General features: G+C 40.7%; 4 protein-coding genes across 5 annotated transcripts; all 4 read right to left on the bottom strand.

Annotated features, from left to right (window-relative positions):
• Positions 1-45,448: 45,448 nt before the first annotated feature.
• LOC115268025 (uncharacterized) lies at positions 45,449-69,815 on the bottom strand. Its single transcript, XM_029875918.2, has 5 exons — positions 68,705-69,815; positions 68,361-68,653; positions 58,750-58,912; positions 58,405-58,697; positions 45,449-46,284 (listed from the first exon to the last, which is right to left on the bottom strand). Exons 1-5 carry the CDS (start codon positions 68,921-68,923, stop codon positions 45,483-45,485), a joined length of 1,770 nt encoding a protein of 589 aa, XP_029731778.1. The 5' UTR covers positions 68,924-69,815; the 3' UTR covers positions 45,449-45,482.
• A 10,926-nt stretch (positions 69,816-80,741) lies between these two features.
• LOC115268024 (proclotting enzyme-like) lies at positions 80,742-95,562 on the bottom strand. Of its 2 annotated transcripts, XM_062856535.1 has the most exons (4): positions 90,914-95,562; positions 90,616-90,855; positions 89,521-89,561; positions 80,742-84,839 (listed from the first exon to the last, which is right to left on the bottom strand). In XM_062856535.1, exons 1-4 carry the CDS (start codon positions 91,130-91,132, stop codon positions 83,684-83,686), a joined length of 1,656 nt encoding a protein of 551 aa, XP_062712519.1. In that variant the 5' UTR covers positions 91,133-95,562; the 3' UTR covers positions 80,742-83,683. The 2 variants fall into 2 exon arrangements, with proteins under 2 accessions (XP_062712519.1, XP_029731777.2); XM_029875917.2 differs by having other exon boundaries at positions 90,616-95,562.
• A 4,371-nt stretch (positions 95,563-99,933) lies between these two features.
• Positions 99,934-105,697, bottom strand: LOC134289867 (phenoloxidase-activating factor 1-like). The gene is made up of 4 exons (XM_062856533.1): positions 105,388-105,697; positions 105,090-105,329; positions 104,612-104,652; positions 99,934-101,132 (listed from the first exon to the last, which is right to left on the bottom strand). The coding sequence occupies exons 1-4, from the start codon at positions 105,604-105,606 to the stop codon at positions 100,037-100,039; spliced, it is 1,596 nt and encodes a 531-aa protein (XP_062712517.1). The 5' UTR covers positions 105,607-105,697; the 3' UTR covers positions 99,934-100,036.
• Positions 105,698-114,714: 9,017 nt separating this feature from the next.
• Positions 114,715-139,805, bottom strand: LOC109425882 (transmembrane protease serine 9-like). The gene is made up of 4 exons (XM_062858331.1): positions 139,476-139,805; positions 139,137-139,415; positions 135,352-135,551; positions 114,715-115,132 (listed from the first exon to the last, which is right to left on the bottom strand). Exons 2-4 carry the CDS (start codon positions 139,221-139,223, stop codon positions 114,715-114,717), a joined length of 705 nt encoding a protein of 234 aa, XP_062714315.1. The 5' UTR covers positions 139,224-139,415; positions 139,476-139,805.
• Between the last annotated feature and the right edge of the window lie 4,374 nt (positions 139,806-144,179).

Below are 144,179 nucleotides of genomic sequence, written 5' to 3'. Positions count from 1 at the left end.
CGCAGCGAGGGCGGTAATGCTGCAGCAAGGGACTCGACAGAACGTGGGGTGTTACAAACAGAAGCGGAAACAGCAGACTCGCCTCTATCGGGAGAAAAAGCGCCGCCTGGAAGAAGTGGAGTACGAAGAAATGGAACTGCTGTGCCGTTCCCAAGAAACACGGAAGTTCTATCAGAAGCTCAACGCATCCCGCAACGGCTTCGTACCACGAGCCGAAATATGCAGAGATAAAGACGGAGGCCTCTTGACGGACGAACGTGAGGTCACAGAAAGGTGGAAGCAGCACTTCGATCAGCACCTGAATGACGTGTAGAACGTAGGCACGGGAGACCACGGCAACGGCAACGGAGGAAACGACGACGCCATCAGTGCAGCGGAGGACGGAAATGAACCAACTCCCACGCTGAGGGAAGTTAAGGTGCCATTCACCAGCTCAAAAACAACACAGCAGCTGGTAAGGATGGTATCGCAGCTGAACTCATCAAGATGGGCCCAGAAAAGTTGGCCACCTGTCTGTACCGGTTGATAGTCAGGATCTGGGAAACCAAATAGCTACCGGAGGAGTGGAAGGAAGGGGTAATCTGCCCCATCCACAAGAAAGGCGACCATTTGGTATGTGAGAACTTCGGAGCGATCACTGTTGAATACTGCCTACAAAGTGCTATCCTTGATCATCTTCCGTCATCTGTCACCTAAAACGAATGAGTTCGTGGGACGTTATCAAGCTGGCTTCATCGACGGCCGGTCGACAACGGAAAAGATTTTCACCGTACAGCAAATCCTCCAGAAATGCCGTGAATACCAAGGTCACATGTACATCGACTTCAAATCGGCATACGACAGTATCGACCGCACAGAGCAATGGAGAATCATGGACGAAAACCGGTCTTCTGGTAAGCTGACTACACTGATTAAAGCAACGATGAACGGTGTGCAAAACTGAGTTTTGGGGCACTATCCAGTTTATTCGAATCTCGCCGGAGACTGCGACAAGGTGACGGAGTCTCATGTCTATTCTTTAACATCGCTCTGGAAGGTGTGATGCGACGAGCCGGGCTCAACAGCCGGCGAACGGTTTTCACAAAATCCGGTCAATTTGTGTGCTTTGCGAACGACATGGACATTATCGCCAGAACAACGGTGGCAGAGCTGAACACCCGCCTGAAACGCGAAACAGCAAAGGTCGTACTGGTGGTGGATGCCTCAAAAATAAAGTACATGCTGGTAGGCTAAACCGAACACGACCGGATTCGTCTGGGTAGTAATGTTACGATTGACGTGGATACCTTCGAGATGATGGAGAAATTCATCTATCTCGGGGCCTTACTGACGTGGCTGACAACAATGTGAGTCGTGAAATTCGGAGGCGTATCATCAGCGGAAGTCTACGGGTTCCAGAAGAAGCACCACACACCAAATGCTCATGTACAAAACGCTAATAAGACCGATGGTCCTCTACGGACACGAGACAAGGACCATGCTCGAGGAGACCTGCAAGCACTCGGAGTTTCCGAGCGACGCGTGCTAAGGACGATCTTCGGCGTTGTGCAGGAGAACGGTGTATGGCGGAGAAGGATGAACCACGAGCTCGCTGCACTTTACGGTGAACCCAGCATCCAGAAGGTGGCCAAAGCTGGAAGGATTCGGTGGGCAGGGCATTTTGCAAGACGAAGTTGGAGTCGACGACCATGGAGCGTTCGCCGAAAAGTAGACGAGTGGCCTCTTCGCCAAGTGTTGAAGCGGCCCGCCGTGGAAGCCGAAGTGGTCGAAAACGGCGAAGAAAGTGTGAGTGATGAGAGCGGACTTGAGGACTATCACAGTGTGAACGATCCAGATCCGGACGAAGATCTCCTCGCGGTGAAGGAGTGGGACGAAGAAAACAGTAGACAAAACAGTGCTCAAAATGGTGAAGAAGCTGGGTACGAGAATCGAGGAAGTCGTTGAACTCACAGCGTCCTACCGAGCCGATTATCTGATTACGTGGTAGGCGTCGTCACCAAGAAAGTGGAAGAACCGCCGACAGGCCAGCAGGCAGTGTACAGTACGAAGATTTGTGGAGGGCGGTGATGGACAGCGAAATCTAGTCGCACAAGCAGAACGGAACGTGAGAGTTAGTGCCGCTGCCGAAAGGCAAGAAAGTTGTAGGCTGCCGTAGAGTTTACATTGTTTAACAGAACGAATTTAACGAAGTGGTCCACTACAAGGCGCGGATCGTAACCCAGGGGTTGGCGCAGCGCTATGGCGTTGATTACGATGAAGTGTTCGCCCCTGTTATCAAGCACGCAACCCTTCGAGTTCTGCTGTCTCAGGCCGCAAAAAAAGGAAATGACGTTAAAGCATTTTGACGTGCGCATCGCGTATCTCTACATGCGCCAACCACCCGGATACAAAGTTCGCGGCAAAGAGTTGACCTTGTGCCGCCTTCGGAGAAGCATATGTATATGTACTGGAGCAGTCAGCCCGGTGTTGGAACTGGAAGTTAACCGGTGTTCTGATGGACTTGAGATTCCAAGCGAGCACAGCAGATCCATGCTTATTCGAGGCAACCAGAAACGGAAAGAAAGTCTACTTGATCGTGTACGTCGCCAACTTTCTCGTCGGATCTGGAAGCGAGGAGGAGATAACTCGCGTTCAAGAGCAGCGTTCAAGTCAGCATTTCGATCATGTTTACTTTGGCGATGTCATGCACTTCTTAGGATAGGAAGTTCGCCGTCAGACCGGCGTGTTCAGTGTCAGTTTATCCAACTACATTGACAATCTGGTTGCCAGAGCAGGTGAGAACGCCCATGGATCCGGGCTATCTGAAAATGAAGGTGAAAAGTACCCATTCGAAGATGGCACAAAGTATTGGAGCGTGATTGGAGCACTACTATACGTAGCAATGTGCGCCCGACTGGATATAGCTACGAACGTCGGCATTCTCGGGAGGATGTTCAGCACCCCAACTGAGGCCGACTGGACCGCTACGAAGCGCGTGGTGCGCGTATATATTCTTAACTCACTGGAACCAGGGCTGAAAATCGTCGCCGTACGACCAAGAAAGTCGACGACGAGAACGGAAACTAGATCGTCATCGTTGCTCATTCCACATCGGATGACTCATTCAAGCCAGCGAATCTTCGTAAAGGGCTTGCGTCGTGACGAAAACAAAATCTTCATTCGTTTTGTTTCGCTCTTCGTCCAAGTGCGTCTAGCCGACGGAGTCAATGTTGCCACCAGCAACACACAAAAAAAAAGATTTTAATAAAAAAAAATTGCACCTGGAATCAAACAACGAACCTCTAGATTGCCAATCCAGCACTCTTACCAACTGAGCTAGTGAAGTTTTACACCACCGTAAGTGCCGAAAGGCCAATAAAAGCTATTCCCAGTTGGCGTTCGGTTGGCCTGTCGTCGCTCGTTTCTAGGGAACAAAGAGGACGACGAAAAAGTTGGTGGGTGACTATTTAAGATTGAGCTTCGTCGTGAAGCCCGCAGTTGGCGACGAAAAGGCTAATCGTCACCGTTGTTCTTTTGGACGAAGATTATTTTATTGTTATCTTCACGTAGTGATGACGAGAAGGACGATTGTCAACCCTGACTGGAACAATTTGTTCCCCAAGCTACAGCAGAATCATTTGGCATGATACGGGACCTCGCAATGCAGGCGACTTACTCCGCCAAAGGTCCACTCCTCAATGAGCCAGCAACCCACCGATTGTCTCGTCATGATGATTGCTGTCAGCGATGTTTACTAAGGGAAGGACACGCAAGGGGAATGTCACTAAACATTATTCACACCCCACAGAGAGCTACCTAAAAGGCACCATGGACTGGATACTGCAGCTTGGAGGAAAGGACAATGAAAGGTTGGTGACATTCTCGAGTTCGAATTGGGCAGGAGATCGGAGCACATGGAAATCAACAACCGGCTACGTTGTGATCTACGGAGGAGGAGCTGTTTGCTGGGCCTGTCGTCGGCAGAGTTCCGTTACACTTTCGGCGGTAGAGGTCGAATACGTCGCCCTGGCGGACGCCTGCCAAGAAGTTGTCCGGCTGAGGCGACTGCTGGAAGACTCCGGCAAGCGACCGTCATTAACGAAGACAACCAGGGATGCCTGATCTTCGCCCGTTCGGGGAGAGCCAGCAAACGCTCGAAGCACAATGCGACCAAGCGTCATTTTGTCCGAAACCTGTGTGACAGAAACGAGGTGGTGCTTCTGGCGTCCTGACGAAGCCGCTGGATTTCTTTAAACACCAACAGTTTGCGGAACAGTTGGGATTGCTTGGTGAGCGACCAAGTCGAGGTAAGGTGTCCAGCCATTGAGGAGGACCCAAGTAACATTTTAGGTTTTGTTCGGATCTATAAGAGATCTTCGTGATCAATTTTCTAAAACTTGCAATAAAACTGATATACACATCAAAACCTCTTGATAACCTCTTTAACCTTCCAGGACGCGCGCCTTCAAGTAACCAAAACTGCACCGCGCTCACGCTGTATACGAAAAGCGAGGTTTTTTGGTAGTGTTGTACTTTTTACAACAGCGCGCGCGCTGAAGGGTTAAGAGTATCTTCCGGCTAAGTGGACCACTCTCGGAGAGGTTTTGCAAACCGCATTAGGAGAAGCAATAAAACCATTTTAAAACCTAGTTGAAAAATTTTCCATTCTCGAATAGAGGTTATGATGATTGTTGTTGTTGTTTTTTCAACAAAAAATATGACAGCTCAAGATGCAGAGAAGCTTTTTCGATGCCACGTTAAGTTCAGGGAGAGATATCATTCGTAAGTAGAAAGCGATCATTTCATAGTAATATTTTAGTAGTTATTATGTTGGAAGACTTATGCGCATTCAATTTTACCCAAAATTTTACCGGTTGCAGTAACATAAAATTAATGCGCTTCGAAAATGGTGAATATTATCATCTTGGAATGAAATAAATCAATTTGTTATTTTGGTAAAACTATCTCGAAGCACAAGCAAACTCAGCTGAGAGACTTTATTTTTGTGAGAATGTTATGGGAATGACAGTAAACTATCACAATAAACCTAGCAGATCGTAGTTTATGCTTTTCCACCAACAGATATCGTTATTAATCGAACAAATCGCCATATGTTGATAGTTTGAACAGTTTTAATGCGGTAATAATGAATGTTAGAAGGTTTACATATCGGAGAGTTTTGTTTACTCTTAATGTCTGGCTTTATGTTTATCTTCAAGTATACTATAAAAAAAAAAGACGCGGACACCGTCTTCAGCCAAAGGCTGCACAGACTGACTGAAACTTAACACTAGACAAGGGACACACGGAGCATGCACCAGTGGATACGGAGATGAAACTATCCTCACGAAAAGTTTCATCGCCCGGAGCGGGAATCGAACCCTCACCCCATAGCATGGTGCGATTAGAAGCTTGGTGACCCTAACCGCACGGCTACGAGGCTCCATAAAATTACATCAATGGTTTACATAAAAGCATTACATCATTTTTTTTTTTAACGTTTAAAGAATGGTTTATTGGTTGAACTTGTATAAAAACTAATTACAGTGCAATTATTTACATTTCAACTGTTAAATAAAAATCTAACTCATTAACGTCGACAACATTATCACAACTATTGATAAAGGTGACGTAATTGATAAAAAGTTTTAGAATTTCAAGCTTTTGATTTCTGCTGGCAAAATTGAGTACTGGATGCAACAAATCTTCATAGGTTAGTCGCCTCCGGCCTTGGAGGGTTATCGCCAACCGTTGCTGCAGATGTGCCCATGCTGCTTCCACTCTTGGACAGTCCCTCAGCTTATGCTTCAGCGTTTCCGAAGCCGCATTGCAGTGTAAGCACTGCTCGTTATCCACCCGTCGAATCGTATGCCACAGTTGTCGATGCTCAATTTTCTCGTTCACCAACAGATACCAGCTGCTGCGCTGGGATGACGGCAGTTTCTTGCTTCTGATGTTATTCCACACACGCTTCCAATCCACTGCTGGGTATCGTGTCTCCACACGCGGCTGATCGGTTTGGCTGACATAATGGCGATGAAGTTGATCGGAGGACGGATTTTGCTGGATTTGGGGAGGCAAACGAGGATATGTTTGCAGGATTGCTTTCAGACAAGGAATATTTGTTGGGGGAATGGGAGGATGTGCTTGGGAAAAGAAGGAGTTGTAAAAGGGCATGGAACCGATCTCGTGGACGTGTCTGTTGATCATCAAGGCTCTGGATTTCATCGCAGGAAGCTGTAGCTTTAACCCGCCTTGATCATAAGATCGTGCGAGCTGATGCATCGGCACTCGCGCAGGATGGCCTCTCCATAAGAAAGTTCCCATGGTTGCAGTAATTTTTGCAATGTGGACACCATTTAACGGCAAAATCGATGATAAATACCAAACTTTGGAAGTAATGAACGTGTTTAGTAATATCACTTTCTGATGAATGGTAAGCGTCCGGAGAGAGTGAAGCCAAATGAGTTGCGATACTTTATTAACCGCCGCATCCCAGTTGAGGCTAATCATACGGCGAATGGAATTGGTGAAAACAACTCCCAAAATCTTAATGGAGTCTTCGGTTCTTAGCCAGTCCACCTGTAGAGGGTGCCCATTCACGAAGCCAACATCTATGGATGTCGTCTTCTCCAGATTCAAAACCGCTCCTGATATTCGTCCGAAGCAGGTGAAGACGTCACGCATCGCATGTATTTTATTGGTCGATGACGCAATCACACTAATATCATCCGCATACGCCACGACCAGGTCGGTACCACACACTCGCTCCAGTGCGGAGAGCAAAGGGTGTATGTATAATACAAATAGGTGCATCGATATTGGGTCCCCCTGTCGCACCGATCGTTCGATGGGGAACGCCGCCGTCAAATGTCCATTTATTAGAAGACGAGAGGAGGACATGGATGAGATCCGCGAGAGCAAATCTACGAAACGGGGATTGAAGCCGAGAGAGCGCATGTTGTTGTAGAGGAACGAGTGTTTTACCCGATCAAAGGCGTGATCGAGATCAAAACTCAACAATTTTGCTACCTGTTTTCGGGCTTTCAGCTGAGCAATTTTGTCCTTCAGAGCCAACGTGGCTTGGAATATGTTCCTCTGACCGTTCGAGCATTTTTGAGCTTGGCTGAGAATACCGTGGGTACTCATAACGTTCTCGAGTCGAGCTTTCAGTATACGAGAAAGCAACTTATAGTCAAAGTTGAGAAGAGAGATAGGTCGGTACGAACGTAGGGGAACAGAGCCCAAAATGCCAAGATGGGGTAAAATGGCCCAACTGATAAAATCATTCCTGAATGGGACTTGATCATTAGTATTGGTGAATGGTGTCAAGATACGTTTGCATCGAACATTCTTCTAGAAGCTAGGCCACGAAACCCACGAAAAATCTTTTGATTTCCCAATGAAAACTGGCAACTTCCGGTTTTTCGTGCTTGCAATTAAGGTTTTCTGGTGATTTTATTACCAGCCAAGTGTTTCCAACGAGATTGAGGCACGTATGGAGACGCATGGTTGTTGATGTCCACGCTTTTCATGTTAGGGGTCATTCAAATATTACGACCATCGTTTTGCGGGGAGGGGGGTAACACTCCATTTATTGAGTATACGAAAAAGCGGGACAGAGGGGGGAAAAAGAGTCGGAAATGCCCGAAAACTGATGGACGTAATTTTTGAATGTTTTCATGAAGTGGCATCTTACCCCACGGCAGATGGTCGTTTTGCGCCACTTCCGTTTTACGAATCAGTTTTTAAAGTCGCTAAAAATCGATGAAAATACAATAATTTAGTGAATATTTTTGCTGAAGAATCGAGCAAATATTGTCTAGTTGCTGTTACCACTTTGAAAGCCTAACAAATGAGACTAATTATCATTGAAAACGATGAAAGTTTGAAAAATGGCATTTTACCCCACTTGACCCTACTGTGTTGCCACGTCCTCTTTTCTTAATAAGAACGACAACACCTTCAACAAACTTTGACGGGAAGTTTGATCCCAGGGCTTCATTTAGAACGAGGTTCAGCTCCCGGTGGATGACATCAAAAGCCCGATGGAAAAATTCCTTGGGGAGGCCGTCTGGTCCAGGTGATTTTTTCGAAGAGCTTGTCTTGATTGCAGCCCATATATCGGCCGTGGTAATTTCCTCCATACATGCGTCATTTGTAGCATCGTTGTTCGGGATGATCTGGTCACACTGGAAATCGTTCGGTTGATCTACTGCAATGTTCGGTTCGGAATACAACTCGGAGAAAAATTGGTGTACATGTCGTTGTATGGCTTGCGAATCTTCAATGGACTCACCAGCCTCGCCGTCGATTTGCGTTATTATCGTACGCTTCCTTCGCCTATCACCCAGTTGAAACACGGAGAGCGGCTCTCCGGCCACCAGCTGCTCGTTGATTCTCACGAAGGCTTGAGAAAAGTTACGCTGCAGTGCGAGCATTTCTCCTTTGAGACGGTTTATCACAGTCAGCAATGCTGGGTTCTGGTAGTAGCTGCCGTATGCTCGTTGTAGGCGGTCATGTAGGGCTTGCTGTGCACGATGAAACTCTTCGAAAACTTCTTTGGATATCCATCGGAAGAAGCTAACGATCTTCGGCTTAGCGCATTCCAGCCACCAGTCGATCCAACTGCGGTAGTTCCTTCGTTGTCGAGTCCAGAATTGCCAACGTGTCTGGAGTTCAGTAATGTTGTCGTTGGTGAGGAGGTGAGGACGCAGTGACCAGAAACCTCTCCCGTGCTCTTGACCGAGATGAGGTAAACAGACACGTAGTGAGACAGCCATGTGATCACTGAAGGAACATGCATGTGTATGCACTGCTCGTAGTTGCTCACATAAACCGCCGCTGACGTAGATGCGATCTAGTCGGGAGGATGATTGTGCTGTAATATAGGTACGGCCTGCATCTCTAGATCGTAGTTTCAACCACACGTCGTGCAGTTGTAGCTGTTGTATAGTGGCTTGAAGGGAAGGGCTCATATTGTGTCCTGTCGAATCGCACTGCCGCAGAACACAGTTAAAATCGCCTGCCAGAATAATGTGCTCCGTCTGATGACGGAGGTAGTAGGCGATCGTGTTATTGAAGAAGCGCTCTCTGTGAGCTCGGAGCGCTGTTCCAGATGGAGCATACACGCAGCACAGCGTGGTGTCTTGCACGCGAACCGCTACCAAACGGCTATCCAGACTCTTCTCTACGTGCGAAAATTGGATGTGTTCCTTTAAGGCTATCGCAGTGCCTCTTCGTGTGTGGTCTACGTTAGCGATGACGTTATAGCCTGGGAGAGTGAGTTGTTCATTCTCCACTTCTTGGATAAACAGAATGTCGATATCCGTTGTACGAATAAAGGAACGTAGCGCATTGATTTTAGTAGGGTTCGTGATGGTATTCACGTTAACCGTCGCAATGTTATAACTGGTGAAGATGTTGGCTTATGGAAGAATGTCTGTGTGTTGAGAGTCGGTGGCATCATCACATCGCATCTTTTTGCCAGCCGGCCGTTTGTGCGAAGATCTGCTAGAGGTCGATGAATCGGTTTCGTTACCATCTGTTTTTTTCCCCGACCGCCGTGTTACCCTGGTCCATGTTTCGTCGGTTTCGCTCAGCCCTGTGTTCGTTGACGATGAACCGATGTCGGTCCCGACGTTTTGTTGCTTCACGCTGTTTGGAGGCGGCATTGAGCCGGTGGTGGTTGGCTCGGATGTTATCGGTAGAGATGCTAGGTTTTGCTGCTCGGCGCCGTTGGTTTTCGGGATGACCGGTTTTGGCCCGGGAGGTTTCGGTTTTTGAAACCGAGGTGCAGAAGAACTCGCGCGAGCTGTCTGCGCGTTTTTCATGACGTCAGCGTATGACGTGTTGCTTGCTGCCAACTTTTGCAGTAGCAGCTTCTTATTCTGGACGCACGAGACACCGTTGTGTGCAGGCTCATTGCAGTACCTGCAGATGTGCTGTTGTCCAAAATAAGCCACCATCGTCGTTTCGCCGTCAATGTTGACGTAAGACGGCATGTTTTTCTTGACGATCATCCTGACGATGCGGACGCCTGTGGGGAGCCCGGGAAAAAAGTGTTTCTCGTCCCAAACCTCCTCACGGATAGAGAGTGTCTCACCGTAGGCGCTCAAGAACTTAACGATTTTGTCGTTGGTGACATCTTCGGACAGGTTGTAGAGTTTGACGTCAACGGCACCGTCCTCCATCACCAAGCGTAGCTTGTACGATTTTCCGTCAACGACCACTTCGTGTTTGTTGTCGTTGACCTCGACGATTCGCTGTGCGATATCGAGGCTTGCTACCTTAACAAAGGCGACACTGAGGTTGCGGCTATACTGGATCCGCAATACCTCCTCCCGCCTCAGACCTAGCGTTTCACCTGCAAAACGGTGAACAGCTTCGGAAGATGGCATTTTTGGCACATTCGCATAATCGATGCGAAATGTGTTCTCGCGGCGTTTCATCGCGGACATAGCGCGCGGGGGGGATTGAACGCGACGCGAGACAACCGGTGGATTTTACTCGCGGTATACACTTCGAAAATATGGAAACTATAGCCGGCGAACGGCTTCCGCGGCCTACAGCGATACAAAGATACGTCTGTTCCGCTCGGAAGTTGAGCACTAACTACATCAATGGTTTACATAAAAGTAGTCATAAAACTGTGAGTTTTAATTATTGCTGTAATAAAACAATGATAAAAATCAAACAAAACCTATCAGCAATGGGATTGTTACTTGGGGAGTGACGGGATGTCCAATGTCTCACCCCTTACCCTAGTTTTTTGACTGCCCCTTCTTGCTGCGGTATGGTATCATTTCTCTTCGAATACTTAAAAATATTCTTAGGCAGGAAATTGGAACATGCTCCCATTTTCATCCCACTCAAAACGAAGGGTAGAAGTGCTGCTCTTTTTGTTTTTTTTTTTTTTAATTTTTGTATCTTTTATTAGAAGCGAACACATATGACAACAAAAAGGACGAAATCAATTGGTGCTGTAATCACTTTGTCTTCGAATAGGGAGATTCTCAGATCACAGGACTATTATTGACTGTGATACCCTAGTTTTGCTCCTGAACCTGTGTACAATAACATATCCGACGTCTTGATTTTGCAAGAAACGAAACACATCACATCAATTCGCTACACAATAAGATCCATCTTGCTCATTTCCGGTTCCTTGTTCCGCATTATATGACAACACAAAGACTACCACCACAAGCGGAAAGATTTAATATTAGCTGACAGTTCTATAGTTTTTGCTGCCACACCAAAGTGCGAACAAATCAGCAACGCCACGCCGGAAAAGCCACAAAGTGAAAATCCGACTCCGAGCAGTCGCCAGTCACGCGCATCACCGCAACTCCACTGGTGCGGTGCCGTTCCGTAGTAAAAACGGTTTTTCCCAAGGAACACTGCCGCTCCAGTGCACAAAACACAATGGCTGTCCGTCCATTTGAAACTGAGATAGAATTTTATATCTTTCGCTCAAACGCGCACTTCCTTTTGTTTGTGCGACGATGACGATGACTCTATGATGAAATGAGCGTTGTTCTAGTAGAGCTAGCAACCATCACCATTGCTATAGAGCCAGCTCGGGGAAATCAGAAGACTAATTTCCGCTGTTTTTATGCTGGAATAAACTCGAGCGGTTATTACGATAGAAAGAATTGTGACACAATAGACAAAAGCGATGCATTATGGAAGCGTGCTGGAAAATATAATCGAAAGCAATTGTGTACTTTTTAATCAGTTTCAGACGCAAGATATCAACTAGCTTTAGTCGTAACATCCAAAAAATCCAAAAAATGTTCAACGTGCACTATGTCGTAATACATTATCCATTCAATCTTGAAGGAAAATGTTGTTCCGTAATTTCACCACAGATAACAGCAGGTTTGCTAACGCCATGAAATGCATGTCAAAATTAAACGCGGAATACTCAAACAAGTAAGAAAAACGTATCCTTCACCACAACCACAAACAAAAAGACTTTGAATAATTTCCTCGAAACCCTCTCATTTAGTTGTGACGAAATTATTCTAAATATCAACACGATTCGTATACTCAAAACAGAGTTTAAAATGTTTGGTAATTTTTCTTAGTTTTACATGGTTTTATGTAACAATCACCAAATAGAAATAGAAAACGAAATAGAAATTTCAGATACGTTACTCAATTTATTAAGAGCAAAGTGTTATAAATTAAGCGAGATTACATGGGAATAAAAACTCAACAAAATTAATGAGATGACTGAATTATCTTCAATTGCTGATGAGAAAATCTTGCCTAAACATCCGTTTGCCTGTGTGGCAATCAAAATGTCAATCAAAATTTCACCGGTTTGTTGTGGCTGGAAATCGATCCCGATTGTTTTGCCCCTCGCGTCAACGAGCAGCTGATGGTTCTTCCACTGAAAACTTTCCATTTTCTAATTACCCTCGGCTCGAAGCTCTCGCTTGTTTTTGCGATATCACATTTTGACGTGCCAACGCGCAACCAGATCTGACAGCTAATCTCCCATAATTACTGCCACTCAGCCCTCCTATGTTATCCATCAGGCATCATTTGCAATACACCCCTGGTCTGAACTCGGCGTGAATTTCTCGACCTCCATTTAGCACACTTCGCACTCCGCCCTCTAATCTGACGAGTGGCGTCATCAGAGAAAGAATAGTGTCAATCCAACACGTGTGCTACTCTGTGCCATCCATCCATCGTCGTCAGCCAATTGTCAATTATATCAAATGATGCATGCAAAAAAATCGAAACGAAACAGCAAAATAGTCGAAAATAGCCAGCCATCTGCAGTTGCGTACCTCTGGGAGACGCCAGCGCACCCGGAGCAACCCGCAGTCACATTTCGTGGTTTTTAATTTCTACTTCGAAACCGCCTCATTCTGCATTCTGGGTCCGCAGAGTCCGATCAGGGCTCATTAATTTTTGACTATTCTCCTTGTGGTGACCTGCTGCACGTCTGCCGCCGGGGTCCCACTTGTGGGAGCGAACGAAGACCACAAATGTGGCGAGAGGAAAAATCAATACTCTGGAAGGCGGGGAAGGCGACTTTAGGAATGGATACCCTACTGTTGCGGCGGCTCGTGAAATATTTTAGTGAAACTGGCAACACATATTTGGTAGTGATTGTTTTGTATTAGATTTCATCCCCATTGTGATAGGCAGTAGGCAGTTGGTTAATTACAATCGGTTGGAGTGTTTGTGTCTTTAAGAGTATCGGCAGTGAAACTATCATGTAAGATCTTTACTGTATTTTATAAGCACATTTTGTATAAAAATATAAATATATTGCAGCATTGGAGCTGACGTGAAGTAAACGCTGCTTTCAATATGGGTTTCGCCGAACTTGAGATAACTGCCTCCAACACCTACTATGTCCAGGCGTTTGGGATAAGGGCCTAGAACATATAGCATTAGTAGCGAAGCAATGAATGAGAAGGACCAACAAAGAAGATGACAGAAAAATATGGGTTGGATTAGTGCGGTTATGTGGTTCGCCGTTAACCTTGTTTGGATGGATGCAGGAATTTAGCACATAATTATGCTACAAGAAGTATACTTAAAACGTGCTGGTTTTATAACAATTAAATGTGTAAGGCCAAAACTTCTGAATGGAAATACAAAGCACTTGACCAGTTCCAGAGCTCACGAAATTTAGGACAGCAAAACGTAGCATCCCAAGAAATATCTCAAGGGTCATCGACCAATAAATAAAAGAACTACTCGCAATCGAGGTGCCTGAGCAGCAGCTTGGCAAAATCATCGACTTTGCCAAGCAGGATCACGTACGTGAGGCTCGTGAAGACTGCAGCAGCGGCGGAACTGATGAAAGTAAAGATTACGAGGTCTACCCAAGCGAAGGCCTTTGCTTTCGCAGGTAGTCCAAGAGGTGTGGTGGATGCGACTGCTCGTGATAAGCACTCGCAGAAGCGGGTGAGCCAGCCGCCAGGTGAGGAGCTGTTTGGCGTTGCCCGCAAGGCCAGAAGGATACTAACTCCGAAGGTCGGCAGTAATGCCGAACCCCAGCCAGGCGTCCCGGAAAGCTAGGAAGGATGGGCCTGAAAAGGCTGGCACGTCCCGGAAGGATGGAAACAGGGAGTTGCAACCGTTGTTAGGCCCTCAGCAACCACGAAGTAATCAGACGAAGATCGAGTGGAAGAAGAACAAAATAAAGCCACATGTCGAGGCAGTCAGGGACATCAAACCAAGGCGTAAAAGAGTAGGTGCCAAACGCGAGAAAGGCGACACGCTCGTCATCAACACCGAACAGTCTAAGTACTCGGACGTCTTGAAGGCGATGCGAAGCTACGCCAAACTCGTGGATCTGGGAGCCGACGTGCGCTGTATCAGACGTACTGAAGCGCGATAAGAAGTACAAGGGCGCCGCTTACACAAGTTGGGCGGAAGAAACCCTTGGCGAAGGGACTCTCAAGGTGAAAAAGGTAGCTTTGGTTCAGCTACCTGTGGCGGACGTAAAAAGTCCGTTAAATAGGGAGGTTTAAGGTAGGGTGGTGCGTATGTCATCTGACGTTTCACGAGCCACGGATCCACCGCAGGTTTGTTTCAGGTGTCTGGAACCAGGGTACAAATCATGTGACTGCAAAGGCCCTGGCAAGAGCAAACTATGTAGGAGATGCGGCGCCGATGGCCATAAGGCATAAGGCAGCACAAGTCCACCCATATGTCTGATTTGTACCTGGAAATCCGAACAACAGGTATCCAACGCAGCGGGTGGTCAAAGGTGCCCACGCCCAGCCTTCAAGAAAGCGGATTCTGGCCAGTGTTGGAAATACTCACTTGCTACTATCTCAGTCCAGAAGCATGCCGTCATAAAATGACGTTTGAAGGGCTTTTAGATTGTAGTTTAATCTAAAAGTTTGCCGAATAAAGTAAAAATCGCAGACGCATACTAAAACCGTGAGAAAGCTGTGAGCACAAGGTGAGTATAAACTACACGAATTTTACTCACTTCGTACTCACAGCTCTTTCACAACTTTGGTATGCGTTTGCGACCTTTACTTTATTTGACAAACTTTTAGACTAAACTACAATCTAAAAATCCTTCAAACATCATTTTTGATAGCATGCTTCTGGACTGAGATTGAAGCAAGTGAGTATCACTCTTGCAAGTGAGTATTCCCAACACTGCTTCTGGCTGTGAAAAAAAAAATCACAGTGCAGGTAACACAGGTGCACATGAACCACTGTGACGCAGCTCAGCAACTGCTTCGTTAGGCGCTTTCTGAGTGGGGGACGGATATTGCCATCATAGCGGACCCATATCGAGTACCCGCCGGCAACGGAAATTGGGTCGCGAATGGATCCACAAAAATGGCGGCAATATGGAAGATGGATAAATACCCCGTCCAAGAGTTACACCTATGAGAGCTTCATGGTCGCCAAAGTGAACGGGGTCTTCTTCAGTAGCTGTTATGCGCCTCCGCGTCGACCGATCGAGCAGTTCACGCAGATGCTGGACTGTATAACGACCGTGCTAACAGAGCGAAGGCCAGTGGTAATAGCGGGTGACTTTAACACCTGCGCCGTGGAATGGAGAAGCCATTTCAAGAATCAACGGGGTCAGATACTGCTAGAGAGACTGGCCATACTAGATGTCGAGCTGGCTCATGTCGGTACCAAGAGTACCTTTAGTCGGAACGGTGCGTATCATTATATTTTTGTAGTCCTGGCCTAACAAGTAGCTCGAGCTGTAGGGAAGATAATAGCTACACTCACAACGATCGCCTGGCGGTTTGATACCAACTACAACAACAGCAGGCAGCGGGTAGAGGTAGAGGCGGCTAGGCCAAGGCCAAGTGCTCGCAGGTGGAAGACTTTTTACTTCGACGACGAGGTATTTAGAAAGGCACTCTGCCGTGAGCGAATCCTAGTCGGTCTAAGCAGTGACCTCCGGCTTGCTGGTGGACTCAATCGATTGGGGTCCTGCGCCGCGTCTGCCTACAGGCTAGGTGGCGGATGCAGCGAGCACGAATTGAGGAAAAGCGAAATGAACGACGAGTGATGTTCGCCGCTGCTAAAGTCGCGCTGAATGTCGAGTCAGAATGCCACTGTGAACCCGTGGGGTGATACTACAGGATCGTGATGGCCAAGACGAGAGATGTAATTACTCCTACCAGAGCAATCTCCAGAGATGTTGGAGGGGAACATCGAGGGGATTTTTCCGCACCAATATCCTAGTCCTAGGCCTCCTTCCGTAGGACAGTCGAGGACTGGGACTGGCGATTAGGAGAGAGTTACCGATGTAGAACTTGCGGGGATAGGAAAGTCCCTTAGTGTTGGTAACACCCCAGATCCGGACAGAGTTCCGAACCTGGCCTTAAAGTAGCTATTGCAGAGGCTCCCGAGATGTTCAGGTCTGCTATGCAGAAATGCCTAGACGAGGGAGTTTTCCCAAAAGTATGGAAGAGGCAGAGCGTGGTTCTATTGCCAAAGGCGGGGAAACCACCCTGAGACCCGCCGGCATATAGACCATTCTATTACGCTTGAACAATACGGTTGGGATGGTGCTCGAAAAGATCATCCTCAATAGAATGTTGAGGCACACCGAGATGTAATCGATCTCTTGAGCTCGTTAGGATTCCGGAAGGGATGGTTAATCGTAGACGCTATCCTGTCGGTTACAAAGACAGCTGAGATAGCACTCCAGCGTAAGAGGATGGAAACCCGCTGCAAGCTGTGCAGTACTGACTCTGGATGTAAGGAACGCGTTCAATAGTGCCAGTTGGCCGGCTATTGCCGATGCGCCCCTTTGTCTGGGAATACCCGTGTACTTGTACAAGATTCTAGGAAGTTACTTCCAGAATCGAGTACTAGTTTACGACACAGAGGTGGGTCGGAAGTGCTTTCACATAACCTCAGGAGTCCCGCAAAGTTCCATCCTGGGTCCGGTGTAATAGAATGTGAAGCACGGCGAGGTGTTGAGGTTAGAGTTCCCGGAGGGAGTGGAGATCGTCGGCTTTGCTAGCGACATTACGCTAGAAATCTAAGCTGATGGTTGTGAACAACCGAAAGTCGAAGCAGCAAGCGGTGATCAGTGTGGGCGACTGTACTATCACTTCGAAGCGCACCGTCAAACACTTGGGCGTGATGATCGACGATAAGCTAACATTTGGTAGCCACGTTGATTATGCCTGCAAAATAGCCTTCACAGCTATAGTGGCACTGTCCCGAATGATGTCGAATAGCTCTGCGGTGTACGCCAGTAAGCGCAAGCTTCTAGCTAGTGTCGCTACGTCCATACCAAGTAAGGTATGGCGGTCCGGCGTGGGGCACGGCGCTAAGTACCGAAAGCTACCGTAGTAAGCTGGAAAGTACTTACCGTGTCACACGACGCGCTCTGCGTCATCACTGGTATGGTGCCTATTGGTATCCTTATCAAGGAGGACATGAAGTGCTTCGAAATGCGCGGCACAAGAGGCATACGCAGGACTGCCAGGATGGTCTTTATGGTCAAATGGCAGCGCGCGTAGGACAGTTCCACCAAACGAAGGTTGACCCATAGGTTGATACCGAGGGTAGATAGTTGGATTAATAGGCGGCATGTCGAAGTAGCATTCCACCATGGCTAGTTCAGATGTGGTACAAGAGGTGGTCCAGGGATTCGGCGTCGGCTTCGTAGGTCATACCGGTGGCCTGCGTTCCAAATCGAAACTTACAGCGATTAAGAGGCCGATGAGAGGAAATCAAGGTGGCGTTGCTGTCATGGCAACGGTCTACTGGATTGGATCCGAGCCCCATGGTTGGAAAGAGGTCCCTGGTAAGGGCCGGAGCAGGTGGAGACCCTACTGTCGGCAACCTTCTTGTTCAGCTAATAGGGCATGCAGGGTGGTGATATTCTTGCCTTCAGCAGGTCAGATCTGATTGCACGTAGACATCAGTTCCTGATGTCTGCAAAACAGTTGGGCGCGGGCAGTTGACCCTGCCCGACTTCCAAGGACAAAGGGAATGGTTAGGACCACTCGGGAAACTGGCTAAGCGCCAGCATGCTACCGTGATGGAGTCATCGATGTTCGTTGCTGTCGGCTACGCAGCTAGCCTTGAGGGTGCGATGTGCATTAGCCCCTCTCTGCAGCAATGCCTTCTTGATGGTTTTTTTTTTTTTTTTTTTTTTTTTTTTTTTTTTTTTTTTTTTTTTTTTTCCTTCTAAACCATAGGGGGATAAATCTGCTCATCAGACACCCTAACAGGAAGGTTAGGGTAGTGTGGGGATGAGGCCGTCTTCTACAATGCCGGTAGAAGCCAGGACTACTCTCTCCTCGACCCACTAAAACACATTCCTATGGTCGCCAAACCCTACGTCTCTCCGGAACCACCAAGAAGGTATTGCTTCAGAGAGGGGCTAGTGCATATCGCACCCTCAAGGTTAGCTGCCGTAGCCTAGCAGCAACGAACATCGATGACTCGCACTGGAGAGTCCATCACGGTAGCATGCTGGCGCTTAGCCGGTTTCCCGAGTGGTCCTCGCCACTCCCTTTGTCCTCGGAAGGCGGGCAGGGTCAACCCCGCCCGCGCCCTACTGCTGAGCGGACATCAAGAACTGATGCCCACGTGCAACCCGATCTGACCTGCCCGCAAAGGAAGGGTATCACTACCCTTCAGGCCCTATCAGATGCACCCGTAGGTTGCAGACAGCAGGGTCTCACCTACCCCGACCCTTGCCGGGGACCCCTTTCCAACCGCGGGCTCAGATCCAACCCAGTAGACCGACGCCACGACAGCACCGCTACCGGGACTTCCTCTCCGCGGCCACTTAATCGCTGTAAGGGTCGATCTCGACCGCAGGGCACCGGTATGACCTACGAAGCCGACTTCGAACCCCTGGACCACCTCTTGTACTGCATCTGGACTAGCCATTCTCCGAGTCCACGCGCCACCTCCTCTGTAGCTCCCAGACGATATGGGTGATTGCCGTTGAAACGGCATTCCAGCTAATCTCATCCCTACACATTCTCTGGACCAAGTTGTCCGGAGTTGTGTCCTCCCCGCATGTGGCAAGCATGCGGTCACGCATTGTGCGAAAACGCGGGCACACGAACAACACGTGTTCCGCCGTTTCCTCTAAACCATTGCACACTGGGCATTCGGGAGAATCCGCATGCCCGAAACGGTGTAGATACTGTCGGAAGCAACCATGCCCTGTAAGGACCTGTGTCAGGTGGAATGAAACTTCCCCATGGCGCCTATTAATCCAACTATCTACCCTCGGTATCAACCTATGGGTCCACCTTCCTTTGGTGGAACTGTCCCACGCGCGCTGCCATTTGACCATAGAGGCCATCCTGACAGTTTTGCGTATGCCTCTTGTGCCGCGCATTTCGAAGCACTCCATGTCCTCACTGATAAGAATGCTGATAGGCACCATACCAGTAATGACACAGAGAGCGTCGTGTGACACGGTACGGTACGCGCTTGCAACCCTCAGACACATAAGCCTGTAAGTACTTTCCAGCTTCCGTCGGTAGCATTCAGTACTTAGACCAAGCCCACCCGTGGGCTTAATACTACACACGCAACAGCACGTCGTTAACGATTTTTAATTTCGTTATCAACCCATTTTCGCACCGGTCGTTCGTTTCCATATGAGTAAAATAATGATCGGTCGCCTTTGCGCACCGGTGGTCTCTATTTTCTCCGTACCATCGGTTTTTTGCACTTCTGTAAATCATCGCAATATTTTGTGTATTTCTATGGGGTTATTGCAAATCTTATTCAGTATAATAATTTGTGCTCATATTATGAAAGATGGGGTTTTGGATAAGACTGAAAACTGTTAGTAATAATTGAATTCAAATAAAAAATTCCCTTGGATATTTGTACCAGTTTTGGTGCGTTTAAAGATATCATTTTCTCAATAATTTATGATTGTGTTTAATCCCGGAATTCAAGCAATCTTTTTTAAAATTATATGTTTGTTGCTTACTGTATGACTGTATTTTTATCTAAAATAATATCCATCTCTTCAATATTCATGTCACCTTTCTCGCAAGAAATTTATCTGAATTTGAGATTATGAGCATCTTTTTGCCTTTCTCGTACACTAAGTGTACTGGAAAGGCTATATTTTCACTCCAAAAATGACTTTTTGATAGAAGGCCCGGAGGGTCAAATCACATATACCAATCGACTCAGCTCGACGAGTTAAGGTGATGTCTGTGTGTGTGTATGTGTGTGTGTATGTGTGTGCGTGTGTGTGTGTGTCTGTATGTGTGTGTACAAAAAAACTCACATCACTTTTTTGCAGTAAACCTCATCCGATTTCAATGACCGACGGTTCATTCGACGCGGAATCTGGTCCCATTAATTCCTATTGAAAATGGTTCGGATCGGTTCAGCCGTTCCGGAGATATGGCCATTTAGGTGTTCCGGAACGGTACCCCAGGAAGGGACCAGATATGAAAATACATCAATCCTATGCATGCGACACATCAGACCACGGCATTTTCGATAACCTGATGAGCGGTAAGCAGAAAAATAGTCTAAGACCATATCTGAACCGGTAGTGTTCCGGAACCGGTTCCGGGTGTCCCGCCGGAAGTGGCCAAATATCAAAGTGAACCAAACCCATGCATGAGACACATCAAACCACGGCATTTTCGATAACCTGATGAGCGGTAAGCAGGAAAATAGTCTCAGACCATATCTGAACCGGTAGTGTTCCCGAACCGGTTCTGGGCGTCCCGCTGGAAGTGGCCAAATATACAATTGTACCAAACCCATGCAAGCGACACATCAAACTACGGCATTTTAGATGACCTGATGGACAATGACCAGGAAAACCATCTCAGACCATATCTGAACCGGTAGTGTTCCGGAACCGGTTCTAGGCGTTCCACTGGAAGTGGTCAAAAATACAATTGAACCAAACCCATGCATGCGACACATCAAACCACGGCATTTTCGATGACCTGATGGACAATGAGCAGGAAAACCATCACAGACCATATCTGAACCGGTAGTGTTCCGGAACCGGTTCTAGTCGTCCCGTTGGAAGTGGCCAAATATACAATTGAACCAAACCCATGCATGCGGCACATCAAACCACGGCATTTTCAATGACCTGATGGATAATGAGCAGGAAAATCATCTCAGACCATATCTGAACCGGTAGTGTTCCGGAACCGGTTCTAGGCGTCCCGCTGGAAGTGGCCAAATATACAAGTGAACCAAACCCATGCATGCGACACATCAAACCACGGCATTTTCGATAACCTGGTGAGCGGTAAGCAGGAAAATAGTCTCAGATCATATCTGAACCGGAAGTGTTCCGAAACCGGTTCTAGGCGTCCCGCTGGAAGTGGCCAAATATACAATTGAACCAAACCCATGCATGCGACACATCAAACCACGGCATTTTCGATGAAATGATGGACAATGAGCAGGAAAACCATCTCAGACCATATCTGAACCGGTAGTGTTCCGGAACCGGTACTAGGCGTCCCGCTGGAAGTGGTCAAATATACAATTGAACCAAACCCATGCATGCGGCACATCAAACCACGGCATTTTCGATGACCTGATGGATAATGAGCAGGAAAATCATCTCAGACCATATCTGAACCGGTAGTGTTCCGGAACCCGTTCCGGAGTTCCCACCGAAGTGGTTAAATCTGAAAGAGAAACAAACCCGTACATGCGTCACATCAAGTAGCGGCTTTTTAGATTACCTAATGAACGGCCAGCAAGTGTTTCGGAATCGGTTTTGAGTGACCGGAAGAGGCCAAATGTAAAAGTAAACCAAATCCAGGCATGTGACACATCAAATCGTGGCTTTTGCGATAACCTGATGAACAGTTAGCTAGAAAATAGCCGTACGTCACACTAAAGACAACTGGTAGTGTTCCGGAATTGGTTCCGAGAGTCCCGTCGAAATTGTCAAACCCTGCATGTGACACCTTCAATTTGCAGCGTTTTTGGTTAACCGATGAGCAGTTACTCTTACCCACCCACACGAGCAGTAGAACGAAGATCAATAAACGTAAGAAAGGGTCAAATCAATATCATCTGACACGATGACATGTGTCTAATTCTAGCTTTACGCATAGATTATCAGCCAGTTCCGATTATGAATGTTAATATTAGTTTATTATTGCATGTTGCATTGAATACGACACACAGATGGGCAACATAGCTCTTATTATGGAAGAAGACAGGAATAACAAAAGCCGAATCGTCTCCCGAAGCCGCTATCGTGGTGAAGTGCATTCGTTTGACATTTTTGTTTCGAACAGTAGTTTGATTGCTTGTGTTGCGAATGTCGGAGACAAAGGAGGCCGAATATCGACGAAAAATAGGGTCAGATCACATTAGATTCCCGGTAGTGTTGCGGGTTCAGCTGTGGCTTCGAAAGTGGTTAGAAGTAAAAGTGAAGCAAACCCATTCATGCGATATATCAAATCGCGGTGATTAGGTAAAGGTGAATAAATAGCAATAAAATATTCTCAGGCCATAATTGGGACAACCGGTAGTGTCATGGTCCATGACTCATGGAATCAGATCCGGCTATCCCACCGGAAATTACCAAATATAAAAATGAACCAAACCCATACATACGACACATCAGATCGCAGATTTTTTGATAATCTAATGAACGGTTAGCAAGGAAATAGCCTTAGATCCCATTAGAGACTAGCTGTTGTGTAGCAGAACCAACGTTCATGTGAAAAAATAAATCGTGGCTTTGTTTAATGGCCTGATAAACATTAGGTATGAACAACAGTGACGAATAGGTCTAAGTTCTCATATATGAGAACAAAATATAGACAAAACTAAAGCGATCTCGTCAAATCGTACCATTTCAGATTCCTAAGGTGTAAATTTATAGCAGAATGGGTCAACGTTGAATGGAAAAATAAGAATTTGATCGCGTCAACAGAAGATGGTGGCTGTTTTAAGGAATTTTGAGCTCTAAAACTATGTAAAATAAGTGTATTTGGTATGGGAAATATGTTCGGAGTCCACCAGAGTATCCAAGATAGCGGTCCAAAGTCCAAGATAATGGCCCAGTATTCAAGTTAGTGCCTATTTTATAGGATTTTTAATTCTTGCATTATGGGCATATTTTGTATGAAAATATGTCCAGAATTCAAAATTTGTAATCAGAAAACCCAAGCTGTGCGCTGTTTCACAAGGTCTGCAATATGACTATAGTTTGAATGGGGAAGAATGCCGGTCTTCGTCCAAAACTGGTAACCACAAAATGATAAACGACATGCCAAAATTCAATACGGCGACTATTTTATGTAATTTTAGGTGCAGAGTCCAAAAATGATTACCAGAACATCCAAGATGGTGTCTCAATGTTCAAGATGGCGGTTAGTTTAGTTGGGGTAGATATCCGGAGTCATAAAATGATGACCGGAAAATCTAAAATGACGTTTCAAAATTTTGCGGCTTCATGACACTTGTTTGGTTTGAGTTTTGGATCGTTGTCTTATATTTTCTGAATATTGGATGTTATGCTAATATAAAATGTATCCATATTGAGTAGATTTAGCATGCAGTTTTCATTTTGTATTTATGTCAATGTCATCAACATGTCGCTCGAGTTTTGTTGAAAGGATATTTTAAAGCACGAGAAAGGCACCATCACCGCTAGGTGGATTAATTAGGGTTTTTAATAATTAGGTTTATTGAATAATTACATCCCTTGCATTTCCAACACATTTATAACGTAGTTGTCTCCTTTACAACTTCGCGTAGGTCAAGAGATTCTTGAATCCTGGTCATAGTAGAAGCTGTCTTCTAACAGTCTGCGATAAGTTTGCGCAACCTTACTCAGTCACAACCTTTTAGTTACAAAGCATCACTCGCAAATCTTAATATATATTGCGATCTTTTGGATGCTGGTATATGAATATTTTGTTGGAAGCAGATTCTATGCGCTTGAAGTAGACTGCGTATTTGTCAAAGTACATAATGAGCCCACTCTCCTTTTTGGCACTTCATACAACAATTGTTGTATTTTAGCATCTAACGCCTTGGTTTTTCCACAGACAAACAGACGTAACACATGCGAAATTTCCATCGACCACGCATTTAACGATCATTTTAAAATTTCATAGTTGTGGCTTTCACAACCAGAGGCGCGCGCATCGTTTTTCTATGCGTTTGACGTTTCACACTAGCGCCTTCTGTTGACGATATTGCACAACACAGTGATTCGTGCAACTTTTCCACCAGGTGATGGTAGTGTGAACTGGGCGATGAATTTCCATGAAAATCGTTCAAGGTGTTACGTCTGTTTGTCTGTGGTTTTTCTATAACGAGGAACCTACAATATGGCAGTCCTGCACACCGCCTATTTTAATTGGTGAAACTTGGCAGCTCGACTACATTTTTTAAGATTTTTATCGGTATGATTTAGTTTTTACAAAAAGAAATAACTGTAGTGTTTCTATGATATCTGAGTTGAGTTAGGTACAGTCAATGCATCTTTGAAAAATCATAACTACTCTTATCTAATCTCATACATACGCGGAATCACTCTGGAAAGCAATCGTTTTACTTTTCTTGTCAATACTGATGCTTGCAGCATATCAGCAAATACTCTTTATTCCAATATACCTAACTTCTGCATTTTCCATACGAATCCAAAAAGACACTAATGTAACGCCATCTATTGATGGAAAAGTGCGTGAGCGATTATTTTTGACTATCTTACATTTAGCGTGCACTGTGAAATAAAACGTCAAACAAACCAAAACAAACTTTTGTTCTGTGCTGCTGTGCTGAACCTGTTGGAAGATTCCAAAATAGTGAATCCGCTCTCAGGCATTTTAAACAGTCTTCTGAAGATTATCCGTACAAAAGTAATAAATATTTATAACATGAGATCGACGAAACAATAATTCAGTCCTTTACGAACTTATAGGTACTCACTCTCACTCTTCGTTGTTTGAAAGTAAACGATCTGCGGATGTATCAATCGCGCTAAAAGCATTTTCTTGCGACTGCGATTGTGAGGATGTAATTCCTCACAGAAAGATTTCAACAAGGTAGTTGATGCGCCTAAGATGCAGTTATTTTCACCGCCCGGAACGCAAACATTCCTCTGAAGCATTGGAACTGGAGCAGCGCGCCAAACAACCAAGACAGCTCTTCATACATTGGACATTCATGGAACTGAAAAACCAGCAAGAACGTTGCGTTGATTGAATTAATCCGGTAGAATGACAAAGAAGATGTACCGTCCTTCGAGCTGGAACATCTAAATACAGTATATATAACTCTTCCCATCGTTGTTTTCGTATGAATTGAGGAAAACAGTTAAAGCGATTTTCAATAAACGAGCTCCCGAAGACAATGTTTTTGTTTTTCATTACAAGGTGTAATTCTGCTTCTTCTTTCTTTTTCCAATAACCGCTAGTGGCGAGAACTGTCATTTGGGTACCGCAAAATTTGTAGTGTACTAGTATACTTTTAAGCCACCGGGTCGCTGGGGTAGCGTCTTTCGTGGAAAGGCGAAGTGGGGTATATTTAAATAAAGAGTATTTGATATCAGAGATATGACACATGCATCAAAGCGGCCTGGTCTACTGCGTTGTATTTACGCGCAAAGATGATTCTTCGAAATACTTGGAGTACAGAATATTTTATTTCGGCAAGGTACTTCTCGAATTTACAGGGGAGGAAGGATGCGTGGACGGTGAAGTTACCTATTTCGCACACTTTCTTCCTAATGTCGCGTTTATTTAGCTTATATTTTTAAATTTATATTTAATAAACCACCCACTGACGACCACCATTTTCAAAAACAGCAATCAAACCAAAACTCTTTTGCCTTTTTGAAATATACACGACAAAACGAAACGCGAGGCACAGCTCTTTCAAAGCGGAGGATCTCAGCCCGGAAAGTGAAGAAAGAAAACCTTGTGGTCACTTATTACCGTCAAATAGTTTCTTTTCGGGTTAGAAAATACGCATATCTTCTCACCGGAATCTGCGTCGGATGACGATAATTTTGAAACTTGTCGGAACGAACTTCGCGAGTTATTTATTTGGACATTTTTCTAAATGTGCGAAACTAAGCTTTACTTGCTGCGTAGAAAACCCGGCTCAAACATGTACGTGTTAAAACAGCAAAACTCACTGAATCACTATACATTTCTTCAAATATTAGTTTCGAAACGATCGGCCGAATCAAAAACTAAAGGTGCGATTATGAGCAATCGTAACTATTTTTAAGAGAAAATCAATACATTTTCGATATGCATGATCTTAAAATTGGCAAAGAAGCGAAAACTTTATTCATAACATACTTAAGCAAAGCTTGTCAATTTAAACCTATTATTTTTCTGCGTTTGTATTGTCACTCTATCACAATTCTATGTCAGACAATTTGTTGTGTTATTCCTGTAACGATCTATGATATTGATTGGTTGAAAATTTAAAATATTTGATGCAAACTAAAATAAATTCCTACCTATACAAAACAAGAAAATCATTCTCTAGAAACTATATACCTGGCAACAAATCCATACTCATGTTCTTTCGTCTCCTCTTTACGCTACCCAGAGAGCTAAACGCGAGAGAGCGCACGAGCCTACGGATAGAGACCGTACTTTGCGTGTCTCTATATTCTAAGCCCTGCTACGAACCGTACGTAAACTTTTCGCTTTCGAGCCCTACTTAGCAGCGACCGGTGCGGTTCGCTTCTTTGTTCGGGGCTCTACTTAACGTTAAAACGCTTGATTGAGCCCATGAGTGGGCTTGGTCTTAGCGCGGTACCCCACGCTGGGCCGCCATACCTAAGTATGGACGTAGCAACTTGATGGTTTTGGAGAGACGAAGGTGTTGGCGACCATAGGAATGTTGTTTAGAGGGTCGAAGAGAGAGTAGTCCTGGCTTTACTTTTGTTCAACAGTAGAAGACGGCCTTAACCCCATACTACCCGGACCTTCCTGTCTAGATGGCTGTCGAGCAGAGTTTTCCCGTATGGTTTAGAAGAAAAAAAATTAGCTACCTTTGCAAGTTTAAGAAATGTATTGAAAAACCAGATAAGTCAACGCACCAAAATTAGAATTTTCATCTCGAACGTGAATTCTATGCTGCTTCAAAAGCCGATAGTGACAGAAATTCGAGAGCGAAAGAGGTTGTGGGACGGCTACACTCTACGCGGGGGCGGAGACAAAATCTGCATGCAAATGTTAGTTTCACCAGGTTATAGCCTGGTGTATAGCAGCAGATAATGATATCGACTGTGGATATTATACATTTCAAATTTAAAAATTATCGAATTGCCTTACCCAGTAAACATTATTGCAGTACAAAAGATCTATAAAGCACTGAATAAGGCTTGATACGAGTGTTAGTTGGGAGGCTTGCATATCTTTCCTTAGTTTCTGTCGAAAATAATTCAATCATAGCGACAGGAGGGCGTGTGCTTTCGTGCACACCTTCACATCTATTAATAACCGTACCCTCAGACGTTAACCTTGTACGAACAAAATACTTACCCTGGCATGTACCACTTGCTGATGCCGAAACAGCGCACTTCGCTTCAGGACCTCACTCTTTATATGCATTCCCAAACTATTCTTCCGCGTTTGTCTGCCTCTGTCGAAAATATGGTAAGTGCGGCCGGCGGTACTGCACGGGCTGAGTTCCGTCTTTTTCGGTGAAATACGCACAGATGAGCCTCATAAAACTTCATAAAAAGACGAGCCCGGCGAGACTTGTCTATTTATGTATAAGCGCATACAGTCAGTGTGCAGACAAACGGCTCGGCGCGGCGTCGTGAAGGAACTCTAGAAGGGGTTCAAGGATTGGCCACGCTTCGCTGGGAGTGCTTGTGTGGAGTGTTGCAAGCAAAGGAGACGATAGGCCACAAGCGCGTTGAAATGAGAACCCGTAATTTATGGATGGTACCATAATTCTTCCCGAGCGGGGGAGTTTGGACGAACGAGAAGTGCCCAACGGGGAAACGCTCTTGTTGTGAAATAACATTCATTGCCATGTTTTTCGGTTGTTGCAAATGAATTTATATCGCTTCAGTTTATGAAGAATTCAAATTTCTAATGCGGTGAGGAAAAATAAAACTGTTAAACATATTATAAAACTGAAAAATGAATTTTGGAGCACAATGTGAAAAGGGAGCAACAGCCACCTCAAACTTCAATTTGTCCCGCAAATGACGGGTTTCTTTTCATTTTTCCACTAATTTGTAGACTTGACTTTTTCCATTTTTCACATATTAATCTAGAATAAATGGTCTAATTTAAAGCTCTGCTTGACTTCAATTAACTTTAAAATTAACTAAGTATTAAACAAATATGTTCGTGTTATTTTAAATGCCTGATAACTGCAATGAATTAAAACTTAGTGTAAAAAAAACAAATATAACTTTAAAAGATGACATGGTTACTCACGGTCAAAATAATAGCTGGCCTATTTCTTTAAGATTGCTGCTCCAAACCTACATTTTCGAGTATAGACTTCAGCACGATTATCTCATTAGAAAACCAGTATAATATTTCATAATCAATTTTCTATTTCTGGAGTCTCCTTACCACGCGTTCTCCTGAATCACACCTTTTATTTACCAAACACGTTCAGAGTGTTTTAACCAGCATGTTGTTAGCGTGACACATTTTACGGCTCTTTTATTGTCCGCCCGATAAATTCAAACACAATCGAAAACGGGTTTATCGGCTGGATTAAGAAAGCTTGAGACCCCTGGCTGAGATACGAAGCGGAGCATCACTTAACACAAAAGATGACGAGCCCTTAGGATTTGTATTTGTCCCAAAACCCGGTTCGATCTTGTTATAATGAAGCCAATATAGTTCGATTATTTGGACAATTTATGACCTCTTTTACGAAAGAAACCAGTTCAAAGAATGCGACAAATTTGAATCACAACGCATCCGAGTTGAAAGTGGCTTAATCAGGAGTTCGTTACGGCTCTTCAAACTGTTTGGTTCGGAACTCTAATAAGCTTGTTTGAGTTTCGAGACATAACGATCATAATCAAAAGTTAAATATTGCCTTGCCTTGGAAAGTCGAGCGGTTTCCAATCCTATATCCTAAGAGCCTTCCATAGTTTCAATCCCATTAGCACGAAATCACTTTCAGGAGAAATTTTCTCAACACCGACCGCCGCCGCACCGCCCAGCAGCGAACCGTAATGGCAACCTGATTGAATATGCCTTCGCCTCGTGCCACGGAGCACTTTCCCAAAAACCACAATTTTCCATTAACGTCCGTCAAGTAGCTGACTAGCGCTCATCGGTTCAGTTCGGTTCGGTCGGCGTTTATCGCCGTTGGGTTGATCCTTATTTCAGCCACGTCCGCAGCCAGTAATAACCTCTAATATCCTTCTAACACACAGCCACGAATCCACCCCTCCTTGTCCGTGCAGTCGCAGAGTGTTATAAAAAGTAGCATCAATAGAAAGCGAGTGGATCAAATCGTGCGGCTGTCGTCGGGCGAAGAAACAATTCTTGAGCAGTCAATCTACGGCGGGAAACTGGTCGGAACTTTCGCTGAACCGTTTATGTTTCTGACAAACCGGGCAGCTGTCAGTACATCAATGTTGTAGGCCCAACTAGAACACGCATTCAACATAATTGATGGCACATCAGTCGGAGGATTGTAGGAAGCGAAAGCGTGATCACTGGCTTCTATGTTGGTGGAAAAAAAGATGTTTGGCAGTGTCCTAGTGGAACAGGACCATTTCACATCCAATGCTACAATTAGGTTCAATGTTATAATCCTTCAAAGATCAATTCGATATTTTTCGGGAGTGGCTGTAATTTGTAAGCATGGTTTAAAAGTTGTAACTTGTTTAATGTGTATACATAAAAGAGCGTCCATAAATGATGTAGCTTTTTGGGGGGGAGGAGGGTGTTTGTGATTTTGTGACGAAGTGTGACGATAGGGGGTAGGGGTTTATGATATGCTACGTAGCTTTCTACTAAGCCCATTGAGAAGAAGTATTTCGTAATTTATATAATTTTTAATTCCAAAAATTGCTTAAATTGCCAATAGAACATTTTTTTTAAGGAATTTCTCATGGTGTTCATTCTGAATTTCCTAAATCAGTTCCTAGCAAGAGAAGGAACACATTTCCATAGGAATTCCTTCTGGGTCTCCCAGAAAAGAAAAGAAAACATTCCACAAGGAGCTGGAGGCATCTCAGAAGGAATCCCTGAAGGAACGTTCAGAGAAATTTCAGAAGGAGCTCCTGGAAGATTCTTGAAAGGAAGTCATAGAGAAATCCTAAAAGAAATCCCGTGAGGAGTTCCTGAAGCAATTCTAGATGGAACTTTTAGAGAAATCTAAAATAAACTAATAGAAGAATCTCAGAAGGAGCCATTTCTAGAGTCTAAAACAAACTCCTGGTGTGGAGCGGAACTGCTGTGATGGTTAGAACACTTGACTATCACGCCGAGGACCTGTGATCGAATCCCACTCCTGACAAACTCGCAAAATGTGAGTTCTTCCTTCGGAAGGGAAGTAAAGCGTGGGTCCCGAGATGAACTAGCCTAGGGCTAAAAATCTCGTTAATACAGAAAAAAAACTCCTGGCTCAATTTCTGTAGAAAACACGGAAGAAATTTTTTAAGGAATCCAGGAAAAAATGTCTGAAGGAATCCGGAAAAAAAAACTTTTGGAGAATCCCAAAAACACTTGGAGAAATCTGAGAAAGAAAATCCTGGATGAATTCCAGAGAGACCTATGGGAGGGGAGGGATTGCTCACGGAATTCTAGGAGATCCTGGAAGAATCCTGATAGGAGTTAATGGAGGGATGCCGAAAAAATATTCCTGAAGAAGTCTTGGGAAAAACCTGGATCTAAAAAAGAATTCCTGGAGGAATCCCAAAAGCAACTCCTGGAGGTGTTTTAAAAGAATGCCGGAAGAAATTCTTGCAGAAATCTCGTAATTAATATCTGAGTGAATTCCGGAAAATATTCCCAAAGGAAACCCAGAAGGAACTCCGGGAGGAATCACGGAAGAAACTTCTTTAGGAAACCTAGAAGGAAGTTTTGATGAATTCTTTAAAGAAATTCCGGTTAAATTCTCTGGAAGAAACTCCTGAGGGAAAAGAGAAGAAGAAGACCTTGAAAGAACTCCTGAAGGAAACTAAGGATTAACTCATAGAAAAATTTTAGAAAAACTCCTGGAGAAATCTCAGAAGCAATTTTTGGAGGAATCTTAGAAGGAATTCTCGGAGGGATCTCTGAAGGAATCCGTGAAGGAATACAAGAAGGAGGAATCCTCAAATGGAATACTAAAAGGAATTCTTAGAAAAGTGCTGAAGGAATTCAAAAAGTGAGGAATTCTCAAAAATAAGCATCCCAAAAGGAACTCCTTATGCAATCTCGAATGAACAGCTTGAAGAATTTCAAAAAAAAAACTCTCGCATAGTCCTCCAAATGTCATTGTGAATTTCATTCAAATAAAACCAATTTGATATTCTTAAAAGATTTATTAGTGAGCAAAATAATAACTTAAAGTAAACGGCGGAAAGAAACGGCATATAAGGGAAGTGAAACCATCTCGGCTGGGCTTCTGCTTTAGGCACTTTTCCCCTATAACTCAGTTAATTTTGAGCCTATTGACTTGATTTTGTGTAACGGTGGTGCCGAAAACACCAGACACCTCCCTGTTGATTTTATATAACATTCGTTGAACATACCCGAGCAGAGGAGAATATCAAATTAATAACTACGAAATAACATAACCTGATTTTATATCTTGGTTTGTTATCATTATCTTATCAAGGCATTACTTCTCCATAACATCTTTTGTTGGGCAATCTTATTTTGTTATGAGCACGGTATTAGTATACATTCATTAAATAACATTTAAATAATATGTTTTGTTGTAAAACAAATTTAGATAATATTAAACTATAGAGTTTCATAAATATGAAATCATCAATACCATAACGATAACAAGTTTTGAAATCAAAATTACATAATAAGATTTACATTGTTTTCAGCATTCCGTGATAGCGAGCTTATGCATAATCTCTCATCTGTTCACCTTCCTCTTCTCTCTGGCCTTACATCCTAACTGATAGCATACCAGCATCTCAGCTTAATGTTTTAGTGTTATAGATAGTAGAGTCAACATTGATCAGCGGAGATGAGCGACCTGTATCCAGAAGAACATGATTTCAAGATTCTAACAACGCCGAAGAGCCATTTTACAAGATGTTTTCGATCAGTTGGTAAAATTCCAGGAAGAGCATTTTGAAAGGTTCATTAGAAAAATACCATAACTTCAGACTAGTCTTCTGGGGAAATTTAAAAAAATTGGGTTGATTATGGTGGAGAGAGGGGGCACTCTATGTCTCTCGTGGCATTTACCATACCTTATATTAATCATAAGGGACATTATTATTGTCGGGCCGCCACCAAACCGGACTTCGCGAAGCGACCCAACTTACGACGTTTTTCAATCATGTCAAAAGTAGTGCGCATCCATTCATTCATTTGTTTATTATCAGGCAGTGTAAGGAAAACCCTTTTTAAATACTACCTCCGAATCGTAAAAAGTGTTTTACATGATCATGTGACTTAATTCTATACTATTATTAACTATTACTAACATAACTTACATTTTATCTAGACTTCCAAAACTCGAGGCAGCCCCTCTTAAAATTTGCTTCCAATGTAGAACGTTTGACAACAGCTGGCAGAGTATTCCAATACACCACACCTCTGACGAACATTGAACTTGCGTAGCAGGTCGTGTTGTTTGGTGGAATTAAGAAGTTCTGCGAACGCTGGCGTTGAGACAATGTCAGTTTTTCAAAGAGTACTGGTGGAGCATGTGTTTTAACTAGTTTCCACAAAAAGACACAAGACCGATATGGGTATAAATACTGCAATGAACATCCAATCAGATTCATCTGTAGATGACTTACACTTGCGTAGCGGTTGAGCCCATACACGTATCAGACGCAACTGTTTACAGCAACACGTAGCCTGTCCATAGAGTTGGCGCTGGGATTGACATGCAAAAGATCTCCGAACAAGAAGTGAGGCAGTATCAGAGACTTGAACAGTTTCAGACGAACATCCATCGGTGCGGAAGAAGTAGTTCTGTAAAGCGTGCGAAGGCTAGCGTAGATTTTACCACATTGTTGGTTAATTAGGCCATCCCATTGCAAGTCGGATTGAAACATAAAACCAAGGTTTACAGCTCGTTCTGTCCATTCGATAGGTTGTCCCTTGATCGTGATAGTTGGCAGCGAATCAGTGCGAAGACAGTTTCGACGGTGACCCTTGATGAACATTGCTTTACTTTTCGCGTGATTCACGTGAAGCTCATTATGATCCGACTAATCAGCTACTCTAACCAAATCATCGTTAATCATCCTCACAAGCTCTAAAGCACAGGGACCCAACCGTCTAATGTATAGTTGAACGTCGTCAGCATAAATTTGTATCGAGCACCACTTCAGTACCGTAGGTAGATCATTGATGTAACAGCAAAACAGCAAAGGACCTATCACTGATCCTTGTGGTACTCCAGAAGTTACCTCACCGATCTCTGAACAACGATCACCACAAAAAACGGTTTGAGTTCTTCGCTCTAAATACGACTCAACTAGGCTTACAGCACTTGGCGAAAAATTGAACTGCCTCTCAAGTTTATCACATAGCTTACGGTGAGGAATGGTATCAAATGCCTTAGAGAAATCCAGCAGTAGTAGTATGGCGGACCCCTTCCTGTCGATTGTGGCCGCCAGATCATCGTACACACGTAACGTTGCAGTTTTTATGCTATGACCTTCGCGAAATCCAGCTTGGCAGTTCGATAAAAGACGGTTCTCGGAGAGGAAGGATGATATTTGTCGTTTCATAAGTTTTTCAAAAACCTTTGATACTGCGCTCAAGATGCTAATTGGCCTGAGATTGGTAATTGCGTTCAAATGAGGTTTTTTCCGAAGTGGTAGCACTTTTGCTCGCTTCCAACACGCAGGATAGGCTGACGACTCGATGATTCTGTTAAAAATAAACGTGATTTGCTGCAGAATCAGTGGAAGAACGATTTTTATAAATTTGATTGGCAAACCATCCAGTCCCGTTGCGTTCGACTTGATGTCCCAGACTGCGTTCACTACCTCCCAATCATGTACTGGACGAAAAGAAAAACTGTGGGGGTTAGGCCGTGATGAAAAATTTGACCTACCAACGGGCGCACTGTTGCTGTAACTGGTCAAAAACATGCGATTGACGTCATCCGGGTCGAACTCACAATCTGCTGCAACGTTTTCCTTTCCAACACCAATGGATTTGACTCTCTTCCAAAGCGTTTTGGCTGGTACTCTGATGTCTAAAAAGTGACTTAGGTGGCGTGATTTTTTTAGTTTAATCAAAGAATTGGTTTGATTCCTAAGTCTTTTATAACGGTCCTTCGCTTGATTCTTCAAATCCAACGGTGCATTTAACCAGTCTCTGTAGGCTAAATCACGTTCGAGAATCGACTTACTGATATCATAATCAAACCATGAGTTGCTTTGCCTACGACCGCTGCTGGTTCGAAGTGGGATGAACTGATCATGAATTCGTTTCAGATGACTGTTGAAAAAACTCAGTAGGTCGTCAGAATCTTCAATGGAGTACAAATTGTCCCAGGGGACGGAGTGAATGGCATTTTCTAGAGCAGGTGCGCTGAAATTCACGTAATCACGATAGGTGTGAGTTCTCGGCACAAGCGTAGCGTCAAAATCTAATGAACCAAAAATGAGATCATGTTGTGAAAGCGCAGGAAAGCTAACTTGGTTAAAACGTAACACTTTCTGATTACAACTTGTAATAAACAAATCCAATTGAGAGCATCCATTATTGTGGAAAAATGTTGGCTCTTCACCAACTGACGTCAATGCAAAACTCTGAAGTAGTGCTTCAAAATTTACTCGTTTATTACTTCTGGCTATCAAGTCTGTGTTGAAATCTCCAACCAGCAAAACATTTTCATAGCGTGCCGAAAAATGATCTAGTTTGTCAGCAAGGAAACGTGAGCAGTCGTTTTCTGGAGGATTATATATGGCCACAAGCAGCAGTTTCTCTGACCCAAAACTGATTTCTAACGCCAGGCATTCCGTTTTGTCCTCGGATGTTGGCTGTAATTCTGTAGCATAGACTGCTTTACAGCGTAAATGTTCCTTGTAATAGATCACAATCCCACCTCCACGCATATAAAGTCGGTCGTTACGTGCGACTTTGAAGCTAGGAATAGAAACACTTCGGGTGGAAACCTTTGGGGACAACCAAGACTCGGTGAAACATGCTACGCTGACTTTCGAATTTAGAAGCAGATTTCTCACTTCATCCAGTTTGGTTGATTTCCTAGCGCATATACTTTGAGCATTACCATGGCATACATTAAGTTTCCCAGGAAGAAGTACTGCATTCATCACGGCACCAGGGATGTTCGTCAGGGTGTGGTTACTTAACGAGGGCATTGAGAAAAACGTAGGAAGCAATTTTTAGGGGGCTGCAAGAAAACACAGATACAATTCAACATAGTACAATCTTCACAAATATAAAACATTAAACAAACTCTGATTGTGGTTAACTACATAGACAACATGATTATACAAATTGATTCAGTTGTTCTTCGGAGCGAATAGCGATGGGCTGAGCAGTTGCAGTGGGCCTCACGATGACAGTTCCATTCTTAGTGTATACAGAGGCAAGTCTGCCCGCTTTCTTCAAACGCACAGCTGCAATCTTCAACTTTCGCGCCTCCACCGTAAGATTTTCGTTCACATATACTCGCTGCGCAGAATTGATCCCTAGATGACTCAACTGCAGATCTCGTTTCCGGAGGTATGCACTGTAGAAGTCATCGCGAAGGTTTCTTAACGAAAACTGCACCAGGACTAAACTATTGTCACCATCATTCATGACACCGGATTTGAGACGTCTAATATCAACCGATGGCACCGAACGCTCATCCATTCCGAGCTGCATACATATAGCTTTGAAGTGCTCTATGAGGTCCTCACCTCTTAGATACGGGATCCCACTTAAGATAAGCTCGTTTCTGTTCCCCAAGTTGTCCATTGTTGAGGAAATTTCGTCCACCCTAATGTTCAATACGTTGATCATGTCGCTGTTCGTCTGGAATTTAGTGGCACATTCTGTTTTGAGAGAGTTGATATCGTTCGAGACCGCGGTCAGTTTGCCCTCAAGTTCGGATTTAACGGCCTCAATTTTGTGATTTAATTCGGTACGCATTTCGTCGATTAATGATTTTGTCTCGGTGAACTGTGTCATCAGCATACACACAGCAGAATCCAGAGTCAATGGAACCCCTTCGCCATCACCATCTGTTATTCTTGGACGCTTCATTACGTTGTTGGTATTTTGAGGTGGAGTGCGTTTAGTCGCCATCGCTTCTGAGTATGTGTGCGTCACGGAGAAAATAAGATGGGATCACTATTGTTGACCGTAGACGTAAACGGCGATTTCGATCGAAAATTTAATTCAATTATCCTGCACCAGCGAAGATACACTTATGCGGGAAAACACGTAAGGACGATCAGCAGTCACTCCGGAAAACAACGGTACTAAACTCGGAAAAAACGCGGGCGATTGAATACCACTTTCAGGGTTGTTTATTTCGCGCTCGATTAGCTACACATCATAGCTGGCCTGTCTGCTATCCTTCCCGTTGTTGTCAGCAACACAGCGCACTAGATGCGAAACAGTTGCAACACTTGTGGTCCAAGAAAATGGCAATTTTTGATTGAATGTCGGTCTTGATTCCAACCGGATGGACAATATATTTCTGGTATATTATAATCATAACTTATTTTGTTTTTAAATTATTATCAATAACATCCGAAGTTCAAAATTTGTTATTGAAATATTTTTATATTCATTATTATTAAGTTGTTATTGAAACCAACAAAACATGTTATTAAATTGGTCTTTCAGGAACATTTTTTTTGTTATGATTTTTGTTATTTTGCCGCTTATGACAGACAAGTTCATAACATAATATATTATGTTAATAACATGAAAATAACTGATTCTATTGCTCAGTTATTTTGCCAAAATAACGCATTTTATTATGGAGTTGTTATTCCCTTCTGCTCGGGTATTAGTTAAAATTGAAACCAGAACAAAGTTTTGAGATTTTTTCAGCTTTCTGACATGAAAATTTTGTTGTGGGGGGGGGGGGGGGGTTGTTCATCAAGCTACGTCATTTATATTAGGGGGTATCCGAATTTGTGACGAAATGCTACGAGGGGGGAGGGTGGTGGTAAGAATCGCTTAAAAAATCTACGTCATTCCAAAGGAGTGGTCAGGTCAACGAAGAGTGAAGTGTGAACAGTGTCTAGTGTGGAGCGAAAAGTTTGGTTAAACTGTGAGGAGTTTAGTAGGTTTAGTAGGAGTTTCCCAGGTATGTGGGACAGTGAGCAGTGACAAAAAAGGAGTTTGGTGTGATAACCAAGAAGTGAGCTGAAACTAGTGAAGGATGAGCAGTGAATAGTGAAGAGTTTGCAGTTAGGAGTGGGATGCAGTGAGCACAAAAAAGTTAGCAGTGAAGAGTAGTAAAAGTGAGCAGTGATTACTGAGTTTAAAGCAATGACAAGTGGGAAGTGAGATGAGGTCAGCGCGCAGTGTGTAGTGAGCAATGAAGAGTGGGAGGAGAGTAATGAAGTGTGAGAAGTGTGCAGCGAAGAATGAGTAGTGAACATTGATGAGTGATAAGTGAAGGGGGAGCAGAGAATAGTGAGGAGTAAGAAATACCAATGTTAAGTGAGGAGTAAAACTTGAGCAATGAACAACGAACAGTAAGGTGTATTAGGCAGTGTAAAGTGATCAGCAAAGAGTAGGGGATCATGAGGAGACTTGATCCTCGGGTAGACTTGTTCCCCATATGTTTTTTTTGGAATCACAAACAGTTTTCTTCTAGCATATTTTCCCAAAACTACATCTTGGTAAAAGACTATGTTTCAGCTACATGTGATTTCGATAGTACATACATTGCATTATTTTTTTACGGCTGATGTTTTGTTTTGATGGTGCAATTCCGAAAAATCTCAACAACTTTGTGAAAATTAAACCAGATCGCGTCAAAATTTCGTAGCACATAGTTTTAATAAAATTCAACTATGTGCTGTAAACTATCGAACAAATTTGTCCAAATTAAGTTGTTATAGAAATATGATATTTATTGTAGCTTAGTATATATACCAGTAAAATGGAAAGACTGCATCTCTCGAAGATTACACATACCTTATATGCACGAAAAAAAATATCATCGGAAGAAAACTTTAAAAGAAAATGAATGGATGCCTCTGAAGTTTTTTCCCTCTAAATAAACAGTGTGCTCAAATGTCGCTCATTTTTGTAAAATACATCATAAGACATGCCTACAAGTTCTTCTGTTGTGTATAAGTTTGCAATAGATGTTTACCTGCCATTCAAAGTGCATAAAGAGTGAACAGCGATGAGTGAGAAATGAGGAATGAGCAGTGAAGTGAACAGTGAGAAGTGAGCTGAAAGAAATGGACAGTGAATTAGTGAAAAATGAAAACTGAGTTAATGTAAAGGGAGCAATGAGGAACGAGCAGTGAAGGATAAGTAATGATTGATAGGTTGTCAATGAGTAGAGACAATAGGAAGTGTGAAGTGAGAAGAGTCAGAAATAAAAAGTTATAATTACCGTAAACCGGGTTCAAATTGATCAGCGGGGTGAAATTGATCATTCGGATACTACATTGTAATTCCATAACAGGAACTCTTAAGCGTCGTAATGATCTTAAACTTTTTACGTCATCTGGTTCGCAGATTTCTAGAGATGAGTGTAGACTTTTATTTTTTTAGAAGAAGGTAAGTTTTGCCTTATTTTTTTTTTTAGGATTTTGCAATGTATTTTTCATTTAGCTGAAATCATTGCTACTAAACAATCGATTGCTAATGGGACTTCCCGTAAATTCTCTGTTTTAACATTTTTGTGGCACCTTGGTTGGCAAGTTATGTAGCTAAACAGAACATGAAATAGTTAAAAAAAATAAAGTTCATTTTATGATGAAATAGTCATTTAAAGCCTGTATCCGCAATAATCGGGACACAGAAATACAGCAGTAACTCTGTAATAGATACATTAAAATTGCTCAATTTTGGCCTAATAAAATCTTAAGATGTGTTTATCTTACCCACAAAATTTCATGTGAATCGGTGCAGTACCCAAGTAACCACGAAGCCGTATATAAGTGCATCAATTTTGCCATATATTGATAACACAGCGTAACAAAAAATAACTTTTTGTCTGTCTCAAGAGCAAACTTATGTGTCTCCGAAGGATTTTGGGCCGCTGAATCCGAATCCGGGCTCAGATTTGCTCTAACACGTCACAATTTTGAGCTATACCTCAATTTATAGAGCAAAATATGCGATTTTGGGCTTTTTTGACTGCAAACCATTAAGCAAGGAAATATTTTTTTTAAGTAATCAAAAGGTTAATTGGTCATTTATTATCTAAATTAACTACTCATGCAAAATTTTTCGTTTTACCAAATCGAATTAGATAGTTTTTAGCGATTTATGTCAGGTACGATATTTCCCATACAAGTCATCCTCCAAAAGTTGCATGCAAGTTTTCATACTAACTTAAAATGCTTAAATCTTCCAAATTTGATTAGGTAAAACGAAATATTTTGCATGAGTCGTTAATTTAGATGTTAATTGACCAATTAACCTTTTAATTGCTTAAAAAAAATATTTCCAAGCTTAATGGCTTGCAGTCAAAAAAGCCCAAAATCGCATATTTTGCCCTATAAATTGAGGTATAGCTCAAAAGTGTGACGTGTTGGAGCAAATCTGAGCCCAGATTCGGATTCAGCGGCCCAAAATCCTTCGGAGACACATAAGTTCGCTCTTGAGACAAAAAAATGTTGCGCTGTGTAATTAAAATTATGAATATAATGCTGCATTACTTTAAACACCTCATTAAAACAATATTAAAGTCGAAAAGGGCCCCATTAAAATCAAATTAGCGCTACATATTGCAGCACGCTGACAACCATTGCTAAAGTAATATAAATGCATGTGCTGTACATTTGCATTTGACATGCTTGATACGTGCAACACGAAAAACCAAAACAAAAATCTATTTTTAGCACCGTTTCATTATCGACGGTACTGATGCCCCCACACACACGTGAATGTTTTAACTATTATTTTTTTGTCGCCGGGTCGGGAGTCGAACCAGAAGTGATGAAGACCGCTAGATGAGTTCCATTGCGCTGGTGCCTTTGACCGTTTCTGCTGCAGTGATAACAACAGATATTTCATTAACTAAAAGAAAACTGTTCTTCTGTCTCAATCTTTGTAGTAGAGGGTAAAACGACTATGTCATATGTAATAGAATACAGTAAAATATCACATTCCGATAAATAACTGAAAATACATAATGCATTTGAGAAGATATTTAATCAACATAAGAAAATTAAAACCTCGATTAAAACACCCTTCGCACACTGTTCATATGCTAATTGTGATTTTCATCATTATTGGCATGTGATAGCAGCCTACAGAAAAGAGAAAAGTTCATCTTTAAATAGGTTTTGCTGTCGTCGATCGGTGGCTCAAACGGGGATTAAGTTGGTCGGGAGTCGAACCAGAAATGTTGAAGACCGCTAGAGTTGACCGTAAAGTTGTTCAATCTTCTTGATTTCATTTGTTTACCATTAGAGTCAAGCTTTTATAATTGTATTGTTAGAGCAAACTTTGCTAGTTTGTACATTGCATTTATTCAGATTTTGCAGTGTTGAATTATTGAATTATCTTATATCACCTTTTAATAAACCCGAATGTAAAGAAAAATGCAATGCATAATCACATTGATAATGCCAATCTAAAGGATTATTGCATGACAAGTGTGGAATTACTGCATTTCGCATTGCAAAGGTTGATATTCAGTCTAATTCATGCAATGTTATAATGCATGTGGTTACTGGGGTACTTTTTGTTGTAGCAATGAAAGAGTAGAATGTGCGCCATTGAATTTTGTGCAGCCCCTAGTTTTGCTTGTCAGCGCTGCAACTTTTGAACTCGTCAAAGGAAATGGCTGAAATTTTCAACACAAACCTCTCAATCTATATTTGTTGCATGGGCAAAATTTCAAAAAAATCGATGCACTATCAACTATTTTATAATCGAAACATGTATTGGGACTAAACGTGATTTTAGCCCCTCAGACAGCAGTTAGTCTGCACCCTTTATTGTATCGATTGTGCTATTGAAAGTACTTTACTAATAATCATCAAATTTTGCCGACATAATACACACATAATCAACTACCTTCTGTGAAAATTTCATGGAAATTGGTAGAGAAATTCAAAAGTTATGAATAGGCAAACATCGCACATGAAAAACACGGAAAATTTTCACTAACACTCACCCCTATCAACACCAGTAGCTTTCAAACCAATTGATCAAAGTTGATGAAGTTTTGCAAGAAAGTGTCTCTATAAGTATTATAACTACTAACGAAATTTCATAATTATCATCACAGAACTTTGAACTGTAGCGTAAAAGAACCATCTACTATGCAAATGAAAATTGGTCATGATTGTACAAAATGCTTAAAACCACATCTGTTTGTTTTTCACCCACAGTTAAAAGTAATGCATCGATTTTTATGAAATTTGACACAAATGATAAACATACACCAAAGAGTACTCAGTCAATTATTTGGCCAATTTTATCGATTGATTACAGAGCGACAGCCGTACTTCTGTGTCCCGATTATTGCGGATACAGGCTTTATTGTGATAGAAATCACTAATTCCAAATCAAATGGGAAACTTCAAAATTTAATTTTGCATTTAAGGTATCGAATTCAATAGTTGTAATATTTTGAATGCGTTATTAGGTTTTAGAAGAGCAAAATTAAGCGGAGAAGGAAATTTGCCTTTCCAATCGATGCTTAATTGCATACTGGTCAATTTCGCCCCAAAGGGGCATTTCCACTTTTTTGATATCTGGAGTTATTTAACTTAAAGTTTAAATTTGTTGAACAAAATTCTGTCACATGGTTCTATGGAGATCCACTGGGTACTAGTTTTACAGAAATTCTTTTGGCGATATTTGAATTGCCACTGATGTTATCCGCAAAAGTTGTTTTAAAGTGATCAATTTGACCCCAGATTACGGTAGTAATAAGGAATTATCATGTGAATGATAAATTCAAAATTAAGGAAAAGAAGTAAAGAGTTAGATGTGAATAGCCTATAAATTAAGAGACCAAGACAATCCCCTGGAACTTGCCTATGCTGATAATTATTAAATGATTTAATACTATCTTTCTAAGCGTGTTGTTACCGTATTGTTTATCTCGACAACGGAAATAATAGATGCGCGGGTGTTAAGTGTTTAGTATGTATTGTGTTGTTCCTTTCTGTGCATGCATCGCTCCAGTATGGGGTGAATATCGCAGCTAAGCGATCGCGTTCGCCATTGGATACAATCGTCCGGCGATATGAAACTTGGTGAGATTTTTCCGATTTATTATTTGTACATCATATTGTTGTATTGCCATTTTTTTATTCGTTATTTTCACCATCCTATCATCTAAAGGAAGCCATTTCAGTTTTGAATGCTTTTAAGTTGAAGATAAGAATTATCAAATTCTTGCAAGAACTTGACTAGGTCCGTGTTATTAAAGATAGTGGCGAAAAAAAATTTTCATTCTTCAGTCGGCTTATCTCTATAACGTCCCTGAAGAAATCCCAGATTAAGTGTCAAAACGTCGAATGAAGTACAGATCAGGATCAAATATCCGGAATCGGGTTCTGGCACTTTCCAAACATATATCTGAAGAACGGAATGCCGTACAAAGCTGAAATGTTGATCAAAAAACTACTATTTCGATAATCCTTCCATGGATCCTTGCTGGAATCCATCCTAGGTTTGGTTTAAAAAATCTTTCACTGGTTCCCAAAAAAATCTACCAGGGATTCTGGAAGAATTTTTTTTTCAGGGACTCCGTAGAATAACTTTCTAAAATCCTCTAGCAAATCCAAAAGAAATTAAGTCAGAAATTTTTTTACAACATCTTCCAGAAATTCCAAGAACTCATTAAGAAAGTTTTGCACAGATAGCTTGCAAAAATGTTGCATATATTCTTCTAAATGAATACTTCAGGAACTCTAGTCAAAAAAGTCTTGCACAGATTATTCCAAAAATTTGTCTACAAATTTCTTCAGATTTTATCTAGAAACCTTCCACGAAATTGCTGAAAAATACTACATGGATTTTTTTTTTTCAGAAATATTTTACGCATTCATAGAGACTTGGAAATTCACAATTCCTTTAAAATTTTCTCAGAAGCTTTCCAAAGAGCTTTCTCTAAGGAATGCTTCAGAAATTCAACGAGTGATCATTTAAGAATTCCTTTAGATTTTTTAAATTTTTTACATAAAACCGAAGCGAAATCATCTGCGTTCTTGTAAAATTTTGCGAGCAACTATTTTTTACAAGAAAGGATCATTTTTAGGGAAACCACCCTATGGCAAACAAATCGACGGATCATCTAATCAAACTAAAATCTTCCCCCGAAAATTCGGTCACTTTCCTAGGGATTTGACGCGGCATCGATTTCCCCTCTATTAAAGGCGATTGGACATTTTAGCAGCCGTCTAATCAATCAATCCAAACCCAAACCGAAACGCGCTGAGGAATGATGACGGGCTTCCATCACATTGAAGGTCGTTCCATTGATGTGCGGCTAACCCAGACATCAAAATGCAAATTGAAGAATGTAGAACACCGAGAACTTTTGGGCCACCAGCCGGAGTCAGTCAGTCAGTGGCATAGGACGATGCGATGGTGGAAGATGATGATGACGGTGAGTCTGACCTACCGCACTGATTAGCATATTATGTAAAATGGTGCCAAAAGTTAGCCCTTGTCGAACATGTGTTTCAGCAGCAGCCACACTATACTGGGTCAGCGTCACTGCCCGAAAACGAGGGTCTGGCCGGGCGCGCGGTCTCAGTTGCTCTTGAATAGCGGTTTTGTTGTAATTTGAGAACCGAGCTGGGTGAGAGTCCCAATCCGCAGACGAGCGTAACTTTGCCTCGGTGCTGCATTTCCCCCGACGACAGCAGAAACGACACAGGAACCATCTCGTTTCAAACGCAACATATATGTAGTAGGTAGGAAGGTACCTCCGACAACAATGCCATCTCCGTATCGCTCTCGCTGGGCTGCAGGGGAAGCAAATTATAAATATTCAAATTATAAACGGGAACGAACGCAAGGACGCTGGACAAAAGACATGGCAGTTTAGTTTTACGGCCATGAGAGAACTAATTTCGCATCGCCTGTGGCCAATGGGCCACTGTAGTTAGTCATCGTAAAAATCAATACCCTGAATCCAACCGACGACCAACAACGCTCTATGGCCCGCACCGTCCGTGGCGTTGCGGTGTTGGTTCTAACTGCAGTGCACCAGTGGCACTGACTGACCGAACGAGAGCCACTGGGCTCATTCGTCTATCCACAGTCAGTCGTCAGCACCGGGAGAAAGTGTGACGAATTTAATGTGTTTACATTTTCCCTATGCGAAAAGCCGGAAGTAACGAGCATAAAGTTTCACAACTCATATTTCTGGCCTCGGCACTAACTGCTGGGGACTAGTCCTGTTGAACATTGTATCCGCAATAGGGTTTGGAATGGGGAGGAAACGATTTTATCGTTCTCGTTTGAGGCAGCTCGAGCAGAGCTGGATGAACAGAGTATGATGTATGTTTTAAGAGTGACTATATCAGGAATAAAGATTTCTATGACCGATTCTTTGAGTCACTTGAACTTAGTGAAGCCAGTACCAAGTGTGGGGTCACAGAACGAAATATTGCTACAAGGATGCTAAACAATGCTTTTCCAGTGAAGGAAGGGTTCAACTGAAATAATATGAGTAGTTCTTCCAAATAGTGAAGAAAAAGTGTTGTTTAATTTTAAAGTGCCAGTGTTCTAGAGAGCCAAACGCTATAACAACGTTTGACTTACTAACATTCCTTCCCATCTCCGATGCCTGTAAGTTATTGACCTCATTATAGTTGGAAGTGTTCGAACTGTGTACATTGAGAATGACCTGCTTGTCCCGAGCACCATTCAATGGTTCTTTGTGTAAATTCGATTACTTCGGTCAATCTTATTTACCTTACCTTTCCGATCAGACTAAGACCGGAGTTGTCAATCCGTTCAATCACATAGCAAATACGAGTTGTGCGTTTATCTTTGCTCATGCTCATTCTAAGTATTCTGAAGAGCCAAAGCTGGGCAACTTGTATGGCCACTTCACGTACCTTTTTTATATGCTCCACCCATTAATAAATATTAGTATAGCCTAAAACGAGTTTAACTTAAACAGGATGATAGTCTTAAAATTACCACAGAACATCTAGTTTGAAATTTATGAATTATAAAATGAGTTGCTGATAAAAATATATAAAGTACAAGAACAAAAAAACATATTGTTTTAAAACACAAACATGTTTAATAATCAAAATAATCATCGTCATTGATATGCTGCAATATCCAATGTATAAACTTCGAAACATCGGTGTACATTACATATTTGGTCGTATCGCATTTCTGAGTTATTGGATCCCGAGCAGCTTTGGATACTAAGCCTCGTAAATAAAACCGATTGTTACGTTTCATAGCCATTGCACTACCAGAATCTCCATCGCAAGCGACAGAACCTGATCCATCGCCACAGAACAGTCTGGCCCTGTTAGGAATACTAACGTCCATGTTATTGCTGCACTGCTGTCTACTAACAATGGTACTCGTGTAGTAGAAAGGAGTGTTAGTATCTCCGTTTTCGGTGATGCCCCAGCCTGACACAACACCTTTGTGATTACGGGTCACACTCAGTGGGCTCTGATCTAGCAACAAACAGAGTGGTCTAATAAAATTTGTAAAATGAAGCGACTTCTCCAATCGTAAGACAGCAATGTCCGCATCTTGGTCTACGAGGTGTTCACTGTCACTGTCATAGTCTTCGTGGCACACAATCTGCTGTACGTTTGCATGAACAGCGCCGTTTGTGGCGGATGTATCAGAGATGCTGTGTTTCCCGGGAATGGCCAGGATTTTTTGGGGCCGTTTGTTCATCACGCAATGAGCCGCGGTTAAGATATGGCGATCCGTAACGATTGTTCCACCACAGAAGTATTCGAGACCGGATGTGGAATTGCGATGGAAAATCGGTACAGCCCATGGAAATTGCCCCTTCCGAGATGGTGTGCCTTTAAAGGAGAGATCAGTCAATAGGGTGCTGGTGCCACATATGCTGTAATGAAGAAAGCAGAAGATTACTTGTCCGTTGTTTTAACGCATTAGTGCAAAAGATTCATCATCAAGGTAATGTTTCCCTGCACTGGAGATTATGCAAAGAGCAAACATTTGTGTTTCAACAAATCAAAAAAGTTTTTGATTACTAATTACACTCACGTTTTAAAATATTTTAGTTACATTTTTCTGTATCGAGATGTGCGGAAAGCAAGAGCGTTTCAAATGATTTTCCCAGAGTTTAACTCCCTAGCCAGCAATTTGGTTGCTATATTTAAATTGCAACTGAAATAGTCGCACATATATAGTACCAAAGAAATCGTATTCAATGCACGAAACAGGCATATACGTACTAAAGTGGAGACCATATCGAAACATATATACGATTACTGCGATTCCATCCAACATAATTTACGATTTCTCGAAAAATTTCTACGATTTCACCGATTTTATCCGTCTAAATATACGATTATGCATGATTTTATTACGATTGAGAGCACCAATATACGACTCAAGATTTTCAAATAAAAAAAAAACAAATGGTGTTCAGTGGGAATCGAACTTAGGTCCTTCGATTGAGAACTGCGCGTTATCTCTATTGGCTATATTGCCAAGTTGAAAATAGAGAGTTCAAAGTGAATGACATGAAACGAATAAAAATTAACATGATACGGTGCGAGACTTGTGGTGGGAGCGTTGTTGTTGTGCATTGAGTGGCACCAAAAGTGGTGCCGTGCAAAAGGCCCGGAATTCACATCGTTGTTGAAATCTATACATCACTTATTGTAAGTCATCTGCTAGTATGAAAACCTATATATTTGGTTGAAATTATTGCTACCATGGTTGGAATGTGTCAACAACAACAAAAGTACAAATTTGTGATGAATACCATTTTTTCTTTTCCTCCATCATACAAATATGTAAGCAAAACCATTTACGATTTCCGAGATTAAGATTCGACTATTAAAAGTGCAGTGACAATCATATGCAACTGTTAAAATGAATATACGATTTCTACGATTTCATTCACTTCATATACGACGCAAGTGTGACGCAAACGATCAATATACAACTTTGGTATAGTTGTATACGATTTCACCGATTTTCGTGATACCTTTAGGTAGCAAGCTCGATTTAGCAGATTCATATACGATGTGAAGCGACGATTTCCACGATTCAAAGAAATCATATAGGGTAGAAGTTTCAGTTTTGGCCAGCCCGGAGTTTTGGCCATAGTGCGGTATTCAGCCTGTTACGATCAAAATCGGAATAAATTTATTTTTTACTAGTAGATTCTAATATAATATGATGATTGCAGCTGTGAAAACCATACATTTTGATTAAAAACTGGAAGAAAAAAATATGTTTTCTTAAAAAATCAGCTCCCATATATCTATTTTGGCCAGGGTGCTTCTAATTTGGCCACTCCCATAAGAAATACACGCGATTGGCCAAAATAGAAACCAAAGCTGAGAATATGGCCAAAACTGCGGCAATGCTTCTATTTTGGCCAGTGCCACTTTTAATACGAAAATTAAGTATTAGCTTGATTTCTGCATTTTTTTTTTAAATAAAGTATAAATCGAAACCTTTCATTTAACACATTGGTAGTTTTTATTGGATTATTGATTATTTAAAAAAAAGGATTTCCCTTAGACTGGCCAAATCCGGTGCCCGCACCCCCTTTTTTCACGATTCTATCCGATTCTGTGCGATCCTACAGATAGTATCTCTCACCTTTTATGATCGAAGACGACTATATGAAACAAAATCGCAATTGAAATTTAATTTGGCATGAAATGCTATTTTACGCAATCATTGTCAACAAATATACATATTATTATACAATTCTGATTCAATATGAGGCTTTCCACGAAGCAGCACGAAAAAAATCCATTTTTTTTAATTTTGCATTATTGATTTGCATATAATTTTGCACAGCTTTTCTAATCAATATAAATAAACATTTTTTCATATTAAAACTTTTTATGAAGTCTCGACTAACTTTCAAATAGGGCCTATGAAAAAATGGAACACATGCAAATGAAAAATCATATCTCTGAAACTGCTTGTTTGATCGGAAAACTGTCTTCGGCAAAGTTGTAGGTTAATAAATGGTGACTCTCAGAAAAATACACATTGAAAAATTTATTTAGTTTTTCTTCTAAAAAAACTGAATTTTGTTACTAAAAATTAAATATCTCGAAAAGCTATTTTTATACCTTCGTGATATTTCGTGAGAATAAAGTTCATTCTGTTAGCTATCATCTGTAGAAATTTCATAATGGTAAAAAAATATACAAAAAAGTTATGGCACTTTGAACATTTTCGGTTGTGTGTTTTTAGAGTGTATGACGAATTCACGCGTAGGGGTTTGGCAAAACTGTCTCAGAATCTGATGGAATTTCTTAGGTTTAAAGACTATGTATTTTAAAGCAAGATTGCATACGTTGTTTTTTTTTATTTATCTAGACTAATATTTGAAAAGGGCTAAATATTTGACCGTTTTTTACTCAATATATCTTAAAAAATGACATTACCTACAAAAAAGTTATGTATGGGTGACTTTCAGATAATCATGTGAACAAATAAGATAAATTATTTCAATTTGCAAAACATGACATTTTTGTAATTATTGAAAATTTTGCCATATATCGCAAGATGGGCACTTTTGAAGAAAAGCATTTCTGAGGTACCGTGATTTCGGGTGAAATTGATGGACGTGAGGGTCATGTTCATTTGTTAAAAATATTGCTTTAAACTTAAAACAATTTGTAGAAAATGGCCGGCTAAAGGATTATTGAATGATGATTTAGATGTTTTACAGTCAATTAGTCACATATTTCTGTATTAAATTCAATATTTTCCGTAATTGCGTGTTTGGTGAATCTCAAATACCCTTTCAAACTTTTGTTACCGTGGCTGTATCGCACATGTAATTAATATTCGAATAGATGCTTTTAGCTGCCAAGTATTTGCTAAACACGATTTCATCATCAAAATTTTTATAAATATTCAAATTTATACATAAAATTGCACTTCTCCGGAAGTAATCACTTTTTCACTATGAAAAGTGCATACTTTAAGGCGTTTTCGTGAAATTTATTGTATTTAATACTTGAATAATTAAAAATTGAGAAAACTCGTAAAAGTTTTGCGTAGCATTTCGCATTCTGGGGTGGTTAATTCAGGTGGAAAACATATTTTTGGCAAATGCAAAGGTATTTCATTTACTGATCAATTTCATCCCGAAAGCAAAATTATTGATTTTTTATTTTAAATGATATTTACCTATTACAATAAAATGATTTGTAGTAAAAGTTTCAATCTCGTTGACTGATGAGAATCGTGGTCGTACTTGTTTTATTGCTTTGAGTTTGACTTTCGACTGTACGTTGGATGATATCTTTAATTGGCATTTCAGTCTAATTTGGTCAATCAAAAACAACTATATGTTTTCTTAACCCGACGTTTCGGTCCTTATTGGACCATATCGCTGCATTCGAAATCACGGTAGCATTGGTGGAAAATTTTTGACAGCTCCTCCCCTCTTAAAGTATATTTTCTTATACCTAACAGAAGGCTCCTAGCAATATCATTAACTTCCCCTAAAATGCTACGTCTTTAATGGACAGTTCCTAACAACAAATACTTCATGTCATCATTTTGCGTGTTTCTCTTCGGTAGAAAACAAAAGTTTTTATTTAGGGCGTTTTTTACAGATATTTTCATATATTAAATTAAACATAGCTCCATATTTTTGATTCACAAGTCTATCTGATGCAAAGTATTTATTTTATTCTCCTATGAATAAGGGGACTTTTGAGTTGAAATTCGACTTCTGGTTGATAATCTGAATTTCTGTGTAACAGATCTGGTGTTCTGGTTCAAAAGAGAATCCTAAATTATATTCTTAATTATATTCTTTGTATTGGATAGATTTATAATTGAAACATATAAAGCTATGTTCAATATTAATATGTGAAAATCCACGTATAAAAATACCCAAAAATTGGCTTGACTCAAAAAAAAAAACATTTTATGTTGGGTTAGATTCAGATAACAGCAATTCAATTACTTTGATCCATTTTGAATTCTATTCTTAATGGTTGGTGTGGGATTTGGTTCTCCGGAATAGGATTAATTTAATTTCGCAAATGGGCATGTATTCCTAATTGACTTCAATTTATTTTTTAACTTTTTTAAGCGTGATCGTTTTTTCAATATTTCAATTTTTTACTTGAAAGTTCACACAAATTCCTTAAAGTCACACATACCACACTTTTTTGTAGGTCATGTTATTTTAAAGTTACATTGGTATAAAAAAAGGTCAAAAACTTAAGCCCTTTTCAAATATTAGTGTAGATAAAATTAAAAAAAAACAACGAAGTATGCAACGTTGCCTTAAAGTACATAGTCTTCATACCTACACAATTCTATTGAAATCTGAGAGGTGCTGCCAACCCCAAAATCTAGTTTGCGGGAAATTCGTCATGCACTCTAAAAAAACACGCAACCAAAAATGTTCAAAGTGCCATAACTTTTTTGTATATTTTTTTACCACTATAAAAATTTTACAGATGATAGCTAACAGAATAAACTTTATTCTCACAAAATATCACGAAGGTAAAAAAATAGCTTTTTGAGATATTTAATTTTTAGTAACAAAATTCAGTTTTTCCAGAAGAAAAATTGAATAAATTTTTCAATGTGTATTTTTCTGAGAGCCGCCATATATTATTCTAGGGTAAAAGCCCCCTTCTTCGGCCTAGTACCTATATTCATCTCATTTTGTCTCAAGGACTAGAGATGTGCGCCGTCGAGATTTATTACTTCACGCCGCCGGATGTTTTGATTTTCTAGCACGCCGCCAGCTTAAAACTCATCACGCCGCCGAACTTAGAATTTCCCCAATAATCTTCAGAAAATAATCGATTTAAGTTTAAACGCTCCCAAAATGAATGCATGTCATTCATTGCCGAATAAACAAAATATTTCGTTCAATGATCCTGTTGAGATTTTAGTTACTTTTTAGTCACTTATATATCATCATATAAAAATCCTAGCAAATATCATATTCTTCACACAAGGTGTATAAAGCATGCAATGACAGCATGCATGCTTTTCCCCACGTGACGTCATAACGACGTCCGTTTATAATTGAGGGGGTTAGAAGCAAAGAGGTGTAAGTGACAAAAACCCACTTTCGAGCAAATGAGGTTTAAAATTTTTCGTCAATTTTTCATTACATAGGTACATACAAAATGTGAGGAATTTCAAAATCAACCCAATTTTCTCCGATGTAATGAAATCTGAAGAATTCAGGTTCTAATAATTCAATTCATGCCATAACTTAAGAATTATTTATGGATTTTTTTTATTTATTATGGAACGTTTAATTGTCTGCCGCATTATATACGAGTGCGCAATTACAAGTTACTACACTAAAACCTCAATTTATGCACATGGCTGGGGGTGCATACCCAAGTAACACACATGTTATAATAGAGTTACGACAGCGCAAGTTTTGGTTGTATAGAAGTTTATTTGACGTAATTTTAACGTTGTGTTTAAATAACGTAAAATAAACTTCTATACAACCAAAACATGCGCTGCCGTAACTTTTATATAACATGTGTGTTGCTTGGGTAAATTAAAAAAGGCATAAAATGAGGGAAATTTGTGCATAAAAAAAAACGCTTCCGTAACGCCTCTGAATCCCGCCGAAAATGCTCTGAAACTTCCTGAAATGGTCCAAAATTCCCCTTAAACCGCCTCGTACCCCATGTAACGCACCTGCGACGCTCCGAAACCCCCGAAAACGCCTCCATAAGGCCTCTGAATCCCGCCAAAAATGCTCTGAAACTTCCTGAAATGCCTCCAAAATCCCCTCGGATGTAACAATGTAACGCATCTGAACCCCCACTTGCACCCGTTTAACGCACGTGAGATCCTCGGAAACCCCCGAAAACGTACCAGTAACGCCTCCAAACCCCGTCGAAAATCCTCTGAAACTCACTGCAATGCTTTCGAAAACCCCCTCAGACCCCCGAAAACCCCCCGGAGATCTCCTGGTACCTCGCGGAAACCCCTGGGAACCATCTGAAACTCCCCCGTGACTTCCATTTGCTCACCCTTATAAACACCCTTTAGCCGCCGTTGCAATAGTTACCGTCATTATTAAATATTCTTATGCACAATATTGGTTCTGAGTAGCTTTCTCTTAATTTATGCAGGTCATAAAAAAGGTGCATAAATTAAAAAGTACATAAAAATAACATGCATAAATTGAGGTTTTAGTGTATTTACATTCTCATATGCAAAGTATAGTTTGTTAAAATGTTTCGCTATATGAGATGTAAAAGAGCGAAATATTGAAATCTCATTTTTAACGCCGCCACCGCCGACGACCAAAAATGATGTTTTAACCGCGGCGCACATCTCTGCCGAAGCACCAAAGCAAGCATCACAGCGGTGCCAGACATCAAGAAACAAGTAGTTAATTGAATGAGATTTGGTCACTACAAATACGATGTTTTTTCAATCAGAATATGGTCGTTTCTTGGTTTAACATCTTGGTAATCGAACTTCTACGCAAATCGATCAATAATTTCATTTTCCAACGCCTTTTCTTTCAAAATATTTGGTTTGGTTTTCATCTAAACATGCTGCTACCGCTCAAGCTTTACGAACTATCATCCAGTTCGGCAGCACTGATTTGCCAATCAGCTGTGAATGTATGCGAGTGCAAAACGTGGGGAGCGAGCATAGACGATTCGTCGCGCCGCACATTGTTGTGACTTCTCCTTTGCGAGAGAGGAAAACAATCACAATGAAACTGTCACCTGCTAGGGAAAGGGAGTGCGTTAGTGGGTGAGTGCAGAATGCTCTACGATGAGAAAATGTGAGAGTGGTTGTGGATTTGCTGTAAATACTGTTGAGATGAATAAGGGGCCACCCGGTGGACCGCGATGAGATGAAAATTTTACGGTGTGCTGAAGATAGGTGCGAGTGGCTCGCGATTTGTGATCGCAATTAAATCAAATATTGAAGGTAAATCCCACTCTAGTGCATCGTAAGATCAACAGTGGAAGTGAGCACGTGTGTTAAAGGTTTGTATCATTAAGTTTGAAGCGTATACATTGCGCTGTGAGTGATTTTTCATGTTGCACATCCTTAATGAGACTAAGATAGGCACAAATACCCTATAACTTTGCTGAAGACACCTTTCCGATCGAACAAGCCGTTTCCGTGTTATAATTTTTTATTTGCTTGTGTTCCATTTTTTCATTGGCCCTATTTGAAAGTTAGTCGAGACAAAATATGAACTTTTGATATGAAAAAATGGTTTCTCACATAAAGAGGAATAGTATACAAAAATATCAAGTAGATTAAAAAACATAGATTAAAATGGATTCATGCTGGTCCGTGGAATGCCTCATATATGAAAATATACGATTTTTACCCCACAATGATTTACGATATGTGGTTGGCTGGGTCATTCACCTATATTTCATTGCATAGGCTGGCAATATTGTTTGGCTTACAATTAACAACGCCGCAAACGGAGCCTGTGGAGTACCAGGGCGCCCTCCACAGTATGTTGCCCTTACTGCGCTAACCGGAGCAATGGTGCAGTGGACCTTGTGTTTCTCCGAGACAATCGGCTGCCCTTCTTTAGTCTCACTTGAGGCTAAATAAGGGCAGGATTATGAAGATGTTGTTAATAAGTTTAAATTTTCACCTATATGCTTTCGCATTATGCGATTTACACAGTGTATTCTGTGTATCCTCGCCTTTGGCGTTTTCCAATCGATACCGATCTGGTTTTATTGCTGCTGTTCTTTGTTCTGCTGTTGATGCGAAGAGTTTAATCTTGCCTAGTTTGGGTAGTGGCTACGGTTAGGATAGCTCAGATCAATCTTCAGCATAAAAGAACAGCAACAATCAATCTTTGCAAACTTATGCAAAATGGTGCAGCCCAAGTGGCCTTGGTCCAATAACTTTACTTCCGTAAGGGGAATTTCTATTTAGGAAACCTTGTGAACCCGGTGTTTGCTACTTTCAGTAAACATGAAATGACAAACTCGCGTGTCATGCCTCGAGCATGTGTACTTAAAGACACGGACACGTTCAATGCTTCCAGTGAGCTTTTCGCTCTTTGAAGGAAGCACGACACTAGACAACGGACTAGCATGCAACGCCCAGTGGCACAGCCGAAAACTTTTCCTGACAGCAATAGTTGCTACACTCATCTCTGAACTAACCACCAGAGATGTATGTGCGTGCTATCACAATTGCTGTGTCTGTTGGAAATCTCAACAGGAAATACGTCTATTGTTCGTTTTTTTTATGCGGTAAGGGATCCATCCCCTACGGAAGTTTTCAAACACGTCATCGCATACTGTACTTCAAAAGGCCTTCCGCTAATTGTTGGCAGTAATGCTAATGCTCACCATATAACATCTGAGGCAGCTCAGACATCAACTTGAGAAGCTCCAGTTTGATGGAGTACTTGAGTAGTACAGATCTTGCATTACTTAACATAGGCAACCGCCCAACCTTCATGGTATCTGCTAGAGAGGAAGTGTTAGACATAACGCTTTGCTCTAGTAGAATTAGTCACGAGCTGACCAATTGGCATGTGTCAGAAGAAAAATCTTTATCTGACCATCGCTACATCTTTTTTGAACATTTAAATGTTACTTCGCAAACAATGTGTTTCAGGAATCCCCGGTCAACAAACTGGGATCTTTTTACTGATTTGGTTGCGACCAAATTTCATGGATACTCACCATCCATTGACACTCCAAGTGATTTAAATGATGCCGTTGATACGACAACGACCTTCATCATGGAAGCTTTTGAAGAAGCATGCCCTCTACGGTCTGTGAAGATCACAAGAGGAACCCCTTGGTGGAACTCTGATCTGGCGAAACTCAGGAAACAATGTAGAAAGAGTTGGAACAGACGACGTTCGGCTGGTTCGAAGGCTTTCAGGTCGGCTCGCAAGGCCTACAGGAAAGCTCTCCGGTCTGCTGAACGATCCGGCTGGAAAAACCATTGTACAAATGTTTCCAGTTTGAGTGAAGTCAGTCGGATAAACAAAATCCTTGCGAAATCTAAGGATTTCCGAGTGAACGATCTTCGTTTGCCAAATGGCGATCTGACTTCCTCTGATAAGGAAGTTCTGGAATGCTTAATCAGCACACACTTCCCTGGATGTGTGGATATTACATCTTCGGATGAACCTGGCGTCTTTTCTTGTAGTTATGATTCCCTGGCCTCGGCTCGGAGTATTGTAACTATAGAATCGATTGAGTGGGCACTTAATAGCTTTGCTCCTTTCAAACCTCCTGGAGCAGATGGGATTTATCCTATTTTGCTTCAAAAGAGATTTGATTATTTCAAACGGTGTCAGGCCATTCGGCCGAAGGTCATTAGGCCGAAGGCCATTCGGCCGAAGGTCATTAGGCCGAATGGTCATTAGGCCGAATGGTCATTAGGCCGAATGGTCATTAGGCCGAATGGTCATTAGGCCGAATGGTCATCAGGCCGAATGGTCATTGGGTCTTCTTCTTGCCGTTACGTCCCCACTGAGACAAAGCCTGCTTCTCAGCTTATTAACTGAGAGCTTCCTCTGCAAATGACCATTTTGCATGTGTGTATCGTGTGACAGGCACGAAGATACTTTATTGATGCTGAATCTACTGATATTTTACCCATGAATTTTTCCTTCTTTTAAATATAGGCTGTTCTTTCTAGTATCATTGCTGAAATAGTTTTTGGCGCTGAAACTGCTGATATTCAATTCATAAATTTTTCCTTCTTTAAAACATAGGCTTTTCTTTCTAGTTCCATTGTTAAACTAGTTTTTGTCAAAAATTGTTGGAAAAGGTAAAAACAACGGCTAACTTTCAATTCGTCCTGATGACCATTCGGCCTAATGACCATTCGGCCTAATGACCTTCGGCCTAATGGCCTTCGGCCTAATGACCTTCGGCCTAATGACCCAGCATCATTTCAAACATGTTTTAAAAAAAAATACTTGTTTGCAGTTTTGCTACAGGAAATATTCCCAAATCTTGGCGGAATATTACTGTGAAGTTCATTTCGAAACAGGGGCATGCGTCGTATGAAGAAGCAAAGAGTTTCAGACCTATCAGTTTGACCTCTTTTCATCTGAAATGCTTAGAACGCATTGTGGATCATCACATCCCACATCCGTGATGTTCATCTGGCCAATGTGCCTCTTCATGTGCACCAACATGCTTACCAATCTGGAAAGTCCACTGTGACTCTTTTTCACAAAGTTGTTTACGATATCGAGAAGACATTCGCTCAAAAGCAATCCTGCTTGGGTGTTTTCTTAGATTTCGAGGGTGCCTTTGACAACGTGTTTTTCGATGCCGTATTGGAAGCCGCACGTCATGGTATATCTCCAATGATTTCCAATTAGATTCACCAAATACTCTAAAACCAATATCTCTTCTCGACATTGCGTCTAGCAGGGATTAGGAAATTGAGTGTTTGTGGATGCCCCAAAGGGGGAGTCTCGTCACCGCTTTTGTGGAATCTCGTAGCAGATATGCTATTGAGACAACTCAATAATAGCGTTTTTCCTACTTATGGTTTTGCCGACGACTACCTAGCATTGTTAGTTGGTATGTGTATCACCACCCTTTTCGACCTGATGCAAAGCGCCCTTCAGGTAGTTGAGGGTTGGTGTCGCCAATATGGCCTTTCGGTTAATCCGAGTAAAACATCTATTGTTCTTTTCACGGAAAGGCGAAACCGTAATGGCGTTCTACCTTTGCGTCTCTTTGATTCTGAAATCTGTGACTGAACAGGTAAAGTACGTTGGAGTCATTCTTGATTCCAAGCTTTCCTGGACACCTCACATTGAGTTCAGAATCAAGAAAGCTTGTATGGCCTTCGGGCAATGCCGGCGTACTTTTGGTACAACTTGGGGTCTAAAACCCAAGTATATCAAATGGATTTACACAACTGTGGTTCGGCCAATATTGGCTTATGGATGTCTTGTGTGGTGAGAACGATCCAATCAAAATTAGGCCATCTCCAAAGGATGTGCTTAATGGCGAGGTCTGGAGCGTTCTCTTCAACTCCTACGGCAGCGCTAGAAGTTCTTTTTGACGTTGTCCCACTACACATTCATCTCAAACAAGAAGCACTTTCTTGCACTTACCGGTTACGGGTACTCGGTCTACTAGAGGAAACTCCTGTGAACCGCACATCAACACACACCTCGTTGTTTCCACTTTTGGTGAATTGGGACAAAATTGTCCTTGCTCCAAGTGATCTTACAATTGCTTGTAATTTTCCGTATAGGACATTTTCCACGATATTCCCTTCCCGGGAAGAGTGGACATCTGGTTATCTGGAAAGAAGTATTTCAGACGGCATCGTTTGTTACACTGATGGCTCCCTTCTCGAAGGTCGAGCAGGTGTTGGTGTTTATTCTCGTGAGCTAAGGCAGTATCAGTCTTACTCACTTGGTAGACACTGCACCGTTTTTCAGGCCGAAATCTTTGCTCTTATGTGCGGAGTGCAATCAGCACTTCAGCACCACGTAATGGGCAAAGAAATATACTGCTGTTTAGATAGCCAGGCTGCTATTAAGGTGAATATATAACGAAGCCACACCTCGAACTTTCAAGAGCACAAATCTGAAGAACCGAATGTCGGTTCGAGCTGCAAAGTTGATCGATAGGTCACCACCAGCGGGTAACCAATCGATCAACTTTTCAGCTAAAACCGACATTCGGTTCTTCAGATTTGTGCTCTTGAAAATTCGAGGTGTGTCTTCGTTATATATTCACCTTAAAGCACTTGCTTCGGCCAACTCTAGGTCGAAGATAGTTATCGCTTGTCGAACTCAAATCGAGGAGCTGAATTCAGCAATCGCTGAATTGGCTGATGAGTAAGCTCGTACTGGAGCATCACATGACTTCATTGGTCCTGAGCCAGCTATTTCGGTATCGAAGTGTTGGGTAAAGCTTCATATTCACATGCGTTATTTATGCGTTGCACTGTTTAAAAACCGTTCGAATCAATAACGAAATAAAAAAAAACGTTCATGTAAGAATAGCTAAATACTCACTTTTGCGTTTCAACCGGTGCTGAAATTGTAACGACGGGTTTCGCTGTGGTTTGTGGAGGAGCAGAAAATCTGCTACCAACAGTATCTGGAGGAATAATACTATGAGCCATAGTTCTCACTGCTTGCCGTGGAGTTCCGGCACATATCAGCTTGCCGTTGACGCTCATTGATACCAGGGCAGGTATAGGATATTGCAATTCAAAATTCAACCAATATGTTGCAGTTCCATAATTTTTCATGTCGTTGTACGTAGACTCGAGCGATTTGTACATATGTAGGGTAGTTTTCTGTCCCTAAAAAGAACATAGCTAAATATTCGATTGTATTGAACTACACTCTACTTACTGTTCCCGAAGCTCCTTCGTAGACCTTCACCTCAAGGGTGTTTTTTACATTTGCATTTAATCCACTTAGCTGTATGTAACCAATTATTTCCTCGGTATCAGGACGAACTCGGTATGAGAACATGTCACTGCATGGTGATGCCGGATCCATCGTCGTCGCTTGGCTCAAACAAAAATAAATGAGACACAATCACTTTGATTCCTATTATTACCAAAAGTGTATCATTAAATGCTTTCTTGAACAAATATGATCGATAATAGCAACTGCGTTTTTTTTTTTTTTTTACTTATTCGTTTATTTGGAAGGCTCTGGCGCCACATGAGCATAACTGAGCCGAAATCTTTTGTTTTTTTGTTTTTTTTTACAATGATTTTACATTTTACAATTTATTACTGCCTTAAGCTATGTTAGTTTGGGAAGCCGAAGTACTCGCGGCTGTTTAGAGGTTAAGGATTGAGAAAAAAAATAAAATTGGGAAGGAGGGATTTATGGGTTTAAAACTAAATTATTTGCTAACTTATACTAAAACATTGATGGGACAAATTGTCCATATCTGTAACGGAACCAAAAAAAAAAAGGACTTTATCGGTAGAAAACGACAAGAAGAGGACAAACGGAAGGGGGGTTACGACAGACAGGGGCGAACAACAAAACCAAAAGGCGGACAACGAAAACAAGGAACGTACTACATCAAACTCTGACATCAACACGTTTCAAAAACTGGTAAATCAGGTTCATGTATTCCAAATCAAGTCCTGCCAACACTTCTCTAACAGGTTTATGTTGTTTTCCTCGGACCCGGAGAATTTCATGCAGCTCAGATCTGACCTCACGATACTCATTGCATCCCCACACGACATGTTCGATATCCTGGTAAGCTACGCCACAGACACAGAGATTGCTTTCTGAGAGCCCAATACGGAAGGTATGTGCATTCAACAAATAGTGGTTGGACATCAGCCGACACATTACACGAATGAAATCGCGGCCTAAATCCAACCCTTTGAACCATGGCTTCTTCGACACCTGTGGAATGATGGAGTGCAACCATCTACCCATCTCTCCATCTCTCCATTTGTGTTGCCAGCTGATCAAGGTCTCTTGACGGGCCAATGCAAAAAATTCGTCGAAGGCGATTTGACGCTCGTAAATATCGCCTCCGCTAGCGCCCACCTTAGCCAGAGAGTCCGCTTTCTCATTGCCCGGAATTGAGCAATGTGAAGGGACCCAAGCTATGGTGATGATGTATGAGCGTTTGGACAAAGCACTCAAGACTTGGCGTATTCCATTCAGGAAGTACGCTGAGTGCTTCATCGGTTTCATTGACCGAACAGCCTCCAGAGAGCTTAGACTGTCGGTAAAAATGAAGTAGTGCTCAGGTGGAAGAGTGCGAATGTACTCTAAGGTGTAGTATATAGCCGCTAGCTCAGCAATGTATACCGAACATGGCTTTTGAAGCATGTAGGTGGCGCTATGAAATTCGTTGTAGACACCGAAACCACTCGAATCATCGGTTTTCGAACCGTCTGTGAAGAACTGTCTGTCCCCGCTAACATGCCCGAACTTACTTGCAAAGATCTGTGGAATACCTACGGAACGAAAAGATTCCGGAATACCGGTGATCTCATCCTTCATAGAGAGATCAAAATCCACTGAGGAGCTGTCGAAGTTTGAGAAGTTGTCACGATTGGTGTTAACCGGAGATGGGCTTACCTCCAGCGTCATGTACCAGTAGTACACACTCATAAAACGAGTTTGAGGGTTCTGTTCGAGCAGCTTTTCGAAATTTTCTATGACCAATGGATTCACAACCTCGCATCGGATGAGGAACCGGAACGATAACTCCGCAAAGCGGTCTGTCAGAGGCTGTACACCAGCGAGTACCTCTAAACTCATAGTGTGAGTTGAGTTCATGCAACCTAACGCGATCCGAAGGCAACGGTACTGAATCCGTTGAAGCTTCAGCAAGTGTGTTTTCGCCGCGGATTGAAAACAGAAGCTACCGTATTCTAAAACCGACAGAATGGTTGTTTGGTACAGCCTGATCAGATCTTCCGGATGTGCTCCCCACCATGTTCCGGTAATAGTTCGCATAAAGTTGATTCGCTTTTGGCATTTCTGATGTATCAGATACACAATGTGCTTCCCCCAGGTGCATTTGGAGTCGAACCAGACGCCGAGATATTGAGAAGACATGCTATGAGTGATTGTCTTACCCATCAGATGGAGCGGAAACTTTGCCGGTTTGTGTTTTTTAGAAAAGACAACCATCTCAGTTTTCTCCGGAGAGAATTCGATACCCAGCTTGAGAGCCCAAGTAGACAAATTGTCCAAAGTATCCTGTAGTGGTCCTTGCAGATCGACTGCTATTGATCCCGTTATAGAAACAACACAGTCATCCGCAAGCTGTCTTAACGTGCAATTTTCCATGAGACAATCATCTATGTCTCTAACATAAAAATTGTAAAGAAGGGGGCTTAGACATGAACCCTGGGGGAGACCCATGTACACAGCAAAAAAATTCTTGTGATATCACATTATTTTCGCTGCACATCAGTCGCGTCGTAAAAGTGATGTACAGATTACATTCTTTTCACGCTGCATATTAGCCACCGTAGCTTGAATGTGGGTCTAGCAATCGCTAGAACCGAATCGATAGATGAACCATATATAAGTAAAATATTGTCATGGATTCGTACACAGATCCGTTGATTGTATCCCTTACCTCTCGGCTATTTCACCGACTTAGAAGGTGGATGATAAATATGATACTGCTTCTGGGTATCTGCTGGAATGGGTTTGTTGACACTTTCCGGTGCCAACCACGGTGTACATGGTGAGTGTGATAAATGTTGGAAAACGATGCAACAGAGTGAACTTACGTTCGAAATCGGATACGTCGCCAGAAATTACGCGCCTGGATATTACAAAATTATTTGCTGTGTAGCTAATTCGTGAAACTGTCAAGTCGCCATGAGTAAAACTCGGAGTTTGTCGGAGAGAACATCGACACAAACTGAATCAAAAGCTCCCTTAATATCCAAAAACACTGAGCCCGTTTGCTGCTTTTGAGCAAAGGCAAGCTGAATTTCTGAAGTAAGCAACGCAAGACAGTCGTTCGTTTCTTTGCCTCTGCGGAAACCAAATTGTGTATCGGACAACATGCCATTCGATTCAACCCATTTGTCCAGTCGAAAGAGAATCATCTTCTCTAACAACTTCCGCAGACAAGACAACATCGCGATTGGACGGTACGAATTATGATCCGACGCGGGTTTCCCGGGTTTTTGAATAGCTATCACTCTCACTTGCCTCCAATCATCCGGAATGATGTTGTTATCCAGGAACTGATTGAACAAGTTCAACAAGCGCCTCTTAGCGACGTCGGGGAGGTTTTTAAGCAAGTTGAACTTAATTCGATCCATTCCTGGAGCGGAATTGTTACATGAAAGAAGAGCAAGTGAGAATTCAACCATCGAAAACGGCCTATCCATGTCGTCCCTATCCTCGGAAACATCACGAATTATTCGCTCCACGGGTACGGAATCTGGACAAACTTTTTTTGCGAACTTGAGAATCCACCGAGGAGAGCTTTCTCGATCCTCGTTTACCGACGACGCGTTACGCATTCTTCTCCCGACGTTCCAAAGAGTTCTCATTGATGTCTCGCGCGATAAACCCTCGACGAACCGACGCCAGTAACCGCTTTTCTTCGCCTTGATCAAGTTCTTGAACTTGCTTTCAAGGGAAACGTACCGCTTAAAGTTTTCAACCGAACCGCGTTTCCGAAACTCTTTGAACGCAGCGGATTTCTCGCGATAGATTTCTGTACACTCGCTATCCCACCACGGATTGGGGGGTTTCCTGCGAGCCGAAGGACCTGGAACTGGCCGACGTTGTGCCTGCAGCGCGCTACTGATGATCAGTTCTGATAGAAACTGATACTCTTCCCGCGGTGGAAGAATTTCTACCGATTGCTCACCGTCGATAATTGCTTCCGCGTACTTTCCCCAGTCAATGCAGGCCAAACATGTCTAAAGGTCCAATCTGCAGAAGAGAGGCTCTCTTTGGTTTCCCTGTCTTTCGTTAAGATCTCAGCTGTTTCTTTGTATTATGATTGTCTCCTTGCATTGAACGATGGTCAAAACAATCGTCTTTTGATTTGTACTACAAAAATAGTTGAAAAGTGTGCCATTACATTGCAATAATTGAAAGAGAAATTGAGCAAAGAGAGCCTCTCAAATGCAGATAGGACCTATTGAAATGTTTGGCCTGAATGTGTTTCGTGAGGTCGTAGGAAATGTCAATAGATGGAGGTTGACGTGAACCATTGGAAATAGAAACAACGATCGGAAGGTGATCACTACCATGGGGATCCTGGATAACCTTCCATGTACACTCCAGCGATAGTGAGCTCGAACAGATTGAGAGGTCTAATCGGCTGTCTCTAGGACTGCCATCTTTAGCTGGAGGTGCCACTCGCGTAACTTCTCCGGTGTTCAAAATTGTCATGTTGAAGTCGTCGCAGAGGTCATATATCAAAGTTGAACGGCTGTCATCGTACAGTTCCCCCAGCCTGTACCATGGGAGTTGAAATCTCCCATGAGCAGCCGTGGCTCAGGCATAACCGAGCAGATGTGGGCGAGATCCCTGCGAGATATCGCAGTTCTCGGTGGAAGATATATGGAGGCAACACTGAGGGTTTTACCTCGGATTGTCACCTCACATGCGACGGCTTCGATGCCTGTCATCGGTTGAAAATCGACTCTGTAAAATGAGTGCTGCTTTTTGATCCCTAAAAGCACCCCTCCGTACGAGTCGGACCGATCAAGACGGATAATGTTGAAATCGGAAAAAGGTAAGGTTACATCGGGGGTCAGCCATGTTTCGGATAGCGCAAAAACATCGCATTGTAAATTGTTAATTAAAAATTTGAAAGAGTCTAATTTTGGTACGATACTACGACAGTTCCAGTGTAGCACAGAAATCATATCTTCGACCTCGGTGGTTAAATTAGCCATCGAAAGATACGAATGTCGCAAGGAGGGACATTTTAGAAGCCAACTGCTTCAAAAGAGGAGACACACAAGGAAGAAGTGCTTTGACAATGCTCTTCACTGAGTCAGAAGCATTAAAGAAGTTAAGGACGATGTCTACGATGCCAGAAAGCGTAAACATCGGAGCACCAAGAGGTTGTTCCTGGTTCTCCGAATGCTGTCCCTCTGGCTGAGAAGTCGAAAAAATTGGGACATCTGGGATTTTTGATGTTCCCGGGAGCGAAGGAAAGTCTCGTTCATCTTGGATTTTGAATCCAGGAGGTGAACGTTTGTTACCTTTTTTAACACTCTTAGAATTTGTCACGGTGGGTTGGGGGTCACTGCTATCACAGCAAAAAAAATCTTGTGATATCACATCATTTTCGCTGCACATCAGTCGTGTCGTAAAAGTGATGTACAGATTACATTCTTTTCACGCAGCAAATTAGCCGCCGCAGCTTGAAAGTGGGTCTAGCAATCGCTAGAACCGGAACGATAGATGAATCATATATAAGTAAAATATTGGCATGGATTCGTACACGGATCCGTTGATTGTGAGGCATATCCCTTACCTCTCGGCTATTTCACCGAGTTACAAGGAGGGTGATAAATATGATAGTGTTTCTAGGTAACTGCTAAAATGGGTTTGTTGACACTTTCTGGTGCCAACTACGGTGTACATGGTAAGTGTGATAATTGTTGGAAAACGATGCAACAGAGTGAAATTACGTTCGAAATTGGATACGTCGCCAGAAATTACGCGCCTGGATATTACAAAATTATTTGCTGTGTAGGCAGATTCCGAGGTTTTTTGGTGGGTCTCTGGAGCCTCACCCGTTTCCTCGTTTCACCCTTAAAACAAAGGGAACCCCGTCCCCGACCTCAGAGTCAGAGCCCTGATCATCGAGAGACAAAGACGAGTAGATGTTGCGTGATTCAACGACCGGAGCAGCTTTTCTCAACATTTCGGCGTAGCTTCGCCTTGAACGCTGCTGCAACGATCGTTTTTGATGTTGTTTTCGCTGTATGTACTTCGGGCAAACATTGAGATCGTGTGGACGGTCGCTACCACAATAAACACACTTGGGCGGCGTTTTACACGCACCGTCCACATGTCTCTCCCCGCATGTTGCACAGCGAGGTTTATTGCTGCAGTACTGGGCGGTGTGGCCCAGCTGCTTGCAATTGATGCAATTCATTACCTTCGGTACATACAGCCTCACAGGTAGCCGAAGTTTGCCAATCACCAGCAGATCTGGTAATGCAGATCCGGAGAAGGTCACAGAAAATTCTTCAGATGGTGTGTAAACCTTCTTCTCGCCCTCCTGGGATACCGAATGCAGTTGCCGGCAATCCAGTATCTGGACAGGAGGTAGAGAAGGGTTATGGAAACGACCACAGCCTTGCATGATCGTTTCGCAGGTCAAAGATACGTCGGCGACCTTCCCCGAAATCTCTATCGACGCGCTCGGCAGGTACACGAAGTACTCAAGAGTAAACAACTCGCAGGCCACAATCTCATTAACGTGTTTTCGGTCGCCTACTGTCACCCGAAGCTTAGCTGTACCGACCATGTCAATGGAGACAACGGAAGAATACCGCTTAGTCAGATCCTTGCTGATTTGAACGGTGTTCAAACGTTTGCCTTTGGGTCGGAAGAAAACAACATATGGCCCGTCAAAGTCGGGAGGGTAGGCCTTGAGGCGGGGGGACGTCGAAACAGATTTACTGTTGGTGTCCATTGGAGAAGCACCAGGGTGAAGAGGGGCAAAGGGGTTAGCATTTAAATCGCCTTGTTGGCTCGAGCAATCCGATGCCAATAACAAAGCTTCGTTGATGCGGTACGATGTACCCCCGCCATCATCATCATCGCCCATTGTGGCAGCTAACTACCACCACGGGGCACTCAAAAATCTTAAACTAACACTTATCACGGGGACGAAATAATCAAAAAAAAAAAACAAGGGACAAAATTAACTGTACAGGGAAAGTGAGGAAAAAAGAGAAAAAAAAACTGCTTATACACTCAGGCAAATAAACCTAAGATTATCATAAGGTCTAACTTATGAAATGGCCTTTAAACAATTCATAACGGCAAGAACGATTTTCATAAGGTCGGATTATGACGCAGAATCGACTCACAGTTTGGCTTTTATACGCATTTAGCAACATGATATTCTCAAGCGTCGATAGCCGCGTGGGTTGGGCACGAGCTCAGTGATCTCGACGTTCATGGATCGATTCCAGTCTGCATCATTTTGTGATTTTTCTGCTCTTTTCATAAGTTTATCTTATGTAATTAGGTCATAATAAGCATGTTAAATTTTTATAAGGTATTCTTATGGCATCCATACCTTACAGTTATGGCTAAATTTCATAAGGTATTTTGATGAATTTCGGTACACAGCAAATAATTTTGTAATATCCAGGCGCGTAATTACTGGCAACGTATCCAATTTCGAACGTAATTTCACTCTGTTGCATCGTTTTGCAACATTTATCACATTCACCATGTACACCCTAATTGGCACCGGAAAGTGTCAACAAACGCATTCCAGCAAATACCTAGAAGCAGTATCATATTTATCACCCATCTTCTAACTCAGTGAAATAGCCGAAAGGTAAGGGATATGCCTCACAATCAACGGATCAGTGTACGAATCCATGCCAATATTTTATTTATATATGATTCATCTATTGTTCCGGTTCCATCGATTGCTAGACCCTCTGTCAAGCTGCGGCGGCTAATTTGCTGCGTGGAAGGGATGTAATTTGTACATCACTTTTACGACGCGACTGATGTGCAGCAAAAGTGATGTGATATCGCAAGATTTTTTTTGCTGTGTAGTCTACTTCGCTGAGTGTATACCAAATTAAATCTAATCAAAGAGTCAGTGGAGAGGGGGGAACAACGAGGGGTAACTTTGAATACTTAGCTTTGTGCTCTGTTTTGCCACAGCCTCGACGACGACAGGTCCAAGCGATGGGATCGCCCGCACTGGGAGGAGGCGAGCGGTGTGCGGCGGTTGAACGCTCTCTGCTCTTCTCTCGGTGGGCTGCTGCTGTCGACGACGATGAGCTTGGGTACTCACTGGAAGAAGCCGATCACGTCCGCGCGAGCGGCGCGGTATGCGGGGGGTGCTGCACTGCTGTGCTCGATAATCGGTCAATGCGCCACGTGATATAATGAAAACGTGAACTTTACTCAAACTAAACGAACTTTTGCGGCAAAAATTGTGGCCTCGCCAACCGCACGCGTCCCACTAGGGATAATTACTTAATAAACTTAATCACTCGGAAACACTAGCACGAAAATAGCCACCGAACTGGAGACAAACCGGACGAACGAAAAGTTGCGACTGTCTCGAACGAACGCTCGCCAAAGAGTGAGCAACTGCGTTTCGCGATCAAAAATGTAGCAATCTTTCATACAAATAATAGCCTTATCTGTTACGGGACGTTCAAGCTTCCCCACTGGGGAATCCCCAGCTTTGCGCGCGTGGAACGTATTCCTAACCAAAATATCACAAGCACATGTGCAGTCAATGCTCACCTAAATATGTTAATGTTCTGAAAAGCTTAAACTTTCAAATTTCTAATGGTGAGTTCAGAATTGAAATCGATGATTGCGAAAACAATTCAATGACAAAATTTAAAATGTCGTCTAAATCCAAGATGGCTGGCAAAAATTTTTCAACTTCAAATGAGTGGGCTACACTTTCCTTTCATAGAAATGTGATGTTTTGTACATGTTACAACATGAAATTTCGAGATATCACGCAATAAATTGGGTGCAGTTTGATGAAAACCCCTTCGGTAAACCCAAAATAAACAAAAAATGGTGAAGTCAAGTGGGGTAAAATTGAAACGTGAAATTTTGCGTAATTATTGAAATATGACGAAGTAAATTTTTAGCCTACTTAAGCGTACAAGGTAATGGAGCGAATCTTATGAAGTGAGACGACGCCCAAGCAGGGATGGGAAATGTCATGAAAATATTTTTTTTTTATTTGCTTATTCTCTCTCCCTAGTGAGAAATGCTTATCGACCATATCACTAAATTTCCGTAACTACCCGTCATTATGGATAACGATACACATGAACGGAAATTCACACCAAAAATGGAGGAAATTGAAAAAAATGTCATGACATGTTTTCATGAAATTCGGTGACATTTCTCATTCCTGCCTCCAAGTACCCCACAAGACTCGAATCCGTATTCGAAAATACTTAAAACGGATTAAACGCTGCGTAAACTGTTCGAGCTATCATTTGCACTGTTTTAAAAATTTGGCCGTGCGATTAGGATCACCAAGCTTCTAATCGCACCATGCCATGGAGAGGGGGTTCGATTCCCGCTCCGGGCGATGCATTTTTTTCGTGAAAATATTTTCTTCTCCGTATCCACTGGTACCATGATCCGTGTGTCCCTTGTCTAGTGTTAAGTTTCTTTCAGTCTGTGCAGCCTCTGGCTGAAGACGGTGTTCGTTTCTTTTTTTTTTCAAAATCTCACTAATCGAATCAATAACGGAATCTGAAAAAAAAACTTTCATGTCAGAACAGCTCCCTACTTACTATTGCGTTTCAACTGGTACTGAAATTGTAACTACGGGTTTGGCTGGGGATTGTGGAGATGCAGAAAATCTGCTACCAACAGTATTTGGAGGCATAATACTATGAGCCATAGTTCTCACTGCTTGCCGTGGAGTTCCGGCACATATCAGTTTGCCATTAAGACTCATTGATACCAGCACAGGTAGAGGATTTTGCTTTTTAAAATTTAACCAATATATTGCAGTTCCATAATTTTTCATGTCGTTGTACGTAGACTCGAGCGATTTGTACATATGAAGGTCAGTTTTCTGTCCCTAAAAAAACATAGCTAAATATTCGATTGTTTTGAACTGCACTCTACTTACTGTTCCCGAAGCTCCTTCGTAGACCTTCACCTCGAGTGTGTTTTTTATATCTGCATTCAATCCACTTAGCTGTATGTAACCAATTATCTGATTACTATCAGGATGAACTTGGTATGAGAACATGTCCCTGCATGGTGATGCTGGAACCATCACCGTCGCTTGGCTCAATTGATACCACATTAACAAAAGTAACAGGGATACAATCATTTTGGTTCCCATTATTACCAAAAGTGTATAATTAAAAGCTTTCTTGAACAAAAAGGATCGAATTGTAACCGCGATTGAGTATGCTTGTTCGTTCGCGATCAAAAATGTACTAATCTTTTATACAAGTAATAGGCTTATCTGTTACGTTTCAGCTGATTACACTCGAGCGGTAATTCCCATAGTTTCATAGTTTCATGGAACACTAACTAAATGGCCTTAAAATTGCAAACATATTAACACAGTATATATGGCCTGCACTGAATGGCGCACGTTAACCATAGCATAGACCTAACCGATCGCATTGCTGTTATCACAGTCCAGAGATTGCAAGGATGGTGTTGTTGTAGAACGGCGCAAGTGCTTTGACTACACTCTATAGTTGGTCCTATGCTCAACTCATAATCTCGATTCTATTCTATTCTATTTCTATTCTAGCGCTTGCACAGCCAGTATTGAAAAGCATCCTGGAAATACCAAAATCACTTCTGATGTTTTCTTGTCATTATTAATAAACGGATGAATGGAGGAATCCCGTAAAAAATCTCGAAAATACCTCGAAAATGCCGGAAAAAATCCTGGAAAATCCCAAGCATAATCAATGAACAAACCCCGGGTGGAATCCCTCTAGAAGAATACTTGAAGGGGTCTCATTTAGAATCCTGATAGGAATACCTGGAGGAATTTGTGGGGAAGTTCCATTAGAAATTTTGGAGCAAATCCCTACTGAAACTATAGTAGGCATTATTATCTTGTACCGAATTTTCGAACCCTCTAATCGTTCGACAGATACGCGTAACGCACCTGAGAGGCTCCCAATCCCTCGAAAACTTGTCGTAACGCTTAAAAGTAACGCCTCTGAATCCCACCGTCAATGCTCTGAGACGTCCGGAAATGCTTCCAAAATCCCCCTTAAACCCCCTCGGACCCCATGTAACGCACGCCCAGAAACTTCCAAAAATGCCTCCATAAATTTCCCTAGACCAAAGCCCCTACAAACGCCTCCGCAATTATTGTCGCGCTTATCTTTTATTAGAGACCGGCGGCAGTCGTACGCCCGCAAGGCATACGGCCGCAGTGAGAGTCGCAAGGCAAAACAAAAGAAAATATGTTCCCGCCCAAAACAAAAGCACGTTTTTTTTACAGAATTAGAAAATCTGCAGAGATACCCAAGAGGTGGTTCTTCGGGTGATGTGGGGATCGACCCACTAAAACTCATTCTCTCTCTTCCTTACCTTCACGGCACGCCCGTTAGGCATGACTTCGAGAAGGGGGGGACCGTACATGAGTACACTCTAATAGTAAGCGTTCCACCAGCTACCGCCTTAAGTTGTTCACTCTCCCCTGGAGGCTCGGGTCCTGGCTGGTACTTAGACTACCCGTTGAACTCAATCTCCTGGATGGGGAAGGGGGGCCAACTCAACTAGTTGTTGTTCGGCTCGCCATTTACTCTGTAGTTCAAGTACGATTCAAGAAACCGTGGTAGTAACGGAGTCCCACTTGTCCGCCCCCATACACATCCTTTCAACAATGTTGCCAGGCGTGATATCTCTACCGCATATCTCCTGCATACTCGACCTTTGCTCCACGAAACGTGGACATTCAAAGAGCACATGCTCCGCGGTCTCGTCGCAGTCTGCACACTCCGGACATGCGGGAAAGCCTGCGTGTCCGAATCTGTGCAGATACCACCTAAAGCACCCATGGCCTGACAGAAATTGAGTCAAGTGAAAATTCACCTCGCCATGGGGCCTGCTCGTCCACTTGGACACGCTCGGTATGAGCCTGTGTATCCATCTACCCTTGCATTCGCTCTGCCACTTCAGCATAGACGAGGTTCTGGCGATACGCCTCGCGCCTCTTATGCCGCGTCGCTCGAAGCATTCTTCATCCTCTGCCACCACTAAAGCTATGGGCATCATGCCCGCTAGCACACATACCGCGTCCTTTGAGACGGTGCGGTATGCGCTCACCACCCTAAGGCACATCAGCCTGTGGGTACTCTCAAGTCGCTTCACGTTTCTGTTAACCACTAGCGCCTTCGACCATGCAGCGGCGCCATACCGTAGTATGGAGACCGCTACTGCCGCGAGCAGCTTACGCTTACTCGAGACTATTGCCGAGCTGTTTGACATTATCTTTGACAATGCCATTATCGCCATGCTTGCCCTTTTGCAGGCATATTCTACGTGGCTTCCGAATTTCAGCTTATCGTCGATCATGACCCCCAATTGCTTCAGTGAGCGCTTAGAGTTGATCGAGCATCCACCTGTGGTGACCACTGCCTGCTGTTCAGACTTGCGGTTGTTTACCACCACCACCTCCGTTTTGTGGTGCGCGAGTGCCAAATGTCTCGACCTCATCCAATCCTCCACTATGCCAATTGCGTGAGTTCAGTTCCACTTCCTCTATCGACTCGCCGTATACCACGAGGGTAATATCATCGGCGAAGCCGACCAGCTTTACGCCCGGTGGAAGTTTGAGCCTCAATACGCCATCATACGCAGCGTTCCATAGTACCGGGCCCAAGATGGACCCCTGCGGTGATTTTGTAGCTCCTCTCGCCTTCCTCGGTGTCATAGATTAGCACTCTATTCTGGAAGTAGCTCTCCAATATCCAGCATAGGCTAACCGGGACTCCTAGGTGGTGTATTGCTCACTCAATGGCGGTCCAGCTGACGCTGTTGAACGCATTCTTAACGTCCAGCGTGACGACCGCGCAATAGCGGATTCCTGTTCGCTTCTTTTGGAGCGCTATCTCGGCCGTTTTGGTTACGGCTTTGGGACAAAAGGTCGAAGGACAATTGGTCGAAGGACAAAAGGTCGAAGGACAAAAGGTCGAATGGATAAAAGGTCGAATGGACAAAAGGTCGAATGGACAAAAGGTCGAATGGACAAAAGGTCGAATGGACAAAAGGTCGAATGGACAAAAGGTCGAATGGACAAAAGGTCGAATGGACAAAAGGTCGAATGGACAAAAGGTCGAATGGACAAAAGGTCGAATGGACAAAAGGTCGAATGGACAAAAGGTCGAATGGACAAAAGGTCGAATGGACAAAAGGTCGAATGGACAAAAGGTCGAATGGACAAAAGGTCGAATGGACAAAAGGTCGAATGGACAAAAGGTCGAATGGACAAAAGGTCGAATGGACAAAAGGTCGAATGGACAAAAGGTCGAATGGACAAAAGGTCGAATGGACAAAAGGTCGAATGGACAAAAGGTCGAATGGACATAAGGTCGAAGGGACAAAAGGTCGAATGGGATGAAAGGTCCAATTTTAGTAGACCAATTTACCAGCTGGTATTTCTCGCTTATAAGACAAACATTTTTGAGAAGTCTTTGTTGCCGCTCATTGAAAGAAACATTGTAGTGCTGTTATAGAAATCATATGCATTTCAGTCACTAACATTTCCATAGGAAATTTTTCCTTCTTTTGTTTGTAGGCTGTTCTTTCAAGTTCTGTTAATGTAGTATTTATTTAATGGCAATTTAGTTAAGTTTTTTGTTCAGGAGTTTTTCCTTCTTAAATTTATAGGCTGTTCTTTGAACTTTTGTTAGTGAAATAATCATTGACTCCTTAGGGACTTAATTTTCAATCAGAAATTTTGCCTTCTTCTTTTCAATATCTGTTCTTTCTAACTGTACTGCAGAAACATTCATTAACTACTTGTGCTTAGTGATCATCCCCTCTTGGATTGATAGGTAGATCCTAATAATTATACTGTATAAGTAAACAATTCCATTTTGTTTGCTCATACAGGCGTTACGCCAAAAATTGAGAATTTTCGATCCCCCTCTCCCTGTCCTATACTAACTATATTGCTTGTTACACTTTTGCAAACCATCGTCCCCCATAATCGTGAAGTACTTCATGGATCACCCCTATAATACCCAGAGATTTGTCCTTTTCTAATTTATAGACTGCTTGACTTCATTTAATCGCATTAATGATTGGAATTTCAAATGAGAATATTCCGATCTATGATTCATCCCTCTTCAACCCATAGGCTGTTCTTTCAAGGAATCAGAGATGGCATGCTCCTCAGTGCGAAACGTGTGAAGAGAAAACATACACTCTACACACGACTTTCAACGAGAGCGAGGGTGAACTACGCCACTGTTTTCACACACAAACCACCCGCGCACCCTCAAAATGTGTGCTCAAACAAATGTTACCACAAACATGTTTTTTTTTTCAGTTTCTGCGTGCACATTTTGTGCGCGCAGAAAATGTGCACACAAAAATTCGTGTTGAGAGCGCACTCAGTCGTGCTTCCAGTGCAATACTGTGTGTACCACAGGAGTATAAAAGTACTTGCTTGTCTAAGATATTACATAAATCACAGACAAATAGATGTGACACTAACGAAATTTCAATCTCATAATCCTGATTACTTAGAAAGTTGGTGTTTTCGGCAAAGTTGTTTGACTGGTCAAGGACTAACCGATAATAAGATTTAAGATTCAAAATTCCACCGCTAGGCGGTGCTAGTGAGTTAAAAAATTTTGTTTTTCATAAATATCAGGAAAATTTGCAAAAAAAATTCAACTAGTGCCGCCTAGCTGCAGAAACTTGAACCAAACGGTAATTATTCTGAAAGCCCTTGATCTACCAAACAATATTGCCGAAGACACCATTTTTCTACAAAATCAGGATTCTGAGATATGCGAAATTTAAAATTTGTTTGCTCTCTAGCGCCGCCTAGCGGAGGAATTTTGAATCTTAAGTCTTATTATCGGTTAGTCCTTGACCAGCCAAACAACTTTGCCGAAAACACCAAATCTCTAAGTAATCAGGATCATGAGATATATGAGGTTGAAATTTCGCTAGTGTCACATCTACTTGTCTGTGATTTATGTGATATCTTAGACAAGCAGATGCAACACTGACAAAATTTCCATCCCATATATCTCAGGAACCTGATTACTTAGAGAGTTGGTTTCTTCGGCAAAGTTGGTCAGCTGGTCAAGGGCTTTCAGAATATGGGCCGTGTGATTTGTGATTTCACCGCTAGGCGGCGCTAAATAGCGTACAAATTTTACATTTCACACATCTCAGCTCTCTGATTCTTTAGAAAGATGGTGTCTTCGGCAAAATTGTTTGGTAGATCAAGGGCTTTCAGGATAATTATCGTTTGGTTCGAGTTTCTGCAGCTAGGTGGCTCTAGTTGCAATTTTTTGCAAATTTTCCTGATATATATGAAAAACAAAATTTGTTAGCTCACTAGCACCACCTGTTGGTGGAATTTGGAACCAAAATATTCATCAACTGTAAGTCCTTGACCAGCTTAAGACGTCTGCTTGTCTCTGATATCACAGGATTTGATACCCCTTAGCGGCTTTTGGACTTACTGGCATGCTATCGGTTCACCAAATGCTCAAACAACACTGATCCTTTTAAACACACTGCGTGTGCACTGAGTTCTGTTTTTTCTGCGTGCGCGCAGAAATTGCGCACTGGGATTATGATCTGCGGGCTCTCATTGCTCTCACGCAGCACTCTAATCACCCGCACAAAAACTCTGCGTGAGAGAAATTATGTACATTTTATTGTGCGTTTTTTCTCTTTCTCTTTTGCAAGGTAAATGAAACTGAGAAGTTCAGTGGAAGATGAGCGTAAATGGGCACAATTTCTGCGTGGCATGCAAGGAATATTATTTTCCATATTTAACCTTAACTTAACATTACTTTTCATCATTTATGGGCATCTATTTCGAATTGCAATGCGGTAAAAATTGCTGCATATAAGCTATTGCAAGTTTTAGAAGACACTTTCCTATTTTCCAATAATGATTGTTTTGAAGTTGTTGAATAATTTTGCTATCACTCGTTCTATTTTTTAATCGTCGTTTTTCTGCCGAATTATCTTCCAATTTGTCTTTAGTCTATTTAACCTCTTTACCCTTTTAGACCTTTTGTCCATTCGACCTTTTGTCCATTCGACCTTTTGTCCATTCGACCTTTTGTCCATTCGACCTTTTGTCCATTCGACCTTCTGTCCATTCGACCTTTTGTCCATTCGACCTTTTGTCCATTCGACCTTTTGTCCATTCGACCTTTTGTCCATTCGACCTTTTGTCCATTCGACCTTTTGTCCATTCGACCTTTTGTCCATTCGACCTTTTGTCCATTCGACCTTTTGTCCATTCGACCTTTTGTCCTTCGACCTTTTGTCCTTCGACCTTTTGTCCTTCGACCTTTTGTCCTTCGACCTTTTGTCCTTCGACCTTATGTCTTTCGACCTTTTGTCATAGATTCTTGGTTACAGCCCTAATAGCGTCCACCGTCGATCGACCCTTCCGGAAGCCGAACTGGTTATCCGAGAGACCAGAATCATCGGGTTTCTCGGTATAGACCATCAGCCTCGACAGAATGATCCGTTCCAACAGTTTTCCGGCGATGTCCAGCAGGCAGATAGGTCTGTATGCCGACGGGTCGCCAGGTGGCTTCCCGAGTTTGGGCAGTAGAACCAATCTTTGCCTTTTCCACCTCTCCGGAAATTCGCCTCTGTCTAGGCACATCTGCATAGCCATTCTGAACATGTCAGGCTTAGCCTCGGTGGCCGTCTTGATGGCTAATGTCGGGATACCGTCCGGACCCGGAGCCTTGTTCAACTTAAGCGACTTCGCTATTGCAATGAGTTCGTCGTTCGTCACCGGGGCTACCTCGCTATGGCCGGTTTGGCTATAGGGAACGGGGGCCCATGGTCTTGTATCGTGGCGCGGGAACAGCGTTTCCACGATCTTCTGCAGCATCTCTGGGGAGCGTTCTGGGGGTGCTGACGCGCCCTTCGTTTTGGCCAAGACTACTCTGTAGGCATCACCCCATGGGGTCGTGTTGGCTGCCTGGCAGAGATTTTCGAAGCACGCCCGCTTACGAGTCTTAACCTCTTTATTCAGTGCCAGTTTAGCCGCCCTGTAGGCCTCGCTTCGTTCAATTCTATCCTCATCGGTACGAGCCCTTTGCATCCTCCTTCTAGCTCTTAAACTGGATGCGCGGAGTTCTGCGATTTCTGGACACCACCAGTACACCGGTTGCGTCCATTTCTGGGTAGGGATCGCCTTGGCATAGCGGCGTCACATGCACGGCTTAGGGTTCCGACAAGATCATCGCTGGATAGATCGTCGGCGTTACTCTCCATAAACAATCGCTCCACAAATGCCGGCTTATCGAATCGCGAGGTCAGCCATCCCCGATGACGGTCGATGACCTTCGGCTGTGGCCGTCTTCCTCCGTGTTCCACTCTGTATCGAATCGCCAGATGGTCACTATGCGTGTATCCATCGTCGACCCTCCAGTCCGAGCTAGGGTTTAGACCCTGGCTCCAGAAGGTTACTTCAATGATGGACTCTGCACCATTCCTACTGTAGGTTTTTTTGTCGCCTACGTTCGCGACATCCACGTTTAGTCTAGCCATAGCTTCGAGTAAGGCCCAACCTCTCGCGTTAGTCAAGCGGCTACCCCACTCAATCGCCCAGGCGTTGAAGTCTCCACCGATGACCACGGGACTCAATCCCACCATTGCGCTTGTTAACGATTCCAGCATAGACGAGAACTGGTCTATCGTCCACCTGGGAGGGGCATAACAACTGCAGTAGTATACCCCGTTGATCTTCGCTATTGCGAAGCCCTCGTGCGACGTGGAAACTATTTCCTGGACCGGAAAACGATCGGTTGTACAGATCGCTGCTAGCTTGGCCTTATCCGCTACCCAGTTTCCGTTATCGGGAGGGATGCGGTATGGGTCCGATAGTAGTGCGATGTCTGTACTTGACTCCGAGACTGACTGCCATAGCAACTGTTGTGCGGCTTCACAGTGGTTCAGGTTTAGTTGTATAACCTGCATTATCGTTTGGAACTTCGACCTCCTCGCGTGCCTGGACATTTAGGCCCGCCCGTCGTGTGGCCCTTGTTTGCCGTGCAAATCAGGCATGTTGGTGCAGAGTTGCACTCCCTGGCGATATGGCCTTCTACTTTACACTTCCTGCAGAGCTTACTCCGGTCTGGGCCTTTGCATGCCCACGACTTATGCCCTTGCTCAAAGCACTTGAAGCACGCCACTGGCGGCTCGTATATGCTGAGCGGGCACACTGACCAAGCTACCTTGATCTTCCCGACTGAAATCGCCTTATTCGCATCCCCTACGGGGAGTTTGAACGCGGCAATCTGCGGTGCCAGCCGGACCCTTACGCAGGCGGATCGATGCACTTGGTACATCTATCTCACACTGCTGTTTGAGTGCGGCTGCGAGCTCCTCTGCGTCGGTAATCTCGTCCAGGTTTTTACACTGGAGAGTTGCCTCCGCCGTTAGGGCTCTTACCTGCACCTTTTCGCCAAGTACCTCTTGCACTAGTGCTTTGTAGGAAGTACCTTTATTGGCTGCTTCCTTCTTCAGCACTAGCATCATCTCTCCCGTCCTGGTGCGCCGGATGCTTTTTACATCCGCGCCCAACGGTGAGAGCCGATTCTCGCCTCGCATGGCCTTCAGCACCTTGGCGTATGTGTCTGCCTCGGTTTTGAAGACCAGCGCGTCACTTCTCGCTCGTTTGCGGGCTGGTTTCGTAGTTCTCACTTTCTTCTTTTTTCCTACCGTAATCCAAGGGTTCTTCTTCCCTTGGTCCGGTTGGCCTCCGTTCTTCCTCTTGTTGGCTTGCTCTTGCTGGGGCTTGGTTTCCCTGCCCTTTGCGCGCTTCGCAATCGGCTTAGCAGCCTGGTTACCTACGCTAGTCTTCACCTTCTCTTTCTGCGGCTTTGCACCCGACTCTGCCGGACGCTTCTTGGGCCGCGTCTCCTCAGCAGGCTCAGCAAGGAGGAAGTTGTCCGTTTGGGTGGACCGCTCTTCCCTGCTCGCAACAGCAGCACTTCGCTCTTCCACCAGGAGGTCGTACTCCTTCTTGGCCAGAGCCAGTGATTTGCGGAGCTTCAGCAGGCCCTGTTTCAGGTCCTTGCTGATGGTCGTCCGCCCGCTCGTGTAGCCGATCAGCTCATCCAGCTGTTCGGCAACTACCAACATCTTTGGTAGCCCGCTCCTGTTGCGGTTCAGCGCCCGCGTGAGGTCCGCACCGGTCATCTGTGCTTCCTCCGTCGACGCTGTACCGCTTCGTGCACCTCTTGCTCACTTGAACTTCCTGCCGCTGGTTCGCTGGTGGGTGCACCAGCCCCTCGGAGTGGCGATCTAGCCAAGCCTCCACGCGCGAACCACGTTGTTACAGTTGTTGAATTTCGAAGTCATGCCTGTTGGGCCCCCCTTAGAGCCGCTATCCCTCACTGTAAATGAAGTAGTCGCCAAGGATTCTGGTGGTTATCTATGCAAGCAGGGAGGCCACCCGAGGGTTGGCCCAGGCTCATATGGGGACTGAGCTCAGAGCCGGATCAGCGCTAATCAGGAGTGTTCATCTGAACCTACTTCTGGGTGGAATAGTTGTCTAAGTTGGGCACAGATCAGGAACGTACACAGCAAATAATTTTGTAATATCCAGGCGCGTAATTTCTGGTGATGTATCCATTTTCGAACGTAATCTCACTGAGTTACATCGTTTTCTAACATTTATCACACTTACCATGTACACTAGGCCGTCCCTTATTTTGCAAAATTTAGAAATGTTATAAGTTCGTTAGTGGAAAATGATCGTTTTAGCTAAAAAATGATCGTGTCAAAATTTGAAGTCCGTATCTCAAGACTAAGTGGTCCCTCAAGGGGCCTAAAGTTGTCAAAAATTGTATGGGACCAAAAAAACATGAAATTTTTATCGACAAAAAAATACGCTATTCTACTAAAACCGGTGATTTTAGGACCCTAAAGGGCTAAAAATGTGCTTAGATTTGCGATATCTCTACTCGTTTCTGAGTTATTGAACAAAATAGGGTAAGTTTCCTTCGGAATCTAAAAAAATGGTCAAAAATGCTGATTTTTCAGTTGTTTTTTTGTCAATATCTTGGAAACGAGTAGAGATATCGCAAATCTAAGCACATTTTTGGCCCTTTAGGGTCCTAAAATCACCGGTTTTAGTGGAATAGCGTATTTGTTTTGTCGCAAAAAATTTCATGTTTTTTTGGTCCCATACATTTTTTGACAACTTTAGGCCCCTTGAGGGACCACTTAGCCTTGAGATACGGACTTCAAATTTTGACCCGATCATTTTTTAGCTAAAACGATCATTTTCCACTAACGAACTTATAACATTTCTAAATTTTGAAAAATAAGGGACGGCCTAATGTACACCCTGGCTGACACCGGAAAGTGTCAACAAACCCGTTTCAGCAGACACCTAGAAGCAGTATCATATTTAACATCTACTTTCTAACTCGGTGAAACAGCCGAGAGGTAAGGGATATGCCTCACAATCAACGGATCTGTGTACGAATCCATGCCAATATTTTACTTATATATGATTCATCTAAAGATCCGGTTCTAGCGATTGCTAGACCCACTCTCAAGCTGCGGCGGCTAATTTGTTGCATGAAAATGATGTAATTGTTTACATCACTTTTACGACGCGACTGATGTGCAGCCAAAATGATGTGATATCACAAGAATTTTTTTTGCTGTGTACTTTAAGGCCATGCCACGGTTTTATGGGGCGGAAGACAGCGTCGACATTAGCCTATCCGCCGTTTCAAATCAGTGTCACCTGACCCTACTAAGAGGATAGAATGCCGTCGCCATCAGCTCACTTGTGCATAGTTACCTTAGCGTGTACCATCTCTTTCACCAATTACTAAGCATGACCAGTATACCATAATCAGGAACTTACTGGCATCGTTCCTGATGTTCCCGAGGCACTTCTAACTGGGCTGTGACACTTTGGAAGCGGTGCCATATCGCTTGAACAGAGTTGCTTCCGGATGTGTGAAATTTCTGAAGAGGACCAGCAGAGCCCACTGCTGGTCCCCCGCCACGCCTAGGCTTACTCCGCTCGAGCAGTTCGTATGTGCCGGTGCTCGGTCACCTCCCGGTGCCAAAGGTGGTAAGTCCACACTGATGTGTGGATATGGTTCGCTTAGGAAAGAATCCTAGGCTCCCACCTACAAGAAAGCACACGTGGGTTTTACGAAGTGACAGATGTTTTTGAATGTATTTGTGATGAACGGTTAGAGTGGCTCAGTGAAATGAGTGTGCTCGCTGTCAACCCCCATATAGTGGAATTAAACACTTTTTGATATTGGTGACGTTGTTATGATTAGTAACTGTCGCTCTTATTTCAGAAGCCAGAGGCAGACAATCCCCATATTCTGATTTTTCTTAAGAGACATAATAAATATTCTTATGCATTCTTATGGTTTTGAGTAGCTTTCCCGCTTTTTATGCAGGGCATGCATAAAAAGAGGTTTTGGTGTACAAGACGTACAGATCTTCTGAACAACTTCTCCGAAGACACTATGCTGAAATATTATGTGACTCTCAAAATATTAGCTTCAAAGAAACTGTCATATAAATAGGACGCTGGGTGGATACGGATTAAATGCTTCTGTATATGTTTTGTTCAATTTATTTATTTCATCAAACATTGTAGACTACACAATTTATGTATATATTTTTAGATATTCATCTTTAAATAATATTTTATTTAGGTACATTAGTTATAATACATTTCGGCACCAACATTTCAAAAGGGCGTAACTGCATTTTGAAACAAACCACTCTTTCACATCTGTGGGACATATTTTAAGTTTCCCACGAAATTCACAAACATTACTAGACAGAGAAATTGCTCTTCTTTCCTATACTGGTGGTGATTTGCATGGCGGCATTGAAATACGATCCACAGATGTGAAAGAGGGGTTTGTTTCAAAATGCAGTTACGCCCTTTTGAAATGTTGGTGCCGATTTAGGATCTTAGTAACGGTTATGATATTATTAAACCGATTATTTTGTCTTATTTGTCACATACATTTATTATTGAGCTCATTGGTCCATTTCATAGCATATGATGTTCGTATTATCATTTTTGTTTAAGCATCTATAAATGATAGCTATTTTTTTTTCAATTCAATGTTATGATCTTCGAATTATAGCTTGGAGCCCTGTGATATCCTAAATCTCGTACACTCAAACCTCCATTTAAGTAGAATTCATTTCAATAATAGTTATTTATGTAACGAGTTGCAAAAAGTTGATTTTTTCAGCACGAGTCGTACATTTATCCAACGAGGCTTGCCGAGTTGGATAAATATGAAGAGTGCTGAAAAAATCGAGTTTTGCAACGAGTTCCATACAAAATTTTATGCAATGATTTTTTCATTATACAACTCATTTGAGTTGCATAATGTTCATAATGCAACTCAAATGAGTTGCATAATGAACATTATGCAACTATTTTTCATTATGCAACTCATTTCAGTTGCATAATGAACCGGTACGGAAAAATAAGTCATTATGATACTGAAATAAGAAGTATAAAATAGAAATTATAATTCTGAATTGCATAAAGTATATTTAGGTACCTCCATTTATGTTATGTTACCTAAATGGAATCTGATTGTGTTCAGAGAGGTTGGAGTAGGCTCAGTGTACCAGTTATGGCTATACTACCTCAAATTCGCCATAGTCGATTTTTAACCTTTAATGATGCAAATTAACAAGAAAAAAATTGTGAACACCAGATCACGTTCACAAATGATGATTCCATTCATTCAAACTGCACAATTTGCTCCAATTACGATAGAAATAAATCATTTTCCTTATATTTTCGGCTTCCTTGCACCCTATTTCGCCATAGTGTACCAGTTATGGCTAATCCCATAAGGAATGCATGTAAATAATGCGAAGTGGAACCAAAATTAACAAATGTGCCCATAACTGGTACAGGGTTCCTATCATTGGCACACGCCGTGATAAATACTAAAAGTACTTTTGGACCCGTTACTATATTTTCCTGTAAAGTATGAAAACTAATCAATCATTTGACATATCGCAGACACGAATGCCACAACCAAACGTGGTAAAGTGTCTTTAATAAATAATAATAACAATAATAATAATTTGACACATCGATGACATTCGAAGGTCTTCTTCTTATTTTTGTAGAAATAGTTCTTCTAAGGTAGTGCGATAACTGGAGCAGGTACCCTACTAAATTTTTATTAGGGATTCGTTTGGTTTACGGAAAAAAAAGTAGCGTGTGGAGTTAAAGGGGAGTTTAGGGCGTGCTCAAAGAGGAGTGAGAACACGCTAAAACTGCTCAGCACTAAAATGTGTAAGACCTACTCATAAATGCATGATTTCCATATCACTCATAAAATGTGTGAGAGTTACACATTCACAAAATCTGCTCGTACACTATTCTAGATGCCGAATGTCTATATTTTTTGGTTCGCCACCATAAAAAAATAATTGCAACTTTAACGATTTTGTGGACGCAGGAGCAAATTTTGTGAATGTGTAACTCTTACAGATTTTATGAGTGGTATGGAAATTATGCATTTATGAGTAGGTCTTACACATTTTAGTGCTGAGCGGTTTTACTGTGTAGAAGTAGTTCGTCGTCTTTCTATCCCCGGGGGAATAAAACACAACGTGGGGTCTGATCAACCGCTGGACGAAACATGATCAAATAGCTGTAACTTTTCCGAAAGTTTATTTAAAAATCTAAAATTTTTACTGTAAGTTGTTAAACTAGTTGTCTATTAAGGTCCAATTTAGGGATAGATCGGGCTATTCTACATGAAATAAGAAAGGTTCTTGACAAAGTCATAATTATCCGATATCTCCAGATTCAATGAACTAAATGCAATGAAATTTTGAGCGTTCATGACTGATATGATTAGCTTTGAAAAACGTTTGACATAATCTGAAATTGTTAACACGGAAGAAAATTACAGCGTTTTGATTATTTTTCTGATATAACACCAAATTATCGAAAATTTCAACATCGCTTCAAAATTCGAAATGGCAATTATAGTTTATTTAAATTCCCTAAATTTTGAAGTCAATATATCAATATGAATATGTTTTGAAAGGACGTAGCAAAATAACCGGCAATAAATTGAAAAAGTAATGGGAAGCATATTAAAGTTGGACCAATTTACTTAAAAATTATAAAATAAATGAAACCGCTGTAACTTTCTTTCTTATCAATAATTCCAAGTTGAATATTTTTTTTTCCAAAACTCATTTTATGAGTCAAAAACGCTTAATATTTCATTGCAATCGGTTTATTGAATCAGGAGATATAAGCGTTCAAAGTTGGCTATCGGATAATTATGACTTTTTCTAGAATCCTTCTAACTTCATGCCAAATAGTCCCATCTTTCCCAAATTATGATAATTAATACAAAACTAGTTGATCAACTTACAGTAAAATTTTTAGATTTTTTATGCACTTTTCGAAAGTTACTGATATTTAACCATTTTTAGAAAAGTGAAAGTTTTCCCTGTCCCGATCATTTTGTCTATCCCCTGTATGTATGCAGAATTTAATAAATTGTAAAAGATGGTTTCGTATTGTCATACTCATATTTACCTGAGCAATATGCACCCGCGGATCAAAGCGAATTTTTTAGTTTAGTGTTCCCATTCAGGGATTAGTTTGCGCTGAATCCGCCAATATTTTATCAGAGACTTCTCCTTATTTAAACCATAGGCTGTTCTTACGAGTTACACCGATGTGGGGAACAGTGGCATGATCCCTTAAGTTAATCATTAATGTTTCGGCTAAACGGCATTCGGCCAAACGGCGTTCGACCAAATGACCCTTTCGGCAAAATGACGTTCGGCCAAACGGCATTCGGTCAAATCACCCGGAACCGATACACCTGCTAGGAAGAATCATTCACTACCACTTTAAAAATGCCTGAAAATCAACTGGCAGTCGTTTTGCCCAACCGTATGTATTACAGTTGAAAACAATTCTAGTTATGCCATTGCCTATTATGCCTATAATGATGACATACCTGTTAATAAGTAAACCAACACCAACAGAAGAAAGCTTTGGGAAAGTAGAAGAAAAAAAACGATCAACATCATCATCAAAACCAAAAATATTATCAAAATCATCATCATCATCGCTATCAACATTATCATCATTATCATTGGCATTAAAATCATCATCCTCATCATCATCATAATCATCTTCATCATAATCATTATCATCATCATCATCATCATCATCATCATCATCATCATCATCATCACCATCATCATCATCATCATCATCAATATGCTCTAATATCCAGTGCATAAACTTAGGAACATCCGTAAATATAGCATAATTGTCCGCATCACATTTCCCAGTTACTATATTCAGGATCGCTTTGGATACCACGCCTCGTAGATAAAAGCGATTCTTATGTATTATAGCCATTGCGCTACCGGAATCTCCTTTGCAAGCGACAGAGCCCGATCCATCAGCACAGAATATCCTGGCCCTATCGGGAATTTTATCATTCAAGTCAGCGTTGCACTGCTCTTTGCTGACAATGGAACTGGTATAGTGAAAGGGGATTTGCGTAGGACCATTTTCGGTGTGGCCCCAGCCTGACACTATACCATTGTTGTTTTCAATTTTACTAAGCTGGTGAAGACCTTGCCTTAAACAGATTGGTTTAATCAAATTCGTGAAACGGAGAGGCCTTTCCAATCGCAAGATAGCAATATCCGCATCTTGATCAACAAGGTGTTCACTATCACGCACGTAGTCTTCGTGGCATATGACCTTCTGAACATCTGCAAAAACGGCGCCATCTTCGGCCAATAAATCTGAGATATTGTGTTGTCCGGGAATGGCTAGGATATCATCTGGTGACACGAGTTTGACGCAGTGTGCCGCGGTTAAGATGTGTCGATCTGTAATGATTGTCCCAGCACAGAAATACTCTAGGTCTGATAGCCAATTGCGTTTGAATAGTGGTACAGCCCATGGAAATTGACCGACTCGCGAGGGATCGCCGTTAATGGTGAGGTCTGCTACTTGATTGTTGGTGCCACAATTGCTGCAATAGAGAAAAGGAAACATTGTTTATCGTTATGCTAAATAAGGGTGGGAGTATGAAGATGTTGTTGATAAGATTGAATTTTCATTATGCGATTTGCACAGTGTATTCTGTGTATCCTCGCCTTTGGCGTTCTCCAGTCGATACAGATCTAGCTTTTTTGCTGTTGTTCTTTGTTGTGCTGTGATTGTAAAGCTGGTTTGGGTATTGGCTACTGGTAGGATAGCTCCGATCAGCATAAGAGTGGACCTGGTGTGATGGTAAGAACACCAGTGGTGTCATCGTGGTAACCCCAAGTTACTCACTGAGTAACCAGCTCTTCAGTTAAAAAAAAATAGCACGCAGAAAAAAATGCGCTTCTATGAAAACCGTTTTATATATTTTTTGTGTATACCATATTATGCGTTTTGCGCCGTCATGAATGTGACAAAAATTACTTCAGAAAAAAACTAATTTGAGCGCAAATAGTTATACCTTAATGGTTTTCCTAATTATTTCCGCCCCAAAATCACCAAACTATTTTTGGTGTGCCCCCAGGAATATCAGAAAAGTTATCCTTTAATTCGCCCATGAATATACTTTTGTAATTTTTCCAAGTTTTTCATCCGCCCTGAAATCAACAAATATTTTTTTTTTGCACTCCGTGAATATCAGAAAAGTTATTTGGTAATTCGCTTAGTAATATACCTTTGCGAGTTTCTATTTTTTTTTTGCCCTCATCAGCAAGAATGGGGCTTTAATTCACCCATTAATAATTTTTCTAATTTTTCCCGCCCTGAAATCACCAAATAATCTTCTTTCTTGCGCCCCCATGAAAATCATAATAGTTATCTTGTAGTGTCGGGCCATAAATAGACCTTTGTGATTTTTCCAATTGTTTCTTTCGCCCTGAAATCATCAAATATTTTTATTACTTGCGCTCCCATGAATATCAGAATACCAGAAAACTTATCTTGCAATTCGCCCATTACATTTTTTACAATTTTGTAACTAATATACCCTTGTCTTGTAGAATATTAGAAAAAGTTATCTTAAAATTGTTCCAGGAACTTCTCTAAGTATTCCTCCAGGAATTCTTCAAGTTTTTCTTCCTCCAAGAATTTCTTAAGATTTTTTTGCAAGAAGTTCTCCATGAATTCCTTTTAGAACTACTTACGGAATTTCTCAAAAAAAATTTCCGGAAAACCTTCCAAAATTCCTTTAGAAATTCCTGCAATTTTTTTTAGAATTTTTCCAAGAATTTTTCCAAGCGTTCCGTCAAGAATTCCTCAAGAATTTTCTTCAAGATTACTAGAAGAATTTCTCCAATTATTTTCCAAAGAATTTCTACAGACATTTTTCCATAAATTCCTGCAGAAATTCGTCTAGAAATTATTATTATTATTAATATTTATTAAAGACACTTTACCACTTATGTGGCATTCGTGTCTGTCTAGAAATTGTTCTAGGAATTTCTCTAAGAATTCCTCCCGGAATTTTGCCAGATTTTTCTTCAGGAATTCCTCCACGAATTTCTCAGTGAATTGCTCAAGAAACACCTCCAAGAACTCCTCCAGGCGTTTTTGCAGAAATTCCTGTAAAAGTTTCTCCTAAAATTCCTTATGTTTTTTTAGAAGTTCCTCCAGGGATTTAGCAAGGATTCCTTCAGGAGTTAAAAGACGCGAACACGTTTAATGCCTCCAATGAGCTGTTTGCTCTTTGAAGGGAGCACGACACTAGACAACGAACTAGCATGCAACGCCCTTGAACACAGCCAAAAACTTTTCCTGACAGCTGCAGTACGAACCGAACCCACGCTCCTCAGCACGATGCGATTTTTTCAAGGATTCTTCAGGAATGTCTCCAGGGATATCTCCTGGAATTCCTTTTCCGAGAAGTTCTCCAAGCATTTCCTCGGGAATTCCTTCAGAAAATCTTTCAGAAATGCCTGCAGAAATTCCTCTAGAAATTTCCGGCAAGACTTCCTCCAAGTCCAGGGATTCCTCTCAAAATTTCTCTAGAAGTACATAAAAAAACTTCTCTTGGAATTTCTTCACGAATACCTTTAGAAATATCTCCATGAATATTAAAAAAAAAATCGAAAATTTCTTAAATTTTTTTTCAGAATTTGCTCCAGAAATGTCTTCAATAATTATTCAAGAAATTATTGGACAATTTTTTGGAATATACGCTGTGTTTTTTTTTTAATTCCACAGGAATTCTCGTAGAGAGTAATAGAAGCATTCATGGAAGAATTTCTGCAGGATTTCTTGGATGAGTTCTTGGAGAAATTGTGGAGTAATTCCTGGAGGATCTTTTAGATGTCTTGGAGAAATTCGTGGACAAAATCCTGGAGAAATTCTTGAAACAATTCTTCGAGAAATTCCTACACAAATCGGAGGAGAAATTCTTGGGGAAAGTTTTGGAAAAAATCCTCCAAAAATTACTCCTTAAGGAATACTTGCTAAAACTCCTGGAAATTGTTTGAATAAATTCCTGGAGAAATTCTTAGAGGAGCTCTTGGATGAGTTTCTGGAATATTTTTGCAGGGAATTCTGGATGAAATTGTTGAAGAAATTTCTAGAGACAATCATTGAAAAAAAAATCCAGGAGTAATCTTTAGAGAAATATTTAAGGAAGTCTTGAAGTAATCCCTGGAGGAATTGTTGGAGGAATTGTTGGAGGAATCTCAGGAACAATTTCTTATGGGACTACTGGAGGAGTTCCAGGAAGATTTTTTGGAGGAATAACTGAGTAATACGGAGGAATCCTTAGAGTAATCCCTGGAGTAATTTATGGTGAAATTTTTGCATGAATTATGTTGAAATTGCAGGACAAACTCATAAAGGTATTCCTGGAGAAAATTTTGCAAAAAAATCTGGAAGAATTTCTGAAGTAATTTTTGGAGTTCGAATTCTGGGGGAATCCCTGTAGGAATTTCGGGAGGATCATATGAGAGGTCCTTGTACGATTTCAGCAAAGAAACCTTGAAGAACATATGCGAGAAAAGCTAAAGGTTTTTCTACAATAAGTGCTGGAGGAATTCCTAAAATTAATTCCTGCATGCCTGGACAAATTATTTGAAGAACCCCTGGAGTAATTCCTGGTGTTAACCTAGAGGAATTAGAGAAGGAATACTTGAAGTATTCTTAGTGAGATTCCAAAGAAATCTCAGCAGAAATTTTGTAAAAGAAGTTCTAGAGAAGTTCCTGACGAAATTTCTGAAATGATTACTAAGAGAATTCCTATAAAAACCTTCGACGAATCCCTAGAGGAATCTCTGGAGGAATGCCTGGTGGAATTCCCCAAGGAATTCGTAGACTATTTCATGGAGGAATATCAGAGGAATTTGAAAGGCATTGTTATTGGTTTACATTTTTCACATTGTTATTCGTTAACAATGAGGACTGTTTTCGAATCTGAGATCGCCACTTTCTATTTTGAGAAGCGGAAAAATTATTTCACTATTTTTGGTAAACTATGAGTGCAATTTTCTCATCTAAAATTAACACTTTTTTGTGAGCGGGAAAATTGTCTTATTTGCTTTATTTTGGAAACCGTAAGACCGACACACTGAACGCTGAATTATTTATATGGGGGGCGTAGCATCATAGGGGGCGCAGCTATATTGAAAACTTGGGTAACCAGCTCTGATTTTACCATGACAGCACTGAAGAACACTTGACTATCACGCCGAGGACCCACTCCCGACAAACTCACAAAAGGTGGGTTCTTCCTTCGGAAGGGAAGTAAAACGTGGGTCCCGAGATAAACTAGCATATAGGGCTAAAAATCTGGTTAATACAGATAATAAAAAAAATCAGCATAAAAGAACACAACGATCAATGTTTCATTCTAATGCAAAATGGTGCAGCCCATGAGGTTTTAGTCAAAGAACCATACTTTCGCAGGAGAAATTTCTATTTAGGAAAACTTGTGAACTCGGTGTTTTCTGTTTTCAGCAAGAATGAAAATAACTCACGTGTCATGCCTCGAGCATGTGTGCTTGTCAACAACGCAATCGTTGCTATCATAATTGATGTTTCTGTTGGAAACCTCAACAAAAAAAACGTCTATTGTTCGGTTTATTTATCGCATGATGAACTATTCTCTACGGATGCTTTCAAACAAGTTATTGCATAGTTCACTTCAATAGGCCGTTCACTAACTGTTGGCAGTGATCCTAAGGCTCATCATATCATCTGGAGAAGCACAGACATAACGCTCATTGCTCTAGTAAAATCAGTCATTAATTGACCAATTGACAACTACGTTTCCGAATACTCGGTAAACACTTATTAAGTAAAACTGACTTTAGAAACTTGAATCTTCAGGACATGCTGTTGTTCTTGACCCGTTGTGGTGAAGGTCTATGGGCGCTCTTTAAGCCCATTGTAGTACGCTTATGCGTTTGTGCCCTCTTCTAGGCTGACGACCCTATTCTCTTACCTGTCCTTTTCCCCATCCCATCTTTCTTTTTCTTTCCCTTTCCCTCAAGTAGATGATAAATACGCTCGTATTCATGACGATGGAACAAATTTCCCAAATGTATCGAACCGTGCCTCTGGTGCCGACCCAATACCTGATTGTTTACATGTCTCAATATTTTACTATAATATAAAGTCCATAGCAATGAACTGGGAGGTTGACATCATTGAAAATCATTTTACCTGTTTACAGTATTTGTTTCTTCAATACTTACTCTGGAACTGCAACCGGTGGAAGAAGATGCGCCTTTGTGGCCTAAAAATAGTTATTCATGAGTAAAGCAACGATTTTATTAATAGAGAAGCACAGGATGTCAATTTAGAAATGCTACTTTAAATTCAAAACAAAGCCTAAGTTTACAAAACATCGTGTGTAACAAATGTTAACAACATTGGGAATTTCACATGAGCGGTAGGTACGGGTATGATTTATGAAAAAGTGTACTGAATTTTTACTTTTCTGAAATGCTCATGTAATGTTTTTATCCAAGGTTGCGACCATTCATTTGCAAAGATTTACATTCATTTGCTATTATCTCTGTTCAGAAGCATGCTATCGAAAAACAATGTATGGATGAATTTAACCTTGTAGTTTTATCTGAAAGTTTGCCGAATAACATAGGGGTCGCACACGCATAAGAAAGTCGTGAGCGAGCTGTGAAGGCAACTCTCCACGCTGTGAATGTAAATTTCATTCACGCTGTGGAAAGTTGCCATCACAGCTCGCTCACGACTTTCGAATGCGTGTGCGACCCCTATGTTATTCGGCAAACTTTCAGATAAAACTACAAGGTTAAATTCATCCATACATTGTTTTTCGATAGCATGCTTCTGAACAGAGATAATAGCAAATGAATGTAAATCTTTGCAAATGAATGGTCGCAACCTTGTTTTTATCTAATTCACGTCTAACTAAGCACCGACCAATAATGATCGAGTTTATTCTTGCACCTCGCCTAATGTCTCATGGTCAATTTGATATCAATTAATATTTCATTAATTAGCTAAAAAAACTAAAAAAAATATTGTGAAATAAATAATTATAATTTCATTAAAAGAATGAGATGGAGCAAAGGTGAGTTGATATGACGGGAATTAGCGCATGGGACGAAGTAAATTTTCACCCTATTACCATAAAAACAGTGAACTTCAACATATTACTTTTGTGTTCATGTATTACGTTACTTACGGTGTTTTGTAAAGTTAGTAATAGTTACTCTGTACTCCAACATTTTTAAAGGAAATAATATATTAAATGTTATAAAAGCATTTCAAAATAAATATCCCATGCTTCACCCTGCAAAACATACTTCATGTCCCGTACTATATGACTTTGGACGAATAAAAGCATGAGCCATCGTTGCAGTTGCTGCTGAATTTTGTGCAGCAGGCCCGGAACATATTTGTTTCCCGTTTAGGTTTATCGATACCAGCCTAGGAAGAGGGTGTCTCACTGGGGATTTTATCCAATATGTTGCAGTTCCATGGTTGACGATGTCACTGTACGTAGCGTCGAGTGATTTGTACAGATGGAGGTAAAATTTTTGTTCCTGAAAAGGGCATAGCTAAGTCATTTCAGTCTAGTCAATTAAACTGCACTCTACTTACTTTCATCAACCAAGCTCTTATTGAGATCTGTACCTTGAGACGAACATCTTTATCTGGCTTTAAACCAGTTAGCTGTACAAAACCAACAGTCTTCTTTTCATCAGGATGAACTCGGTATGAGAACAGGTCACTGCATGGTGACACCGGGACACTAATAGATTGGCTTAATTGATACCACATTAATGAAAGTAAAAAATACACTAACACTTTGGTTGCCATTTTTATTTGAACTATATCATTGATGTTTTTCTTGAACAAATGTGATAAAAACTAACATTCAAAGTTGGGAACAGAAAATGCTTTCTCGATGGCGGTCAAAAATTTACTAATCTGCAATATCGGTATTCAAGATTCCCAACCGGTATTCCTAGTGGAAATCCCAAACGTATACGCTAGTGATTATGGATTACACTAGGCAACAAAATACAACCGGATTATTTGGACATCGACCCAGATCCAGAATCAATAGTCTTGAATCCAAAAATGGGTCAATTGGTGAACATTTAGAGGTGTATCAAATAGATTTTTTGGTGTTTTGAGCATTTTTGCAAAAACATAATAGGATTTACAGAAAACTTTTGTTAAAGATACTGGAAATGCGGTAATGTTCAGTTAGAACAGTGCTTTACAACTATTGTACTTATTATTACCACCTAAACACATTTTTTTTGTTTTTTTTTTTATTATTTTTAAATGAGCAATATAAAACAATTTTGATATGACGTAACGTTACAATGCTCAATACAGGCATTCAGTTGATCATTTGCAAATTGTGGACGTGTGTTGCTATTGAAGATACTTATATTAGAATTTAGCAGGACAGTGTATGAGAAGATCCAAAATCAGGTTTTTTTTTATTGGACTCACCGTCCTTGAAAGAAACAAAAATTAAATACCGCATCGTCTTTGGAGCACGGCCAGCGGCGCGGAGGCGTGTCTTATAACATATTTCTTGCATCGTCTCAATGTTTCCGTGGAATCGGCTCAAGCCATCGTTGTCGTTTCTCGGCGGCGTTGTCACTCAGTTCTATTTTGATTTCTGCTCTATGTATTTTCTATGTAACTTTTGTTCCTGTGTGAAACGGGCCTTCGGCATTGTATCTCCGGTGTTGGAAAAATAGCGCAGCATAATCTGTCGCATTCCCGCGAGTACCTTATAATACACATCCTTTAGTAATTACGCACGTGTGCTAGCTTTGCTACTATGTGAGGTCAATGACATCATAGACTTATCATCGCTTATCAAATATGGATATGTCACCGGTATAAGCGTGGGTCTTTGCGGGATCGTTTTCTCAGCTCAAAGTTTTCTGGTTCCATTTAGAGTTTTGAACGGGTGTACAAAATTTGAGTTGGAGAATTTACATGGGAAAACACACTTTTTTTTGCATTTAAGGCGAAACTGGAAGCATTTCCTCACTTTTTGGTTTTTGATTTTTTATTAAATAACGAAGCAATATTTTCAAAATCGGTGTTCGTGCACATGTAGAGTATGGATCAAGGTATCTTCTGAATTTTTTTTGTAGTGGAAAATATTCTATATCCAGAGGCCAATCTCCGCAGTTCTGGGTTTTACCAGTGCAAGCAACAGAAACGTAAACGTAAAGTTGTTTGTGTGAATATTGCGTATTCCAGTGTGTAGTGTAGGGGCACAAAGCCCAAAATGACAAGATGGGGTAAAATGGCCTAACTCAAAAAATCATTCCTGAATGGGACATGATCATTACTATAGGCGAATGGTGTCAAGTTATGTTTGCAATCTTTTGATTTCCCTATGAAAATTTACAACTTCCGGTTTTTCGTGCTTGCAATTAAGGTTTTCTGGTGATTTAATTACCAGCCAAGTGTTTCCAACGAGATTGAGGCACACATGGAGGCGCATGGTTGTTAATATCTACGCTATCCATATAAGGGGTCATTCAAATATTATGATCATCGTTTTGCGGGGAGGGAGGTAACACTGCATTTATTGAGTATACGAAAAAAGCGGGGCAGAGGGGGGAAAAGGAGTCGGAAATGCCCGAAAACAGATGGACGTAATTTTTGAATGTTTTCATGAAGTAGCATCTTACCCCATGGCAGATGGTCTTTTTGCACCACTTCCGTTTTACGAATCAGTTTTTAAAATCGCTAAAAATCGATGAAAACGCAAGAGTTTGATGAATAGTTTTGCTGAAGTATTGCACTGTTCACACCAAATCGAACTGCACAGTATGAAAGTGTGACGGTTGAGAAGTGTGACGATAAGTGCAACCGGCCTATCTGACAGCATTCTAACGTCGAGAAATGTCACAGATTAGCACGTGGTGTGTGATTCGCCTGATTCTTTCTCGATTTTGTTTTGATTCTAATACATCTGACAACTCTCCGACACGACTTTCTCTCTTTGTTACTCACCAAAGTCGTTACCGGGTTATCAGAGGAAAAAGTTTGTGAAATGTGGAGTTTATGAAATTAATGTCGGCAACCGTCCCCGAGCACAAAAATAGTGTGATAGGCGAATTGCATCAAAAATCCATCTTTGAAAGCAACCAGCAATATCGAGCAAATATTGTCTAGTTGCTGTTACCACTTTGAAAGCCTAACAAATGAGGCTAATTATCATTGAAAACGATGAAAGTTTGAAAAATGGCATTTTACCCCACTTGACCCTATGTTTGACAATGAGCATCTCTCAATGTGTGAAGAGCCTCATCCCTCAATATTTATGTCAACAGACAATTGATACCGCACGCACATTAGCCTCTGCATGCTGTGAGATTTTGACTTTTACTGTGAGCACTGTGTTCAAAATATCTGTCAGAGTGAGCAGGACAGCACCAAAACAGAGCTCGCAGTAAAAGTCAAAGAACAAAAGAATTTTGCCAGCATACACAGGCTAATTGCCCACCCGGGGTACACTGAGGCAAAAACACTTAGGATTTCCATAAGTTGTAATTTATGAATGGATGATTTTTCTGTTTCATTACTCGCTTATTTATTTTATAGCTGTTGTGCTTGCGTTTCATACCTACAACTTATGATTGTCATAAGTGGCATGGTTGTGAAAAAATCATTATTGAAAACTATGAAAATCGTTACAGTAAAGGTATGGATTCCAATTAGCTGCTGCTTGGATAAACACACATAAGCGGCCGTTCATAAACCACGTAGACTTTTTGGGGGGTTGGGGGAGAGGTCCGGCCAAAGTCTACGCTCCATACAAATTTTAAAATTTTTGTATGGACAAAAGTCTACGAGGGGGAGGGGGGTCTGAGATGGCCAAATTTTGGTCTACGTGGTTTATGAACAGCCCACCAAAGATCTGTTTTCGGAACTGAAGGACATAAAAAGTCAAATTGCCTTCATTTCCTAATCTCAAGAATTCTCCGCCCAAATCAACAACAAATCTGGGACAGCGTAAGCAACAAGACCGATCGTTCTTAATCGTTCTTAACGATTGAATAAAAATGATAAGAAGCAAATTTGACGGTCATTTTTTTGCCAGAGAATGCTAGCTCCTTATGCAAACCTAAATGAAAGAACCGTCAAATGCGCTCCTTTATCCTTTTATTTTGAAATATCGATTAAGAAATATCGATCATTTTACTGGGTAATTCCGAATTTCATGCCATGATTTAGAATAGAATTAATTCATCCATAATCAATAAAATTGTAATACGAATATTATTTTACTTGCGCCATGAAATTCATAATTAACAATATGGATTTCCATAAGTATTAGTATTATGCCTCTCAAGAAAAATCTGAATATGGCGATTACCTGCCTCTCGCTTCCGATATAAGCGCGACAGTTACTAATCGTAAAAGCGTCATCAGATTCTAAAAGTATTTTATTCCATTGTATGGGGTTTGACAGCAAGCACACTCATTTTACTGAGCCACTCTTGTCGTTCATCACAAATACATCCGAAAACATCTGTCACTTCGCGAAACCCACGTGCTTTTGTTTTGGGCGGGAACATGTTTCTTTTGTTTTGCCTTGCGACTGTCACTGCGGCTGTGGGCCTCGCGGGCGTACGACCGCCGCAGGACTCTAATAAAAGATAAGTGCGACGATAATTGAATTCAATTCAAACACACGATAATCATAGCTTTTATTCGATGATATTCATAGGCGAAGACTCGTGATTTTGTTAAGGAACTGAATATTGATTTTTTCTCTCTTAATCATAAGTGAAATTTATGGCTTTCAACAATGATCGTGGTGTCGCCAAATCATAAGGGGTTCTTACGTTCTTCCTAAGTTTTTTTGTCTTAATGTATTCTTTATTACACCAACAAAGCCACACAGTAAATAATTTCGTCATATCCAGGCGCGTAATTTTTGGCAATGTATCCATTTTTGAACGTAATTTCACTCGGTAACATCGTTTTCCAACTCACCATGTACACCCTGGTTGGCACCAGAAAGTGTTAACAAACCCATTCCAGCAGTTACCTAGAAGCAGTATCACATTTATCATCCACCATATAACTCGATGAAATAGCCGAGAAGTAAAAGATATGATTTACAAAAGTGATGTACAAATAACATCCTTTCTTACTTACCTTACCGATCAGGCTAAGGCCGGGGTGGCCTCTGCTGTACATAGTAGCCGTCTCCATTCCACTCGGTCCATGGCTGTTTGTCTTTAGTTCCGCACTCTGCGTAGGGTCAACAGATCGTACTCCACTTGTTCGACCCACCTAGCTCGCTCTCTGCGCAGCACGTCTTCTTGTACCGGTCGGATGACTCTCGAGAACCATTTTAGTCGGGTTGCTATCCGACATCCTGATGACGTGACCCGCCCACCGTAGCCTCCCGATTTTCACGGTATGAACGATGGTTGGTTCTCTCAGCAGCTGATGCAGCTCGTGGTTCATTCGCCTTCTGCAAGTCCCGTCTTCCATCTGCACTCCGCCGTAGATGGTACGCAACACCTTCCGTTCGAAAACTCCAAGGGCGCGTTGGTCCTCTGCACGTAGGGTCCATGTTTCGTGCCCATAGAAGACGACCGGTCTAATCAGCGTTTTGTAGATGGTTAACTTCGTGTTACGGCGAACTTTATTCGATCGTAGAGTTCTGCGGAGTTCAAAGTAAGCACGATTTCCTGCCACAATGCGCCTCTGAATTTCTCTGCTGGTGTCGTTGTCGGCGGTCACCAGTGAGCCCAAGTACACGAATTCTTCAACCGCCTCGATTTCATCACCGTCGATATGAATTCGGGGTGGCGGGCGCGGTGATTCCTCCCTGGAGCCCTTTGCCATCATGTACTTTGTCTTCGACACATTAATGACTAATCCGATTCGCCTGGTTTCACTCTTTAGTCGGATGTACGTTTCCGCTACCGTCTCAAATTTACGTGTAATAATATCAATATCATCGGCGAAACCAAGCAGCTGAACGGACTTCGTGAAAATCGTCCCACTCGTGTTTATCCCCGCTCTTCTTATTACACCCTCCAAAGCAATGTTGAACAGCAAGCACGAAAGACCATCACCTTGCCGTAACCCTCTGCGAGATTCGAAGGGACTCGAGAGTGTCCCTGATACTCGAACTACGCACATCACTCGATCCATCGTCGCCTTGATCAACCGTATCAGTTTATCCGGGAATCCGTACTCGTGCATAATCTGCCATAGCTGTTCTCGATCGATTGTATCATACGCCGATTTGAAATCGATGAACAAGTGATGTGTGGGCACGTTGTATTCGCGGCATTTTTGCAACACCTGGCGGATGGCGAACATCTGGTCCGTTGTAGCGCGTTCACCCATAAATCCAGCCTGATATTGCCCCACGAACTCTCTTGCAATCGGTGATAGACGGCGGCATAAAATTTGAGAGAGTATCTTGTAGGCAGCGCTCAGTAGTGTGATCGCGCGGTAGTTCCCGCAATCCAACTTGTCGCCCTTTTTGTAGATGGGACACACGATACCTTCCATCCATTCCTCCGGTAATACTTCCTCCTCCCAAATCTTGGTAATGACCCAGTGTAGTGCTCTCACCAGTGCTTCTCCACCGTATTTTAGAAGCTCGCTTGGTAGTTGATCTGCTCCAGCGGCTTTGTTGTTTTTCAACCGGCCAACCTCCTCCTCAATCTCTTGGAGGTCAGGGGCCGGAAGTCTTTCGTCCTGTGCACATACTCCTAGATCTGTTACCACGCCACCTTCGGTACTTGCAACGTCGCCATTGAGGTGCTCATCGTAATGCTGCCGCCACCTCTCGACAACCTCACGCTCGCTCGTGAGAATATTCCCGTGATTATCTTGGCACATGTCGGCTTGTGGCACAAAGCCTCTGCGCGAGCGGTTCAGCTTCTCATAGAACTTTCGTGTGTCCTTAGCGCGGTACAGCTATTCCATCGCTTCGCGATCTCGTTCTTCCTGCTGGCGCTTCTTCATCCGGAAGACTGAGTTCTGCCTGTTCCGCGCCTGTTTGTAACGTGCCTCATTCGCTCTCGTACGGTGTTGCAGCATTCTCGCCCATGCTGCATTCTTCTCGTTTTTCAACTGTTCACATTCGCCGTCGTACCAGTCGTTTCTGTGATTCGGAGTCGCGAAGCCTAGTGCTGTAGCCGAGGTACTACCTATGGCGGATCGGATGTCCCTCCAGCCATCTTCAAGTGTAGCTGCGCCAAGCTGCTCTTCCGTTGGTAGGGCCACTGCTAACTGCTGCGCGTAGTCTTGAGCCACTTCTACGTTACGAAGTTGCTCGATGTTGAGCCGCGGCGTTCGACTTCGACGCGTGGTGATAACTGTCGAAAGTTTTGAGCGCATGCATACAGCGACTAAGTAGTGATCCGAATCTATATTCGCACTGCGGTATGTGCGGACGTTGGTTATATCTGAGAAGAATTTACCGTCGATTAGAACGTGGTCGATTTGGTTTTCTGTTTGATGGTCGGGTGATCTCCAGGTGGCTTTGTGGATATCTTTGCGGGGGAAGAAGGTGCTTCGGACTACCATACCACGGGAGGCTGCAAAGTTTACGCATCGCTGGCCGTTATCATTCGATACGGCGTGCAGGCTGTTTCGCCCGATTACCGGTCTGTACATTTCCTCCCTTCCTACCTGCGCGTTCATGTCGCCGACAACGATTTTCACGTCACGCGGCGAGCAACCATCGTATGTTTGCTCTAACTGCGCGTAAAACGCTTCTTTCTCGTCATCGGGTCTCCCTTCGTGTGGGCAGTGGACGTTGATGATGCTGTAGTTGAAGAAACGGCCCTTAACTCTCAACATGCACATCCTTGCGTTGATCGGCTGCCGCCCGACCACACGTTGTCGCATCTTGCCCAACACTATAAATCCTGTTCCCACTTCATTGGTGGTGCCACAGCTTTGGTAGAAGGTAGCCGCTCGATGCCCGCTTTTCCACACTTTCAGTCCAGTCCAACAAAGTTCCTGCAACGCCACGATGTCGAAGTTGCGGGGATGTAGTTCGTCGTAGATTATCCTGTCACATCCTGCGAAACCTAGTGACTTGCAATTCCATGTTCCAAGTTTCCAATCGTAGTCCTTATTTCGTCGCGTGGGTCTTTGCCGATTGTATCGAGTCGTATTTTCTCCTATGTTATTCGCAATGGGAATTTTTACGGGTGGCTTATTGGGCCTACGCCAACACTCCTGTCTCGCCGGAGGGCCATCGTGCCAGTTCTGTTTAACGTCCCAACCAACACTGGGACGACCACGCTGATGGGGCTACCACCTTGGATCTAGCTGGGCGTGATGCAGCGTTTCTTACTCAGCCGCTGGATGCCAGAACAGACGCTGTTTGAGCCGCACCTCTTTGGTGAACAGACACTCGGATCGTACCTCCTCAATCTAGCTGAAGTCAGAAGGACAACAGTGCCCAGGCTGCACTACCAGCTAAGCACACAACTTTTAGCTGGCGGTCTTTGTCATCGCTTGACCCGTGGAAGCATGAGGTAGGAACTTGTGAGGACCAGAGCTATGTTGGACGCTCTCCTTATCGACTCACCGTTTTGCAGCCCAGCCTTAAATATAAAGGGAGATCGATATGTGAAACGTGGATGAGTTATTTCGAAGATTTATATGAGCTAGTGACAAAATGAACTAGTTTTGCACATATCTCAGTTGCCAATCTTCATTCCTGTATTCTTTGCCAAAACTGGAATACACCCGATTCTTTTTTTTTGCACGGGTCGCGTTTTTGCAATAACTCAGTCAATTTTGAACGAATTGACTTGATTTTTTGTACACGGATAGTATTAATGGTGTCTACCAGGGAAGTTTTCGATCACCTGGCAATTGTATGACTCATTTGTCCATAACTCAGTTCAGAAACCTAATATTGAAATAAGGTTTTCGGCAAATTTGTAGATTAATCTTTTTCCTACAATTATCACCAAGGACGCCATATTTTAACTCTTATATATACGGCGCTAGAGCGCTAGTACCACCTACTCATACTAAACGATTGAAAAATCCGATCGTTTAGTATGAGTAGGTGGCACTAACAATTTTACGATGTAAATATTAGAGTTGGAATATGGCGTTCTTGGTGATAACTGTAGGTATAACACTAATATACAACTTTGTCGAACTCAACATTTCAATATAAGGCTTCTGAACTGAATTATGAGCAAATAAGTAAAATGAATGCCAGGTGATCGAAAACATCCTTGGTGCCTACATGTGTACAAAATTTCATGTGAATCATGAGAATCGGTCGCACTAGTTGAATCAGATGTTTTTTGTTTACCAAAATAAATGACAGTTCAACACCTTTTATAAATGATTTAACAGTTTCGCGTGCTGGAAAAATGATACAACTTTTTCCTCCGCTCTGACTATGGAGTTCCACTTATGTTATGTGATTAGATACTGGAACTATGACATTTTAGTATTTAGATGTTCTAACAAAAATATCTTCACAAGTTCTGCCATATACGCTGATCATGGTCAAAGCCAACTCCAAACTTATTTTGGAAGCAGACAAGTACTTTATTTGAAAGTCTTAAATCATCCTATGGATGTTCACAAAATTACCTATACAGATCATGCCTTTAAACTATGTATGTAGAATTTATTCAATTAGAACAGATGGCATTGTATTTTCATACTAATATACAACTGGGAACTATGCACCCGCGGATCAAAATGCATGTATTACAATTAGGAAAAAAATCTAGTAACACCATTGACTATTATGCCTATAATGATGACATACTTGTTAATGAGTAAACCAATACCAACAGAAGTAAACACTGAGAAAATAGAAGAAAAATGATCTTCCTCGCTATCATCATCTTTATCATCAACATCTTTAAAATCAAAATCATCATCATCATCATAGCCGAAAACATCATCATCATCATCATCATCATCATCATCATCACCACCATCATCATCGAAATTATCATCATCATTATTATCGTTATCATCATCATTTTTAGAATCAAAATCATCATCACCATCATCATAATCATCATCATTAATATGCCCAAGTATCCAGTGCATAAACTTCGGTACATCTATATATATGGCATAATTATCCGCGTCACACTTCCCAGTTGTTTCATCCAGGATCGCTTTCGATACCACACCTCGTAGATAAAAGCGATTCTTATACTTCATAGCCATCGCGCTACCGGAGTCTCCTTTGCAAGCGACAGAACCCGAACCATCGCCACAGAATATCCTGGCCCTTTTTGGTATACTAAAGCCCAAGTCAGCGCCGCACTGCTCTTTACTGACAATGGTACTGGTATAGTAGAAGGGGATTTTTGCAGGTCCATTTTCGGTGTGGCCCCAGCCTGACACTAAACCGTTGTTGTTATTCATTGTGCTTAGCTGGTCTAGATCTTGCCTCAAACAGATAGGTTTAATCAAAATCGTGAAATGCAGATGCCTTTTCAAACGCAAGATAGCAATATCCGCATCTTGATCAACGAGGTGCTCACTGTCACGCTCGTAGTCTTCGTGGCATATGACATGCTGTACATTTGCATGAATAGCGCCATCTTCCGTAGATAAATCTGAGATGTTGTGTATTCCGGGAATGGCTAGGATATCGTCGGGGTCCATGTTTTTGACGCAGTGAGCCGCAGTTAAAATATGACGATCCGTAACGATTGTCCCAGTACAGAAATATTCGAGCACTGATAACCAATTGCGTTCGAATAGTGGAACAGCCCATGGGAATTGACCCACTCGTGAGGGCTTGCCGTTGATAGAAAGGTCAGTTACCTGATTGTTGGTGCCACAATTGCTGGAATAGAGGAAAGGGGTCATTGTTTATATATTCTCGTCGATTGTTCATTATGATAAACTATGTAAGTAGCGACCATGATGATTTTGTTCTAGCACCTCGCCTCACATCTCATGACCAATTTTGTACGAATTATTGATTTATAGCTTAGCTTGCATATCACGTAAAAAATATTAATGAACTACAATTTTCTTAAACTAATGAGGTTGAATAATTGTCCTTGAATTCTGTTTCCGTTAAGTCCACGTCTTATTCGGGCACAACCTGAATTTAATTCTCGGCACATCTTCTACGTGACACCTTTATGGTATATAGGATAATAAAAAAATGTTTCAGCCATAGGTGTGTATTCGTAAAGTCGGTCAAATTCTTCGCAATCCAAATTAAATCATACGCTCAAAATACGATTGAGCAGAAACTTTTAAATTGATAAGGAGGTACCGTAATCCGGGGTAACATTGATCAAAATTTTCTATTTCTCTTGAATAATTCTCTTGTTAAAGCAAATGTTACATGTTTTATGCTTTTAAAATAAGTACTGGCCCTCTGATTATGTGTTAAGCTACTCGAAAAAGTATTGTAAAACTTTTAAACATGTTTAAATAGGCTTTTTAATCTAATTTTTAATTTTGTTGATTCGGGGTAACATTGATTACCTAAGTTAACCTATGTTCGTTTGTGTTGAAAATACCCTTACTTACTAAATTCGGGGTCGATGATTTCGAATATGTTGTCCAAATTCTTACAAGTTATGTACTTTTTGAGTTATTTTAGGATTAAAATCCTCCAAACCGCGAATAACGCCTAAAGGTAGGCAATGGCTTAATTGATAGCCTACTTTCAATAAATCGTAAATTTGATTGAAAAAGAGAATTTTCATGAAAGTTTCGTTCATTAAATCCAACTCTAGGATATCATATTGAAGTAATACAATGATTTCGAACCTCATATTGTATTTAGCATTCATGCCAGGCATGAATGTTTGACAATGTATCTCATTGCGCTACAAAACACAGTTATAGATAAATCGATTTATATTAATGTTTATGAAATTCAATTTTCAAGATTTACATGTCATTTAATAGCTAAATAATAGCAGATTACGATATACCATCCGATAGCAGAAACTGATTCAATGTAAAATGCTTGTTTGAACATTTCATGCGGTCGGCCAAGCCGATCAATGTTACCCCGTTTTACGGTAACTGCATTTAATATTTTTACCATCCAGATTAAGGTGGCCCACACTTATATGAAAAACATAAATTTCGAAACATGCCAAGCCTTACCTCCTAAATCAGTTGTTTTGGACTCCCAGTGGGGCAGTGGATAACTGACACTGAGGAAGATTACAAGTGGTAGTCAAAATACGCGTATCTGTCAAAGGATAAGCAACATAGGGCGGAATTAAAAGGTACGAAACTGATTACACTCATTCAAAGAGGGTATTCTGCTTAGAGGGTTCGAAAAGTCGGTACAAGAACTCTATTGTTGTTTTTCCAATACATGTAAAGGAATAATATCAATAATGAAATCTCATTTTCCCTAGGGTATAACTTTTTTCACAGCCGTCGGATCACTTCGCGGTCTTCGACAAAGTTCTTTGGCATAAAGTCACCTACAATAATACAAAAGGGTTTATTTATTGAACGCTTACAGCGCCACCTAGCGGCAATATTCGAAAACTTATAATTTCTGCATACATTTGGCCAAGTTTTCCCATACAAACTTCAAGCGTTTTGAGCGCCCCCTAACCCTAGCCTAACTCAACCGATTTTGCTCAAATTTTGAACGTAGCTTCTGGGAGTCCAAAACAACTGATTTAGGAGGTAAGACTTGGCATTTTTCGAAATGTTTGTTTTTCACATAAGAGTGGGCCACCCTAATCCAGATCTTACATAACATGCCATCACAGTGCTACGGAGAAACCTTGCTCTGTGTTTCGATGATCCGTATGCAGTAAATCCACACATACACATTAGAGTGGGTCAACGTTGTATGGAGAAACTTTAAATTTGATCGTATCAACCCGGAACCAAGCCTTTTCAATCTATATTAGCGCCCAAATCAACTGTGCAACATTTGGGAGCGATTGGTTGCGTCCCCGTATTCCGCATTGCGATTGAAATTTGTATGAAAGTTGGTATGGGAAAACGTACTTTTTTGCATTTTACTCATAAGATGTATTCTTTTGTCTAATACCATATAACTAATGACGTTAAAGTTTAGCCTAGGATATGCCGAAAAACTTTGCCGAAGACCGCGAAGTGATCCGACGCTTGTGAAAAAAGTTATTTGCCTGGTAACTTGGGCCAAAAATGGAGATTTTATTATTGATGTTATTCCTTTACATGTTAAACGTTAAGCACCACCGGGCAATCTGTACGTTATAACTTTTTTTCACAAGTGTCCTAGGCTATACTTCAACGTCATTAGTTAGATTGTTTTAGACGAAAAATTTCAATTTATGAGAAAAATGCAAAAAAGTACGTTTTCCCATACTAAATTCCATACAAATTTCAATCGCAATGCGGAATACGGGGAAGAAACCAATCGCTTCCAAATTTTGCACAGTTGTTTTGGACGCTAAAAGGAATCGAAAAAGCTTTGTTCCAAAAAATCGACTTTGTTGACCCAGTCTAATACACATGCTTGCATCCTCCGAGCCGAAGACAACTGTAAACCAACATTTAACTGAAGAGAAAAAGCGATTGATTTGATTCATTGAACAGCTTTTGCTGCATTCTACAGCAATGAACACCAACTTTGGAGTGCCACAGAGCTTATGTGGGGTGTGAATTGAAGGTTAGTTCAACAAGTAAATCTGGCGAATTGAAAATTGAACGGCGATGAAGAACCATCCCTTAAACTGCTGCTCGTAAGTGCAGTGAAATTGAAACGTGAAATTTTGCGTAATTATTGGATTTCCAGTGCTATAGGGAGGAGGGGGGTGTTTTATGATAGTCTACATCTTTTTACTTCCATCTGATGAGCCATTGGCAAAGGTTAGTTTGGACATCTATAACTATCGGCTATTTTCCATCTAATATGACGGGAATAAGCACGTACGACCAAGTAGATTTCTACCCTATTTTCTCAAAATTTGGTTCAAATCCGTGATGATGTGAAAGTGTGCAGTTACATCCAAATCTGGACGAACATTTGAAAAGGGCCTATCTGCTTTTTGTAAACAAACATGTTTCTGTCTCTGCAGGGCCCATCTGCATTCACCCACGCACATCAGCACCCTTAACAGATAGGTTGAAAAACACTCTTTCTGATAAGGGTGTATGATTTGCGTGGGTGGATGCAGATAGGCCCTACAGAGACAAAAACATGTTTGCTTACGCAAAGCAGATAGGCCCTTTTCAAAGATTCGTCTAGAAATGGATACATAGCCAGAAATTACGCGTGTGGAATTTACTAATATGTTTGATATGTATGATGTGATTTACCTTTTTTGTTTGTTCAATACTCACTCTTGAATTGCAACCGGTGGACGAAGATACGCCTTGGTAGCCTAGAAACAGTTACTTATGAGTTAATCTCCGATTTTATGAATGGAGAAGCATAGGATGTCAATTTAGAAATGCTACTTTTAAGTTCAAAACAATGCCCAAGTTTACGAAATATCGTATGTGACAGATGTAAATATCACTGAGATTATCACTTGAGCTGCTGCATTTCGTTAAGGACTTCTTGTAGCACCTACCGTTGGGTACGATTTGTGAAAAATGTCCTGAATTTTTACTTTTCTGCAATGCTCATGTATGAATTGCTATGGTAACACCGAACTTCTACATCAATTTCTTCCTGTTTATGGATTTTGTTACACACAGTGTTTCGTAAAGTTAGTTAAAGTTACTCCGTACTCCAACCCTTTTTAGTAAAAAACATTTGGAATGTTATAGGAGCATTTTCAAATTTAGTTCGAATGCTTCGCCATGCAGTACATACTTCATGCCCCGTACTATACGACTTTGGACAAATAAAAGTATGAGACATCGTTGCAGTTGATGCTGATTTTTGTGCAGGAGGCCCGGAACATATTTGTTTTCCGTTTAGGTTTATTGATACCAGCAAAGGGAGAGGGTGTTGCACTGGGGATTTTATCCAATATGTTGCAGTTCCGTGATTGACGATGTCACTGTACGTAGCGTCGAGTGGTTTGTACAGATGGAGGTAAAATTTTTGGTCCTGAAAAGAGCATAGCTAAATCACTTCATTCTAGTCAACTAAACTACACTCTACTTACTTTCATCAACCAAGCTCTTATTGAGATCTGTACCTTGAGACGAACATTCTCATCAGGATTTAAACCAGTTAGCTGTATAAAACCAACAGTCGTCTTATCATCAGGGTGAACTCGGTATGAGAACAGGTCACTGCATGGTGACACCGGGATACTAATAGATTGACTCAATTGATACCACATTAATGAAAGTATCAAACACACAAATACTTTGACTGCCATTTTTAACCAAAACTATATCATTGATGTTTTTTCCTGAACAAATGTGATCTAATATAACGTTTCAAGGTGGGAACAAAAAATGCTTTCTCGATGGCGGTCCAAAATGTACTAATCTGCAATATCGGTATTCAAGATTCTCAGCCGGTATTCCCAATGGGAATCCCAATCGTATACGCTTGCGATTATGGATTACACTAGGCTGCAAAATAAAAACGGGATTATTCGAATTCTTCACTCATATGTAATCGGCACACTCATCCATGAGGATTTGACGATGCGACTCACTGCTATTCTCCAGGGCTCTTAAATCAAGCAGCGATTCAATCCTTTGCTTTTCGTGGGATGAAATTGAGCGCCACATGCTTAATAAGGGAACCAATACTCTATATAATTTCAAAATAACCTAGTCGCATAACTTAACCATACTGCATTCCAGACCATTCTCGTGCCAAGATCCTATCTCCTTTCTATTTAGGGTCGTCCATAAATGACGTAGGTTTTTGGGGGGAGGGGGGTGTTTGTGATTTTGTGACGAAGTGTGACGATAGGGGGGTAGGGGTTCATGATATGCTACGTAGCTTTCTACTAAGCTTAATAAAATTTTTACTTGCTTTAAGTACCATTATCCAGTAAATAAAAAAAAATATACATATGGCATGATCGATTTTTTTTTTCAGGGTTACGTACAAAAGGCTGAAACACAAAAGGCTGAAATAACAAAAGGCTGAATTACAAAAGGCTGAATAACGAAAGGCTGAAAATATCAAAAGGCTGAAAAAACATGAGGCTGAAATAATAATTCGACTAGTTCTCAAACGAAAAGCAGTCATGCTGAAGACCAACCCAACACTAACATCACGGACAAACAGACATAACTCTTATTATTCATATCGTACACTGATATAACGGTCTTTTTGAAAATTTGCTAGTTGGCCGACCAGCCCTGGCACTTGTATTGGTTTGCTTGAGCTTGACATTTGACGCACACTACCGCTCATTGGTTAATGGTTGGCTAAACTATTTTTTTGTCATTAGGCGAACATGCTTCCGTTACTATGTTTTGCAACGGGAAGCGTTAGGACTGTTTGTCCGCGCTAACAATCCCATGCTATACATTAGTGATCGCCTACGTAACTATAGTCCTGTTCAACGACATAGGTTCAACTTGCTCGAAGTTGCTGCATCCCGCTCTTATCCATTTGATGACAAATGGGTAAAAGCGAGATGCAGCAACTTCGAGCAAGTTCAACCGGCGTCGTTGAACAGGACTTATGATAGTATTTCTCCAAAGAATAGCATATGTTTAAAAGAAGGGAGAATCTCTGAAAACATTGTTGTCAGCTGTCATAGCAACCAATCTCAACAGCATGACTCGAAAGAATAGCTCATGTTAAAAGAAGGAAAAATCTCCAATTTTTATCATCAGTCATGTTTTATGTTCGTTGGTATGCATCATTGGCCTCTTCACTATGCACAGTCTATGACTAGGGCTCATATATGTAGCCGATGTGGTAGCAAACGGGTAGTCATGCTGAGAGTGACCGGTTCGATTCTCGCTCGGACCAGGAACTTTTTGTAATGGAAAATTCCTTGACTACCGCGGGCATAAAGTATCTTCTTGCCTGTCACACGATATGTATACAAATGCAAAGTGGTCATTGGCAGAGAAGGCTCTCAATTAATAACTGTAGAAATGCCTCAGATGGGACGTTACGCCATAAAAAAGAAGAAGTTATATAACTCCTTTCCTGAATTTTCGCAAATTCGCCTTTTGTGCATTCAGCCTTTTGAAATTCAGCCTTTTGAAATTCAGCCTTATGTTACTTTCAGCCTTTTGTGTTCAGCCTTTTGGGCATTCAGCCTTCTGAAATTCAGCCTTATGTTAGCATCCCTTTTTTCATCACATTAATGTAAATAACAAATAATGGACATAAATGCTGGCTTCATTTCATAAGACGTGCAGCTATTGGACGCAACAACTGTATCTGAGATAAAGGTTTTGAAGTCCTGCGTAAAGAATAATGAATAATGAAAGAATAATGTGTATGAAAATCAATTTCAATTTCAATAGTTTACAGCTTGCTAGGGAAAAAGGGTATAATACGCCCCACCGGGGCAAAACGCCCCCCTTCATTTTCTAGCGATTCAAGCGCTTTTTGCATGCGGGATCGATTGGAAATCTTAAATATTGATGATTAATTGCCATCAAGCTGATCCGTTAGTTTATTGGTATAGAAAGGCAATAAAAATATCAAAAAGTCTGAAATCGAGGCTTTTGGCGTAATATTTTACCTCTTGCAAGCTGGCATCATTGTAAACGAAGCCAGTTCTGTTCGCTTATGTTATTTTGCAACTTTTATGCAGTTAAACACTTGTTAAAAGACTCTCCTAGAATAAGCATGTGGTAGAATTATCCCCTGGTACAGTTTTATCACGGGGCTGGACGTTTTTCTTTTGATGGGGCTTATTGCCCCGTTTGTTTTGATAAGGTAAATTTTGGAACGTTTTCGGAAAACGTTTCAAAGCTTCCATAGCCGCCCCTCCAGAGGTAAAGTTCTCAAGCAACACTTCACTGACTTTAGAAACAACGATTTGCAGTGGACAATAGATGGAATAGGGCGCCAATTTTGGATATATTGCCATTTCTGCTTAGGGGGGCATATTATACCTGTTTACCCTATAGGGCACTGGACGCTGCTAAGGCTACAAAGGAAAAAGTTTTTGACATTATGACATTATTCCAGGAGTGCCTTATATTTGGAGGCAAAGTGAAAAAGCCGCTTCTTTTCATTCGGGCCGGCCGCGTCGTCGTCGTCGTCGATTTGACTGTGATCATCTTCGTACGGAGCGGTTTAGTGTGATTTTGGAGGCAAAGTGAAGAGGCCGCTTTTTTCATTCGGACCGGTCGCGTCGTCGTCGTCGTCAATTTGAATGTGCACGTCGTCGTACCCTTGTATAGTTGTAGCGGTTCAGTGTGATTTCGGAGAAGAGGCCAGTTAGTGGAAGATTCTGCAGCATATACGCACTGGACACTTCGAAGGATGTTTATTGGTGAGCTCGTTCCATTTTATCATAATAATTATTGCTTAATGTATAAAATTCTGCTCTGGTTTTTGTGTGTTTATCTAACAAATATTGAAAAGTTCGTCACATCATGTGTCGGCGCTAGTTTCCAATGCACATTCAGTTGATAATAAATATGTTTCTTTCATTTTTTGCATTTACACAAAAATTTGAATGGTTCGTCATCTTCGGTGTCGACATCTGTAATATTTTAGTCAAAGTGAATAAATGTTTTGACTCAAGTAAAGGTTGCATGAATGACATCACCTACCAAAGTGAATCCAAATCATGTGACTCTCCCCCTCCCCACTAACAAAAACTCCTTCTCGTGACAGTCGTGGAGAAAATGAGGTGATCTCGGTCTCTAGTAGCAACGTACGTCACACTAACATTCCTTTCCTTCCTCGATGACCGTAAGGACGTGGCCGGCGCCGTTATTGACTAATAAAGTCTGGAATTCTCGAACTGTGCACATTGAGAGCGGTAGTTACTCCCAAGCTCCGTTTGTTGGTTCCTTGTGCAATTTCGATTGTTCTGGTCAATCACGGAGTAGCAACTACGAATTGTACGGTCATCTATGCTCATGCTCATGCTCATGCTCATTATGACATTATTCCGGGAGTGCCTTATATAGTTTCTACAAAACTTCATTGAAGAATTCCTCCATAAATTTCTTAGGAGCTCCTTTAGCAGCTTAGGAATTTCTCGTGGTGTTATTTATAGGTTTCCCCAACAGGAGAAGAATAACATTTTCACAGGAATACCTACTGGAAATCCCAGAAAAAGCTTCTGAAATCATCCCAAAAGGATTTGGAGGCATCTCAAAAGGAATCCCTCAAGGAACTTCCACAAGAATTTCAGAAGAAAATCCTGGAGGAATCATGGAAGGAAATCATACAGAAATTTCAAAAGAAAGCCCGCGAGGAGTTCCTGGAGCAATTCTAGATGAAACTTTTGAAGAAATCTTGAATAAACTCATGGAAGAATTTCAGAAGGAACTATTTGTAGAGTCTCAGAACAAACTCGTGGTTAAATTTCTAAAGAAATCACGGTCGAAATTATTGAAGGAATCCCGGAAGAAATTTCTGAAGGACTCCCGAAAATAACTTTTGGGGAATCCCGGAAGATATCCAGATAGAACTCCTGGTGAAACCTTAGAAAGAAAATCCTGAAGGAATGGAGGAAGGAGTGAATGGAGGGATGCCGGAAAAACTTCATGAAGAAGTCCTGGGAAAAAAATATCCTGTATAAATCATAAAAGGAAGTCCTCGAGGAATCCTAGAAGAAACTCCCAGAAGAATCCAGGAAGGAGTTCCTGAAGGAATCCGAAAAAGAACTCCTGGAGGAATCCCAGAAGCAACTCCTGGAGGGGAGTTGAAAGAATGCTGGAGGGGTTTCCTACAGAGATCTCGGAATGAATATCTGAGTGAATTCCTGAAGGAAACCAAGAAGGAACTCCTGGAGGAATCCCGAAAGAGACATATTCAGGCAACCCAGAAAGAATTTCTGATGGCATTTAAAAAAAACCGTTTGAAATCCCTGAAAAGATGTCGGAAGAATCTGCTGGTGAAACAGAAGAGATGAAAACCTTGAAAGAACTCCCGAAGGAAACCATGGATAAACTTTTAAAAAACCTTAGAAAAAAACTCCCGGAAAAAATCCCAGAATGAACTTTTAGTAGAATCGAAGAAGGAACTCCGGAAAAAGTTCTTGGAGGGATCTCTGAAGGAACCCCTGAAGGAATACAAAAAGGAGGAAATCTCAAATGGAATCCCAATGGCAATTCTTGGAGAAATCCCAGAAGGAAGTGCTGGAGGAATTAAAAAGGGAGGAATTCTCAAAAATGGGAATCCTAAAAGAAACTCCTTGAGGAATTCCAGAATGAACTGCTGAAAGAATTTTAGAAGAAACTCCTTCAGGGTCCTTCAAATGTCGTGGTGAATTTTATTCAAATGAAACCAAATTGATATTCTTAACAGATTTATTGAAGAGCAAACTAATATCTTCGGAAGAGCTGCTGGGTTAATATGGTATTGCATTGTATTGGGTGCATCTACATACTGTTCTTCGGCATTAAGCAGAACGATGGGTGGTTTTATTGAGTCATTAGCTTTGGTGATATTCTTCTCTGGTTGCACCTATGGTATTGATGTTGGCAATCTGAACCTGGCCGTCGGAAATGTTTTTATTTCTGTCTGTATTACCCCTTAGATGTTTAGCCCTTCTTCATCTCAGAACCCACGCTTTATTTCCCTTCCGAAGGAAGAACTCACATTTTGCGAGTTTGTCCGGAGTGTGATTCGTTCCCAGGTCCTCGGCGTGATAGTCACGTGCTTTCACCATCACACCAGATCTGCTTCACAGTCGGCAATGTTTTCTAGCTATTGTTTTTTTTTCATAATGTTCACACAAGTTTAAATTTAAATCAGAACTAAGTTTCGAGTTTTTTTGTTACTTGCTTTTTGACATGAACATTTTGTTGTTTGAGGGAGGGGGGGGGGTTGTTTAACAAGCTACGTCATTTATAGGGGGGGATTATCAAAATTTGTGACAAAATGCTACGAGGGGTTTCGTCATTTATGGACGCCCCCTTACGAGGGCGTCGGTGAGTCGATGGCCTCTCGATAAATAGATATCTCCCATTCCCTATTATCCCTTCCCATCCACATAACGTATTTATTATCGTTTCAGAGAACGATCAATGGCGCTTAGGTCTAGGCCTGTTAGCCAGGACATAGTGTAAATGTCTGAGCCCCATGTCTGAAGCAAAAAGGCCCATGGAGTGACAAAATCTGTAAGCTACGTCACTCTCAACGTTGTTGTTTAAATATACTAAAACACTTACACTTGAGGGGGTTAGAAGCAAAGGGGTGTAAGTGACAAAACACCACTTTCGAGTAAATGAGGTTTAAAGTTTTTGACTAATTTTTCATCCCATACAAAATGTATGGAGTTTCAAAATCAACCAAAATTTCTCTGATTTATTGTAATTTTTCTAATCTTCGCAGAAACAATCTTAAATAAGTTCCTGAAAGCATGAAATCTGAAGAATTTTATGATATGCTCAGCTCAAAATCGACAAAATGGTCACTTACACCCCTTTGATTCTGGGCCCCTCACTTACACCAACACATCTACATGAGCTACTCAAATATACTTACTAATCTCTGATAAATCTTGCCGCACCACTCGCTTATCGTGAATCCCCAATCAACTCATTCCAATTATCCAACCTCTTGACACTTATGGGGGCGACGGTGAGACGCTGACCTCTTAAGGCTCAATTGAGAAAGGCAAATGATCCAGAGATAAAAAAGCACTTTTTCCCAAAACGATCCACAAAGTGAAGAAAATAAGAACGTCCGATTGTTTATTTAGTCAATTATAACAATCGGACACGAGGATTTTGATCGCTGTATTGTCATTTTAGAGAAAAGTGCTTGTTCAGTTCTGGAAAATATGCGATTCTCATTTGAGCCTTAAGTAAAGTAGGTGTCATATTATCATATCCTTTCCTATCCACGTAACGGAGAAGATGGGCGTGGACGGCAGTGGAAGTTTTCATGTCTTTTTTTAGTTCAACCTCTGATTGGACTTCCCGGTGCCAACTACGGTGCACATGGTGAGTGTGATAATTGTTGGAAAACGATGTATCCGAGTGAGATTACGTTCGGAAATGGATACAGCCCCAGAAATTACGCGCCTGGAAATTACAAAATTATTTACTGTGTACATACGCGTATTTCGACTTTCACGTGCAGCCTCAGTACCAATTATGTCAGGGGATTTTTATTTTTATTTTAGCATTCTCAAACAATGTTGATATGAGATTATGACGTAGCGTTACAGCAGTGGCTGATACGGCCATTCAGATGATCATTTATAAAAATGTGGACGAGTGTGGCTATGAAAATAAGGTATTCAATACATTGAAATTTAGCAGGAAAGGAATAAACAGAAGTTCCAAAATTAGCTTTAGAGGAGACTGGGGAGACTTGATCCCTTTTTCTTAATTTTCCTGAAAATTTAAGAAAAAACACAAAACAAGATTCAATTTGCGTACAAAATGGCAGGTAAACATCTACATATTGCAAGTTAATACACAACAGAAGGCCTTTAAATTATTGTTAAAGTTTTCAAAACTGTGTTTTTATGAAGGCATGTCTTACGATGTATTTTTCAAAAATGGGTGACACTTGATCCCCCTTTGAGCACATGGTTTATTTGAAGGGAAAATAATTCCAGAGCCTTCCTATTCTTATTATTTTCTTTTCGAGTTTTCTTGTATTTTCGATGAATATGGAGTGTTTGAAATTGTAAGATTTCCTTAAATTTTTAAGGATATGCCGTATTTTCAAAATGGGGAGACTTGATCCCCCTTTTCTTGGTTTGTACTAAAATTATAATTATCGTACACATTTTATCGTTGAATAGACTAGAATTCCAAGTAAATAGAGTCTTCCGAACAGAATTTCATTTTTCACATGTATAATGTGTGTGTAATCCTCGAGGGATCAAGTCTCCCCACTTCACTGTTGTGTATACTAAGCTAAATAACTAAAATATGTTAACAACAGCCTTATTTGGATATTGAATTTTGGATTTTGAAAGTATTTTATTTAAACTATGTGCTGTGAAATTTTGACACGATTTGGTTCAATTTTCACAAAGTTATTGAGATTTTTCGGTATTGCCTAAAAGATTTCTGAAGGACTGTAAACAAACCATCAGCCGTTAAAAAATAATGCAATGTACAATCAAAATCACTTGTAGCCAATACATAGTCGTTTGTCCAGGAGTAGTTTTGGAAAAATTATGCTAGAAGAAAAATGTTTTTGATTCCGAGCAAATATGGGGGGAACAAGTCTCCCCAGGGATCAAGTCTCCTCAGTCTCCCCTAAATTCATTGGCCTCTAACCGTGTCCATGGTGAATGTCGTCTGCGGGATTCGGCCAGCGGCGGAGGCGTACCTTAAAACAAATTTCTTGCACCGTGTCGATATTTTCGCGGAAACGAATTCAGTTGTCGTTGACGTCTCTCGGCGCTGTCACTCAGTTGTATCCCAAGTAACACACTTGTCACAGAAGAGTCACGGCGGCGCAGGTTTTTGCTGTGCCGAAGTCACTGTGACTAACTTTTAACAAATACGTCACAGGTTTTTTTTTTGTTTTCGCGTGAAGTTCAATTCGGGTTGATTTAACAGTGAAATGGAAGATGGGGCTGTCCACACTCCAGGTCTCTGAAGCAATACCTTCTTGGTGGTTCCGGAGAGACGCAGGGTTTGGCGACCATAGGAATGTGTTTTAGTGGGTCGAGGAGAGAGTAGTCCTGGCTTTTACTAGTGTTGTAGGAGACGGCCTTAACCCCACACTACCCTAACCTTCCTGTTAGGGTGTCTGTTGAGCAGATTTATCCCCCTATGGTTTAGAAGAAAAAAAACACTCCTTTGTGGCTTGTGTGCTGCTTGGGAAAGAGACAAAAAATGCGAATTCACTTTGTGGGGGTTTGGTCACAGTTGATAGACCACAGTGATAGAGAACAAACGTTTTGTATCTGATGATGGCTGAATGAAGTAGGCCGAAACGTTATGCCAAAACGATTTGGAAAGTATTTTTCACCGAAAAAAAAACCAACAAATTTCGAAACACAAAAAAATGCGAATGTTTCTCTTATGTTTAATAATCATAATCATCATCGTCATCATCAATATACGCCAATATCCAGGGCATGAACTTAGGAACATCTATATATATCGCATATTTGTCTGCATCGCATTTCAAAGTAATTTCATCCAGGATCGCTTTGGATACCACGCCTCGTAGATAGAAGCGATTCTTACGCTTCATAGCCAGTGCGCTACCGGAGTCTCCTTTGCAAGCAACGGAACCCGATCCATCGCCACAGAATATTCTGGCCCTATTAGGAATACTAAAGCCAAAGTTATCACCGCACTGCTCTTTGCTAACAATGGTACTCGTATAGTAAAAGGGAATGTTTGTAGGTCCATTTTCGGTCTCGCCCCAGCCTGACACAACACCTTTGTGATTACTGATTGTGATTTTTTTTTTTTTTTTTAATCCAATTCGTGAAATGGAGAGGCCTCTCCAATCGCAAGATTGCAATATCCGCATCTTGATCAACGAGATGTTCACTGTCACCATCGTAGTCTTCGTGATACACGATCTGCTCTACATTTGCATGGACAGCGCCATTTTTGGCGGATAAATCGGAGATGTTGTGTTTTCCGGGGATGGCCAGGACATCTTCGGGGTCCATGTTTTTGACGCAGTGTGCCGCGGTTAAGATGTGTCGATCCGTAATGATTGTCCCAGCACAGAAGTATTCGGGATCGGATGTCGAATTGCGTCGAAAAAGTGGAACAGCCCATGGAAATCGGCCCACCTGATGATGGGGCTTGCCGTTAATGGAGACGTCTGTCACTAGATTGTTGGTACCACACATGCTGTAACAAAGAAAGTAGAAGATTATTTTTTTTTTCTCGCCGATTGTCCATTAATTACACATTAGTGCATTTTTTTATTATCGTACAAATTGGGCCAAAGGGTCTCAGATTTTCATGAAACTTTTTCCGCAGGCAGGGCTCGTGGATATATGAACAAAAAAAAATGAGAAAAATTCAGGGTCGCCTATTTTTCCGGAAAACTCAGGTGGATTTTTTTTTGTTTTCCCCTGATACTACTCACTTTGAAAAATTATAACTCAAGAACGAAGCATCGTAGAAACAAAGTTTTTTTTAGAAAATGAAAGCAAATTTTCTCAGGAATCCAAAAAAAATATGAACTGGAAATAGTTTTCCACAAAATTTTCCAAGGTTGAGAAAATTCGTAAAGAAAAGCCGGAAAAACTTTCGGGCATAGTCAGTGCCGGATTTGGGCTTCGGGGGGCCCGGTGCAAACCCTCTAAAGTGGGCCCCCAAAAGCAAGATTTTGAAGATTTTTAAACTTTTTGTTTTCAATGTTGTGTATTATTCGTATTTTTTATATTTTTAATGTTTTTTTTTTTGCGATTCAGGAAAAAACTAAGTCACACAACTATTTTGTTCATTCAAATTATTATTTTATCATTTGGGGTAAATATTCCAAAATGACAGATGTGTAACACCACTGTTTCGAGATGTTTCTTGAAACTGGATTTTCAAAACTAAACCGAATTTTCCAGGAACGTTTCCAGGAATCATTATCTTCTATTTCCTATGATAACATCTGTCCTCAATGAAGTTGTGCAGATGGATATTAAGTAGTTGTTTTCAGAATATGATCGTATAATCAACAGACTGATGTACAAGTATTGTTTAAGATCTTTTAACGCACTTCGTTTAGAGACGCTTTTGTGCAGTAATTTTAACATAAATAAGTGTTTCTTCTGATCGCAACTTTCAAGGGGTTTTGGAAAAACTCGCGTATACCAAAATAAAACAAAAAATCGTTCTACTAAATTGTTGAATACTGTAATATCTCTCTAGAGCTGAATTTGCTGCAATCAAACAGCCTCAAAACAAATGAATTGTTAAGCAATTAAAATATTGTTTTTCAGTTTAATCAAAAGATCATTTTTTGCCTTTCTCGTACACTAAGTGTACTGGAAAGGCTATATGTTCACTCCAAAAATGACTTTTTGATAGAAGGCCCGGAGGGTCAAATCACATATACCAATCGAATCAGCTCGACGAATTGAGGTGATGTCTGTGTGTGTGTATGTGTGTGTGTATGTGTGTGCGTGTGTGTGTGTGTCTGTATGTGTGTGTACAAAAAAACTCACATCACTTTTTGGCAGTAAACCTCATCCGATTTCTATGACCGACGGTTCATTCGACGCGGAATCTGGTCCCATTGTTTCCTATTGAAAATGGTTCGGATCGGTTCAGCCGTTCCGGAGATATGGCCATTTAGGTGTTCCGCAACGGTACCCCAGGAAGGGACCAGATATAAAAATGCATCAAACCTAAGCATGCGACACATCAAACCACGGCATTTTCGATAACCTGATGAGCGGTAAGCAGAAAAATAGTCTAAGACCATATCTGAACCGGTAGTGTTCCGGAACCGGTTCCGGGTGTCCCGCCGGAAGTGGCAAATATCAAAGTGAACCAAACCCATGCATGAGACACATCAAACCACGGCATTTTCGATAACCTGATGAGCGGTAAGCAGGAAAATAGTCTCAGACCATATCTGAACCGGTAGTATTCCCGAACCGGTTCTGGGCGTCCCGCTGGAAGTGGCCAAATATACAATTGTACCAAACCCATGCATGCGACACATCAAACCACGGCATTTTAGATGACCTGATGGACAATGAGCAGGAAAATTATCTCAGACCATATCTGAACCGGTAGTGTTCCGGAACCGGTTCTAGGCGTTCCACTGGAAGTGGTCAAAAATACAATTGAACCAAACCCATGCATGCGACACAGCAAACCACGGAATTTTCGATGACCTGATGGACAATGAGCAGGAAAACCATCTCAGACCATATCTGAACCGGTAGTGTTCTGGAACCGGTTCTAGTCGTCCCGCTGGAAGTTGCCAAATATACAAGTGAACCAAACCCATGCATGAGACACATCAAACCACGGCATTTTCGATAACCTGATGAGCGGTAAGCAGGAAAATTATCTCAGATCATATCTGAACCGTTAGTGTTCCGAAACCGGTTCTAGGCGTCCCGCTGGAAGTGGCCAAATATACAATTGAACCAAACCCATACACGCGACACATCAAACCACGGCATTTTCGATGACCTGATGGACAATGAGCAGGAAAACCATCTCAGACCATATCTGAACCAGTAGTGTTCCGGAACCCGTTCCGGGGTTCCCGCCGAAGAAAGAGAAACAAACCTGTACATGCGTCACATCAAATAGCGGCATTTTAGATTACCTAATGAACGGCCAGCAGTGGTGGAAAGCATCATGCACTTGACGTGTTTTTTGGTTCGCATCAAACACAATCTTTGCTCACGCGCTCGCGAACCTAAAAAGAGAGAACGGTTCACGATTTCCCGGATCGACGAACCAACACAAAACAAATGTCGAACAAGCAGAATCGCAGTTGGTTCGCCAGAAGGATCACAATGTAGAACACTTGGTTTGTTGCCATTTTTTGTACACTTAATGCTAATTAGTTGGGTGTTTTTTGATTATACTGATCAAGTACCATTCCAATAAATGATATCGACGAAAAAGTTTACCAACATTTGATTTCATTACAGAAATATCGGCCGCGAACCTCTAAAATAAAAAAAAACATCGCGCTTGCAAAAGATGCGATGCACTCGTTGGCGTTCGTGTCGTACGATCGTGAGCCACAGACGTACGAACACCATCGCACAGCAAAGGTTTGCGATGCGATGGCATTTTTTTGTAGCGCGTAAGCACACGTTCGCGATCCATTTCCACCACTGACGGCCAGCAAGTGTTTCGGAATCGGTTTTGAGTGGCCGGGAGAGGCCAAATCTAAAAGTAAACCAAATCCAGGCATGTGACACATCAAATCGTGGCTTTTGCGATAACCTGATGAACAGTTAGCTAGAAAATAGCCTTACGTCACACTAAAGACAACTGGTAGTGTTCTGGAATTGGTTCCGAAAGTCCCGTCGAAATTGTCAAACCCTGCATGTGACACCTTCAATTTGCAGCGTTTTTGGTTAACCGATGAGCAGTTAACAAGACAACAATGTTAGACCATATTTGGTTCAGCCGGTAGTTACCCGGAATCAGATCCGGGTAGTAAAATGTAAAATTAAATCAAACCCATGGATGCGGTACATCAAATCACGACCAGTCTTGTAAACATTCGACACTTTTTACTATCTTCATTTCGTTGCCGCAGTCGGACGGCTCGGCAGCTGGAGGCCAGATTTGCGCGCGCGTTGCCTTCGGTGCTCCGATTTTTTTTTCGTTTCGCATTTTTGGTTCGATTGATGGCAGGCGATTATCCGATGAGTTTGTTATTCTCTTTCTATGGATTCTACATCAATTATTATATTAATACAGTTTTATACCACATATTTATAATATCCTCTTTTCAAATATTTTTTCATTGACTTTGTATAGTTCGTCACCATGAGTGTTGACTTGGATTTTTGTTCCATTTTGTCACTGTTCGGGATGGCATTTTACAAACTATCCTTTCTTTTTATTGCATTTCATTTCTTTTGTGCAATCTCTTAACGACATACTATTTTTCTATGTATCTGTCCATGTATATTTGTTGCAAGTATTTTTATGAATAAATATTGAGCGATCACCTTACGTGGGTGGTCAATTGTTTGCTTTCCGCGTGAAGCGAACAATAGCGCATTAGATTGCATGTTTTGACACGTCTTTTGTTGTAAATCTTGAGTGTCCACCAGTCCTGCAAAATATCAGTCTCAGTGCCTGTTTTTCAGCCGAAAATGAATGACTGCTGCAGTCGTTTTCAGTTCCTCGATGTGAGAACTGACAGAGTCCGAGAGCTCCATTCGTGAGCGACCCAACAAGATCAATTCCCATTCATCCACACACTACTCATGCTGAATGGCCATTCGTCTCAAGCAGTGGCTTGTGAGAGTGAGTGCCCTATACGCTACCACGGGTGAAAACACTCAACTACAGAAAATCGAATGGAATTTTAGCCCTGTCAGCTCTCGCTTTCAGCACGCTGCGTGCGAGTGTGAGTACCTATTTCATTTCGCTCCTGTGTTGCTGATCGGAAAGCAACATTGACAGGAAAACAAAAACGGAGAAAATGAAAAAAGCAAAATATCGCTTTCATAAAGGCCTGTCGAAAAATTGCAGCACTGGTGTCCACCTGACGCGGGTGGCTGATTGTTTACTTTCCGCGCGGAGTGAGCAATAGCGCTTTAGTTTGTTTGTGTTGTCGCGTCTTTAATAGTGAATATTAAACGATCACCTGACGTGGGTGGTCGATTGTTTGCTTTCCGCGTGATGCGAACAATAGCACTTTGTTGCTTCATTTGTAGTAAATATTGAGCAATCACCTGACGAGGGTGGTTGGTTGTTTGCTTTCCGCGTGAAGCGAACAACATCACTGCAGTTTGTACGGCATACTGCAACTCCAAAAGGTCATATTACTTATCGAAGTGAATCCTGACCCAACGATACCTGCCCTACACTTAGGCAAATAAACCTAAGATTATCATAAGGTCTAACTTATGAAATGGCCTTTAAACAATTCATAACGGCTAGAACGATTTTCATAAGCTCGGTCTATGACGCAGAATCGACTCACAGTTTGGCTTTTATACACATTTAGCACCACGATATTCTCAAGCGTCGATAGCCGCGTGGGTTGGGCACGAGCTCAGTGATCTCGACGTTCATGGATCGATTCCAGTCTGCATCATTTTGTGATTTTTCTGCTCGTTTCATAAGTTTATCCTATGTAATTAGGTCATAATAAGCATGTTCAATTTTCATAAGGTATTCTTATGGCATCCATACTTTACAGTTATGGCTAAATTTCATAAGGTATTTTGATGAATTTCGGCAGTTTACTTCGCTGAGTGTACTAACAATCACTCCTTCCTGCAGCCTTTGGTGGAGACGTGCGGTAAACGCCAACTTTCACATAACAAAGGTTGCTATTAACATTCCTTCACTCTTCCAACCTGACTGCAAGGACGTGGCCGGCGCCGTTATTGTACTGTTAAAGAGAGCCTCTGAAGCGTGCACAGTGAGAATGTTGACCACTCCCAGTCAATTGTGCGGCTCCGTGGTCGTGCGGCTAGGGTCACCAAGCTCTTAGTCGCATCGTGCTGAGGAGCGCGGGTTCGATTCCCGCCGCAGCTGTCAGGAAAAGTTTTCGGCTGTGCCACTGGGCGTTGCATGCTAGTCCGTTGTCTAGTGTCTAGTGTCCTTCAAAGAGCGAAAAGCTCACTGGAAGCATTGAACGTGTCCGTGTCTTTAATTATTCAGTTGATTCATTGTGCAACTGTCATTGGTTCGAGTCAATCACGGAGTAGCAACCATAGATATGTGCAGTAGACCTGTTCACTTTTTTTGACCTACCCGTATCACATCAAATTATCAATCCACATGCAAAAACAAGGCTTCAGTCCAAAATTGAGCCAAATTGATAAAGGTTTAAAGGTGTATCAAATCGATTTTGTGTTTTTTCGAGCATTTTCACGAAAATGTACTCCAATATCCAGAAAATTGCACTAAAAAGGTACCGAAAATACCGTTAAAATATAGTTAGAACAATATTCTACAACTTTGCCGAAGACACTACGGTGTTTAAATTGCGTATTTCAAAGTTATTCAACAATTTTCGTTAAAAAATCACCAAAAAATACAATATTTTTACGATTTTTCATGTAAAAGTCATGTAATTTTACATTGTTTTAGGTGACTAATTTTATGAGCTATTGCTCCTATGTGTTACGAACATTTCGTCCATACATCATTTTAGTGTAGAAATTCGTTTTCATTGACTAATTATCAAAATTTTGTCACGTTGATACTAAAAATTGTACAGAGTTGCCAGCATAAAATAAAACAAAGTTACCCATGATTTAAACGTCATTACACTTCTTCGTCTCATCTGCATCAGTTTAAATTTGGTGCAGTTGGTTGAGCATGAGATTGTGGATTCGAAGATTCAAGGTTCGAGTCCTGGAATAGCATTTTTTTGCGTCTCGATCCTGCTATAAGCTGATGAAACTACGCACTGCATCTCATTGCAATTTGGCATCATAGCATTGTTTCGGAACCGTAGAGTGCATAGTAAGAATGAAGTTTCCCTTCATCGTGTAGTTGTGCTGATTTGTGGATAGATAGATAACAAGTAAGCTCCACCCACAGTTGTCTGTAAAATGTTGAATCCAGAAGCAGTTCCATCATCGTATTAAATTGTTTTAGCTATCATTATCAAACAGATGCTCAATGTTTCGCCCAGCTGATCTCGTCGACACGATTTATTATCAACAAGTATAAACTAAATATCTAGCTAGTCCTGGATTGGGCTTAATTGGCAGGTCCCGATCATTATTCTTTGGGAGATTGCGTGTAAGTCATGGCAGATTCATCATCCTAACTGCTACAAAGAAAGAAAAAAAAAGTTTATCATGTATTTGAGCTTGAACCTGGGACCTTCTGATCCGCAAGCTCGAGCCTTACCATCTGCACCATTTCTGATACTTAAATCAAAAGACATTAGAATACGATGGCATGACGTCTTAATCATGGGTAACTTTGTTTTAATTCGTGCTGGTAACTCTGTGCGATTTTTAGTATCAACGTGACATACTTTTGATAATTAGTCAATGAAAACGAATTCCTGCACAAAAACGATGTATGGACGAAATGTTCGTTACACAAAGGAGTAATCGCTAATTAATTTAGTCACGTAAAACAATGTGAAATTACATTACTTTTATATGTAAAATCGTAAAAATATCGTGTTTTTTCGTGATTTTTTAACTAAAATTGTTGAATAACTTCGAAATACGCAATTTAAACACCGTAGTGTCTTCGGCAAAGTTGTAGAGTATTGTTCTAACTATAACTTAATGGTATCTCCGGCATCTTTTCGGAGCAATTTTGTGAATTTCTGAGTAAATTTCTGTGAAAACGGCTAAAAAAACACAAAATCGATTTGATACACCTTTAAATCTTCATCAATTTGGCTCAATTTTGGACTGAAGACTTGTTCTTGCATGTGGATTGATAATTTGATGTGTCACGGAGAATCGGAGAAAAAAAGTGTCAAAGTGAACAGGTCTAATGTGCAGTCAGTCTAAGCTAAGCTAAGCTAAGCTAAGCCTTCATTTCGTTGCCGCAGTCGGGTGTCAGTTGCCTTTATTACATTCGTGCGCTATCGTTACCTCTTACCTACATACAACACGAGCAGTAGAACGAAGATCAATAAACATAAGAAAGGGTCAAATCAATGTCATCTGACACGATGACATTGTCTAATTCCAGCTTTAAGCATAGATTTTCAGCCAATTCCGATTATGAATGTTAATATTAGTTTATTACCCAGTCAACATTTTGGACTGTATAATTTGTGTTATACACTATTATATAAGAACCTTTTCCATCGTATAAACTGCACAAAACTGCTATATACGTACCAAAGTGGAGGCGTTATACATACTTCTCACGACAATTCACGATTTCTCATGGTCATCATTACGATGTCCCAGATAATCGATCAAAAGAAAAAATACGACTTCCTATGTTTGGCAATACGATGTCCGAAAGAAGCTAAAAACAAAAAAAAAGTTGGCACTTAGCCTCGAACACGGAACCTCGACATCGTGAGTCTAGACCCGTACCATTGTACTAACTGATCCGCCTTGAATAAGGCACAAATATTGACCAACATAAACTTAAGCATTCTTGCCCACTCGTGAAACATGCTTGCCTACATGCATGCTAAAATGAAGCCTGGGTTGCAATTTTTCATAAGTCATTGTGATTTCACTCATTACATTACTGTACTGATATACGATGCACCAAATGATGAGCTGTCAAATTATACAACTGATGGCGAGTTTGAATTACACTTATTACGGCATGTTTTGTTTACAACATAAATCAAGTGTACGTATCGTTGTCGTCGCTGTTGTCGTCGTCGCTGTCGTCGTCGTCGTCGTCGTCGCGAAAAAAGTTAATTGCCCAAAGGAACACTCGTCTTGATTCGGTAACGAAGACATTCCCAAGGATTGCCCGGACATCATTGGTAGACAAAATACTTCCAGTACCCAAACAATAATTAGCGGTCAGCCGGTGGTGAGCGAGGTAAGTCAGATGATTATGACTACAGTGTATTGATGTTTTATCTGCCGATCATTGGCGTAGCTAGGGGGGGTTCCAGGGGTGCCTGGCACCCCTTAGGATATATTTGGCACCCCCTAGAATTTTTCCTTGACATCCATCCAAAATTGAAAACTGCACACGATAATTCAATTATTTATCAATGGAACATTTAACAAAATTTAAGCTACTCCCGCGATTACTCCTTTACCAAATTCACTTTTTGATACTTCAACAGTAAGAACAATCAAGAAACTTATTTTGTTTAGAGCAACGATGAGTGAAACAATATCTTTTGAAGAAATGAAGTGTGGTGTATGACCCGATTGTATAACATTTCGCCGAAAACCATCAAGCGGAATTCCTTTTCGCGGTATAACATTTCGCGGAATGATATTTGGCGGAATGAACCATTTTGCGGAATGCACCGTTTTACCGAAAACCATTTGGCGGAATGTACCATTTCGCGGAAAATCGTTAATAAGAGAGAAAAATTTAACTCGTCGAGAGATGAGAGATGATAAGATTTAAGATTCAAAACTCAAAACAGCAAATTGAGTTGTCCAAAAAATGTCTCACGAAACCTACTGCAAGCCTATCCATATACGTGAGAACAAAAGATGTTTACAAAGTTCTTACAGATAGATTAACACGGGAAATCTGAACACAAGCCACTACCACACAGAAAGAACAGCCTTTGATGAGAAGAAGGACAAATATCTGGTTAAAAATAACAGTATATGTATCTGCAAAAAAACAATGTATGGTTGATAGATGGAAAACCTGTGATAGAGAAAGTTGATCAAGTTTACAAACAGTAACATTTTAACATACAATGCTTTCAATCAATAAGGGCGGACGTGTGGAAGCTGAGAAGCAGGTTCAGCAGTTCCAAAATTATGACGCTGGGACATTAGGCTGAATTGACATGAGGCCGAATAATCATAAGAACCAGTTAGTTGCTGGGTCACCAAATTGACACTGTAGCACTGCAACCTATAAGTAAACAACCTATTTTTAAAAGAAGGAAAAAATTCAGATGTGCATATCGTTTTTTCAGCAAATGTTATTTAAAAAAGAGCACATTTATAAAAGAAGGACTAATCTCCTATGGAGTTACCAGTAGACCAACTGATGCAACTCGAAAAAAAAAGCCCTTGATTTAGAGAAGGATAAATCTCTAAAGATAGGATCAGCAGCCTAACCAGCAAAAAGCTCACTAACAATGATATTCTTAAGAAGGAAAAATTTGCATTTGGTTACCAGTTTGGTCGCTAGCCAAAATTTTCAACAGTGTAACTTGAAAGAACAGCCTATTACCAAAAGAAGGTGAACTCTTCTAAAGTTATCAATTTGATCGCCACAAACTTCATAACACATGAACAGCTTTTGAAGAAAAGAAGGCAAATCATGAAAAAATTGGCATTTCGGAAGCCAAACTAGGGTGACAAAGGGTATTATCGGCAGGTTTGTTCTCTTCGTCAAGGGGGGTTTTTTGTAGACCAAATTGTTAGACCAAATTTTGGGCATATAACTCAGCTTGGATGGGAAGGATATTAGGCCAATTCTGAATTCAATAGGTTTCAAGAAACCCCCCCATGACGAAGAGAACAAAACTGCCGAAAATACGTAAGTTCCCCTATAATGTTACTGGAAAGAACAGCCTTATTTGAAAGAAGGAAAAATCTCTGATGGAGTTAGAAATATAAGCGCCTAAAAGTACAATCTATGTGACAACGGATGCTTATTGATAATTACGTGTAATTTCCAATCGGTATTGGTTTTTTTTCCAAATTTTGGCCAAGGGCGGAGGGCGCCTAGTATATTGAACATCGGTAATGGGATGGGTTAAACCCCCAAAACCCCTACCTTATGCACGGGCTTGAGCCTTATTTCCATTCGACTCAATGACATTTATTTCGCCTAACGTTCAGAATTCTTTAGAACAGCAAAGCAAAGATCAAGCAAAGATGGCATATTTTTATTCAAAAAGGAATCAGATTTAACATCTATTAGTACAACCGCAGAGCTAAGGTGATTATGATTGCGCATGGCTACGGTGGATTTTCGACTGGACCTTGGGAAATTATTGTATTGGCTTGGCAGTCTTATTCAAATATTAAGCGAACTACAATTTCCTCGATCCGACGTTTCGGTGCTGGTTTGGCATGAATCTGTGATGGGGCCAGTAAGGTTTAGCAGAGGAAATAATTCGTCATTCTATTAATTTTAGCAAAATATCAAATTCCGCGTAATGGTATTCCGCGAAACAGTATATTCCGCGAAACAGTACATTCCGCGAAATGGTATTCGGTGAAATGGTTCATTCCGCGAAATGTTACACCGCGAAAAAAAATTCCGCGAAATGGTTTTCGGCGAAATGGTATACAACCGTATGACCCACAATAAAATTTCAATTTTAAACAATCAATCGTTACAGTTATGATTTCGGGGTAATTAACACATATGTATAATAGGGGGATTCACTTTACAGCGTAAACTGATTAAACTGATTAAACGTCGTGATCACCAAGGCAATCTTTGATTATTTCACTCGCAAAAACATGAAATATTTCAAATGAGCAGCAAATCATGGCTTACGCAGCAATTTAATCTGTTTAGTGAGTACCCCTAATGTGTTTCCTATATGCAAAATTTAGCAACCTATATGCTATATCCCTTTCGTGACGAAGCGCAAAAAAGTGAAATTTCCATACAAATTGCTCAAATTTAGCTCTTCAGAACTCTTAGATTTCCCAACAAAACTACAATTGTTATCCCTCATTTGAAAGAAGCACTCTTAATCTTTCCATTTCTAGCTTTGACTACTTAGATAAATCGAAAATAACAAAAATACGACAGATAAAACTTTTTCATGTTTTACGGTTTTTGTCCACCTTTTGTTCAACTTGTTGTGGTAAGTCCCACATGCAACATAAACGAAAGTTTGTTTGCACACATACAAGTATAAGTAATAGTTCAATTACTAAAACAGTTTACATCACATAAACCAAAGACTAAATAGATGAAAAAATATGCAAACCTGTTGTTGCTCAACAGCACAATTGTGCTGGTTCGTCACGAAAGGGATATATAGAATGGTGAATATGGAATGTTTACAAAATAGATCTGACAAAACGGTATTTTTGAAAATAAAAAAAAAACTCTTAGCAATTACTTAACAAAACAATAAGGGATTCACTAATCAGCTCAAACAACTGATTAAATATTGTCTTGATTAAACGTCGCGATTGCCAAGGCAGTCTTCAATTATTTCATTCGCAATTTCATAAAACATTTCAAATAGCAGAAAATCAGTACTTTACGCAGCAAATAAAGCAGTTTAGTAAATTTCTTAAATTTGTGTGGAGGTTATTTCCGACGTTATGTGTCACTCATACAAATTTAGAATTTATAGAGCAGAAATATCGCACTGAAATGCATGGTGAAGTAACATTTTTAGTCAAATAAACTAGAAGAGGTTCTTAGAGCCTTTATGATGGCTCTAATATCAAAATAAATCAAAATAAAAAGTCGAAGGTTTTATGACGGTTCTCAAAACCTCTACATAAGACTAATTGATCATCAATATGTTACTTGGGATGGAGATGGTGTATTCAAAGACTATAAAATATTCACAAAATCGCGTATAATACAGGAAATGTGTAGTTTCAGCCCGAACTTGACATATCGCGACCCCCATTTGTTTTATAGCTTGAAAACAATCATATGTACCTACATGTGAACTCTGAAAACTGCAAAATATACATAAAATTACACACAATACAGCAAATTCGTATTTTACAACTCAATGTTAATGAATCAACTCCGTTATTTGATTACATTTAAATTATTTCTGTAGGGCACAAGTAAATTAATAAAGATTTTGTTGTTTAAAAAAAAATATTTTTATATTTTCGGTTCAAACTCAACATTTATACCGAAAACCCCATTGTCTATTGCTTGAAAATAGTCAAAGGTCCATAAAAACACTTTTCCAATGCAGTTCTGAGAAGTATGGACTCTGGAAACAACAAAATATTAATAAAACCGACGTTTATTCAGAAGTTACTATTGTCGGATCGAACACAATGTTGATAGCGATGACCTTTTTGTTTTATTAGTTGCACACGCACTGATGTGCCAAATGAGAATTATGAATCACAGAAACTGAAAAAAGTCACAAAATTACGTATAGTACAGAAGTGCTGTATCTTTGGTTAAAACTAGACATTACTCAATTGTCGTAATACTACAGAATACGAAACAAGATATATGATGATCCATCAATGATGGTGATGAACGGTCATATCAATATTTTGATTTTTTTTTAAATCAAACTCAGCATTTCTTTAGATATAGGGTGAGCAAATGTTTTAACCATTGTAAACTTCATTGAGAATTCATTCGAAGTTTCCTTCAGTAAAACATTTGAAAACTTTGTCGGAAATTTTTTTGGGAGTTGTGATTCCTGTGAACATTTTTTGAAAATTGCTTTGTAATGTTTTCGAAAATTACTCGTGAATTCTTTTGGGAAATTTTGCAAATATTTTCTGAGAAATAATTTCGAATTTTCTAAAACGGAAATTTAAAACTCCTTCGTCATTTGATTTGAGAATGTCTGTGTTCATTCATTTGATGTTTGTTTGGCAGTTTTTTAGAAATCTTTTGTCTTGCTTGATATTTTTTTTTAAAGATATTCTGTGGTAGTTTTATTGAAATTGGATCAGCGATTTCATTGGAAATTTGTTTCGTAGCTTCAACGACGACTCCCCTGAAATTCTTCAGCATTTCCTTTTGCAATTTGCAAAACGAATTGGCATTTTTTTACAAATTCTCTGCTTCAGCAAACCGGCAAAATCCAAATTTTCATCAATTTTGGTGCCCGAGAACCTATTTAAAAATCATTTTGAAATTTGTATGGGAGCGATTTCACCCCTCGTCGAATTTTTTACTGAGCGGAGCTGTCAAGCAGTTGCCCAGCTGTCAAAAGGTGATTTCAAAAATCTCTTTGAAATTGATTTTAGATACCAAAATAAAGTTCTAAAAATCTGAAAAAAATCATAGCGGCTCAGAAAAAGGTGCTCTTTCGTTTAACAATAAAAAATCATTGAATTTTTCTTAATTTAAAAACCCAATTGAACTTAAGGAATTCATAAAGGAATTGTGATTTTCAAAAGAATATCTGTAGAAATTTATAAACGGAATTTATCAATCGATTTGCAAAGGAATTCTCGAAGAAATTCTCAAAGAGGTTCTCAAAAAACTTCCTTAAAATTTCCAAATGAATTTCCAGATTAATTTCTACAAAAATTGCCTACTTTGTTTCCAATGGAAATCACTCAATGGAACTTTTCCCTTAATAATAATTTCGAATGGGGTATGCACAGAAATTCTTGCACAAATTGCCAAAGGAATTCCTGATAAAAGTATAAAAAAATATATGAAATCCAAAAAAATCCTGATGAATTAATAAAAGATTTTCGAAGAAGTTGGCCACATCCTATCCCAACAAAAAATAAAACATGTTATATAAGAGTTGCCGAAGAAATTTCCATTAAAAGTATTCACAAAGAAATTTACGAAGGGATTTCCAAAGAATATGCAGGATTTTTGGAAGGAATTCCCGAAGAATTACGTGAGGAGTTTCCTGAGGAACTGATTTCCAAAGACCATGTGAGGAAAATTCTTAAATAAATTATTGGATAAATCATGAAAAGAATAAAACGAATTTGATTATTTTGCAAATTCCAAAGAAATGTTTGAAAGAAATGACGAAGATTTTTTTTGTGCAAAGAAATTCCCGATAGAAAATTCTAAGAAATTTATAGGGGGAATTTACCAAGAAATTGCAGAAAAACATCCCAAAGTAATAATTAAAAAAGTCTCCAAAAATTTCGCCGGAAGAGTAATTTCCGAAGCAAGTTCCATCGGAATTGCCGAAGATATTCCGAAAGAAACTGTTACAGTAATTCGTTAATATATTACTGAAGAAATCTCGAAGAATATGTCTAATAAATTTCACGCCGAGGACCTGGGATCGAATCCCACTCCCGACAAACTCGCAAAATGTGAGTTCTTCCTTCGGAAGGGAAGTAAAGTGTGGGTCCCGAGATGAACTAGCCTAGGGCTAAAAATCTCGTTAATACAGGTAAAAAAAAAATTTCAAAGAAATTAAAGAATAATAAAAGAATTACCGAAGGAGTTTTCAAAGGAATTTCCGAGACATTCCATAAAGAAATTTTCAAAGGAATATGGAATGACAAAGGTACAGAAATTAAAAAAAAAAGTATCGACGATAATCCAGAAAAAATGCAGAAAGAGTTGACGAAGACATTTCCTAAGAAATTTTCGAGGAAGTTCCCAGAGTCATTGCCGAATAAATAACCAAACACACTACTGAAAGAATTCCCAAAGAAATTGCTGAAGGAAATGCTGGAGAACCTAAATGAAAATCCAATATAACTGCTGACATAATTACAGTGACCCCACAATTTATGAATCGGCAAAAATGACCACAGTTTATGGATCACTCATTTGATCAACATGGTGATTCATAAATAGTGTACAAAATTAAGGTGATTCATCGGTGTGGGGTCACTGTAAAAGAAAAGCGATTGGCGAAGGAAAAAATCCGGAGGATTTGTTAATAATAATTGTTCTGGGAAGTTATTTTTGTATACAAGTGATTGTTTGCATGCAATACAATTCAGAGGTTGTTATGGTGATCGTGGAGTTTTTAACAAAAATATTAATCTCCTGTATTGCGCTTGATTTGGTGAAGATTTAGTAGTTTCCAAGATGTACTGAGTTTTAAAATCTCAAAAATACAACATTAGTCTAATTGCCATTTTAAATATTTCACATTTATCTAGTGGCTGTTTTCCAAAATTTTACAAATCAGATGAATCGGCTTTAGTGACTGAAAAATCAATAAAAGTGGCACCTCCTGGGCACCCCCTAGGAAAAAATCCTAGATACGCCAATGCTGCCGATGTGATAAAATATATCGGAATGGGAAGAAGCAAATCTTATCTGTGATCATAAAATGACAGTGAATTGTATCCCACCATCTACCTATGTTAAAAAATGGGTGAACAAACCTCAGTGATGTTTTCTAAACTTGGTGCCAATTTTCACCAAGTCGTAGCGATTCCCAACAACATTTAACTAACATTATATATGACTTGTCAGCGTTCGCAAACAGTGACGATTTCTATCAGCTCTATTTACGGCTTGCTCTGAACACAAAAAAGTTACTCGTAAACAAATCGCAACAATGATTTATATACAATTGGATTTGTCGTTCTTGTAACAGCGGTTCAGCGGATTTTACGATTTTGATTTCTGACGGCTAGAAATGCGATTTTGCATGTACTTCTTAATACGATGTGTGGTTTACTGGGTATTGCATGTTGCATTGAATTCGACACACAGATGGGCAACATAGCTTTTATTATGGAAGAAGACAGGAATAACAAAAGCCGAACCGTCTCCCGAAGCCGCTATCGTGGTGAAGTGCATTCGTTTGACATTTTTGTTTCCAACAGTAGTTTGATTGCTTGTTTTGCGAATGTCTGAGACAAAGGAGGCCGAATATCGACGAAAAGGTTGAAATGACTGTGATCTTTAACAAGACTGATCACGACTTATCGACAACCTGATGGAAAAATAGGGTCGAACCACATTAGATTCCCGGTAGTGTTGCGGGTTCAGCTGTGGCTTCGAAAGTGGTTAGAAGTAAAAGAGAAGTAAACCCATACATGCGATGTATCAAATCGCGGTGATTAGGTAAAGGTGAATAAATAGCAATAAAATATTTTCAGACCATAATTGGGACAACCGGTAGTGTCATGGTCCATGACTCATGGAATCAGATCCAGCTATCCCACCGAAAACTACCAAATATAAAAATGAACCAAACCCATACATGCGACACATCAGATCGCAGATTTTTTGATAATCTAATGAACGGTTAGCAAGAAAATAGCCTTAGATCACATTAGAGACTAGCTGTTGTGTAGCAGAACCAACGTTCATGTGAAAAATTAAATCGTGGCTTTGTTTAATGGCCTGATAAACATTAGGTATGAACAACAGTGACGAATAGGTCTAAGTTCTCATATATGAGAACAAAATATAGACAAAACTAAAGCGATCTCATCAAATCGTACCATTTCAGATTCCTAAGGTGTAAATTTATAGCAGGATGTTGAATGGAAAAATAAGAATTTGATCGCGTCAACAGAAGATGGTGGCTGTTTTAAGGAATTTTGAGCTCTAAAACTATGTAAAATAAGTGTATTTGGTATGGGAAATATGTTCGGTGTCCACCAGAGTATCCAAGATAGCGGTCCAAAGTAGATAATGGGCCAGTATTCAAGTTAGTGCCTATTTTATAGGATTTTTAATTCTTGCATTATGGGAATATTTTGTATGAAAATATGTCCAGAATTCAAAATTTGTAATCAAAAAACCCAAGCTGTGCGCTGTTTCACAAGGTCTACAATATGACTATAGTTTGAATGGGGAAGAATTCCGGTCTTCGTTCAAAACTGTTAACCAGAAAATCATAAACGACATGCTAAAATTCAATACGGCGACTATTTTATGTAATTTTAGGTGCAGAGCCCAAAAATGAATACCAGAACATCCAAGATGGTGTCTCAATGTTCAAGATGGCGGTTAGTTTAGTTGGGGTAGATATCCGGAGTCATAAAATGATGACCGGAAAATCTAAAATGACGTTTCAAAATTTTGCGGCTTCATGACACTTGTTTGGTTTGAGTTTTGGATCATTGTCTTATATTTTCTGAATATTGGATGTTATGCTAATATAAAATGTATCCATATTGAGTAGATTTAGCAAGCAGTTTTCATTTCGTATTCATGTCAATGTCATCAACATGTCGCTCGAGTTTTGTTGAAAGGATATTTTAAAGCACGAGAAAGGCACCGTCACCGCTAGGTGGATTAATTAGGGTTTTTTGGTTTCAAAACATAAATTGACAAAACAGTTTTATGACTTTAGAATTGCAGCTCATACCGAAAAAAAAAAGAAATCCCACAAAAACTGGAATTGACACGAATGCCACAATAATGGTTAAGTGTCGTTAATAAATAGTAATAATAACAAAAACTTTGAATCCAATCTGCAAACTGTTCCAATGCTTCAAAATTATGAAATTTTGAATTTCGATTTCAGATTATAAACAACCTGGATACCCTTAAGGAATCCAATTATAACAACTCTACGACATACAATAAATATAATCGTCTTTGGTGTGAATTTTTATGGATTCGTTGAACAAAATATATACAGGGTGTCTACTACCTGGAAAAACCTGGAAAACCGGGAATCCTCAGGGAATTTTATTTAACAGGGAAAAACCTGGAATACTCAGGGAATATCTTGAGTACTCAGGGAAATTTTACTCCAATAAAAAAACATTGGATCGTATGAATAAATAAAAACCTGGTAGTAAAAATCCATATAGAAATTTCGCTACAAGGATTTTTTCCAGAAATTCCGTCAGGGTTTCTTTCTTGAACATCTTTAGAATTACCTCCTGGAATGACTCTAAGGATTTCTTATAAAATTCCTTCCGCATTTTTGACGCTATTTTTCTTGGTATTCCATTTTGATTTTTTTCTGGAAAGGTATACTTCCGGATTACTTCCAGGATTTCTGAATTCCAACCAATTTCTCCTGGAGTTTCACAGGGATGTTATTTCTTTCCGGAGTTCCTCCAGTGTTTTGCTCAAAGAAATCTTCGTAGGGTTTCTACCAGAGTTTATCCCGAATACTCTGTCGGGATGAATCGTGGAATTTCTTTTGGCATTCCTCATGGAAATTTTACACGATTTCTTCCGATGTTCCTCTTGGGATTTCCCCAGAAGATCTTCCCAGAATTTCTTTCGGAGTTGCTAAAGGAGTTATTCCTGGGGTTTTTACTAAAGTTCCTTCAAGGGTTTCTGAAGGAGTTTTCACGAATTTACTACAAGAGCTCCTCAAGAGATTTTTTTCATTTTTTTTCCTGTGATATCTTCAAACAACTGCTTTGGGGTTTCTTCGAGATGTTCTTCCTGGTCTCCTACAGGAATTTCCTAAAAGTTTTCGCGCGGTTTTATTTTGATGTTTTACCTGAGATTTCTCTCGGAGTATCTCTTGGAACTTCTCTCAGAAGATTCCTTCCGATGTAGGTCATGAGATGCTTCTCAGAGTTTTTCGGAATTTACCCTGGACTTTCTCCTAAGATTTTTTTTCCAGAGTGCCTTCTGGGATTTCCACAGGAGTTATTGCTGATATTTCTCATTGAATTCTTCTCTTGCATTCTTCCAGAGCCAGGCTGTTCCTTGTAGTTGTACCAGATTTGTGGCAGTGATCAACCTGAGATTTTTTTTACAGATATTCTCTGCATTATTCCCAAATTTCTTCCAGGAATCTTTACCAGGAATTATCCCGAGATTTTGGATACTCCTTCAGAGATTCATCCGAAAATTATTGCAGGGATTCTTCTACGGGGTTTCCTCAGAATGTCTGCTGAGATAACTTACAAAATAACTTATAGGAAGTGTTATTGAAGAAATCTCGACAGGAACTTCAGGAGAAACCGGAGATAGAATGAGACATCTCGAAAAAAGTTCTATAAGTAATAGTAATCCTGAGAAGAAATATTAAGGACATCCAAGCAGGAATTCTGAATACCTCATGGAATCCTGAAAGTAGCTACGGACGAAGTTCCGCGAGGAAAACAAGAGAAATATCTGAAAACTATCAGTAAAAAATCCCGATATAAATTGGATAGCTATCCCGGAAAACCATTAAAATAGACACGGACACTGGCTTCAGCCGTCGGCTGTACCGATTGAACGATACGTAATACGGAGTGGCTACGGATAAGAAGCTATTCTCGTGAAGAATTTAATCTCTCGGAGTGGGAATCGAACCCTCGTCCATCCGGACTCTAACCGCATGGCAACGAGGCTCAACCAATGACATTCTTGAAGAAACTTTGAATAGTTTTGGATGGATCTTCAGGAGGAATCCAGCGAGAATCTCTGGAAGTATATCGGAGAGCTTTTTAAAGTAATATCGGGACGTACTCAAACAGATATCTCGTGAAAGAATCTTGCGGAAAGCCAGGAAGTTACTTTGTAAGAAGTTCCAGGAATTTCGCTCAGAAATCTTGAAATATTTTTGAGGAGCATGGGAACTTACGTATTTTCGGCAGTTTTGTTCTCTTTGTCATGGTTTTTTTTTTAAACCTAGGTTTCAGCTGCTGAACTCAGAGTTGGCATCAAATCCTTCCCAACCAAGCTGAACATGATCAAGTTTCAGGCAATTTGGCCGACATAAATCCCTCATGACGAAGAGAACCAACCTGCTGATACCCTAAGTCATTCTTTATATTATTTTTAGAAAATTTGGGTTATTTTTTGAATTATAAACTTTTAAAATTTCATCTGGAAAAACCTGGAAAACTCAGGGAATTTAATTTTGAGTTATGAGTAGACACCCTGATATAGTGCTTATGGATTCTTGGGGGGCCCCTCTAATCGGGGGGCCCAGGGCACTTGCCCCCTTTGCCCCCCCTTAAATCCGGGCCTGGGCATAGTTGAAAATTTTCGAAAAAATATTTTTGCCTTAATCGCTGAAATTTTTGGAATGCACTTTTTTTTCGTTACTAAGTTATGGCCAATTTTGTGAAAATGACCATGTAAGCCAATGGCAATGGTGATTACGTCGACTATGCGAACATGGGCAGTGTACCGTACACAATTTGAAAAACATTAAAAAAATTCTGTACCTTTCCAGATAAGTCAGTAGTGCCTTATGGCACAGTGGAACAAAACTTTAGTATTGTAATAGCTCTATTTGTTTATTAAATACTTACTCTTGCTTCTTTGTCGGCGGTGAAGATGTAGTGACTGGTTTTGCAGTGGTATGTAGAGTAGTCGACAATGTGGTTGTAGGATTGGTTACTGCAAGCCTCTCGAAAGAGTAAACCGGTGGTGGTGAAAATGTAATGTCGGGTCTTGAAGTAGTATGTACGGTAGTAGAAAGCTTGCGTGTAGGATAGTTCACTGCTGCCGCCTGAAAAAAAAAGGTTTACCCTGTGAGTGAAGCACCGATGTTTATGGGGACGCATGGGAAGTCAATTTTTTAATGCTTTTTGAATGCTTGAAACAACATTCAGTTAAATAAAACCGGTTGGCATAAAATTTTATTTTTATTTTTTTCCCGCATTAGTACTGATTCTTAAGGGTATGCGGTATACCGAAATGTTTCGCCAAATACACCTCGAAACGAAATTCCGCGGAATTCCACGGAATTCTACTAGGCGAAATTTATGATTTTGAATTTCGTTTCGTTTCGCCAAATTCTAAAAATTTCGCCTTAAAAAAATATAATTTGACGAAATTTAACGGAATTCCGCGGAATGTCTAAGAAATTTCGAAAACAAGTTCATATCGTAAATGTCCATATCAGTAACAAATTTTGAAAACGACGTATAATCAATGCTACACCATTGATTATACGTCGTTTTCAAAATTTGTTACCGATATCATCTATCGGAGATCTTGCTAATCTCAAGTTACTGAAAGTTGTTATAAAATCATTTCGAATATCGAGAAACAAACCAGTGCCAGGCTGAAATTTCTATAATAAAGACAAAACAAATCTCGAATATACCTCTTATCTAGGACCTACCATTAAGACATTTTTTCAGGATGCTTTTAATGCGGTACCATAAATAATATTTTGTTTAAATTTCCTGATGGAATCAAATGTAAAAAAATGTAAAAAAACTAGACTTTAGATTCACGATAAGAAGTTTTAGCAGAGTAATGGAGAATCACAGGATTAGATGATATATTATGTGGGATGTACTAGCAAAAGTTTGTAGAAAAGATGGAAGCTCTATCTCCTGAGAGTATAAAAAAATATTGGAAATCCCAACAGAAATCGATTAAGACACATTCGGTTTGTTCCATGGAAAAGTTTGTGCACAGAGAAACAGACGTCACACTCCGCTCGCTTCCCATCGATCACCTTTTAAATGGTTGATTCAAATTTTCGGTAGTAGGTCGATTGACCACTCACTGCGCTGGTGTCGGTTTTGCTCCTGTTTGACGTTTGCTCACTACCGCCACCTAGTGATGGCCCGGCCAAGCGCAATACGTTTAGCATTGGGCGGTAATGTTTTTCAATTGAATTTGTTCAAAGAGTTGCGTCTGTTTCTCTGTGGTTTCTAGATAAACTTTTTTTAAATAGTTTTAATTTCCACTGGAACTCTTGAAAGGGATTCACCATTAAAGTGAGGAATGAACCTCAAATGGAATCACTAAAATAATTTCCGTTCAGTACATTATTTTCCCTTTTTAAAGGAATTCTACACGCAGAAAAATGGCGCTTGTTTAAAACAATAAAACGCATGGTTGATTTTCAAACTGAGAATTTACTTATTCCAAAGTTATATTTGATTGTTTTCATTTAGAGTTTATCGATTAAAACCGATTACCATCATTTCATATAATGTCAAAAATTTCATTTGTTTCAACAAAATAAAAACCATAAACATGGTCCGAATGCACTCACACATCTATAAAATGCTTACCCCAACATCCCCACAACGAAGAAGGTGCAGCAAATCCATCACGCCAACTTCCAAGTGCAGCTTTGGCCGTGATGGATAACGCGCAGGTACTCACGACAGCATTCACAAAAAGTTGATCGGTTTCGCCTTTTTTGTATTTTTTTAGTCGTTCTCCTACCCATCCGCTTACCGACGGTCTAAAAATAGATTTCCGAGCTGCCACAGTTGCTGCCGTCACCAACACAATCACATTCCGGATTTGTTAGTGGCAAAAGTGCAGTCGTTTGAATCAATTAATTATTTCATGTTGAAAATACCATATCTCTGTTTGTTTTAACAAACTGTCAAAAATTTCGACAAATGGAAATATTTGTATTATCAAACAATAGAAACAGTTCAGTTTAAACTAGAAACCAGTTTGTCGCTATAGTAAACTGAAAAATTGGTTGATTTGGACTTGAATTTAATTGTGTTTACAATTTATTTTTCTGCGAAGAATTTTTTGAGAGTTAATTTAGGAGTTCGTAGCGATATTCTTATAGTTATTTATGTAAAGAGTTGCAAAAAGTATTTTTTTTCAGCACTAGCCGTACATTTATCCAACGAGACTTGCCAACCGGCAAAATACCTCCTGGGAGCATCCATTAAGTACGTCACGGTAAAATTGGGAATTTCAGACCCCCCTCCCCCCTTCGTACGGGTTTTTCCTATACCTAATACATTGCTTGTCATACTTTCACAAACCCCCCCCCCCTCCCATTTAGGACCGCGACGTACTTAATGGATAGCTCCTGATTTTGAGATCTAACGTTCCGAATCAAAAGACCTGAAGATTGAACACACACTGGTTACTAGGTATTTTCTTAGAAATTCAAGCATCTATCAACTTTTATTAAGATTTTAGATTTCAAGCTCTCTCCAGAAGTTACGCTATCCACAGAACTTGATGGTAAACATCTGGTTTATGTTTCTTATCATATGCTTCAGAATTATGATAAACAAACGGCCTTAGAACATCGTATAGAGCTTTCGATTCCGGTGCTGCAGGTTTGGGGGTTTAAAACGAAAATTTTAGATTTTTCCAACATTTCGACTCGTATTAGAGTCTCCTTCAGAGGATAATTCTGGCTAGCCATTTTTCGTTTGGGGTGCTATAGGACTATCGGTGTCTGAACTACTGAACATTGGATATTTGGATATTAAGTGACACGTAGCGGTTTTTTCTTAATTACGCTTAGTGAAGCAATAGATTTCTTTGCACTACATCTCTAGTAGAGGTACCGTTGGGTTTGAAGATGGTGGCTCGTTTGTAGTTTGAGAATATTATAACATCATCGCAATGATGCAACGTATTTATTAAGTCGTTGGAGCAATCTTGTTAGGTTATTAATTGTTATTGTTATTGTTTATTTCAACTTGAAATTTAGAAAGAGGGAAAAAATGTTAGATTATTAATGTTATTTGTGAAAATTTCAATATCTGTGGTTAAAAATTGTATCTGGGACAATTTGGGCAGGAGGACCTATTAAGGACACTTTGCGTGCCAGCACAGTCAACTTTGCACCAATTTACTTGATTGTTCGTACGCAGTGAGATGTGTACAATATCTAGTCACGTACAAAGTTTCAAGTAAACTGGTCCCCCTCCCCAAATGTTCTAACACCTAACTGTGGCAAATGAGAGTCTTAAGAGAAACACAATTCACGCCAGCGGTAGGGAAAAATGCAAATTTGCACAAAATTGATAAAACGGCAAAATTCCGCGGAATTTTTACGAAAATTTCGTTTCGTTTCGAAAAATACCGAGTAAATTCAGATTTCGTATCGATCTCACGAAACATTTTTGAATTTCGTTTCGTTTCGTACCGCATCGCATCAAAAAGTTCACATACCGTTTCGTTTCGTATCGCTTTGAAAAAATCCCATACCGCATACCCTTACTGATTCTATAAAAAATATAGTTTTTTTACGTATACCACCTAGTTTTACATTGAACAGCATTTTATTTTATTTATTTTTTTTTAATATTTTAAAATTGATTTTCTATGCTTCGCCGTGTTAAATATGCAATGTTTCACTCACCGTATCAACTAAGGTAATTTTCTTTGTAGTCTGAGATTTAGTATTATACGACGCACCAGACCTTGGATTAGTAAAAGTATTAGTCATCGTTGAAGTTGTTACTGTTTTTTGCGCAGGAGGCCCGGAACATATTTGGTTTCCGTTAAGTTTTATTGATACCAGCAGAGGGAGGGGAGATTGCACAGGGAAATATATCCAATATGCTGCAGTTCCACGATTAACGATGTCGCTGTACGTAGAGTCCAGTGATTTGTACAGAAGGAGTTTAAATTTCTGTTCCTGAAAAGAACGTAGAATAAATCACTTCATTCAATTCGACTAAGTATACGCTCTACTTACTTTCGTCAACCAAGCTCTTATTGAGACCTTTACCTCGAGATGAACATTTTCATTTGGGTTTAAACCAGTTAGCTGTATGAAACCAATAATCTGCTCATTACTAGGATGAACCCGGTATGAGAATAGATTTTTGCATGGTGACGCCGGGACACTGATTCATTGGCTCAATTGATACCACATTAACAAAAGTAACTGACACAGAAACACTTTGGTTGACATTATTACCAGAACTGTACCATTAAAATCTTTTTTATATGAATCTGATCAAATTTCGTACCCACAGTTAGAAACAGAATATGCGCTCTCGGTGGTGATCAAAAATTTACTAATCTTGAATATCTGTGCGTGGCGTTCGGGATTCCCAGCTTGTATTGCAAACCGAAATCTCAAACTAGCGTGGTAGCCAACCAAATGTACCATTATAAATTAAAATAATGAAGACTTTGAGGTGGAACAAAAGTTCCATAAACACATCAAAAAGTGCCTAATGAATCAAAATTTAACATAAATAATGAATTTCAAGCAATAAAAATCGTTGTAAATGCAATAAAGAAAAGTATATTTTCCCGCCGAAGAATTTCCCATGGACTAATCCTATTTTGTTCTAATGAATTGGAAAACTCATATCACATATTGAAATATATGTATTTTTTATGAATTTTCTAGTATATTATCGAAAAGTCGTATTAATTTATGGAGAATTCCAACATTGTTTGTGAGAAAAATATATGGGTCATTCCGCGCCAAGTGACCGACCGCTTGCAATCGACCATCACGGATTTGAACCAAAGTTGGCTGAATCATTTGTTTAGATGGAAAAAGAAAAAAATCCAAATTTTGGTGCCGATCGGATCACCCCTCGGCCCGTGGCAGCACCCCTCGTTTTGGCCGATATGAAAATTATCCTCTCTTTCTTTTATTTTTATCATTGAAACGATTGCACATACACATTTTTGACCTTCGGTTTTTTGAAGGAAATCGTTCAGGGAAATTGTGACAGTGTTGCCAGTTTACATTTTTTATTATACCATGAAACCTAACCTTTGACAATGTACAGGTTATTCTGAAAAAGCGCACCATGTGTGTTGCAAGATGTGTGAGCAAGATAAAAACAATACACATCTTCTCTAACGACCTTATTGGTGACCTTTTCTTCACAGACAAACAGACGTAACACCTAGTATAATTTTCGTGAAAATCCATCGCCTAGTTCACACTACCATCAACTGGTGGAAATGATTCACGATACACTGCATTGTGCAATATCGTCAACAGAAGGCACTAGTGTGAAACGTCAAACGCTTAGGAAAACGATGCACGCACCTCTGGTTGTGAAAGCTGCAACTATGAAGGTTTAAAAAAATCGTTAAAACCGTGGTCGATCGAAATTTCGCCAATGTTACGTCTGTTTGTCTGTGTTTTCTTGATTATGGTCCTATCTGACAAAATGACGATAATTGACAGTTATTGTTAAATAAAAAATAGGTTTATTGAAAAAGATAAGGATAAATTAATAAAATATAAAATGTATCTATTGAGAAATTCATTTCAATTGTCATTTTATTCATTTCAGCAATATTGTAGATGGAAGTGTTGCCACACATGTCATTTTTATTGTAAACATCTCATTTACACGAAAGCTTTCGTAAAACGTAAATAGATATCACCATATAAAAACAAATGATTTCTGTTTTTTATACATATCGAGCATATTTGGCAACACTGCATGAGTATGAGCATAAATGGCAACACAATTCATGATTGCTACTCCATGATTGGTCGCAGCGAACGATTTTCGCTTTGGTTTGTGTGTTTGCTTGTCAGCGACGACAGCAGCCACTTCGATCACTCACCAGCATTCTTCAACATTCGCCATTCATTCATTCGCTTGCGATCAAAACTGCGACGAACGGCAACGAATATCCATGTCAAGCAACTTGCGCTCGGCTTCTTACTGGTGATGGGGTTGCGTGCTTGATCACGACAATCCGTTTGTTGCATCTTTCTCGATTCGATTCAGCAAAGAGGAGTGAATATGAATGGAGTGAGGCGAATATACCGATCCTTAATATGATACGATACATTGTCGATCTGGAAGTCGCCTATAATTGGTCGAACAATCGATTTGATTTGTCTGAATTAACCTTCGCGTACAACCGATCTCTTTTCCATGCAAAAAAAAAGCCTAATAAAAGTAGTTATCACCCCTCTAGGGAGCAAACGCCACTAATCCATGTCACTCAGAAATTTTAGTTCATTCTTTGCCACGAAGAACAAACAAAAACTCATACCATATGCAATCACATCAATAGACAACACAATACTCAACACTGTTTCTTCACTTCTCTGCCCGGGACAATAAAGGACATGATCTATTATTCTGCGATCCCCTCATAGGGGTGATGCATTCACAGTAAGAGTAAACGCAATACTAAGCATCCCCGCACCTATTGTTTGCATTTCCGCGAAATACTAGCATACTTGGCAACACTGCCGTAAAAATCAATCAAAAGATATTTTTACAGGGATTTTTATAAGAAGTTGAACCTTTGAATATAAATGAACATACTGAAGTCAGGGCTACCAGTTGCGCGACGATGCGTAGTATCTAATATTATCTTATTCCAAAGGATATCATACTTCATATTTTATCATATTCCATATTTTCAGGCAGTGTTGGTAAAAACTCAAATTCTCAAATCTCATGGTTGAGTTATTTCACGCGCGATTCTTGACTCGCCAAACCCACCGCCGAAAAAATTATGCATGAGTTGGCTCATGATTTCACTCATTGCTTTATTTCTCGGTGTTCTTAATATTTACATCAATGTTTTCAAAATTGTATGATAGAACAAAGGCAAATCTAGCGTACAACAACATCGAATGCCATTCAGCACTTCCGTTCAGATAATGTTAAAATATATGAAATTTGTTTAGAATTGATGATGTCAATAGTTACATTTTTTTAGTTCAACAGGTTATGCTAGTCCATTACGATAGACTCATAATTGATGAACTGGCAACACTGTCACATTTTTTTAATCCTTATTATACTTGATATAAGGTCTGTATCCGCAATAATCCGGACACAGAAACACGGCTGTAACTCTGCAATGGATCGATAAAATTGGCCAAAATTTTCGCTGGAAACTCTTTGGTGTATGTTTATTATTTGAGCAAAATTTGATGAAGAACGGTGCGATACTTTTAATTGTAGCTCAAAAACAAAAAGCGGTACATTCAAGCATTTTGTACAATCATGACCAATTTTCATCTGCATGACTGATGGTTCTTTTCCACTGCAGTCCAAAGTATAGTTAGGATAATGATGAAATTTCGTGAGCAGTTATGATATACATTCATACTCTTTCTTGCAAAATTTCATCAATTTTAATCAACTGGTTGGAAAGCTATCACTGCTGATGTGGGTGAGTATTTGCGAATATTTTCCGTATTTTTCATATGCTAAATATGCTCATTCATAACTATCGAATACCTCTGCCAATTTTTATGAAATTTTCACAGAAGTTAGTTAATCATGTATATATTATGTCCGTAAAATTTCATGATTATTGGAATAGTATTTTCAACAGTACAATCGAAACAATAAGAGGTGCTCACTAATTGCCGTCGAAAGGGCTAAAACCATGGTTACCAATACGTGTTTTGACTATAAAATTGTTGATAGTGCATCGATTTTTTGAAATTTTGTCGATACAGTAGATGTATATTGAAAAGTTTGTGCTCAAAGTTTCAGCCATTTCCTTTGCCAATTTCAAAAGTTACAGCGCTGACATGCTAAACCAGGTGCTGTACAACATTCATTTGCGCACGTTTTACTTTTACATTGCTACAACAAAAAGTATCGCACCGATCTTCATCAAATTTTGCTCAAATAATAAACATACACCAAAGAGTTTCCATTGAAAATTTTGGCCAATTTTATCGATCCATTGCAGAGTTACAGCCGTGTTTCTGTGTCCGGATTATTGCGGATACAGACCTTAGTTCAAATTAGCACAAAACATCTTTATATGGCATTGAATAATGTTATTTTTACGAAATTTATAAAATGCACCTGATATTATATCATATTTTATATGAAAATGAGTATCTTTTCTTGAAAACGCTGTATCTCAGGAACGACGCAAATTACCTTGGGGAGTTAAGCTTTTTCGATCGAAAAACGTCTGATAAACACGATGGAATCAAAATTTTTAAAATCAATGTATACGTATTTTGAAAAAAATCGATTTTTAGTTTTGAAACTGAAAAATATGATATCTGGCAACACTGTATCAAAAAAATAATATTTTTTCTGGATTCCCTGGATTCCCGCACCAAAATTTGGATTTTTCCTTTTTCCATCTAAACAAATGTTTCATCCAAATTTGGTTCAAACCCGTGATGGTCGATTGCAAGTTTTCACATTTTCTCGGTCACTTCATATGGAATGACCCATATGTAGTTATTTCAATTGTTGATTTTAATTGCTCAAAATCCAGTTATTTTTATTTGTTTATAGGAATGATCAGCAAGGAGCTGAAGGGGGACAGATGCCAGAGAGCGGAGTAAGGAACGGGGTTGGATTGGAAGCAGCACCGGTAATAGGCAGATCAGAGGAAGTGATCAAGGCGTGAGATTACTGGAGTTGACCATGGCGAGTGTCCTCCCGGACGAGAACCCTACAGTGATGTTCAATAT

Source organism: Aedes albopictus, chromosome 3, assembly GCF_035046485.1.
Source record: "Aedes albopictus strain Foshan chromosome 3, AalbF5, whole genome shotgun sequence".
Taxonomy (NCBI): domain Eukaryota; kingdom Metazoa; phylum Arthropoda; class Insecta; order Diptera; family Culicidae; genus Aedes; species Aedes albopictus.
The sequence above is the reverse complement of the archived record's forward strand: the minus strand, read 5'-3'. Positions and strand labels throughout refer to the sequence as shown.

What these genes read in the sequence shown, in the direction of transcription:
- LOC109425882 (XM_062858331.1), bottom strand. Translation starts at nt 139,223, where the DNA reads ATGACTAATACTTTTACTAATCCAAGGTCTGGTGCGTCGTATAATACT. An exon ending in AAATTACCTTAGTTGATACG is followed by an intron (nt 135,552 to 139,136) that starts GTGAGTGAAACA and finishes TTTTTTTTTCAG; the next exon opens with GCGGCAGCAGTGAACTATCC. An exon ending in CCGCCGACAAAGAAGCAAGA is followed by an intron (nt 115,133 to 135,351) that starts GTAAGTATTTAA and finishes TCTTTGTTACAG; the next exon opens with CATGTGTGGTACCAACAATC.
- LOC134289867 (XM_062856533.1), bottom strand. Translation starts at nt 105,606, where the DNA reads ATGGCAGTCAAAGTATTTGTGTGTTTGATACTTTCATTAATGTGGTAT. An exon ending in TAAGAGCTTGGTTGATGAAA is followed by an intron (nt 105,330 to 105,387) that starts GTAAGTAGAGTG and finishes TGCTCTTTTCAG; the next exon opens with GACCAAAAATTTTACCTCCA. An exon ending in CCACCGGTTGCAATTCAAGA is followed by an intron (nt 101,133 to 104,611) that starts GTGAGTATTGAA and finishes CCTCTATTCCAG; the next exon opens with CAATTGTGGCACCAACAATC.
- LOC115268024 (XM_062856535.1), bottom strand. Translation starts at nt 91,132, where the DNA reads ATGGCAACCAAAGTGTTAGTGTATTTTTTACTTTCATTAATGTGGTAT. An exon ending in TAAGAGCTTGGTTGATGAAA is followed by an intron (nt 90,856 to 90,913) that starts GTAAGTAGAGTG and finishes TGCCCTTTTCAG; the next exon opens with GAACAAAAATTTTACCTCCA. An exon ending in CATATAGTACGGGACATGAA is followed by an intron (nt 89,562 to 90,615) that starts GTATGTTTTGCA and finishes AACTATTTTTAG; the next exon opens with GCCACAAAGGCGCATCTTCT.
- LOC115268025 (XM_029875918.2), bottom strand. Translation starts at nt 68,923, where the DNA reads ATGGGAACCAAAATGATTGTATCCCTGTTACTTTTGTTAATGTGGTAT. An exon ending in GTACCAGTTGAAACGCAATA is followed by an intron (nt 58,913 to 68,360) that starts GTAAGTAGGGAG and finishes TTTTTGTTTGAG; the next exon opens with CCAAGCGACGACGATGGATC. An exon ending in GCACCGGTTGAAACGCAAAA is followed by an intron (nt 46,285 to 58,404) that starts GTGAGTATTTAG and finishes TCTTCATTACAG; the next exon opens with CATATGTGGCACCAGCACCC.